Here is a 144,179-nt window from a genome sequence, read left to right as displayed (position 1 = left end):
AGTGCTGGGCATAGTGACAGACACAAAAGGATCAATGGATCCTATTCCAACATGAGTGAGAACCGACAGATGATTAGCCATGCGGTGACAGTGTATTTGGACCATTTTTACTGAGAGGATTGATGCACGGAAACTTGTCTCTCAACAATTTTCCTTCGGCAAGTATACCGAATTGTCGTCAAGTAAAAACTCACAATAGAGTGAGGTCGAACCCACAGGGATTGATTGGTCAAGCAACTTTAATTAGAGGGATGTTCTAGTTAAACTAAGCAGAATTGGATTTGAGATTTGCAGAAAATTAAATGGCGGGAAAGTAAATAGCAGAAACGTAAATGCATGGAAATAAAGAGCGGAATGTAAATAGTGAAAAGTAAATTGCAGAATCTTAAATGGGGAAGGGGAGTTTAGCATGAAAGTAAATAGCAGAAAGTAAAGAGAATGGGTAAGATCAGAAATGGGAGATTCATTGGGCTTAGGAGATGTTGCATTCTCCGGATCAAGTTCATTTTCATCTCTTCCTCAATCAATGCATTCATTGATCTCCTTGGCAATCTTAAGTGATCAAATTCCAATTTCTTGGTAATTCAATCTCTCAAATCTTGATCAATAGCCAATTCCTTGGTCAATTGCTCATGAGAAGAGATGAAGTATGGTCACTGATTATACCACATGTATTTCCAAATCAAAGTGTTGGTAGGATTATATGTCACTATATCCATCCAAACCCCAATTTGGTCCTACATGAGAAAGCATTTCTAGCATGATCTCTTCATTCCTCTTCCAAAGTTCCGAAGAGATCCAAGTATGATAGCTTCTTTTCCAAGATAACTACCCAATTGAATGAAGATTGAAAGCTTTCTAGTAAAATCAAGAGAAAAGATAGAAGAAGAATAATGAAAACTAATATTGATCCATCAAATTACAACAGAGCTCCCTAACCCAATGAAAGGGATTTAGTTGTTCATAGCTCTGGGAATGAAAAGCATAGATGGAGAGTACATTCTTAGAATTAAACTAAAAGTTGCAGAGAAAGTAAAAATACAGAGAGTAGTTCTCCAATTTCCCAGCCCCCTTTCTAATTCAAAACTAACCCTCTTTATACTACTCTTCTGATCTTCTAGTTGGTTCTTCAAATCTTGGATATGGGCCTTTGGATCTTGAGTTTGAAGCAGTTATCCTCTTCAGTGGGCTTAGCTTTACTTGCAGAGAGAAAGTATGAAGTAGGCAGGGACTTTTAGCTTAGGACGTTAGTGGCGTTAACGTTAAGTGAAAGTGTGGGTTCGAGAACGTTAGTGGCAGTCACCTTTTTCACTAACGTTCCTAACCCAATGGTGATCCACATTAACTTCAACGTTAGTGGCACCAACGTGACCACTAACGTTGCCTTTTGATCTTTCGCACACGTTATTAGGACTTACCTTTTTCAATAACGTTGAGAATCCTCCCTTCCCTACGTTAGAGTTCACGTTAGTGTGGCTAACGTGACCTTTAACGTAGGCTTGACAAATCTTCGAAAACGTTAGTGACACTTACCTTTGTCACTAACGTTTCAAAATGCCCCTACTTCCCACGTTAGAGTTCACGTTAACTAGGTTAACGTGGCTTCTAACGTTGTGGTGATAGCCATCTCCAACGTTAGTGACAAAGGTGAGTGTCACTAACGTTGGCTCATCATTCTTTCATCCACGTTAGCTTCCACGTTAACTAAGTTAACGTGGGAGTTAACGTTGGCGATTCTTGCTCCCTCCACGTTAGCTTCCACGTTAACTAAGTTAACGTGGCAACTAACGTGGCTCAAAGTGGCTTAGTCCAACGTTAGTGACAAAGGTGAGTGTCACTAACGTTGGCCATTCTTTTGCTTCCCCACGTTAGAGTCTACGTTAACTGAGTTAACGTGGCTCTTAACGTGGCCAATATGAGCTTGGTCCAACGTTAGTGACAAAGGTGAGTGTCACTAACGTTGGCTTCATTTCCTTCTTCCACGTTAGAGTTCATGTTAACTTAGTTAACGTGACTCTTAACGTGGGCTATGATGGCTTCGAGGACGTTATTGGCGATTACTTTTCTCATTAACGTTGCAAGCTAGATCCCATTCCACGTTAGAGGTCACGTTAGTTAGACTAACGTGGCTGCTAACGTGGTTCTTCCTTGCTTCCTTAGTCCTAAAATCAAGCAATAGAGTGCATCAAAGTTCTAATCCAAATCATGAGACATGCATCATCCAATTTGTGATTCAATTTATGCATAATTCTCATGAATTCATATAAAAATCACAATGTTTGCTTGAATCAAGATGTAAGTGAAATTCTACCCAAAACTTGCTTATTTCCTAAGAAAGTGCATGAAACTACCCTAAAACAGTAAAGAAAAGGTCAGTGAAACTGGCCAAAATGCCCTAGCATCAAGGATGGATGGTAGCCATTGACAACAGTGATCCACCAACATACAGCTTGCCATGGAAGGAGCCGTGCTTGTGTGAAGAAGAAGACAATAGGAAAGCAGAGATTCAGAAGACAAAGCACCTCCAAAACCTCAACCTGTTCTCCATTACTGCATAACAAGTATTTATTTTATGTTCTTTTACTTTTTAAAATTAAAACTAAGAATCATTACCGATATCCTGACTAAGAATTACAAGATAACAATAGCTTGCTTCAGGCCGACAATCTCTGTGGGATCGACCCTTACTCACGTAAGATATTACTTGGACGACCCAGTGCACTTGCTGGTTAGTTGTGCGGAATTGCAAAAGTGTGATTGTAATTTCGTGCACCAAAAGTCAGACAACAGAATAACTAACATAGGTCTTGATTAAACACAAGTTCAACAACAACAAAGCAAAACACAAATGTCTTTGATTTAAAGATAATAAATTCAGCAACAAAAAGCAAAACAAAGGCCTCTTGATAATTTTCATTTCATTTTTTAGCCACATGTTAATTGTTCTAACTATTCACTTGAAGTTATAATACATCAACACACCGTAAATCAGAATATATAAAGTTAATTTAAATCTTCAACCATCAAACTAACCAAGAACAAAATTATTAGAACAACACAAAAATAATTAGAACCAATAACTAATTTAGAAAAGAACCAAGAAAAAATTTAGAACAGAAACAAAAATTAAAACCAAATACTTAGAATAATGGGTAGAGTGTTAGAGTTGGAATTAAGGATATTTTTATAATTTTACTATATCTTTTTTATTCTGTTTGATTTGGTTTGGTTCAGATTTTTTATTTAAAAATTGAAATTTGAATGAACTGCAAGGGAAAAAACAAGCTAAAATTCAATTTTTTTAATTTATTTTTGATCTTTTTAGTTTGATTCATTAATTTTGTTTGATTTTGAATACCCCTGCCAATGACTCTTGTTTTGGATCCAGTTCTTCATTACTAATGCACTCTCATAAGTAAGTAATTTTAGATCAATTATTTTTTACTTTTTAAAGAGTGGAGGAAATAGAGTTTCTCATAAATCAATATAATTGACTCTTATCAACTAAATTTAGTAAGTAATTCTAGATTAATTATTTTTAACTGTGTAAAGAGTAGAGAAAATAGAGTTGCTCATAAATCAATCTAATTGATTCCTATCAGGGACGAAGTTATATACAAAGGAGGGGAGGCCGTACTCCTACCAAATATTTTCTTTATAAAAAAATAACAAAAAAAAGTGGCTCTACCAAGTTAAAAATGTATGGTCTCCCTACTCACTGATCTATGAATTTAGTTTGGGCCATGGACTTAATTGGGCCATAGACTAATAATAGTCTTAAGTTAAAAAAAAACCTAAAAATTATGTAATATTTGATGTATTTTTAAATTGAACAAAAAATAAGCAAACTCAATTTTCTCTCTACAGGAGAGCACCTTTCCTCTCTACAGGAGAGTTCCACTACAGGGTTACTCCAATTTGGGAGATGCTTCAGCAGGGAGCAAAACATAAATAGTTACATTAAATACCATACAAATTTTAACCTTCTGTCACCTCCACCTCACAACCTAATACCTTTGATCACACCTTCACTTTTTTCTTTCGACTAGTTTACCACGCTAGCCAATAAACCAACAACAACATACATCTACCGGTGGCACTGTATCAAAAGAAGATATACAAGATGTCACAAAACATGCCAAACTTTAGACTAGGGCCGATAGAAGGAAAAACAATCACTATCAAACCAAACAGCCAAAAGGAACATAAAGTAGACAGCATCAATTTAGTAGGACAAATCATATCAAGCAAGGAAGTCCCATTTAGAAGCAGCAAAAATGCCATTATGGGAATCTGGAGAAACCCAGAAGGAGTTTCCATCTCTGAAGTGGGACGCAACAAAGTTCTGATAAGCTTCAAGGATATGTGGAGAGGTCTGCAGACTTTGAAAGGGGGACCATGGAGTATAAAAGGTCATCTCCTAAATCTCCAACTATGGTCAATCAATATCGGAGGTCAGTCACTAATATATGGAGTTTTGGGTTCAGATACATGTTCTACCCTCGGAGAACATGAACAGTGAAACAGGCAGAATCATTGGAGACATGATGGGGATTGTTATTGATGTGGAAGATCCGATGAGGAACCATGTACTCATGAGAACTTTTCTAAGGGTAAGGGTAGTCGTGGATATTCTCAAGCCTTTACCCACAGGTTTCTATATGACAAGGGAAAACCTCCCCAATATCTGGGTTTATTTTAAATATGAGCACTTTCAAGATTGTTACTGCATGAACTGTGGGGTTATAGGGCACAGCAAAAAAGAATGCAACAAATAGATCTCTGAATAGGAGAGAGAGAAGAAGATGGAAGCAGAGCAAATCATAAGAAGGGGATGAAGAGACGGAGGCGCGTGACATTCAGGACAACTATGAGAGAGTGGAGGAACTACAGGAATCTGCAGCCAGTGGAGTAGGTAGAAATCTAGAAGAGGGAAGGAAGGAAAAAGGAAAGAAAGTAGTATCAGAAAATCAGAAGTAGTTAGGGCAAATGGATCTCAGAGCTGCAGAGTAGATAGAAGAAATCCCTCTTAATCAGCTGAGGATGGTAGAAAATCAAGAAAATTACAATAGAAGAGCCAAGAAGATACTAGAGAAAATTATGACAGACTTAAATGAGATCAGGGCCAGAAGAAGAAGGAATACTAATAGGCCAGGCCCAATAAAAGAGGGAATAGAAGCTGGGTACTAAAACAACAGGGAGAAGAGAAAAGCATTAATCAAGAAGTAGGAAGCCCAAACAATTTGGACCATACGAGCCTAATGAAAATGGACCAACAAGACACAAAAAAGGGCAGGAAAGAAGAAGGATGTAGAAGGCAGTATAACAATACGGAGGATGAATGTGGCCCAAAAACAATAAGAGAGATTCTGTAGGCCAGTTTTGGTGCAAAAAACACAACAAATGCAGCATGAGGAACAGAACAACAAAACAAAGGCAAGGCTTTAAAATCTAATGAGGATAGCAGGGAAATTTGGGTGCTCAGAAGAATGGAGGAAGAGAGAGATGGCATGGCAAAAGAAAGAATTTAATTATACAGAGAGCAACTAGAGGAGGCATATATTTTGTGGGGCTAGCTGAGGAAGAGGATGAAGATAAAAGTGGGAGAAAGGAGACACAAGCTCTACATGCTGAGTGGGAAAAGACGCTCACAATGGAGATCATAAGCAAATTGAATATCAAGAGGAAGAGGGCTGAATAGGACACTCTGATGATTAAAGCTGCAGGGGAAGAAGAAGAAGAAGAATTGTTTCAAGACAGCACCAAGACCAAAAGGACCAGGAAGAAAGAGGTAACAGAGAAAGACATAGTTGTAAGAAAAATACAAACTGTTCTCAGTAGTACAGAGGCTGAGGAGGCGGGCCTATACATGTCCCAACCCCAGCCATGAGTATAGTAAGTTGGAACTGTCGGGGTGTGGCAGCAACCGCGACAGTTTTCGAATTAAAAGATATTTGCAAAAAGATCAAGCTAGCCATAACTTTTCTCATGGAAACAAGAGCTAAGGAATGCAAAATCAGAAAGTTAAAGAGAGAACTCCGTTTTGATAAATTCTTTTGTGTAGAATTCCAGGACTTGTCCGGAGGTCTAAGTCTTTTATAGAATAAAAATATGAATCTTGATATTTACTCTTGGTGTCATAATGTTATTAAAACTTATATTACAGATAGGAAAGGAAATAAATGGGATTTTTATTTTGTGTATGGAGACCCCAATTTTAGGCAGAGAAGGAAGCAATGGAGGGATTAAGTAGCTCAAAATCAGAATCAAAATGAACCACAGTTGTTCATTGGGGATTTTAATGATATTTTGAATCAGGAAGAAAAAGTGGGCTTACACCCAATGCCAAGAGAGCAGGTGGAAGAATTTAGGAATTTTGTGAACAGCAATAGATTGATGGACATTGATCTTAAGGGAGGAAAATTCACATGGTTTAGCAATCCTAGGAATGGCTTCGTTACAAGAGAAAGGCTAGACAGGGTCCTTGTCAACTGGGAGTGGAAGAAATTATATCAAAATGCAACCCTCACAGCCCTCCCGGCGATAGGATCTGATCATTGCCCTCTGGTTTTAAGGCTAGAAACGAGAGAGAAATTCGAACGACACTTCAATTATGAAGCATATTGGGAAGATCACGAAGATTGTGAGAAGATCATCAAGCAAGGATGGGGAAAGAATGAAAATAAAAGGAATAAATGGGAAAAACTACAAGGAAAATTCAAGAGTTACAAGAAGGAATTGGAGCAATGGAGCAAAAAAACTTTCACTAGAGCAGATAAGAAAATTAACCAACTTAAGGAAGAAATCACAAAACTGCAGAATCAGGAGTTTTCAGAACAATAGCACGAAAGGATCAAGGATCTGAAGGTTGAAATATCACAGCTATGGTAGAAAGAAGAAAAGTACTGGGGCTAAAGAGTAAGATTAAAATGGCTAAAGTTTAGGGACAAAAATACCTCCTTCTTCCATGCAATGACAATTCAAAGAAGAGACTTGAATAAGATCAAAAGATTGAAGGATGCAGAGAAAAATTGGATTACAGGGAGCAAGGACATCATGGAGTTAGTGGAGAGACACTTCACTGATCTGTTTGCCACAACCACAAGGAGCAAAGTAGAGGAATGCACCCGAATTATCCCGAAAAAGGTCACAATTGAAATGAACAGGGAGCTTCTAAAGGAAGTGTCAGATAAGGAGATAAGAGATGCAGCCTTCAGTATGGGAAGCCTGAAAGCGCCTGGCCTAGATGGTCTTAACGATTTATTCTTTCAAAAGCACTGGGATTTCATCAGTAGAGAGGTCTGTCATGTTATTAAGGAAATTTTTGCTAGCAGGAGAATGCCAGAGGACATGGGAGAGACTACAGTGGTCCTGATTCCCAAAGTTAAACAACTAGAATGCCTTAGCCAATTAAGACCTATCAGCTGCTGTAATTACATTTATAAGATCATGACGAAAATCATTGTCCTCAGGTTAAAAAAGCTTCTTGATAAATTAATCTCCCCTACCCAAAGCGCTTTCGTGGGAGGAAGACTCATACAAGACAACATTGTTATTATTCAGGAGGCCTTCCACAATTTAAACAAAAAAGGCAGGTTTGGCTCCCAAAACTTAGCTGTAAAATTGGACATGAACAAGGCTTATGATAGGTTAGAGTGGGACTTTTTGGAAAATGTTTTACATTCTTTTGGTTTTGAGCAGAGCTGAATACGGTTAGTTATGGAGTGTGTTAAAAGCGTAAGTTATAAATTTAAAATAAATGGTAAGCTGTCTAAGAGGATAAAACCTCAAAGAGGTTTGAGACAAGGTTATCCTTTATCTCCATACCTTTTCATTATGGCAGTAGAGATTTTCACAGCACTTATGGAGGAAGCACAAAGGGAAGGATGTATTTCAGGCGTTAAACTTGCTCCAACAGTACCAGTTATCACCCACCTTCTGTTTGCTGACGATTGCATTCTTTTGGCGAAAGCCAAAGAAGAGGAACTTTATCAAAGCATCTTAATTCTGAATAGATACACGGATGCATCGGGACAAAAGATAAATTTAGAGAAATCGGGCATAGTGTTTGGACAGCAGGTACCTATTCAGACAAGGGTCAATATAGAAGAGATTATGGGCATGCAAACCTGGGAAATACCTTGGGTTACCGGCACATTGGGGAAGATCGAAGAACAAAGCGTTAGCATGGATAGAAGAAATGATAGACAACAAAATTGAAGGATGGAAAGAGCGACTACTCAACCAGGCAGGGAAGGAGACTTTGATTAAAGCAGTTATTCAAGCCATACCCAGCTATGCTATGAACATTGTCTTGCTGCCCAAAAATTTTTTCCAAAGAATAGGATCAAAAGTTGCAAGATTTTGGTAGGCAAACTCTGAGAGAGAGAAGGGGATAACTGGAAAAGCTGAAGCAAGGTTTGCAAAAGCAAGAGGGATGGCGGGTTAGGTTTTAAGGACCTACAGTGTCAGAATTTAGCCTATCTGGCCAAGCAAGCATGGAGAGTGATCGAAAATCCAAATGCAATATGGGTAAAAATTCTAAAAGCAATATATTTTAAGGATTGTGATTTTTGGGAAGCAAGCATCGGGAGTGGGGGATCATGGGCATGGAAAAGTCTTATCCAAGGCAGGAACTTCTTGAGAAGGAATAGGAGATGGAGTATTGGAAAGGACTCAAAAGTAAAGATATGGGAAGACAACTGGATTATGGGCATGGGTAAAATCCTTTTGAGCAAAAATTACTCAGTGGACAGAGTAAACGAGCTCATCATCAAGGGAAAAGGATGGAAACAAGGAAGAATAACAGAATTATTCCCGGAGAACATAAGCAACAAAATTCTGCAAACACCCATAAGTCTACTGAGGAGCGAGGACAGACTAATATGGCCTTTCAGATGGGATGGGGGTTGCACTGTTAAGACATGATATCATGTGGTAAAGAAGGAAAAACAGGTCAGCGAGGGAGCGGGACCTTCAACAAGCACAGATATGACGGATCTTTGGAAAGAGATATGGAAAATGAATGTTCCGTCGAAGATAAGAATGTTTTTATGGAAAGCGGCACATGATATAATGCCAGTATATAACAACTTATTTAAAAAGAAAATAACTAATACTCCTATCTGTTAAATTTGCAGGGAAGAAATAGAGACAACGGAACATGCAATTCTTCTATGCCCGTGGACTAGAGCAACGTGGTTTGGAGCACAGAGTCAATGTCTACCAACACCAGAGACAGTCAAGTCTTTTGCAGAATGGCTGCTTGAAATGTGCAGGAAAATTAGAGGACAAGGAAAGAAAGAGGCAGAGGATTTGATTGGAAGAATTGGAATGTTAAGTTGGGAGATTTGGAAAACAAGAAACCAGATTATATTCCAAAACACTACCCCTAACCCCAATGCTACCATCATCAGAGCTAAAATCCTAGAATCAAAAATCAGGGAAGCAATGAAAAAAAAGGAGCAGCTCAGGCAAAACCAGAACAGGAGTATGAGCAGAAGGAGCGTTACCTGGAGACCTCCACTGGGGGACTAACTGAAGGCTAACGTAGATGCTGCGTATAGTAGATCGACGGCAGAGGGAGCAACTGCAATTGTGATTCGAGACAATTTCGGGAGACTGTTAACAGAAGAATCAATGAGAATCAGAGCTCATTCCAGCCTGGCTGCAGAAGCAGAAGCAATGAGAAGGGCACTAATTTTAGCTACAAATCTTAATATGGAGCAAATTTTAATAGAATCGGATAATTTACCTCTTGTGCAAGCAGTGAAATCAAAAACTTATATAGGAGAGGTGGAATCAATTATTCGAGACATTTTTCTTCTGGCTGAGAGTCTGTCCAATTGTGGCTTCACATGGGTCCCTAGAGAGGGAAATAAAGTCGCAGATGGAGTGGCGAAATGTTCCCTAGCAGGCCAATTGGAGGAAAACTAGAGATGGAAGCCCCATGAGAAATAGCAGAACAACTGAGGAGGGAAACTTCAAACCAGAACGGATGCTCCAATCGAAGCCTTTCAATGGGCAAGACTCAAAACACATTGCATTCCACAATTCAGAGGCAAGAAAATCTGAATTTCGGGGAATCAATGTGGCGGAGAGACCTAATGCCAAATTCCGGAACTCTAAACTCTCTCTCAATTGTCAACGGTGCTGATGCGACTTCGCCGGAAAGGAGAAACGTCTTCGTGAATAACGCTAACACACCTGGACAAGACAGTCAACTAGGGAAGGAGAAATTCGGCGTGGCAGAAGAGACAACCGGAGGTTCGCTGGCGACGAAGATTCATGGCAGAGATGCGACGGTAAACGGCTTCACCTGCGGACAAACACATCAGACGGCGACGGTGGAAATTGGCCGTTGCAGCAAGCGAGAAGGACTAGGCCACAGCAGAACTGATGGTCTGAGGCAACAGGGCGGCGAGAAACGGTGCCAGCGCAGCCTCTGGGATCGACTGCGGACAGACAGAAGCAATGGCTGCGCAGCTGACAGAAACCAAGTCTCGGAGAGCGAGAGAGATGAAGAGGGGGCGCGGGTGCTACACCAGTAGCGTAGGGTTTTGTTGGCTTCTGACCCGACCCAGTCTCCTGTTTTGGATCAAAAAGTAAAAACCTCTTTTTTTCTTCTCTCTTACTTAGTGTCACTTTCTCAATCTCTAACCAAAAAAGAAGTAGAATAGTCATTAACTCATAATTCTCTTCTCCTTGTCTCTGTAAATTATTTTTTATGAATCTTACTTTAATTAATTTCATATTAATATATTTATCTTCTTTTTTTATTTGACTTGTAAATTGTAATTGTTATTTGTTAAGAAGTCAAGTTCCATTCTTTTTACCACACTTGCAACAAAACAATGTTCATACATCTAGTCTTTATCATTGAAAAATAAAGAGCAATGAAAGTTATATACTTGTAAAGATATTGAATAATTTTGCATGAAACGTCGAAAAAGAAATTGAATAATATTTGTATATTTTAAATGCAACAATCTATTTTTACAATATTTGAGGTTAATTTTAAAATATTTATATTTAATTATTTTAATATAAGATATGTTCAATTATCTTGTAAGGAGTAAGTTAAAGCCTTAATTATTATTTTAACTTAAATTTTTTATATATTTTTAATTTTTTTATTAAAATAAAAAACTAAAAAAGAAAATAAACCCTAAAGATAGATTGGAAGTTTGGAACCCAAATATACATGACGAAAGATTCGCCATAATATTCAGCCATGACTTGCTTGTTGTTTTGGGTCATGATATCAAAATTTGTCATGTTAAATTATGACTTTCCTTTTTGGTCAGAAATTTTCCTCTTAAAACTTTAATGACCAAAATATCATGGTTCTAATTGTTGGAACACAATGGCTTGGGTGGCCCAACTCTTAGTGGGCACCAATTTAAAGAAAAGAGTGATTGGGATCCATTGACCGGAAAAGTTACTGGGTCCTTCTCCGTCTAACACTCTAACTCAATGGTTTTTATTCAGGCCCCCAAATCATAAACTCAATTATTTATTATCTTGGCTATAGTACTTGACAAATGTGATCTGAACTTATACTATTGAGCTAGGAATCTAGGATCAAATGATTGAGTCAATAATAGCATGTCTATTGATGTTTAAAAAATAAACAATGTTATATACATTAATTTTGTGTATATTTTTTATTTCAATAGTATTTGGAAAAAAAAATAGTCAAAATAGCTTAAATTTATTTTATTTAATATTTATTAATTATCTAATTTTGTGTATATTTTTTATTTCAATAGTATTTGAAAAAAAAAAGTCAAAATAGCTTAAATTTATTTTATTTAATATTTATTAATTATCGTTATAATTAATAAATATTAAATAAAGTAAATTTAGGCTTTTTTTTGTTTCTCTACTATTATTTTTTATTTTTATTGCAAAAAATAATTAATAAAAAGTGAAAAAAATGATTCTTTTATAAATAAAAAAAAAGAAAGATGTACAAGTAAAGTGTAAAAAAAACAAAAGCAAACTTCGCTTCTCTTTAAAAGTTACACTTACATGATAATGAACTAATAATACAAGGCCAATATTGATATGCATGCTTAATAAATGAAAGAACTAGAGGGAAAATTGCACAATAATTGGAGAAAAATATTCAAATAGAGAAAAAGATTCACAGAGAAGGAAGAATCAAAATAAGAAAAAAAATCCAACTTTATTTTCTTAAAAATTATTTTTAATATGAAAATAAAGATGATATTTTAGTTTAATACTGATATTTGAAGTGTATTATAATATTGTGGATGTGTAAAAAATAGGATTTTTTTATAATAAAATAAAAAAATTATTATTTTCTCAAATATGATTTTTGGATTTTAATTTTTCAAATATGTTTTTTTTTTAGCATTTAAGTAAGTTCGCCAGACCCCGGCGAACTCTATAAAAATTGGCAAGTTTGCCTTACCTCCGCGACCCGGCGAACTCTATAAAATTTATAGAGTTCGCCTAACCCCGGCGAACTCCACTAGTTTTTTGAAACAACGCACTTTTAATCCATATCATTATCTAGAAAATAGTACAAACAGTGTATAGGAGTACACAACAATACACAGACAACAAGCATGACTTCTTCAAGGATTTTTTTTAATTATAAATTAAAAAAATAAGCCATATATAACAATGCCAACCATTGTTATCGTCTCTAAAAATACATAAATACACCGGAATAAGCCATATTTAATAAGGATTTTTTTAATTATAAATTAAAAAAATAACTATTTCCCAAAAATAACAAGGATTGTTATTCCTGTGTACTTTTGTGTACTCTTATGTACTCTGAAAACGATGATAATGGTTACCATTGTTAACTTTCCAATATGATATATTTAAAGTGGATTATTTTTGGAAAATAGTTATTTTTTTAATTTATAATTAAAATTTTTTTTGTTAAATATGACTTATTCCGGTGTACCTATGTATTTTTAGAGACGATAACAATGGTTGTCATTCTTAAATATAGCTTATTTTTTTTTAGTTTATAATTTAAAAAATCCTTGAAAAAACCATGCTTGTTGTCTATGTTTTTTTTGTGTACTCCTGTATACACTGTTTGTAGATCAATATACTATTTTTTAGACAATGATATGGATTAAAAGTGCATGTTTCAGAAAATTTGAGTGGAGTTCGCTGTAGGTAAGGCGAACTTGCCCATTTTTATAGAGTTCGTCGGGGTCCGACAAACTTGCTTAAATGTAAAAAAAAATCGTATTTGAAAAATTAAACTCCAAAAATCATGTTTAGAGAAATAATAATTTTTTTATTTTATTATTGAAAAATTTCCGTAAAAAATATGTCAACACGCATTTTGCATTTTAACTATAATATTGACACGTGTCCAACATATATCTTGTGTGTTGCCAGAATAATAACTCGTATCCAACACATTTTCTATGTATTATTAAAATAAGAGTAATGTTAGGGGACTAGTAAATTTTGTGTTTTGTAACCATCAATTGATCATCAATATTATTTTTAATGGTATAAAATTACATCTAATAATAGAAGATCACTCACTTTTCTTTTGATAATCAAGTGTTGACCAAATTGTTAAAAAATTGCTGACCCTAAACTTTTTCTTAAAATAATGACATATATCCAATACATAGGATGTACAGTGCAATACGCACTTTATATATTAATTTTCCACCTACAAAATTCATTTACATGTAATTACACTAAATAATTTCGTTTTCAATAAAAGCATTAATATTTTTTTCCTATAAAGAAAAATAGCCTTATTTCCCAATCAAACAAATTTTTTAGATTTGTTGTCTCTGAATTTTTCTACTGTATTCGAAAGCAGCACTAGAGAATAAAGTATTGAAGCAGGGGTCCACTTAGTACCATATAGAGCCATGGAACGGCATTGGAAGTGGTTCCCCTCGGCAGAAGCACGTGATGATAATGGCTTTGCATTCCAATGGTGGCTTCGTGTCACCATTGAGAGGGATTTCAGGGTCAGGACGACTTCTAACTCGAGGAACAACATTTAGAATAGTTGACATTCATATACGTTCATTCTGTTTTTGTTATATGATATGATTTTATGATATATAAAGATATAAAAAGAGAGATATATTGCCGATTTGACTCAATTTTTTCTCATGCCTATAAGAGGGTCTTGGCATTATCCTAATTAGCATCAACTTTTTTAGATATCATTTTTCATTTATAATTATAGTTCATAAGATACGCATACATAATTATACCATATTTATACGAGTAAATAATTAAATTTGTCTTTAAAAAATATTCATTTTTTAAATTAATTTTTAATTTTTTTAAAAATTAAATTTGTCTATAAAAAATTTTAAGTTAATTATATTGGTCATTTCGTTAATTCTTTGTTAATGACATTAAAATTTATTAATATGATACATTAAGTACACCACAACACACACCTAAGAGTTTTAATTGACTATTAACATAATTAGTTTATAAAATTATATCAAATTAAAACCTAATTGAGAGAAGATCTTGAGGCATTAGAATTCCTCAATTTGAGTTTAATTTGATCTAATTTCATAAATTTATCATGAGTTTAATTACTCTATAGGTCCTTATAGTTTCATCAAATTTTCAATTAGGTCCTTATACTTTTTTTCTTTTCAACTAGGTCCCTAGGCGTTAAATTTTTTTTTTTCAATTTAGTTCCTGTCGTGAGAATAACTTTTAAGATAACTGAATATTTTGTTTAAAAAATGAATATTGTTATGATTGGGTTAGAATAGCTAATTGAGGACACCTCCATTTTTTCAAAGTATCAAAAGAACCCTTGGCATTTTGTCCCAAAGTTAGAGAACCCAAGCCAATTCTAACTTGTTCTCTGAAGTTCCTGTGCAACGGCATTTCTCCTCCGTCGCTTGGTGTCATCGTCCATTTGCATCGTCGTCCGTCGCTTGGTGGTCGTCTGTCCGTCACTTCCCTTGCCACCCTTCGCCGTGCTTCACCACACCTTGCCTTGCTGCCTGAATTGACTCTGCAAAAACAGGTGACGAGTTAAAATTTTTTTTCAATTTTTCAAAGTTGATGAAACAGGTTTAAGTAGATGTAAATTTTTTTTATATAATGATTTATGAGCTGATTAAAAAAAATATGGCACTGATTGAATACATAATTTCTAAATTTTTTTGATATAATGGTTTAGGGTTTACAATAAATATATATATATATATATATATATATATATATATATATATATATATATATATATATATATATAAAAGAATTTTGTTAATTGATGAATTGGTTTTGCTAATTATAAATTTTATTTATTGTTGATTGTTGTTATTGTAATGATGCTGATTTATTAGGGTTCTATTTTTCTTTTTCTTATGTAGTGATGGGGATTTGGATTTTATCATAGACCTACATCGTGGTGGCAAGTTTCATGATACAGAGCATGGTTTAGAATATTTGGGGGGGAAGGATATTGGAAGACTTGCATTTTGAGCTCGATGAATGGAGTTTGCAGAAATAGTTAGTGAGTTGAAGAAGTTAGGGTACAAAAATTTTGTCAAAATATTGTGTGTTTGATGTGTTTAGTGGAATAGGTTGTCATAGTGTCATATAACCTAGTGGATATGATATATTTTGGGGACATATATCTTGTTATTTTACTATTTTTTAATCTAGTGAATGTGATTCATTTTGTGAGAATAGATGTTGTAAACCCTGCGAAATTAATAAATAATTAGCCAATAAATTAATTATTATTCAAAAAAACGAGAAAATTAAATTTTATAGTTTAGAGGAGTAGAAATATTTAAAATACGGATTTTGACACTAATTTTAAAGATTTTAATCCAAAATCGGGCCAACAGGCTGAACCGATTGAACCGAATCCATATTGGGCTCAAAACCCAGCCCATATAAGCCTTTCCCCCCCACTTGCAACCACAAACATTTCTGATTTCATTGTGAAAGGGGGAGTCCACAACAAGAAAAATCACTTTTAACGGCCATTTATTTTGCTTTTAGCGGCAATAAAAATAGTCGCTAATATATTTACCAGCAATTAGACATTAGCCGTCTTATACTTTGTCGCTAAAAGGTTTTAGCGGCAATTATAACATTTGTCGGTAAAGACTTTTTTAATGGCCACAAAAAAGTATATAAATTTTAGCGGTCATTGTCTTAGCAATTTATATGGCCACAAAAAATAATTATAAAATTGCAATGTTATTTATTTTTAGCGGCCATTACTATTGCCGCCAAAACCCATTTTACCAGAAATTTATATGGCCACTAAAAATAATTCTAAAATTATAATGTTATTCACTTTTACCAGCCATTACTATTGCCACTAAAATCTTAAGACTTTTTTTAGTTATATTATACTCATTTTCTTAGAAGTAACGAACTATCTTTTTTTTAGAATCTCAATTATTACCAACAATTATTATTGTTATGCATAATATAAATATACTGAAATTAATTACTATAAAATGAGATATTTCATTAAACTCAAAATATTGATACACATATTTCTCTTGAAAAGTAATAAATCATGTTACAAATCTAAATAACAAAAAATACTACAAGCTTATAACTATGTAACATCAATGTAGCAATACAAGTGTTAGCAATGATCTAAAGTTGCACCTTTAAAGTAGCCTAGCTTTCGTTTTTAGCAATTGATCTAAGAATTTAAAAGTAAATGAGGAAGAAAAATCATGAATCATGAATATACTAAAGAATCCAAAACTATAAACCTCGGGCTACTTTTCAAGGAATTGATAGCTTGATAATGTTTTTCGCCTTGACACCAATGACACGCTTCTCGTAGCTTTGAAGTTGGTCTTTACTCTTGCTTTGAAAAATTCGAAACCTATAGCCATGAGGGTCTCTTAAACTTTCTTTTAACCATAAAAAACAATATAGCACTGCACATAAAGATAATCCTGCCAAACAAACCAAAATTACATATGAAAAAACTTTGTTAGGTGTATCTGACAGGTTTGAATGGTAAGTAATAATGAAATAAAATGATTTGTTTTAAAGTTTAGAAATGATTTGAAAACCTGCTTGTCGATAAACCTTGGAACAGTTTTATCCAGACTAAATGATTGTCATGAGTTTTCATTTTACAATAGAAAATTTTGTCACAGAATCCAACCAAGCCTATATAGATATATTTTTATTCACAATAATAAAGAACAAATGATATATATAGATCACAGATTTATGATGTTACAAGTGGTGGAACCAATGCTACATATTACTAATTTGGTGTGGGAATCTAGCAAGTACCTGTAAAACCAAGCCAAGAGATATGTTTTCAGGATATATGCAAACAAATGAAAACTGAGGGACTTACTACACTGTCATCAACCTTGAACCACTTGTTTTGACTATTCTTCACGTAGCTCACATAATGACCAGAAAAGGCAGCATTCATGATATCCAAGTGAACAACTACACCATACAGTCATGAAAGGAGCCAAGTCAAGTGTTTTAGAAAATTGGATAGGCTTGTTAAGCTTCCCAAACTTTTCTTACTGTAAGACAAATGTAACAAATTTAATGTACTCTGTGCATATAGATAGCACAAATGAAGGTAATAACATATTATACTTTGAATTTAAGACATAAAGTACTTGAAATCTCTTTAATGCAATTGTAAGAATATTAGATGTCTCAGAAATTGTCAGCTTCTTCTTGGCCTTCTCATAATATTTACATCTTCAAATGGAGATGTTACATTAATAATATAGAAAACTAACTTTGAGCATAAGCAATTTGAACAATAAAAGCAAAAATACCAAAAAAAAAACGTTAGTAAGCCAAATAACATACCAAAGCCTTAGTAATCCACAATCCACGTAAAATGCCAATGTTAAAAATACTTGTACACCAAACAAGATTCTACAAGCATGGAAGAAGGCTAGCTAGAGCTTCCATATATGCAGACACTCTAGGAGTGACTTTCTCTTTTTAAAGTTCAAACATTTTTTAGGACTTAATCCTTTTTTGCAGGATTACAAATGCCTACACTGATTTAAGGAACTAGTATTTATATCTTAAAACAAAATTCAAGTTCCTATTATATAACAACACTGAAACTTTTAAAAAGGCCCCTCTAGGACCAACCAACCTGACACAGTGGTACTTGTTTTCTCCATCCAAAGAATCAGTACTTGTAAATCGTCGAAGAGCTTTCTGCAGGATTGCTATGTCCCCTTTTAGTATGCGGTGTATGTTTACTCTCCACATTATTTGAATTAATGGATCTTAAAATGATAGAAATTTATCTATTGCAAAAGCATGACAACCCTATATTGGTGCATTATAACATAGGAAATGGGAAAACACAATAGTTTATTAGATTTCAATATATAAATATAAATTACCTTTGATCTAAGGTAACCCCCGAATATTAGACTAATTAAAGTAGTGTCCTCTTCCAATGAGCCAGATACATCAACTCCAGCATCCATAAGGAAAACAAATTGCATTGTGTCAATGGCATGCCTGTTGAGTATAACACTAGCTTTAGGATATAGTCCTTGAAGAAAATATGCAATCAGGAGTGGTGTAAATACTAAGCACTAGAATACAGCATTGGCATAACAACTGTAAAAATAAATGAACAGACAAGCTCTTTGAACCAATTAAGGACTAAAACTATATATATATATATATATATATATAGAGAGAGAGAGAGAGAGAGAGATTACCTTCATTATATCAGGATCACTCCATGGACCCTTGTTAGACCTAAGACATCCACCTTCGTTAGGACATGTACATGAGCCACCCAAAAAGTCTAGCAACTGACTGTACAAATTCATATATAAATTCCAAATCAATTAAAAAGTAATAGAACTTAAATGAAGTGAGTGTGAGAAATGCACAGTCATATACCTAGAGTCGATGACTTCAAGTAATTTACACAAAGACTTAGGTTCAAGAATCTGAAAATTTTAGAAATTAACATAAATTTAGTGGCAATGCAGGAGAAGAGCATATGATATATTATTAGTTGGATGTCTCTACTAGTATTTTCGTAATAGTTTTGGAGTTAAGAAATTTCTGTGCAGCAGACCAAAGCATCTTCTTAAACCCAGGACTGCTGTCTTTTATCTTCAAAGTACTTAACATTTGATCTTTGATAAACCACTATTTTATGGTTTATCTTGTACTCAATTGAGTAGTTTTTATCTACTCTTTACCCACTTATTCATACTATTTGCATGGTTTTATATTTCCTTCCTAATTATGTGTTTTGATTGAAAACATGCTTCTTTGATCTTATATTTGCTTATTATTAATTCTCTCTTATTACCATTAGATGCCTTGATATGTGTGTTAAGTGTTTTCAGATATTATAAGGCAGGAATGGCTTGGAGGATGGGAAGAAAGCATGCAAAAGTGGAAGGAATGCAAGAAGTTGGAAAAATTGCTAAGCTGTCCAGCCTGACCTCTCTGCACTCAAACGGCTATAACTTTTGCTACAGAGGTCCAAACGATGCAGTTCCAGTTGCGTTGAAAAGCTAACATCCGGGGCTTCGATTTGATATATAATATGCTATAGTTTCTCTGACGCTAGGCGACGCGACCGCGTGATCCATGCGGCCGCGTCGCAGTGACGGAAATCAGCGCATTAAAATTCGAGACCAGCGAATTCTGGGCTAATTCTGACCCAGTTTGCGGCCCAGAAAACACAGATTAGAGGCTATAAAGTGGGGGAATGCATCCATTCATAAAGAAGCTTTCATATTTACAATTTTAGGAGTAGATGTAGTTTTTAGAGAGAGAGAGAGAGGTTCTCTCCTCTCTCTTAGGATTAGGATTTAGGATTTCTCTTAGTTTTAGGAGTGACTCTCAATCCCAGGTTCTTTATTTTTATTTATTTTCTCAATTTAATTTATGAACATCTATGCCAGATTTAATTTCTTTTGTTAATGCAATTCGAGGTATTTTCAGATTTAAGATTGCTTTGCTTATATTGATGCTTTTAATTTAATTTAGATATTTTTCTCCCTTTTGGCTTTGGTCAAGTGATTGGTAGTACTTGAGTCATCAAACTCAGCAAGTGATTGAAATTGGCAGATTTTGCTTTAGCTAGGATTGCTCTAACACTAGTCTCTCTACAGGAGTTGACTAGGACTTGAGAATCAAGCTAATCAGTCCACTTAACCTTCCTTTGTTTAATAAAGGCTGACTAAGTGGGATTAAAACCCAATTCTCTTCACACTTGATAAGGATAACTAGGATAGGAATTCCAATTCTTATACCTTGCCAAGAGATTTTATTATTATTATTTTATTTTACTTGTCATATAACATATTCCCTCCTTACTTCCAAAACCCCAATTTACAAACTCATAACCAGTAATAAGAACATACCTCCCTGCAATTCCTTGAGAAGACGACCCGAGGTTTGAATACTCGGTTATCAATTTCAAAGGGGTTTGTTACTTGTGACAACCAAAACGTTTGTACGAAGGGATTTCTGTCGGTTTAGAGACTATATCTACAACGCGACTGTTTTTATGAAATTCTTTACTGGCAAAAATTCTAACGTTAAAAAATGGCGCCGTTGCCGGAGAATTGCAAACATCTGCCTTATTATTAGTTATTGTAAATATTTTATTTTTGCTTATTTATTTATTTTTATTTTTGTTTTTTGTTTTTTTTTTTGCTTTTCCATAAATTAAGAGGTTATTTGTTTTTATTTAGTTATTAAAAAAATTTTTTAAAAATTTGTTCTTAGTGTTCATCTTGATCTTCAAGCTGTTCTTCACGTTCATCTTGACCTTCAAGCTGTTCTTAGTTGTTTTCTTCGTTTTGATCTAAAATTTTGAAATTTGGTGTCATTTTATTATTTTTCTCTTTCCACATTAAATTCAAAAATATTTTTTATTATTTTTTCGGAAAAAAAATTTCAGATTTTTATTTTTAAAATTTTTATCTTATCTTATCTTATTTCAAAAATCAAATTTCAAAATTCAAATTTCAAAATTTTCAAATTCAAAATTTAAATAACCTTTTAATTTAAATTTATTTTTATTTTTGTTTTTAATTTTTTTATTTGCTACTATGAACTCTCACCCCTTTGGCTATGAGTCTGGTTACAATAATGTTGCAAGAAGAAGAAATTACAATGAGAACAGGCATCAAGGTTGGAACAATCAAAGATGGGAGGAGCCACAAGGATTTGATCAACCCTCATGGCAACAACCACCTCCAGTGAACTATCAACAACCACCACCATATGCCTATGAACCCTTTCCTCAACATGACTTTGGATCACCATACTCACAAGCCTCTTTCCACCATTCACCTCCATATGACCCTAACCCTCAACCACCATACTAACAACCTTATGAGCCATATGAACCATATATAGAACCACCCCAATTCCAACCCAATTACTCACAAAAACCACCACTTCAATATTCACCATCTCCATATCCATCAATCCAAGAGCACTATGATCCTATTTATGAAAGCCGAGTGCATCAAGAGGCAAAGGATCGTCTCAAGAAAACAGTGGATCGATGTCAGGCAACCATTCATCAATGGGCGCAAGTAATAATGAGTCAATTAGCTTCCCGACGTTCGGACACTCAAGGAACCCCCATGGCTTCATGTGGACAATCTAATGAAGAACGTAGCATGAAGGAGATACTAGAAACTCTAGTGAACAATACGGAGCATGACTTTGTACTGGAACAAGTAGAGGAAGCCAGAATTATTGAAGAAGAAGAAGTGGTTAAAGACTTAGGAGATGCAGAACTTCCATGGGAAAGTCAAGACATAGAGTCTCCTTCCGAGACGGTTGAAATTGATGCTGAGGAGGGTGTACAACCTCCAAAGCATATCATAGTTGAAGACTTGGAAGAGGTTGATCAAGAGATGGAGATTCAAGAAGAAGAAGCACAACCTCCCATGCCCTTGGAAAGCAATGAAGAGGAGATTAAATTGGAAGAGAGCTGCCAAGAGGAAGAGGTTGAAATTGAAGAAGCTTGCAAAGAGGTGGTAATTATCAGAAAAGAGCACAAGGGAGTGGAGCTTACAATTTCATTAAAAATGCCTCCCCCTAAGTTGCCATCATCCTTCACAACATTCAAGTGGGTAAAATTCATATCCCATAGCTTTCTAATCCCACTTGAATATGGGCTACTGGAGACGGATGGTCAACTTAGAGCTCTTTGTGGCATTAAGAGTAAGAGGAAGATGGCCAGTGGTAAGAATTGTCCTGCAAGGTTCATTATGGTTGGAAGTTTTAAGTTTAAACGCAAAGGTTGGTGTAGAGCTCAATTAAATGGGTCTAGGAAGCTGTTTGGTAGCTGCAGTGAGAATTCAAATTACTTATCACCCGGCTGAAAAAATACAGATCCCGACAAAAATGGGTGTAAAAGCAAGGTTTGGGATCCTGGAATCTGTTCTGACATCCAACACCTCGGGAGCCTAAGAATCTTTTTGAAGCTGCTCAAGGGTTTTATATGCCCAGTTTGGGACCCCGGGGGTTACTGGAATCACAAACACTGGTGGAGATTCTTGGATGAATTCAAACATAAGCCACCATAACAGGAAGCTCACCAAATGTCCAACTTAAGTACTTTAACTAAAAGTGCTAGGTGGGAGACAACCCACCATGGTATGATTGTTCCTTTTTCATTTTTATTTAGTTTTATTTGTTTTTGAATTTTATTTTATTTTGTTATATTGAACCTGGAGTTTTGCATCACATTCATATTAACACTGCATTCTGCATTATTTCAGACTTAAAAAAAAAAGCGAGCACGCGACGCGACCGCATCAGCGACGTGTCCGCGTCGCAAGGAGATAGGAGACAATATTAATATGAACAGAGAGTTACGCAGGAACAGCGCTGAAGGCATGCCAATGGCACAAATCACCCCACGCGACCACGTCGCCGACGCGTCCGCGTCACAAGGAAACTTTGGCCTCCCACGCGACCGCGTCACCCACGCGGCCGCGTGACCTGAAAATCGACGTCACCCGGGTGCATGGCCGAAGGTTGAGCTGGAGTTGGGCTGGAATCGTGCTGGAAGCCCAAGCCTCACCACGCGAACGCGTGCCTCACACGTCCGCGTCATATCCCCATGATGGCCACTCACGCGATCGCATGCCCCACGCGATCGCGTCACCCAGAATTTTGGCAATACTAAGTTTTGAACAGAGAGTTGTGCGACCGCGAGGCTGCACTCGCGCCACTAGCACAAATCAAGTCACGCGATCGCATGCCTCACGCGTCCGCGTCACCTAACCTTATTGCGCACCACGCGACCGCGTCACCCACGCGACCGCGTCGCCAGCGTCGCACAACCTATCCAGATTAGTGCCAATTTTCTTATCTTTTCTTCTCCGAATCCTTATTCTTCTTATCTTTTCTTATTTCTTTCTTCTTCCTTTCTTATTTTCTTTCACCTCCATTCTATTTTATTTAATTTATTTACATATTTTCATTCATTGCATTTTTGCATATTTTTATTTTCTTTTCTGAATTTTTTATTTTTCTATTGGTGTTAAAAAAAATTTTTATTCAACTGTTGCATCTTTTCTTGAATTTATTTTGGTAACTTGTTTTACACTGTGGGATGATATTAATTATCTGCCAATACCAATTTTTTATGATACTTGCACTCCATTTGCATTGACATGAGCTTGTATTGATACTTCCATTACCCACACTCATCCCCTATACAAATTTTATACCACTGGCATGCCATGGCTTCTATTGTTTTCTCACTTACGTGTTGTAGCTACCATGTAAATGAGACCCTTATTATCTGGCATTAACACCCATATTTTATTTATTTTCTATCCTTATTTTTTGGTTACTTTTTCTTTTCCCTCTTCTTTCAGGATGGCCACCATGAAGGGAGCGGAAAAACTTCTTAAGAGGAGACAAACAAATCCATCTGCACAGTCCTTGAAGAAAAGCATCAGTTGGAACAACCCGTCCACCTGCACATCTTAGCATGCACCGAGGACGGTGCAATCTTTAAGTGTGGGGAGGTCGATACCGATCTCCGTGGGTTAGTACCTTCCTATCTCAAACACCAATGTTTTATTTTTTTTCTTGTTAGTTGTTGCATTTGCATATTTAATTGCATGTTTATTTGATTTTATGCATTTAGTTACTACTTGGTTAAAGTAATATTTTCTTTTTCAAGAAATTTTATAGCATTTCACTAATTTGAAAAAAAATTTTATGTTAAAACTTGTTTGAAGTTGTATTTGGAACATGGTTTTTAAGCCAAAGAACACACAACCTGTGAGATTTGAGCTTATTTATATGGTTACATTATTTAACCATAAATATTTTATTCCTGTGTGTTTCCTTCTCTATGATTGTAATCTATTTTTTTGTTCCATTCTATATGTCCAATATTTAGTGTATTTACATGCTTGGATATTATTGAGGCCATTGTTTGATTTTAGCTCACTTATCCCAAAATTAGCCTACCTTTTACATCACCCTTGTTAGCCCCCTTGAGCTTTTAAATCCCTTCTGTTTTATAACCACATTACTAGCCTTAAGCAGAAAAACAAAATAAGAATCCCAAGTTGAATCCTTGGTTAGCTTAAGATAGATATTGTGTAAAATTTAAGTGTGGAAAATTTTATGGGAACATGGGATGATATGAAAAAGTAGGGAATTAAATTGAATAAGTTATTTGAAAATTTGGGAAGTATGCTCATGTGAAATCAAAATAATTAAATTACCATGTGCATTGAAGAAAATTATATTAAGTAATTAAATAAGGGGATAAAAAAAAGAAAAAAAAAAGAAAAGAAAAATGAAAAAAAAATACCCCAAATGCAAAAGAAAAAAAATCAATGCACATGGGACAAAATTCAAAAATAAGTTTGATACATGAGCATGTAATACAAAAGTGGGAAAATTTTGGGTAGCTAGGTAAAGTATTTTTAAATTATATAAAGTATGTATATGTTAGGTGAGATCTTAGACTAATCAAGGATTCACTTTGTTAGCTCACTTAGCCTTATATATATATACCCTCACCCTTACCTTAGCCCCATTACAACCTTGAAAAGACCTCATGATGTTTGCATTGGTACATTAAATTTTTGTTGATTGGTTAGATGAAGAACAAGGTTTAGAAAGCATGACTAGAGAAGAGTAGAGTGAATAACCCTATACACTTGAGAGATTAGAGTGATATACACTTCCAGTGAGGGTTCAACGCTTAAATTCTATGTTCCCTGCTTTCATGAGCTGTCTTCTTACAAGTTCACTTGCTTTTTATTGTATGATTTGAATTAGTAGAAATTGGTTTGTATTTGTCTTGGAGAACTTATTTACTCTTAACCAAGTAAGTCAAAGCATTTAGCATGTAGTTGCATTCATAGGTTGCATTTCATACCATTCCTCTTCATTTTTATAGCTTCTCTTGAGCTTAGTATGAGGACATGCTAGTGTTTAAGTGTGGGGAGGTTGATAAACCACTATTTTATGGTTTATCTTGTACTCAATTGAGTGGTTTTTATCTACTCTTTACCCACTTATTCATACTATTTGCATGGTTTTATATTTCCTTCCTAATATTTGTGTTTTGATTGAAAATATGCTTCTTTGATCTTATTTTTGCTTATTATTAATCCTCTCTTATTACCATTAGATGCCTTGATATGTGTGTTAAGTGTTTTCAGATATTATAAGGCAAGAATGGCTTGGAGGATGGGAAGAAAGCATGCAAAAGTGGAAGGAATGCAAGAAGTTGGAAAAATTGCTAAGCTGTCCAGCCTGACCTCTCTGTACTCAAACGGCTATAACTTTTGCTACAAAGGTCCAAACGATGCGGTTCCAGTAGCGTTGAAAAGCTAACGTCTGGGGCTTCGATTTGATATATAATATGCTATAGTTCCCCTGATTCTAGGCGACGCGACTGCGTGATCCATGCGGCCGCGTCGCAGTGACGGAAATCAGCGCATTAAAATTCGAGACCAGCGAATTCTGGACTAATTCTGACCCAGTTTGCGGCCCAGAAAATACAGATTAGAGGCTATAAAGTGGGAGAATGCATCCATTTATAAAGAAGCTTTCATATTTACAATTTTAGGAGTAGATGTAGTTTTTAGAGAGAGAGAGGTTCTCTCCTCTCTCTTAGGATTAGGATTTAGGATTTTTCTTAGTTTTAGGAGTGACTCTCAATCCCAGGTTCTTTATTTTTATTTATTTTCTCAATTTAATTTATGAACATCTATGCCAGATTTAATTTCTTTTGTTAATACAATTCGAGGTATTTTCAGATTTAAGATTGCTTTGCTTATATTGATGCTTTTAATTTAATTTAGATATTTTTCTCCCTTTTGGCTTTGGTCAAGTGATTGGTAGTACTTGAGTCATCAAACTCAGCAAGTGATTGAAATTGGCAGATTTTGCTTTAGCTAGAATTGCTCTAACACTAGTCTCTCCACAGGAGTTGACTAGGACTTGAGAATCAAGCTAATCAGTCCACTTAACCTTCCTTTGTTTAATAAAGGCTGACCAAGTGGGATTAAAACCCAATTCTCTTCACACTTGATAAGGATAACTAGGATAGGAATTCTAATTCTTATACCTTGCCAAGAGATTTTATTATTATTATTTTATTTTACTTGTCATATAACATATTCTCTCCTTACTTCCAAAACCCCAATTTACAAACTCATAACCAATAATAAGAACATACCTCTCTGCAATTCCTTGAGAAGACGACCCGAGGTTTGAATACTCAGTTATCAATTTCAAAGGGGTTTGTTACTTGTGACAACCAAAACGTTTGTACGAAGGGATTTCTGTCGGTTTAGAGACTATATCTACAACGCGACTGTTTTTATGAAATTCTTTACTAGCAAAAATCCTAACGTCAATCTTCTCTTTCTGATTTCATCATGACCACATTGCCCTTCAGAGTCTTTCACAGAAGAATTTAGAAGCAAGAGTGATTAACTAGAAATTAGATATCATGACTTAACACTTTACAACTATAAAAAAACAGACAACAATAGAAACAGGATAGCATACCTCACACTTTAAAAACATATATAACAAGTAGCAAAATTTGGACATCCTTTATATCAACTAACATATCTGCCCCTCCATAGCCAAAGAAAAGTGGAAATTCTTTTGGAATGCTAGCCATATCATAAGGAGGAGGACTAGGTTGTCCATAGTATTGTATCTTTTCTTCTCGATTTCTATATTTATACTTTGTAATTTTTTCTGTTCTTATATCTATTCAAATTGACAAGTAGGAACATACAAGAATAAGGGTTTATCAAAAGCCACATATGAAGAAACATTATTCATTAACTTAGAATTTTATAAAAATATAAATAAAATGCTTCAAATCAAACAATAACTTGTTATTGAAAATTTATAAAATAAAATTATTAATTGAAAGATGTACTTTGTGATAAATATATCAATAAGATAAGACTTTCAATATAGAATACCTAATGAAAAATACCCATCAATAACAAAGTTCTCAGATATTATGTTCTAATTGAAATACTTACTTTGTGATATATGTATCAAATTCTTTGTTGATGATGCTTGTGGTTCATAAGTAGCAAATAATTCCAGCCTTAAACCATTTATGCAACAATTGGGACCTAAAATTTTGATTAATAAATATCAAAATAATGCTTTATTTTAGTAGAATCAATGTGTGTGCGCGCGCGCGCGTGCGTGCGTGTGTGTGAATAAAGTGCCTGAAATTCATCATTCCAATGACAAAAAGTGCCTGAAATTCATCATTCCAATGACAGAAGTACCTGTAAAAAGATCTAACATATTTGAACAGTCCTCGATTTTAGTGCTTTGCAATTTGTTTTAAAAAATTTGGATGCAACTGTCCCAATCATTAGAAGAGCGTATTAGTAGTGAAAAGTTTTGTATTAGTTTTTTTTATCCAAAGGAAACCAATTAATGTGAGTGTTCTCTAATATGCAAAAGTTTAAAACAGATAAGAAGTGAAGTTTTAACATAAGTTTTTTTTTATTACTCGTTGAGAACGAATTTACGAACGCCTATCCAGTAAGTTTTTTGTCAAAATATCAAGAAAAGAGAATAATTTCGTTAAATCAATTTGTATTTGTTGACATGTTCATTGCTCAAGTAGAGTATATTTAATTTATGGTTTATGTGTATCTTGCATCTGCTATGAAAAAGTCACCACCAAGCTTTGATGGTGGTAAAGTAATATGATTCAAATGAGCAATTAGGCTAAGTAATGCCGCTGATCTCAACATATTTAATAGTTGATTTTTGGAGAATGCAGCTAAACCTATTAAAAAATACCAAAAGTAATGAACACCCCTATACTTTCCTATGTACACCAAAATACAATAGAATGATGAAAAAATTACCCATCAATAATGACAAACAGACAATGTCTCTATGAACTCTCTTCTCTCAAATTAGACAAAAGAAGATAAAACTAAAAATGAAAACTCAGGCTTCTCAATATTCAAACCAAATTATTAATTGAGCAAAAGGAAAATTTAACAATTGAAAAATATGTCGAGAGGGAGAAGTAGCAATTGTTACCAGAGAGAAACAGAAGAGCAGAGCAGCAACGAACAATGCAACAAATTTGGCCACCAAAGAGAAATAGAGGAGCAGCAACAATCGTTGGTGACGGTGACAGAGTAACAACAACAAAATCCTGCTGAATTTTAGAATTAGCAAAAATATAAAATAAAAAACAAAAAATAAAAAAATAAATGGAGAAGATCTACCGGCAGCGACGATCTTGTGCGCCTACGCACAAGATCGGCGACAGTGCAAGCGGCAGAGGTGTGATGTTGTGAAGAGGAGGCAATGGCAGAGTCGAATACAGCGACAACGTCGTTCGCGAAGAAGTGCTTTCTCTCGATCGATCTCAGAAGTTTGGTTTGGGAATTGCTGCCAGATATGGAGATGCGTTGGTGGAGGAGGCACCTTTGCTCGACGGCAGTGGCGATGGCTACAGCGACAACTACGACGAGCTAAGGGTTTCAACATTGAGACCATTCTTCACCTTCAACATAAGCTAGGTCTTTCTCTCTCTGAATATCTGAGTCAACACTTTTTACGCCAAATTCCAAGAAGGGTAAGCAATAACTCAATCTATATGACAATTGTTATAAAAAAAATTATTTTAATAATAACAATACTAGCTATAACTTTATTGCCACTAAAAATTTTGTACTAAAAAGAACTTTTCTTGTATTTATTAGCGGCAATAAAGACAATTGCCATTATAATATATAGTAATATATTAATAATGACAAATATATAATTGCCACAAAATATAACTTAAATTAAAGAATTAGTGGCAATTATGTTATTGCCGCTAAAATTTTGTCGCTAAAACATCTTTTCTAGTAGTGTTATTCCACTTACAACTTCAAATACTTGTCACTTGCAATCCGGAGCTCCGATTGACGAGCTGTTTGCAGTTACGAGTTCGTCTCGGAGTCTTCTTCAATTCTATCTAAATAAAATGGTAAAACACTTTGTAATTTGTGCCCATATTTGTTTCTCTTTCTGGATTTGTGTTATAGTATGAGTTTTGAGTGATTTTGATGATTTTGGTGGTTTAGGCACAATCTAACATTTGATAATTATTGGATTTTACCCCAATCATCAATGATTAAGGTAAGAAAATTCTAAATCCTTGTGGTTTGTCCAATTTTGTGTGCCCTAGTACTAATTTGAGTGAATTGTATGAACTAACTTGAGTTTATGTTGAATTGGAGTTGAATTGGCAAATTGGAGCTCTTGGGACAAAGTTTTGGTGGCTAGAATTTTGCTTGAGTTAATTTGGAGTCTTTGAAGCTTGTATTGTAGCATTTTGAGCTTAGGGAGGAATCAGCTAAGGTATGATTTTGGTTTCTCATAGATAATGTGTAATGTTACGTGAAAACTTAGGCTAGTTGACCATAGTATAGGTTGAATTATGTGAACTTGTTAAGGTTTAGTAATTTTGGTGAAAATATTGAGTTTATTATTGAGTTTAGTAATTTGAAACAATGGTTTTGAAGTGAGGTTTTGTTAAAAATAGAAGTTTGGAAATTTTTGGTAAAATTGAATTTTTAACCAATTTCGACGGGCCATAACTTGGCTTCTGAACCCTTAAATTTTGTAAAATTTGTCTTGAATAAAAATTAGGTCCGTGAAGTTTATAATGTTTGAAAAACGGATTAAAAACGGTATTTAACGAAAAAGTTATGCGCATCCAAAGTTGGGCATGAAAAATTGATTTTTTTTTACTTAACAACTTTTTGAAGGTTTTGATACATGTGTGCACGCGAACATGCACACGACGCGGACCCTGGACTCTGCCCAGATGTCCCGCGTATGCAGACATGGCGTGCATACGCAAAATGGGCCAAATGACAAGCTCACTTACGAGACCAACGCTACGCGATGCAGGGATGTTTCCCTGCCCAAGGGCTCGCGTACACGGGTAAGGGGCGTGCATGCGAGATTGTCCAATTTCACACTTCCGCATACGCGGACATGACCTGCGTACGCGGAACTTCTGTTTTCCAAAAAGTGTGTTTTTAAGTTTCAAACCATTTCTCTAGTTTTCCAAACCTCTAACTACCAATGGAGATTCTCTAGCTAGTGTTTAGGCTTTTGGGATAAGCGAGAGTGTGCGGGTAAAATAAAAGAGGTAGTTTCTATTTTATATTTAGAGCCAAAGACTTAGGATGATAGAGTATTGTGGGTAGATTAACCAAAGCGGGTCTTTGGGGTGTATTGAGTAAATCAAGGAGAACATATCGGAGTATAGGGAAGATAGGGTTGCATAAATATATTTTTAATATTATAAAACTATTTTTTAAAGGAATAATTGTTTCATCTGAACTCTCTTTCTTGAAAGTATGATCCCAAGAGACGGTGAAAGGTGAGGATCCCCTTCTTTGTTCCTCCTGGTATTGTAAACTTGCCTCCAGCGAGATGGTGGGAGATTAGGATCCCCTCCTTTGTTCCTCCTTGACATATTAGAACGTACTTACTGGGTAGACGCAAGGGTTGTGGTTTCTCCCCCCCCCCCCCAACTTACTCAAGGTTGATTAGTATTGAGGCTCCCCGGGTAGATGCAAGGGTGTGGTTTGCCCCACTTGCTCCGGGTTATGATGATTTGAGTTTCCTGGTAGTAGGAAGGGTTGTGGTTCGCCCCACTTGCTCCAGGATAAAAATTATAAATTATTTGCATCTCATTCCTTTGACCCTGCATTGTAAGTGTGGCCGGACACTTATACCTTTTCGGATGAGCTCTTCCCATGGATTTATATATGTATATATATTGAATGATTATAATTTTTTAGCATGGGGATGCACGTACACAGGAACTGTCCAGGGTTAGCTACCGGACATGTCGGGTTTGGCTGGATAACCGACAGATGAGACTCCACGGCCATAGGGCAGACATGCACATGTGCATTTGTATGATTTTTTTGAGTATTCATGGTTTATTTTGCCTATTTATTTATATATTTCTGTATGCTACATGACTTAACTGCAGTATCTGTTTCTTAATTGCGTATTACTTGTATGCTTTGTATGTCTTTGTAACTGAGAAATTCTCATGCTAGCAGAGGTGACAACGAGGATAGTTCCACCGGTGATTAGGATGTTTGAGTTGACAGGAGGTGAAGATCTAGGGTAGAAACAGAATCCCCTTAGATAGATTACCGATATTTCTGGTTTAGAATTAATTTTAAGTTTGAATATGAGTGTCAAAGTTCTAGGAATGTCACTGGCTTTTCTGGGACCTTATATATTATCTATGTGGACACCTCTACCATGCTGAGAACCGATTCCAAACATATTTGTTGTTTTTTAGATATAGAACATGACGCGCCTTGCTGAGCGTGCTGGATTTACCTTTCAGTTGGATGCGAAGACTTATCCTTTGGAGCTCTTTATATTATGTACTTAGTTATATATGTACTTTGATGAGTCCATATTTTACGATATATTTCGGTTTAATTTGAGTGGATTTCATCACATAAAACCACATTTATTCATCTAAATAGCATGCTTTTTAGTCCCTAAATTGTGCTTGAAAGTGAAAACATGCTCTTTTGTGCTTAATTTAGTCAATTTTAATTCACTTTAATCCCATTTGGTGCCTTGATGTATTTGTTAAGTGATTTCAGGTTTTCAAGGCAAGTTTGGGTTGAAGAAATGAAAAAAGAGCATCAAAAAGGGGAGAAATCATGAAGAAAATGAGATTTGAAAGCTGGTGCAAAGATGCGTATGCACCAAATGTCGTGCGTACGCACGATGGGATTTTTGAGCAACTATGCGTACGCACCACCTAGTGCATGTGAGGTCATTAATGCAAATCACTAGGGGCGAATTCTGGACCTCCAAAACCCAGTCCAACTCATTTTCTAAAGCTATTTAAGGCCAAAGTGAAGAGGAATGAAGGAGGGCAATTAGGTTTAGTTTTTATGTTGTTTTCTCTTAGTTTCTAGAGAGAGAAACTCCCCCCTCTCTCTAGAATTAGGGTTTTTAGCTTAGTTTTCTTTTAATTTCAACACTTTAATTCTTGTTTTAATGTAGTTTCCTTTATGTTTCTATGCTTTCTTGTCTTTATCTTCTTCATCTCTTTTTTTATTTTCTCTTTTATGTTAATTTTCATGTTATGAACACTTTTATTATCTTAATTCTAATTAATGCAAATTTATGTTTCCATGTCAATTATTGCTTTCTTTGGTTGTTATTGCTATTTTCTTGCTTTGGTAGCTTTAGAATTTATTTTAATGCATTTTAATATTATTTTATTTTCATGCACACCAAGTGTTTGATGAAATGCTTGGCTTAGTTTTTACTTAGTTTTTCCCCACTCTTGGCTTGAAATTATTGACTTCGGTGTTCCTTGAGTCATTGATGTCCATTCTTGTTTGATATATTAGAGTAGTTAGTTGATTTGGTCTCCCTTGACTCTATGTGACCCCTTAATGTTGACATAGGACTTAGGATTGAAATCAACTATGCCTATTTGACTTATCTTCAATGTAAGGTTGACTAAGTAGGATTAACTCTTCATAATCATCATATGTTTGTGGTCAATGACTAGGATAGGTAGCCTTAGCTCTCAATTACTTGCCAAGAGGTTTCTTGCATTTGAAGTTTTATTGCTTTGACTTTTACTTGCTTTCATTTAATTTATTGCATGCTAAGTTACTTTCTTTCTATTTCCTTTCCTTGCATTTAATTGCTTTGACTTTAATTGCTTTGATGTTTAATTTCTTGCATGTTTAGTTTTCACACTCTTGGTTGAGAAATTGGGTGTTTGGGTGGAATTGAATTGTGGATGTCCATTCCGCATTGTGTGAGAATAGTTAATTGGTTTGGTTTCCATTGACGCTAGTCTTTCACTAAGTAATTAGTGAGTTGACTAGGACTTACGGATTGAGATCAATTACACCCTTTTGTCTAATTCTCAAGGAGGATTAATTCATTTGGATTGATTCCACACAATTGCCATGTTTGTGGTCCACAACTAGGATAGAAAACCTAGATTACCCACTTCTTGCCAAGTGTCCTTTAATTGCCTTCTTTTCAATTCCTTGCATGCTTGTTTCAATTCTTGTTATTTACATTTCTTGCTCTCTTGCTTTCATTCCCAATCCCCCATGCTCTCTCTCTCTCATAGCCAATGATTGTACACTTAATTGCAACTCCTAGGGAAGACGACCCGGGATTTAAAACTCCCGGTTATTTTGTGTTGATTGTGACAACTTTAGGAATTAAATTTGATGTTGAGAGTTAGTTGTTGATTTGGCTATACTTACAACGAAGTGATCTTATTTTGACAGAAAATCCAAATCGACACCAATTCTCAACTTATCAAATTTTTGGCGCCGTTGTCGGGGAGTTACAATGGTGTAAAGTTAGTGGCTATTGTAAATATGTTAATATATAAATAGCTTACTTTTTGGTTGTCTTTGTTAATGGTTAGGATTGGGATCCCGAAGGACATTAGAGATTCAAGCATTTGGTGGACAAGTCAAGCACAAACCACCTTGGCAAGGGCTCTCCCAACTGTCTAACTTAAAGACGTTAAATAAAAGTGCTTGGTAACATTGTTCTAACTCTTCTTTTTTTTTTTGTAGATATTTTGGTTTGTTGCATTTTTGTTTGATTGGTTAGCTTAGATTTAGTTTAATTTTGAGTTAGGTATGTTAGTTTTGGTTTGGATCATGAATTTATGGGTTCTTACATGCTTTGGTGTTTAGTTTTGGTTGAACTAAGGCTTGGTGCCTTAGAATTTTGAAGAAATTCTTTTAGGAAAAACAGGGTGTGCGCACGCACACAGCAACGAAAATTCACCTTCTGTGCATACACACCCAGCTATGCGTACGAACGCAAGCCTTTATGCCCTCTGTTCGCAGCGCCAGCACGCCTTGTGCGCGTACATTCCCCTGTCTTATGCCACCTGTGCGTGCGCACGTTCCTGTGCGTACGCACACATGCATGCCTTTTTCGCACTCTTTGTGTGAGCGCACAATCTTGTGCGCCCGCATGCCAACTTGCTTCCCTTCTGGTGGAAGCGTTGGCACAACTTTTGCGTATGAACCCCTGCCCTCTTATGCTTTTATGCGTGCGCACGGACTTGTGTGCGCACGCACACATGATCTTCAACCCAAAAAAAACCTCCTGTGCGTGCGCACGACCCTGTGCGCGTGCACACGTCTCAATTCCTCTTCTGCCAGGAGCGCTCGCATAGAGTGTGCGCTCGCACACCTTCCCTATTCCGCCTTGTGTGCGTACGCACACATACCTGTGCGTACGCACGCCTCTGTTTTCTTTCACTTTACTTCTTTTCTTCTCTTCTCTCTACTTCTTCTCTTCTTCTTCCTTCCACCCCTCTCTTTTCTTACTTTTACCCTATTTTCTACTTGCTTTGCTTTGTTTTGTTTGCATTTTATTTCTACTTTAGAGATTATATTAGTTTTGCTTTAGTTGTTTATTAATTAAATAAGTTGCAAGTGTTTGCTTAATATTGATTGGGTTGCTTGATTGAATTTCATCCATGCACTTATACTTTGCCTTAACTTACTAACACCTAATTGGATTTGCACATTTACATGTTGCGTATTAGGTGAAATTTTTATAAGTGCATAATGAATTTAGTGAATTGAGTTGAACTATTTATTCATCATGGTTTTTAGTGAATATAATCACATAACAAGGTATTTGTTCCTTGTTAATGCCTTGCATTTTTTGAGTCGACTTGACTTGATTCTTATCAAGACTTGTCACTTTTTATAATAAGCACCTTATACATGTGATTATTTCATTATTCCTAAAAATGAATAAGTAGTCTCTTTTCATCATTGAATTGGTTATTGTTAATTGTGCCATTTTCTATTAATTTTGCGCTTTCACTTGCACAATTTCAATATCCGATAGCTCAAATACTCAATTCACTTTGGTAGTGGTTACCTAGGTTGTTTGTATCTTGGTTGTTGCTTATTCATCACTTGAAACCTGGACCACTTAATTGAGGAACATGCTATTTCTTTTGCTTTTGTGGTTATTGTTTTACTCGATCAATGTGCTGTGTTCTAAATTGTGCGCGTATTTAGAATACACACATTACCTTTCATCACACCACACACAACTTACTTCTCCTCAATTGATTGTTTATGTGTTTATATAGCAACCCAGAGCCCCCGGAGCCCACCAGCTGAAGGTGGAGCCTCACAGTCCTTCACCCCAGGATCATGTGCATGCACGGAGGACCATGCATTCTTTAAGGGTGGGGGAGGATCGCTAACTTCAAGGGGGTAAAATTTCTTTTCTTAGACACTTTGAAATACTCTGTTTGTTCTTTTCCCTTAATTTTCGCAAATTTTTGTTTTTGTTTGCATTTTTGTTTGGTTTGTTTGTATATATCTCTTTAATGCTTATAGTATATGATAGTAAATACTTGCTTGATTGCATGATAGAGTAAATAAGTTTGGTAAAACAACAAAGAATTTTCAAGAAATCTCTTTTAGGGCATTCCATTGATTAGATTTGAAAACTTGTTTTTGAACTTGCATGAAGTATCTTTTTAAGGAACAGAGAAAAGAGCTTGAAAAAATTACCTGGTGAGATTTGAGCTTCAATTGGGTGGTTTCACATTATCAACCACAAAATTTTGTTCTTGTGTGATAAACTCCTTTTATGATTGTGATCTTAGATTTGCTTTAGTCTATATGTCCTATATTTGTTGTTTTGAATGTATTTAGTATGATTGAGGCCATTTTTAAAATTAAACTCACTAAACCCATATGGCCAACCCTTACATCTACCATTGTAAACCACTTTTTGAGCCTTTTAATCCTTTGTTCTAATTTTAAGCACATCATTCACCCTAAGTGAAAAAACCATTATGTCCATTGATTGTATCTTTGATTAGCTTGGGTTTGAGTGTGTGTTAATCAAGTGTGGGGGGAATTCGTGGGAAATATTGGTAGAAATTTAGTTTGGGGATCATTGAGAAAATTTGGAAAATGGGTAAACACTCATGCATTCTATACTTGAAATATATGCATCTCCTCTTTGTCAAAATAAAAAAAAAAGAAGGAAAGAAAAAAAAATTGGAAAAAAATTTTAAAAATAAAAAAAATAATATATATATATATATATAATAATGAAAATAAGATATGCATATGTGGTTGAATTGAAAAGAAAATGCATGAGTGAATATGAGAAAGGGATAAATGGGTAGTTAGGATTGTTTTCTTATGAATATAGGATGATATATAGGATTAGGTGGGTACTTGAACTAATCAAAGATCTAATCTAATAGCCCACTTAACCATATTAATCCTACCCTTACCTAAGCCCGTTACAACCCACAAAAGTCCTCATGATATTTGTACTCATGCATCAAATATTAGTTGATTGTTAGACGACTTGCAAATCTTTGAGAAACATAATTAAAGGAGGATTGAGTGATTAAGCCCTAAACACTGAGCGATTAGAGTGTAAACACATCCGGTGAGGATTTTAATTGCTCAATTCTATGTTTCCATTGTTTATCTTGTATCTTCTTGCAAGTTGTTGAAATGAATTTTGAAAATTTCAAATCAATCTTTGGACATTGATCATATTGCTATATTTGCTTTGTCTTAGCCCTAAGCTTTGATTTGGATTGATTGAGATTCTTTTGTTTGTTTTTGCCAAACTCTATAGGAATCATAGTATAGATATAGATAGCTAGCATTTAGTATAGTTGCATGCATATAAGTAGTTGCATTGAATAAATCATTCACCCCTTCATTCATCTCCTTTGGTTGTGTTTAGCATGAGGACATGCTATTGTTTAAGTGTGGAAGAATTGATGAGTCCATATTTTACGATATATTTCGGTTTAATTTGAGTGGATTTCATCACATAAACCCACATTTATTCATCTAAATAGCATGCTTTTGAGATTTCTCCCTAAATTGTGCTTGAAAGTGAAAACATGCTCTTTGTGCTTAATTTAGTCAATTTTAATTCACTTTAATCCCATTTGGTGCCTTGATGTATTTGTTAAGTGATTTCAGGTTTTCAAGGCAAGTTTGGGTTGAAGAAATGAAGAAAGAGCATCAAAAAGGGAAGAAATCATGAAGAAAATGAGATTTGGAAGCTACTACAAAGATGCGTATGCACAATGATGCGTGCGTACGCACAACGGTGACTTCGTGCAAGGATGCGTACACACCAAATGTTGTGCGTACGCACGATGGGAATTTTGCGCAACTGTGCGTACGCACGCATGCATGCATGTGAGGTCATTAATGCAAATCACTGGGGGCGAATTCTGGGCCTCCAAAACCCAGTCCAACTCATTTTCTAAAGCTATTTAAGGCCAAAGTGAAGAGGAATGAAGGGGGCAATTAGGTTTAGTTTTTATGACGTTTTCTCTTAGTTTCTAGAGAGAGAAGCTCCCCCCTCTCTCTAGAATTAGAGTTTTTAGCTTAGTTTCCTTTTAATTTCAGCACTTTAATTCTTGTTTTAATGTAGTTTCCTTTATGTTTCTATGCTTTCTTGTCTTTATCTTCTTCATCTCTTTTGTTATTTTCTCTTTTATGTTAATTTTCATGTAATGAACAATTTTGTTATCTTAATTCTAATTAATACAAATTTATGTTTCCATGTCAATTATTGCTTTCTTTGGTAGTTATTGCTATTTTCTTGCTTTGGTAGCTTTAGAATTTATTTTAATTGGTTCACGAATTGTGAATCACACTTTTCACAATTCGTACCACTAACCAGCAAGTGCACTGGGTCGTCCAAGTAATACCTTACGTGAGTAAGGGTCGATCCCACAAAGATTGTTGGCTTGAAGCAAGCTATGGTTATCTTGTAACTCTTAGTCAGGATATCAATTATGATTATCAGTTGACTTGCAAATGAACAAGAGATCATGGATTAAGTAATACTTATTATGCAGTAATGGAGAATATGTTGGAGTTTTGGAGATGCTTTGTCTTTTGAATCTCTGCTTTCCCCCTGTCTTCTTCTTCACGCACGCAAGGTTCCTCCTATGGCAAGCTGTGTGTTGGTGGATCACCGTTGTCAATGGCTACCATCCGTCCTCTCAGTGAAAATGGTCCAGGTGCGCTGTCACCGCACGGCTAATCATCTGTCTGTTCTCACTCATGCTAGAATAGGATCCATTGATCCTTTTGCGTCTGTCACTATGCCCAACCCTTGTGAGTTTGAAGCTCGTCACAGTCATTCAATCCCTGAATCATACTCGGAATACCACAGACAAGGTTTAGACTTTTCGGATTCTCAAGAATGCTGCCAATGGATTCTAGCTTATACCACGAAGATTCTGATCAAGGAATCCAAGAGATACTCATTCAATCGAAGATAGAATGGAGGTGGTTGTCAGTCATGCGTTCATAGGTTGAGAATGGTGATGAATGTCACGGATCATCACATCCATCATATTGAAGTGCGAATGAACATCTTAGATAGAAACAAGCGTGTTTGAATAGAAAACAGAAATAATTGCATTAATTCATCGAGACACAGCAGAGCTCCTCACCCCCAACAATGGAGTTTAGAGACTCATGCTGTCAAAGAGTACAAATTTCAGATCTAAAATGTCATGAGATACAAAATAAATCTCTAAAAGTTGTTTAAATACTAAACTAGTAACCTACGTTTACAGAAAATGAGTAAACTAAGATAGATAGTGCAGAAATCCACTTCTGGGGCCCACTTGGTGTGTGCTGGGGCTGAGACTTGAGCTTTACACGTGCCTAGGCTGTTTCTAGAGTTAAACGCCAGGTTGTAACCTGTTTGTGGCATTTAACTCCAACTTGTAACCTGTTTCTGGCGTTTAACGCCAGAATGCAACATGGAACTGGCATTGAACGCCAGTTTACATCATCTATCCTCGAATAAAGTATGGACTATTATATATTGCTGGAAAGCCCTGGATGTCTACTTTCCAACGCAATTGAGATTGCACCAATTGGACTTCTGTAGATCCAAAAAATCCATTCCGAGTACAAGGAGGTCAGAATCCAATAGCATCAGCAGTCCTTTTTCAGCCTGAATCAGATTTTTGCTCAGCTCCTTCAATTTCAGCCAAAAAATACCTGAAATTACAAAAAAATACACGAACTCATAGTAAAGTCCAGAAATATGAATTTTGCCAAGAAACTAATAAAAATATACTAAAAACTAACTAAAACATACTAGAAACTACATGAAATTAACCCCAAAAAGCGTATAAAATATCCGCTCATCATTAATGCATTTTAATATTATTTTATTTTCATGCACACCAAGTGTTTGATGAAATGCTTGGCTTAGTTTTTACTTAGTTTTTCCCCACTCTTGGCTTGAAATTGTTGACTTTGGTGTTCCTTGAGTCATTAATGTCCATTCTTGTTTGATATATTAGAGTAGTTAGTTGATTTGGTCTCTCTGGACTCTATGTGACCCCTTAGTGTTGACATAGGACTTAGGATTGAAATCAACTATGCCTATTTGACTTATCTTCAATGTATGGTTGACTAAGTAGGATTAACTCTTCATAATCATCATATGTTTGTGGTCAATGACTAGGATAGGTAGCCTTAGCTCTCAATTACTTGCCAAGAGATTTCTTGCATTTGAAGTTTTATTGCTTTGACTTTTACTTGCTTAAATTTAATTTCTTGCATGCTAAGTTACTTTCTTGCTATTTCCTTTTCTTGCATTTAATTGCTTTGACTTTAATTGCTTTGATGTTTAATTTCTTGCACGTTTAATTCCTTGGTTGAGAAATTGGGTGTTTGGGTGGAATTGAGTTGTGGATGTCCATTCCGCATTGTGTGAGATCAGTTCATTGATTTGGTTTCCATTGACGCTAGTCTTTTACTAAGTAATTAGTGAGTTGACTAGGACTTATGGATTGAGATCAATTACGTCTTTTGACTAATTCTCAAGGAGGATTGATTGAGTTGGATTGATTCCACACAATTGCCATGTTTGTGGTCCACAACTAGGATAGGAAACCTAGATTACCCACTTCTTACCAAGTGTCCTTTAATTGCCTTCTTTTCAATTCCTTGCATGCTTATTTCAATTCTTGCTATTTACATTTCTTGCTTTCTTGCTTTCATTCCCAATCCCCCATGCTCTCTCTCTCTCTCTCTCTCTCTCTCTCATAGCCAATGATTGTACACTTAATTGCAACTGCTAGGGAAGACGACCCGGGATTTAAAACTTCCGGTTATTTTGTGTTGATTGTGACATCTTTAGGAATTAAATTTGATGTTGAGAGTTAGTTGTTGATTTGGCTATACTTACAACGAAGTGATCTTATTTTGACAAAAAATCCAAATCGACACCAATTCTCAACTTATCATACTTTCTCCGATTTTGTATAAAATCATGTTTTGTACCTCTTAGAGGTTGACTTTGGAGAACTAGGATTTGTATTCTGTATTTTGGATATGGTTGGCTTTTATATATTTGTATATTTATACTCTGGCCGCCTTTGCTTCGCAGGTCAAGTCAGGAGCTTGTTATCTGTACCTTTGGAGTTCTGATATATATATATATATATATATATATATATATATATATATATATATATATATATATATATATATATGTTTTTATCCTTCTTCTCAATCTTGTTGATACTTCCTTTTGTTTTCGCCTATCCGTTTTACGTGTATCTAATCATGAGTGATGCAATTTTCTGTTTCTTTTTACTTAGCTTCTTTTTCAAAGCTCCTAGCTATATTATCCTTGTTATATGAGTATGTATTTTTGTTTTTAGAGGTTGTAGCACCTCACCACACAGAGCACCTCCTTTGCTTTACGTCCTAGGCGTAAAGCTCTGTGTGGTATGATGTTACATTATAATATTAGAGCAATTCGTTCCTGTAGAGCCTGAGGGACGGATTGACTGTGCTTCTGATCATACTCTGGGTTTATGTATATGCTATTTAGGATATTTAACTGATATATGTGGCATATTTGTTCATGAGCATGCATTTGGGACTTTAAAGCACTAGACTTGAGATATTGAAACTGATCACTTTGATATCGATTGCTTGGTATAAACAGGAACCAAATGGTGTCTCGTGGACATTGTCAAGGTCAAGAATGGAGGGGTAACGAGGTAATTGTACCAGTAGGTAGTCTGACCAAATTTGTAACTGCAATGGCGAACGTGGCTGCTGCCATCAATGTTGCTACTATTGCAACTAACCGAGTAGTGGATAAGATGAGACAACAAGCCAGAGATGGAAATGAAGGTGGTAATGAACATGAGGGTGAAAATAATATTCCTAGTTCAGTGGTACCAATGGAGATTGTGAGTTATCCGGAGTTATTTAACACGGGTCAAGTAACGGGAGAATGCTCAAGAAGGACTATAGTGGCAAGGAGTGACCGCCGAAGATTCCATAAAAAGAAGAAAGGAAAGAAGATTACACCAAAGATTTAGAGTTTCAAGAGGGTTTGTTATGTCACTTCACATCCTCAACACCAAAACATTGACCATAGGAATGATAATCGTCGGGGTATGAAGCAGAAGAGCAGACTAATACTCATTCAGATGATTTGGCTTGCCCGAGATGCAAAAGATATCATCAAGACAAACAATGCAGGGCTGGGCTAGGCGTAGCTTACAAGTGTGGGGAACCAGGACATATGTCTTGGAATTCTCCACATAGGAAAAGCCGAGATGCAGCTAAATCTGATTCTCAAACCCGACGTAATTGTGAATTAATAGCTGAATTTTTAACTGCTTTGCATAATATTGGTATGTAGCATTCATTCGTAACGCATGACTAATTTATAAGAATCGTGATTTCTAAATGAATGACTGATCGATGACTTCCAATCGTTAAGACAGAGTGATATTTGGATAAAAAAGAAGAGTGGCTAGGTTCTTAGAGGATAATAATCAGAGTGACGCAGCGGAAATGGGTTAAACTATTTCGAGCATTCAATTTGATTTATACCTAAGGGATCAAAAGTTTCGAGAGTTGCGCATGATTATTATTTGAAATCCAGTGATGTTGAATTGTGAGGAAGAGGAATGACACGAATTTAACCTTTAGCTACTAATTGTCTAGGAGGCGAGTGAAGTAGAGACCAAATTCCTATTACGAGAGAGTTTCCCGAGGTATTTTCTCAAGGTATATCAAAATTTCCATCTTAGACAAAAATTGAGTTTGCGATTAAATTTGTGCTTGAAGCTGGACCAGTTTCAATTATGCCGTATAAGGTGACCCCATTAGAATCGGCAGAGCTTAGGAGCTAGTTGAAAAAATTGGTTTGACCAAGTATTTCCCTATGGGGAGCACCTGTATGTCGATGAAGAAGAAAGACAATAACAGGAAGCTTTATGCGAGGAAGAAAGTGTGCCGACGAATCTTCTCAACTCAATCTTGCATTTCTTTTTGTAACCTACATTGAAATCCTATTTTCGAATTCTTCTTAATGACTTGACCACCTTTCCAATTTTATTCCTTGCGTGCATGAATTTTGTCTCTTCTGGGATGAGCCTGAACTTGTCTTGGTATAATCATGCAACCCTAAAATCTTGAGAACTTGCTGTGAGTGAAGTTGCTCTCCTTTGCAAACTTGTGTTCTTTTGACATCAGCTGAGACTTACTTGATTCGATATGCTTTGACCTCTCTCTATCAAGATTTTGAATTGAATTTCTTTCTTGATATGCACTTTAATTCTTCTCCTTGTGCCTTTCGTTATTTCTAAGACTTAGTTTGATCACCATACGTGACATCCTTTTGCTTTCTAGCAAACATCATTTATATTGTTTAGTCGCCTTTGAGCCTAATATCTTATTGGAAATCAACTCGAGCATAGTTAGCATCTCGTATAATTTCTAGATATAACTATTAAGACTTTAGATCTTTAGAGCAATATTTCTGAATGCGGGAGATGAAGTGTGTAAGTATACAATATTAAGAGGAGTTTTGGAGCCTTAATTCTTGCCGACCGTATTGCCTATGATTAAGTTGACGCGCCAAGATGCACTGGTTGTATGGATGCCTGAATGCGAAGAAAGCTTTTGAGCCTTGAGAGAAATATTAACCTCAGTTTCAGTATTCGTAATACTTGAACCTAATGAACTAATTAATGATTACTGCGATGCATTCTTGAAGGGCTTAGGATACACGCGGATGCAACATCTTGATGTGGTGACGGACATCCTAAGTAGGAAGTTTCTAAGAGTTACTTGGATGCTGATTCAGGAAGAAGAATTGTTAAGTGAGTTTAGAGTCTTAAGTTGGATTTTGAGAAAGTGGCTAGAGGAGTCAGATTGAATCAATTGCAACTACAAACAATGGAAAGACTAAAATTCAGGAAAGCGCAGCAAGACGACAGAGAGCTACCAAGGATGTTAAAGTCTGTTAAACAAGGGAAATCAAGAAGAGATCGAGGGAGACAAAGAAGGAACTTGGAGGAATAAGAAAAGGGGTTTGGAGGTATAAGAAGACATTATTGTGCCTAATGCCAGAAATTGACACGTAAACGATTGTCTGAAGCTCACAAGAGCAAATTTTTGTTTCACCCTAAAGTTACTAAGATGTACCATGATTCAAGAGGATATTTTGAGTGGCCTGGAGTGAAGAATGAAGTAGCGGCACATGTGACTCAGCGTTTGACATGTTATAAGGTGAACTATTCATTAAAAAAATTGGCAAGACTATACATCAGAGAGGTAGTAAGGTTGCATGGTGTGTGAATCGCCTCCATATTGAAATGAAACCGGAGAATCAAGCGTCTTAGATCTCAAAATGATAGCCGAGACGATAGAAAAGCGATCAAGTGAAGGTTCTCACTACGAAAAGCTGACAGAAGAGTTATGAGGACCTGAGGAGAACACTTTTCAGGTTTGAATAAGGAAGTCCTGTATTCTTGAAGGTCACTGTAACAAACTAGAATCAATGAGCAATCAAGACTAATGGGTTGCAGCCGAAGTGTATTGGGACCTGAGTTAGTGGCACAGACTATTTTAAATTCTGAAGAGATTGGGCCGGTGGCATATCGGGTAACTTTACCCCCACATCTTTCGAACCGGTACGATGTATTTCACATTTCGCAGTTTCAGAAGTACACTGCTAATGCCAATCATGTTTTAGAACTTGAACGAGTGCAATTGAGAGAGGATCTAACACATCAAGTAACTCCGGTTATAATTGACAATACCAGCGTTAAGCGGCTACGTGGAAAAGGAGTTTCGTTAGTAAAGGTTTCTTAGAATCGAGCTTTAACTGAGGAATAAACCTGGGAACTTAAGTGAAAAATGAGAGAAGACTACTTTCACCTATTTTCAGGTAACTGGATCTGAATTTTGGGGACAAAATTCTTAATTAGATGGGTAGGATGTAAACTCTGCAAAATTAATAAATAATTAGCCAATAAATTAATTATTATTCAAAGAAATTAGGAAATTAAATTTTATAGTTTTGAGGAGTAGAAATATTTAATTTATGAATTTTGACATTAATTTTAAAAGTTTTAGTCCAAAATCGGGCCAACAAACTAAACCGGTTGAACTGGGCCCATATTGGGCCCAAAGCCCAACCCATATAAGCCTCTCTCCCCCCTGCAGCCACAAACATTTCTGATTTCATTGTGAAAGGGGGAGTTCACAGTGAGAAGAGAGAAAAGTAATAGAACCCTAATCCCGTATTCCACTTCCAACTTCAAATCCTTGTAACTTTCAATTCGGAGCTCCGATTGACGAATTGTTTACGGCCACGCGTTCATCTCAGAGTTCTCTTCAATTCCATATGAACAAAGTGGTAAAACACTTTGTAATTTGTGTCCAATTTTATTTCTCTTTTTGGATTTGCATTTTAATGAGTTTTGAGTGATTTTGATAATTTTGGTGGTTTAGATACAATCTAACATTTGATAATTGTTGGGTTTTATCCCAATCATCAATGATTAAGGTAAGAAAACTCTAAACCATTGTGGTTTGTCCAATTTTGTGTGTCCTAGTACTAATTTGAGTGAATTGTATGAACTAACTTGAGTTTATGTTGAATTGAAGTTGAATTGGTAAATTGGAGCTCTTGGGACAAAGTTTTGGTGGCTAGATTTTGCTTGAGTTAATTTGGAGTCTTTGAAGCTTGTATTGTAGCATTTTGAGCTTAGAAAGGAATCGACCAAGGTATGATTTTGGTTTCTCATAGATAATGTGTAATGTTACGTGAAAAATTAAGCTAGTTGACCATAGAATATGTTGAATTATGTGAACTTGTTCATGTTTAGTAATTTTGGTGAAAATATTGAGTTTATTATGAGCATAAGATGATGATTGATGTGGATGATGATTATGAGTTGTGATAATGATACATATATATATATATATATATATATATATATATATATATATATATATATATATATATGTTGATGAATAATGAATTGTGTTGTATTAATTGGTTGGGTTGGAATTGCTAAAATGGGATAATTGGTATGAGCATAAGATGATGATTGATGTGGATGATGATTATGAGTTGTGATAATGATATATATATATATATATATATATATATATATATATATATATATATATATATATATATATATATATATGTATGTTGATGAATAATGAATTGTGTTGTATTAATTGGTTGGGTTGGAATTGCTAAAATGGGATAATTGGTATATTGTGGAAGAGTTGGAAAGGATATGGATATGGTTTGAGTATAGTTGGTGTTATTTCGGGATTTGAAATATTGGTTTACAAGTAAGGTTTTGGTAAAAATAGAGGTTTAGAATTTTTTGGTAAAACTGAATTTTTGAGCAACTTCGGCGGGTCATAATTTGGCTTTCGGATCCTTAAATTTTGTAAAATTTGTCTTGACTGAAAATTGTGTCTATGAAGTTTATAATGTTTAAAGAATGGATTAAAAACGGTTTTTAACGAAAAATTTATGCGCATCTGAAGTTGGGGGTGAAAAATGGATTTTTTTAAACTTAACAGCTTTTTGAAGCTTCTGATACAGGCTCGTACGCAGACATGCACGTGACACGGACTCTGGGCTCTGCCCAGACATCCGGCATACGTAGACATGGAGTACATATGCGGAATGGACCAAATGACAGGCTCGTGTACGCGAGCAATGCTACGTGACGCGGGGATGTTTCCCTGCCCAAGGGCTTGCGTACGCGGACAAGGAGAGCGCACGCGAGATTGTCCAATTTCACACTTCCGCATACGCAGGCCATGCGGAAACCCTATTTTCAGAAAAGTATGTTTTTAAGTTTCAAATGATTCCTCTAGTTCTCCAAACCTCTGTAACTACCAATTGAGTTTTCCTAGCCAGTGTTTCGGCTTTTGGGATGGGCGAGAGTGTATGGGTAAAATAAAAGAGGTAGTTTCTATTTTATATTTAGAGCCGGAGACTTAGGATGACAGAGTACTGTGGGTAAATTAACTAGAGTGGATCTATGGGGTGTACTGAGTAAATTAAGGAGAATATATCGGAGTATAGAGAAGATAGGGTCGCATAAATATATTTTTAATATTATAAAACTTATTTTTTAAGGAATAATTGTTTCATCTGAGCACTCTTTCTTGAAAGTGCGACCCAGAAGATGATGGAAGGTGAGGATCCCCTTCTTTATTCCTCCTGGTATTGTAAAATCGCCTCCAGCGAGATGGTAGGAGGTTAGGATCCCCTCCTTTGTTTGTCTTGGATATATGAAAACTTACCTCCTGGGTAGACGCAAGGGTTGTCGTTGCTCCCCACTTGCTCCAGCTTGGTTAGTATTGAGGCTTCCCAGGTAGATGCAAGGGTGTGGTTCGCCCCACTTGCCCCGGGTTATAATGATTTGAGCTTCTTGGGTAGTAGCAATGATTGCAGTTCGCCCCACTTGCTCTAGGATGGAAATTATAAACTATTTCCATCTCATTCCTTTGACCCTGCATCATAAGTGTGGTCGAACACTTATTCCTTTCTGGATGAGCTCTCCCCATAGATATATATATATATATATATATATATATATATTGAATGATTATGATTTTTGAGCTTGGGGATGCGCGCAGCAGGAATTGTTGAAGGTTAGCTACCAGACATGTCGGATTTGGCTGTATAACTGACAGATGAGACTCGTCGGCCATAGAGAAGACATGCATCATGTGAATTTGTATGATTTGTTTGAGTATTCATAGTTTGGTTTGCCTATTTGTTTATATATGTCTATATGCTACATGATTTAACTGTTGTATCTGTTTCTTAATAGTGTATTACTTGTATGCTTTGTATGTCTTTGCAACTGAAAGATCCCTCAGACACTGAGGGTAGTTCCACTGGTAATTAGGAAGTTTGAGTTGATAGGAGGTGAAGATCTAGAGTAGAAATAGAATTTTCTTAGATAGATTACTGAGATTTTTGGTTTAGAATTAATTTTAAGTTTGAATCTGAGTGTCGGAGTTCTATGAAGGCCTCTGGCTTTCCCGGAACCTTATATATTATCTATGTAGGCACCTCTACCATGTTGAGAACCTCCGGTTCTCATTCCATACGTATTTATTATTTTTCAGATGCAGGACGTGATGCGCCTCACTGAGCGTGCTGGATTTGCCTTTCTATTGGAAGCGAAGACTTATCCTTTGGGGCTCTTTATATTATGTACTTAGCTATATATGTACTTTCTCCGATTTTGTATAAAAACATGTTTTGTCCCTCTTAGAGGTTGACTTTGAAGAACTAGGATTTGTATTATGTATTTTGGATATGGTTGGCTTTTATATATATGTATGTTTATACTCTGGTCGTCTTTGCTTCGTAGGTCGAGTCTGGAGCTTGTTATCTGTACCTTTAGAGCTCTGATTTGTATATTTATATTTTTAGCCTTCTTCTCAATCTTGTAGATCCTTCTTTTCGTTTTTGTCTATTCATTTTATGTGTATCTGATCGTGAGTGATGCGATTTTCTGTTTCATTTTGCTTAGCTTCTTTTTCAAAATTCCTAGCTATATTATCCTTGTTATATGAGTATGTTTTTGTTTTTAGAGTTCGTAGTGCCTCGCCACCTTTGCTTTACTTTTTAGGCGTAAAGCTCTGTGTGATAGGATGTTACACATGCTGCTATTTTACTACTTTAACTTGCTTTAATTTCTATTAACTTGCCACTGATTTATGTTACTTCAAAGCCTGTTGATGCTGCTGCTGCCACCAACGGAGATGATGTGGCTGGCTTAAATGGAGCTGCTGTTGCTGCTGACAATAGATCTGGTGTAAATATCCATAGATCTAAAAGAAGAAGACAAGTAGGAATAGACAAGGGCAGAGGATGGGGTATAGGAAGGACTGCTGCTGCATCTTTACAACCACTCCCTACCACACCTGCTGCTGTATCTTCACAACCGCTATCCACTACACTTGTTGCTACCTCTACTCAATCACCTCACAAAGTTGCTACTTTAGATTCTCAGGCCCCAACCATAACTATCGGTGCAACAAATTCTGAGTCTCCTATCATAGCACCTCTTGGATCTTCACAACTTGTCTTACCTTCTGTTTCTGCAATCTTACAGTCTCTCCTACCTGTTGCAACTACAGATTCTTAGCAACTACCTAGAGAATCTTCTCAACCTTTACCAAAGACAAAAGTGTTTGGTGTGAGGAAGAGTGGGCGGATCAAGTTAGGAGTGAAAAAACCAACAAGGCAACCAAGTCTACATATTGACCTAACTGAAGACTAAAGTATGATTACATTTAGGTATGTGGCATATTATATGACCACTTATTTGTGATATATTGTGGACAGATGGTTTAAAGGAACACTTATTTAATGAATATTTAGATATGTAGCATATTATATGGCCACTTATTTTCGGTAACTTGTGGACATATGGTTTAACTTTAAATATTGAACTCTAAAGTTTTTATCAACTGTGTTTTATTGTTATACACATAAAAATACATTAATGCAAAATTTAATCAAACTAAACATAATTAACAGTAATTGGATTGAAGTTGTAGAATCTCTTAGATTAGAATTTCACAACACAATTAACTTTAAACTCTTACAAACCACATTGCAATTACTAAGACTATAAAAAATATAAACAGTATATATTGCATTTTGCATTGATTTTTCATATTGTCTTCCAATATCTCAACTTGTTCTTGGACAATATTAAACTCATCACATAATCTACCCACACAAGCATCCATTTGTCTAACTTCTATAATCAATCTCTCTATCTTCATGCTTAGTCTCTCTATCTTTTTTTTTTGTGCATCTAATTTCCTCATTTTAACCTCCAACTTACCATAATCTTGTATTCTAACAACTCCAACAGCAGCAGATATGCTTCTTGTTGCACCATTTTCATCAACCCACTCGAAAAATTTGCATCTTCTGTTAGGGTAAAAAATAAATATTCTATTATGATTTCTTGTTGTTCCAGAAGTTCGAAGAATTAGAGTGTCACCACGAAAATAGTGAACCCTCATTTTCTTTGGCCACCCATTCTTCGAACCGTCATAATCACCAATTCACTCAAAAAAGTTATATTTTGGAATCTTTCCACAAGCAACATACCTCCTACTATGGTCAGAAACGGCCGATGAAAGGTACACAGTTACTGCCTTCCCACATAAACATAGGTGTTTTCTTTCTTTCGGGTTAGAGTTCCTCAAAACACAGCTTCCCGAAGAGAGAATGAAAGAGGTTCCTTGACTTTGATCTATAGGTTTGTGGAAGAGAAAAACTGGGAAAAAAGAAAACTGGTGAAGAAGAGATATATAAGAGAAATTAAAAATATGAAGTGTTTATAGGTGGAAGATAGGGGTATACAAGTAATTTCATAATTCACTAACGTTTTTTTTACGTTTAACGTTAACAGGGACTAAAATTGAAAAAAAAAATTTAACTTCTAAGGACCTAATTGAAAAGAAAAAAAGTTTAGGGACCTAATTGAAAATTCGGTGAAATTATAGGGACCTGCAGAATAATTAAATGTTTATCATGTTAGTCGCTAATTATGACTATTAGGTATGTGTTGTGGTGTTACTTAAAGTATCATATCAACAAATTCTGATGCCGTTAAAAATGAAAGTGATAAAAGAACTAACATGATTAACTTAAAATTTTTAAACAACAAATTTGATTAAAAAAATAAAAATTAATTTAAAAAATATATAATTTTTCAGAAATTAATTTAACTATTATTTATATTTATATAGATATTTAAAAACGACAATATTGTAGGAAATGGTGGTTGTTACGGTCACATGAAAATTGGAATTACTTTAATCAAATGAATGTTAGTTGCAGATTTCTGTCAAATAAATAAATAAATGTTAGTTGCAGATGCAGTTGTCATTGATGTTAATAATGGTTGGAAATTGAAGACCATATATTATTTGCTCTGGATAAAGACATCAATTTGAAGACTAAGGAAGAGTTAAAGTAGTCCCATGAAAAACTTACAACCAGAAAGAGACCAACAACGTAAGGCCGCGATGCACATGATGATATATATGCCTACTCCTTTAAAAAATATAACTTGCTGGTAAAAAAGAAGACAATCTTCATTTCAGTGGCGCAATGCAAGTTGCAAAGTTTGCGTGCAAATAAGCCATATATATATACATATGAGTAATGACTAAAAGTTTTAATTTATTTTTTAATTATTTTTAAATGAATAAAATTTTAAATATGTATGTAAATTTTCTTTTAGAATATAAAAAATTTATATTTTTATTTAAAATTAAAAAATATTAAAAAGGTGAATTAAAATTTTTAATATATATATATATAAATAATAGAAGATCAATAGAATTATTATTATTTAGTCAGTAATTAGTTATTAATATTTAAAAATATAAATTAAAAATATAATATTAAATTATTAAACTAAAAAATTAAACTAATAATAAAAAATAATAAATAAAAATAATAAATTTATTAATCTTTTAGCATATATATATATATATATATATATATTAAAAAAACCAAAATTCTCATGACATATGATAAGGAAAGTGCGACCTTCATCATTATCATTATACTCACAAAATATTTTTCTAATTCAGGGACAAATGACAATAATGCGGGCACCGGACACGGAGATATCGCATACCCCAAATAAATACAAAAATATAAAGTTAAAAGGAATGATATCTTTATTTATTATTATTTACTCTAATAAAATATAGAATACACCTTGATATCTCTTTGAGTAGTCTTTTTGCTTTGAAGTTTAAAGGAATATGCTACCTACAATGTGCAGTACACTATGCGCATTAAAACTTATTTTAATTCGTATTATCTATTATGTATCACTAAGTAAATATGGGGTTAATTTACTTTATTATAGGTTGCTCTGACGCAATACGCAGATTGTTGCGTGTTGCCCCAACACGTAGACTACAGTTGGAACCATTATATTTTGGTCAATTTTATGGTATTTTTTGTTTAATATTTAATTTTTATTTAAATTATTTTTTATCTAAAATAACTTTTTTCACAATAAGTAAATTGGTAACAAACTTTGTATTTTATAGACAATAAAATACTCAACACTTAAGTTGCGTATTAAAATTACAGCGAATCAATACATGATATGTGTCAAACACCAGCACACAATCTACATAGCGCAACACGCCCCTATTTATTAGAAGAGAACTTGTCACATGTCTAACACGTATTATGTGTATTGGCTCAATATTCCACCTACGTGTTAATCTTGTTTACTTGCGATGTTTACCCACTTACAACTACACAAAATTAATCAATTTTCAACAAAAACATACCAAATATTTTCAATCTAAAAATTGAGTCTCAGTCATTTTAATTTATATTAATTAATATTTTTAGTCAATAATCTAATATCTTTAATTCAATAGTTTAACATTATATTTTTAATTAATACTGTGCACAAAAAAATTATTCCTAAAAAATTGCTAGACAAAAAACTAAATTATGTTGGCTTTGTAACATTAGTCAATAAATATTATTTAAAAAATGATGTACGTCATATATATTTGTATATTTATTTATTATTATATTATTAAAAATAATCATTAAAAAATAAAAAAAAATAAAAATACTATTTGTATACTAAAATTAAGGGTTAAATACTGTTTTCGTCCCTAAGGTCTGGGGCGAAAATCAAATTCGTCCCCAACCTTTTTTGTTATTAAAATCATCATCAACGTTGCAAAACGTTATAAAATCGTCCTTTATTACTTCAATTTTATTATTTTGACCAAATTACCCTTTATAATTAATAAAAATAATATTAAAAAAAAAACAAACAACCCCCTCCCCCCTCCACCCGAACCCAAACCCTACATCTCTTCAGTTTCTTCCCTCTCATCCCTCTCATCCCCCCTCCCAACCACAACCCCAATTCTTCTTCTCTCTCTTTCCGTCACCGTACCATCTCCGCCCCTGCTTCCTTCTCTACCTTCTTCTCCCCGACGAGGTCCACAACTTCGCCGCCCAATCCCACGTCGCCGTCTCCGTCGACAGCAAAATGCACCGAATGCAGAAAAGCTCATCTTTCAATTCACCATCGGCGAAGTCTCTGGCATGCCAAACACATAATTTCTCGTTCCCAGAGTGCTCCTGCACACTCATCGAAGGTAGAATCAAATGATTGGCGCAGATCTTGAGCGTCTTAGATTGTCTCATGAGAAGGCGAACCTTTCCAGTTTCCTTGTGCTTCAGGAACTTCACTGTTCCAGCACCTCGCTCCTTCCATTGATTCCCGTCCTTATCGAATCGATATAGCTTAGATTTAAGATCGAGAATAGCATCTTCGTTTTCTTCGCCAGTGGAGACGGCGACCTCTTCGAGTCTGACGATCGGAGCTACCTGAGCTCCGGTGTCCTCGTCCTCGCCGACAGGAGCCTCCTCCTCTTCACGGTGCTCGACTTCGGTATTTGACATGCTGAGATATAAGAACATAAACATCATTTTTTAATTCTTTTTAATTTCTGTGGTTGCTGATTTTGGATTTGAAGTGCAATTGATGATTGTTGAATTGTTGTCAAATTTAAATTTTTTAGTGATTTATTTTGATGAATTTATTATTGTTGAATTTGCTGGATTTGTTGTTGTTGCTGGTGAAGAAGAGAAAAATAATTGTTGTTGCTAGATTTAGTTGTTGCTGTTGCTGAAGGAGAGAAGAAGAATTGGAATTTTTTGGGTGGGAGAGGAAAAGGAAGGGGAAGTTTGCAAAGAGCAGAAGGAAGGGGATATCAAGATCCAAGGCCAATGAAAAAACCCAGCTTCTTGAGTCTTGATCCAAGGCCATACCTGCCTAGTAACATTAAACCTTTGAGAATCAAGAAGTGTTTGTGTAGTAATAATAGACACATTCAAGTTGGTGGGGGTTGATATGGTGGGTAGTGAGTAGAAGGAGGTAGTAGTTGGGGAATTGGATGCGGTGTTGGAGTGTGAAAGAAGGGGTGGAAGAAGTGAGAGGCGTTAAGGGGTTAAGAATGGAGTTGCTAGTGGCGGAGGAGTAGAGGAGAGAGAGCGCGAGGAGAGGGCGGAGGAGGGTGGCGGTGTTGAAGTTGAAGAAGAAGAGGAAGAAGCTAGGTTTTCTCACTGGGAAGAGACATCGGAGGTGGGGGTAGGGGTGGGGGTGGGGGGAGGAGTTTTTTACTTTTGTTTTTATTTTTATTTTTTATTTTTTTATTAATAGTTAAGGGTAATTTGGTCAAAAAATAAAATTGAGATAAAAAAGGACGATTTTATAACGTTTTGTAATGTTGGGGATGGTTTTAATAACAAAAAAAGATCGGGGACGAATTTGATTTTCACTCTAGACCTTAGGGACGAAAACAGTACTTAACCCCTAAAATTAATTACAAAAATTAATGAGAAGTGTTAGGGGACCAGCAAAATTTGTGATGTGTAGTTATCATCAATATTTTTAATAATGTGAGATGACATCTAATAGTATAAGATTACTTACTTTTCTTTTGATGGTTAAGTGCTGGCCAGATTTCAATAAAAGTGCTGGCTCCTAGACTTTCTCAAAATGAATTATTATGTATTTGTACATACATAAATATGTGTTGTTTGATTTATTTTTAATATATATTTTATATCAAAGAATGCTAGAAAGCCAATAGAATTTATTGTTTTTGTCAAGCAATTAGCTATGAATATTTAAAGTGTAGGATAAAAGTATGTTATTGGATTGTTTAATTAAAAGAATTGGAGTGATAACTAAAAATATTGAACAAAAATAATAAATTCGGTTGATTTTTAAGTTTATCTTTTTTATATTTTAATATTTATTTTATATTAATAACTAATTTTGATAGTTAATTTTAATATATATTTGGCATAGCTGTAAAAAAAATTTAGATACTTTTTGTGCAGAAATTAATTTATTTATGGAAGTTAAAAAGGTGATGTGCAACTATATTGTGTCATGGTGTGTAATCCACAAATGTGAAACTGCAAAAGTCAGTAACCTGCAAAACGCAAGTTACATTTTGACTAAGTTGAAATTAAAAAAGCTGCATGCACTGCAAAACGCAGCTTGCGTTTGGCATGGGAGGAGAACGAAACTTCGAAACGTGTCCCTGCCCCCTGCATGCCAACATGTCCTGCATGTTTGACCATCCCGTCGAAGCTCCAAAACGCAACATGTGTTTGGTAGCCTCCCCCTGCATGTGTCACGTGTAAAGGAGAGTAGTGGAGCCAGCCTTTAAAAGCAAAATGCAAGTCATGAGAGTTTCACCATTTTCCTTTTATTTTACTTGCTGTGAGTGAGAGTTTTGAGAGTGAAAGGGTTGAGATTAAGGGTGAAATGGAGTAAGTTTGTGAGAAGAAAGAATCAGTAAAGGTTTAGGGCTTCATTTAATAAAGAAGAAAAAATGGTTCGTAATTTTACTTTATCTAAAGAGCACATTATTGAATATTTGAATCGTTCTCAACGGATAAGTAATTTTTTATTTTATTTTATGATAAATAAATATATTTATTTTTATGTTCTTTATTTATATGTTTTAACTAATAAATTTATTATTATTATTATTATTATTATTATTATTATTATTATTATTATTATTATTATTACATGTTTATAATAATGATGTATATGATATCAACAATAGTTTTTTTTATCATACTGTTAGTTATGAGATATTATTATTATTATTATTATTATTATTATTATTATTATTATTATTATTATTATTATTAGTGTTATTACTATTTGTTACGGCCCAGCGCAGGACTCCTGCGGGCCAACCCGACCGGAGCTCCACCCAGTCCGGCTACGCGTCCTTTAACCGATCCGGACACGCGTCCCATATAGCTCACACACAGCTATGGGACAGCGTCCCTGAAAATATGGGCCTGGCCTCCAGAGGGGCCCAGGGCTGACATGTATATAAGGGGAAGAATGGCTCTTCCCCCGAGGTACGTCACATCCCTACACCACCCTCATTTCGCCTGCACATATTCTGACAAGAGCGTCGGAGTGTCTTTGCAGGTGGCACCCTCCCTCTCTCTCTCTTCTCACACGACGTGCTCGGGACCTCCCCAGTCCGGACTGGAAGATCGTGACCAGACGAGCCCTTTCTTTCACCCAGGGTCCTGACCCGAACCGTCCGGTAACCGACCTACCGAACATTGGCGCCGTCTGTGGGGACCGTCCATGGACTTCGTACTAGTCCAGACTGGGACCGGCAGCGAGGCCGCGCCTCCCGTGCTTGGGGGAGGCGCCGTTTCGACAGAAACCCGACAACAGCAGAGGTCGCCTCCGAGGGATGCGACGCAGACTCACGAGAGACGCCCCTTCGGAGGAACTGGCGACAATCACGCCAGGATAATGCAAGAGTTGTGCCATAGGATGCAAGACTTAGAACGCCGGATAGCCGAAAGAGAACACGACCAACGCACCCCGGAGCGAAGCCCCACCCGTTCCCGTTCAAGGAGCCGCTCGAGGCGCTCACCCAGCCCCCAATACGAGTCGGAGAGCACGGGGGGACGGGGACGAGCCAGAAGAGGAAGTCGAGACCCCATCATTTACGCCCGACACGAGAGATGGCGTGCGTCAAACAGAGGCGAAGAGGACGGCCGTCGAGAGAATGACGAGCCAGGGAGAACTACCCGGGGACCAGTAATAATAGGAGCGACCCCTTTCCACCGTTCCGTACTCGAGGTCCGGCTGCCGAAACACTTCGACAAGCCAACAGACATGAAATATGATGGAACACAAGATCCCCTGGAACACTTGATGGCCTTTGAGGCCAGAATGAATCTGGAAGGGGTAGGAGACGAGGTCAGATGTCGCGCCTTCCCGGTCACCTTGGCAGGCCCGGCGATACGGTGGTTCAACAACCTCCCGCAGGGCTCGGTGACTCAATTCTCCGACATCAGCCACGCCTTCTTGGCTCAATTCACGACCAGGATTGTCAAAGCCAAACACCCAATCAATTTGCTAGGGGTGACACAGAGACCCGGAGAGCCGACCAGGAAATACTTGGACCGTTTCAATGACGAGTGCCTGGAAATTGACGGTCTAACAGACTCGGTGGCAAGTCTATGCTTGACGAACGGGCTCTTGAATGAGGACTTCAGGAAACACCTTACCACAAAGCCCGTTTGGACAATGCAAGAGATCCAGTGCGTGGCTAAAGAATACATCAATGACGAAGAAGTCAGCCGGGTCGTGGCTGCCAATAAGTGGCAGCCCGCCTACAACCAAGCCCGGCACTATGAAGGCAGAGAAAGACCAAAGGAACACGCCAGGGACGGAAAAGGGGAAGTTCACCTAAACACCCAAACCGTTCCCCCGAGTTGGGAAGTTCACCAATTATACCCCCCTCACAGCACCAATCACCGAAGTTTACCAACAAATAGCGGAAAAGGGGATACTGTCAAAGCCCCGACCTCTGAAGGACAGAACGAGAGGAAACAAGAATCTCTACTGCGAGTACCACAAGGGTTACGGACACAAGACCCAAGACTGCTTTGACCTAAAAGACGCCCTGGAGCAAGCTATCAAGGATGGGAAACTTGCCGACTTCTCCCACCTTATACGGGAACCAAGGAGACGTAACCAGGACCACGATAGCGAAGATAGATCCCGGCCAACAAGGCAACGGCAGGAACCAGAGGGTGACGACCACGGCCTTACGGTGGTAAACGTGGTAACGGCCAGAAATACCGCCCCAAGGTCAAAGTCAGCACAGAAAAAAGACGCCAAGGTCCTAGCGGTCTCCACCTCGACAGGTAGAAGTTTCCGAGGAATCCCACCCATCTCCTTCGGCCCAGAGGACCAATGGTTTGACGAGGCACCGAAAAGTCCGCCCATGGTCATCACGGCCAGGGTCGGGACGGGCCTCGTCAAACAAATCCTGGTAGATACGGGGGCAGACTCAAACATCATGTTTCGAAACGTTTTCGATGCCCTGGGACTAAGGGACGCTGACCTGACGACCCACCAGCACGGTGTGGTAGGGTTGAGGGACCACTTCATCAAGCCAGACGAAATCATCTCACTCCCGACCTCTGTGGAACAGGGGCAAAAGCGACGAACAGTCATGGCAGACTTCGTAATATTACGAGACTCCATAGCTTATAACATCATCCTGGGGAGAAAAACCATTAACGACCTGGGGGCCGCCATTAGCACAAAGCTGCTGGTGATGAAGTTTGTCACTGATGATGGATCCGTAGGATCCATCAAAGGCGACTTGGAAACGGCAGTCGCTTGCGACCACGCCAGCCTCTCTCTCAGGAAAAAATCCAAAGAAGCGTCTAGGGTCTTCCTGGCTGACCTAGACGCCAGAATAGACGACAAACCTAGACCAAAGCCAGAAGGGGACTTGGAAAAGTTCAGGGTCGGCGAGGAGGACGATAAATTCACATTCATAAACAGGAACCTCCCCCACGAAATGAAGGAGCCATTGATGGAAATGATCAGGGCTAATGCCGACCTCTTTGCCTGGACGCCTGCCGATATGCCCGGGATAGATCCCCAGCTCATATCGCATCATCTGGCCGTCAAGGCGGGAACCAAGCCAGTGGCCCAGAGGAGGAGAAAAATGTCGCAAGAAAGAGCAGAAGAGGTAGCCAGGCAAACGGCCATCCTCCTAGAAGCAGGATTCATCCGAGAACTGGACTACTCGACTTGGTTGTCAAACGTGGTCCTGGTCAAAAAGCACAATGGGAGGTGGAGAATGTGCGTAGACTACTCTGACCTCAACAAGGCGTGTCCCAAGGATTGCTACCCTCTACCTAACATTGACACACTCGTTGACGCGGCGGCGGGGTACCGGTATCTGAGCTTCATGGATGCCTACTCAGGATACAATCAGATACCGATGCACCGACCTGACGAAGAAAAAACGGCGTTCATAACACCAGGAGGAATCTACTGTTACAGGGTGATGCCCTTCGGTTTGAAAAACGCTGGGGCCACGTGCCAAAGGCTGATGAATAAGATATTCAGTGAACTCATAGGAAAAACAGTAGAAGTCTACGTGGATGACATACTCGCGAAGACTACACGACCCAACGACCTCCTTAGCGACCTTGATGGTGTTTTTTCGTCCCTCCGGCAACACGGCATGAGGCTTAATCCGCTCAAGTGCGCGTTTGCCATGGAAGCCGGTAAGTTCTTGGGATTCATGATTACTCAAAGAGGAGTGGAAGCTAACCCCGAGAAGTGTCAGGCAGTTCTCCAGATGAAGAGCCCGGGCTATATCAAGGACGTCCAACGACTTGCCGGGAGGTTAACGGCTTTGTCCCGATTCCTCGGCGCGTCAGCAGCAAGAGCCCTACCTTTCTTCAATCTAATGAAAAAAGGAATGACGTTCGAATGGACCCCAGCATGCGAGGAGGCATTCAACCACTTCAAGCAGATTTTAGCGGCACCACCAGTTCTCGGAAAACCCAGGGCCGGAGAACCGCTTTATCTCTACCTATCGGTAACCGAGGAAGCAATGGCCACGGTGCTCGTCAGAGAAGAGGAAAAGACCCAACAACCCGTTTATTTTGTTAGCAGGGTCCTCCAAGGACCAGAACTGAAATACAGCAAGCTGGAAAAACTGGCGCTGGCGCTCCTAGTCTCCTCCCAAAGATTAAGACAATACTTTCAGAGCCATCGTATAGTCGTAAGGACGGACCAGGCGATTCGCCAAGTACTGCAAAAGCCTGACTTGGCCGGTAGGATGATGACCTGGGCCATCGAGCTCTCCCAATACGACCTACAATATGAACCCCAACACGCGATCAAAGCTCAGGCAATGGCAGACTTTCTGGTTGAAGTAACGGGGGACCCTCCCGAGGAAACGGGCACACGGTGGAGGCTCCACGTTGACGGGGCCTCCAACCAAACGTCCGGGGGAGCAGGGGTCATCCTAGAAAGCCCAGCAGGGGTCATCTATGAACAATTGACTAAGTTCGAGTTTCCAGTGTCGAACAACCAAGCAGAATATGAAGCTCTCTTGGGCGGACTAACATTAGCTCGGGAAGTCGGAGCGACAAAGGTCGAAGTATCCAGCGACTCGCAAGTTGTCACCTCGCAGGTAAACGGAAGCTACCAAGCCCGGGACCTCCTCCTGCAAAAATACTTGGAAAAGGTTAGAGAAATAACGAATCAGTTCCAGGAGGTCATCATCCAACACGTCCCAAGAGAAAGGAACACACGGGCGGACCTCCTGTCTAAGCTGGCGAGCACAAAGCCAGGGTCGGGTAACCGGTCCCTCATCCAAGGCATGGTGAAGGAACCAACGGTCACCCTCCATTTGACGAAGTCAAGCCCCTCATGGCTAGACCCCATCACCAACTTCCTAGAACTCGGCAAGTTGCCCGAGGATGAGAAGGCAGCCAAAGCCTTAAGAAGGGAGGCGGCCAGATACGCAATTATACAGGGACAACTATTCAAAAAGGGACTCAGCCAGCCCCTGTTGAAGTGTTTGCACCCCGACCAGACGGACTACGTGCTTAGAGAAGTCCATGAGGGGTGTTGTGGACACCACATCGGGGGCAAAGCCCTAGCAAGGAAGCTCATCCGAGCAGAATACTATTGGCCAACAATGATGAAAGACTCAAAGGAATTTGTCAAAAGATGCATAAAGTGTCAACAAAACGCCAACTTCCACAAGGCACCGGCCTCCGAGCTAAATTCTCTGACGACTACTCGACCTTTCGCACAATGGGGAGTCGACCTCCTGGGGCCTTTCCCGGTCGGCCCAGGACAAGTCAAATACCTCATTGTCGCCATCGACTACTACACCAAATGGGTGGAGGCTGAACCGCTGGCTACGATATCGTCCTCCAACTGTCGGAAGTTCATGTGAAAGCAGGTGATAACCCGTTTCGGTATCCCGGAAGTCGTTATCTCAGACAACGGGACCCAGTTCACAGACAAGAAGTTCATGGAGTTCCTCTCTGGCCTAGGGATAAAGCAAAAGTTCTCCTCGGTAGAACATCCCCAAACAAACGGGCAGGTAGAGGCCGCAAACAAAGTCGTCCTTCTTGGTCTAAAGAAGCGCCTAGACAACAAGAAAGGAAGCTGGGTTGACGAACTCCCCTCCGTCCTATGGTCTTACCGGACAACCGAGCAAAGCACCACGGGGGAAACTCCCTTTCGCCTAACATACGGGGTTGATGCGGTGATACCAGTCAAAATCGGCGAACCGAGCCCCCGACTACTACTCGCGGGCATGAGCGAAGCGGTCGAAAAGGACCTGGTTGAGGAAACAAGGGAGATGGCTCACCTAATAGAAACGGCGCTGAAACAAAGAATAGCTCTGTGTTACAATGCAAAAGTCCTCAAACGAGATTTCGAGGAAAGGGACCTCGTCCTGCGACGCAACGACATCGGCGTCCCGACCCCAGGGGAAGGCAAGCTGGCGGTAAATTGGGAAGGTCCCTACAGGGTAAGGGAGGTACTCGGCAAAGGTGCTTACAAGCTCGAAAGACTCGACGGCAAGGAAGTGCCCAGAACATGGAATGCGGGTAGCCTAAGAAGGTTCTACCCATGACCAGACGATTCGCCGACCTGAGAACCTAAAGAAATAGTAAATACTTGCTTTGTTTGCATGACAATCTACCTTTTTATCTTGTCAAATATTCACCATATTGATTAATTTGCTTAGCTAACGATTAACTCATACTTGTCAAAAAAAATTTTCGTACTTGTCTACTTCTTCCCTACGTGCGTCGCACACGAGCGCGTCTTAAAACGGCAAACCGGGACTGATCACCCCGGGGGCCATCTTCGTTACGGCCAAAGCCAACTGCGACGACAACACGACCACGGCAATCCAAGCCATAACTATCATAAAACGGGAAAACGGGCACGAGCCCCCCCAAGAGAAATAACAACAAATACAATAAACGGCAACCCGGCCAAACGACCAAATAAGTATAACTTATAAAGAGTCAAAACAAAGAACGAGCAATAAGTTGTTCATCAAACGCATTACAAAATATCCTAAGTTACAAGACCTCACTTCCTCGGCATGTCAACAATCTTTCCGTCCTGGATAGTCTTGAAAACGCCAATTGACGACGTGTCGAAATCAGGAGCTGCGATCCTCAGCTGAACCTTCAGGGCATCTTCGGTCATCGAGATGGCATTCTTCCCTTGCTCCTTGGTCACCTTAAGCTTCTTCTTAAGCTCAGCGGCTTCAGCTTTAGCGGCCTTCGCCTCCGAGACGGCCTGCTCCCGCTCTTTTTCCAAGGCGACAACCCGACCCTGAGCGGCGTTCAGCTGACCCTCCAATGTCATCTCGCGCTCAAGAAGCCGGGCCACGGTCTCATCGGACGCCTTTAACCTCTCCGCAACAAACGATGACTTCTCCTCAGCAGCACTAAGCTTTCCCCCCATCTCGGACAGCTGACCCTGGAGGAGTTCAACTTGAGCCTTAAAGTCATTGTTCGCCTTAACAGAGGACTCAAGCTTCCTCCGGAGCGCCTCCATTCCCGATAACTCGAATTCAGCCTTCCGAGCTATCACGGCCCCACGAAGCAAGGTGCGATACATCCACCTCGCCTGCCCGGACAGTTCGGTCTCGTGAAAATGCTCCTCTGTCCCGGGTATCAGTTGGGAGTCAATAAATTTGGTAGCATCAAAGTTCCTTTCCATTATGGTAAGGGCCCCTTCCGGGCTGGAAGACATCTTTCGCTTCTTGGGAGTATGGATAAGCTCCACGTCACTATCCGGCTGGGGGGTGAGAGTCGCGTGCCCTTCAGCGGACCCTTCCTCACGGGTAGGGGAAGCCTGGCCCCCTGCAGCCTGTTTCCCCGACACGTTGGTATCCTGGGGAGAAGGCACAGCCTGATTCTCCTTCTCCCCTGAAGGACCCCCCCGACTTACCGACGTCCTTCTCTTCGGCATTCTCGTCGTCACTTGCTTCAAAAAAGGTCTTCATCAGATTCTCAAGACCGGTCACGGTGGCAGACATTTCCACTGCAACAAACAACAGGCACGTTAGTCGTTAGATCAGAAAAAGAAAAACAACGATAAAGAAACATAGGCAAACAAAGAAGACAACTCACGAATATAGCTCCTGGCGGCCTCCCGTTCACCCATAAGAAGATGTGGGTTCACGGGGTTCTTTTCAAAAATGGCAAAAAGGACGTCGGCTATTTGCTTATCTACAGCCGACAACCTCTTGTACGTTACCTTGATGAAAGGATTCGACCCCGCACCAAAACTCCAATAAGTCTGGATAAGGCGCTCCCCCTCTAACGACAACCAAAAGGGGTGACGACCTTTGACGGGATGAACCTTGAAGTACTTATCTTTAAAACCATGGTAGGAGTCCTCAAAAAGGCCAAAAATTCTCCTACCCTGGGCAGAACGGAAAGAAAGAAACCCTTTTCTCGCCTTCCCCTGTTTGGAGGGGTTGGTAAGGTTGAAATAAAAGAGGAAAACGTCCACCGACACTGGCAGCTCCAAGTACTCGCAGACCATTTTGAAGCAGCGGATCGAAGCCCAGCTGTTTGGATGAAGCTGAGACGGGGGGATGGATATCCGGTTCAGCAGCGCCATTTGAAACTCGGAGAACGGTATCCGAACGCCAACTTGTGTGAACATGGACTTGTAAAACCAGATCCAATCGGGGACACGAGGGGAGTGAAAGTTGAGCTCATAAATATGCTCATGGGGGGCAGGGACAATGGCCTCATAGTTGGCCTCTTCGTCAGTCCCCCCACACAAGTAGCCGGCTTGCCGGAACTCGGTCAACTCCTCCAAGTCCATTTGGTTGGGCGAGCTCCTTATATCGTCAGTCACCCAGGCGTACGGGTCGTAGGCCGCGCCAGATCCAGAAGACCGGAAAACGATGCGAGGCATACCTACATCGGGGTACCACTCTGTTAGACTATGAGGTCGGGAGTCCGCAGAAACCCAGAAACTACGCCTTTTCAAACTTAGATCATGGCCAAAGAACAGTTAAAAGCTACACCTATCACGCAAATCACCTAAAACCTACCCAGGAATGGTACCCTCCCCTAGTTCATCTACCCCACCAATGGAAGACCATTCAGCAAAAATAAACCAAAACATACAAACAGTAACTACCACAACAGTGAGGCATAATATAAACATGGGGGGAGAAGGATCAAGAAATTATCTGAAATGGAGTACGAAACTGGAGTGTAAAAGAGAGGCACAAGTTAGCCCGAATAGAGAATCTTTGGATGTCAGGGAGAAAAGAAGATGAACATAGCAAAGTGGGAGGAAGAGAAAAGAAAACTGTTTAAAAACCACCATGATAAGCGCGAAAGAAGGCAAGGGCAAAATGGTCTTTGCGCGCAGGATTTTTTCAAATCATTACGAGCATTTAATGCTCAGCGCGAAGAACGAAGCGACGAACGAACGCCTCAGCAGACCAAGAGACACGCGCACCAGAGACGCGTCTCTCCCACAGTCAGCCGACTCGACGACAACGCACGAGTAAGGAAATCACGCGCCACCGATCGTCCTCGCGACCATCACTGGCGCGTCGGGGGCACTGTTACGGACCAGCCCAGGACTCCTGCGGGCCAACCCGACCCGAGCTCCACCCGGCCCGGCTACGCGCCCTTCAACCGACCCGGACACGCGTCCCATACAGCTCACACACAGCTATGGGACAGCGTCCCTGAAAATATGGGCCTGGCCTCCAGAGGGGCCCAGGGCTGACATGTATATAAGGGGAAGAATGGCTCTTCCCCCGAGGTACGTCACATCCCTACACCACCCTCATTTCGCCTGCACATATTCTGACAAGAGCGTCGGAGTGTCTTTGCAGGTGGCACCCCCCCTCTCTCTCTCTCTTCTCACACGACGTGCTCGGAACCTCCCTAGTCCGGACTGGAAGATCGTGACCAGACGAGCCCTTTCCTTCACCCAGGGTCCTGACCCGAACCGTCCGGTAACCGACCTACCGAACACTATTGTTATTGTTATTATTATTATGCTTAAGTTTTGGAAGAAAAAAATGGTATCATGATTAGTATAGAAGAATACTGTTTAGGATGCTAATAATAAATTATTATTATTATTATTATTATTGTTATTATTATTATTATTATTATTATTATTATTATTATTAGCCATTATTATTATTTTTTAATAATTTATTATTATTTTTAATAATTTATTATTATTTTTTAAGATAATAATAATAATACTATTTAATTATTGTTGCTGTTTTTTTTTGAATAAATTATTAACTGATATTATTTAAAATTTAATAATTATCATTTTTCTTTTTGCAGGCTATCAGAAATTTGTTATCCAGAAAACTCGATCCGCCAGATACCTTTAACAAGGTAGCTACAGCGGTACTGGCATTGACTGGATTTCAACACGTTTCGCGAGTAGACGAAATGAGAGGTCATTCTGCACTATTGAGTGCCTTGGTGGAACGCTGGAGGCCGGAGACTCACACATTTCATCTTTCAGTCGGTGAAGTGACGGTGACGCTGGAAGATGTGAGCTATATTCTTGGTCTCCCGATTAATGGGAGCCCGTTATGAGTAGATCAAACAGCAGTCACCAGTTTTTTGTGGAGAACTACATTGCGTGTTTTGGTCGGGATCCTGGTCCGCAAGATCACGTGTTGGGGAAGGTTAATCTTGCATGGGTCCAGCGGTGCAGAGACACCGAGCTGTGTGACACTCAGGAGTCTGTTGAGCGGTACGTCTGGGCGCACATTTTCTGCGTGCTCGAAACAGTTGTATTTTCGGATAAGTCGACCACTTCATTGAACTCGAAGTTTTTTACCACTACTTCGGGATTTTCACCGGATTTCAGCATACAGTTAGGGGGCAGCCAGCCTGGCACACTGATCCACCACTATTTTGTGGTACATTTTATGCTTAATTGAGTGGATTTTTATCTATTAAACTCACACTTATTCATATAATTCGCATATTTTACATTTTCCTTCCAAATTTTGTGCTATTATTGAAAACATGCTTCTTTGGCCTTTAAACTATCAATTTTTATTATCCTTTATTACCATTCGATGCCGTGATATGTGTGTTAAGTGTTTTCAGGGTTTATAGGGCAGGAATGACTTAGAGGATAGAAAGGAAGCATGCAAAAGTGGAAGGAATACAAGAAATTGAAGAAATTGCTGAGCTGTCCAGCCTGACCTCTTCGTACTTAATTGACCATAACTTGAGCTATAAAGGTCCAAATGAGACGGTTCCAGTTGCGTTGGAAAGCTAACATCCGGGCCTTCAAAATGATATATAATTTACTATAGTTTCCCTGAAGATAATCGGCGCTCACGCGTGCATCACGCGCACGCATGCATCTGCGAAAATTCAGCGTATCAGAATTCGCCCCCAGCGATTTCTGGGCTATTTTTAACCCAGTTCTCGACCCAAAAAACACATATTAGAGACTGCAAAGTGGAAAAATAAGGAGAGACTTTGGATAATTCATAATTTTAGGTTTTAGATGTAGTTTCTAGAGCCTCTCTCTCCTCTCTCTAGGTTTTAGGATTCCTCTTAATTTTAGGTTTATTTCTTCTCAATTTCAGGTTCAATGTTCCTTTAATTTAGTTCTCTTCTACTTTTATTTATTCTAGCATTCTAGTTTATTTATCTTTCCAATTAAATTTATGAACTCTTCATGTTAGATTTGATTTCTTTATTTAATGCAATTTGAGGTATTTCATATTTATGATTTTAATTTAGCTTTTTACATTCTTAGCTTTGGTTGAGTAATTAGAGACGCTTGAGTTATCAAACTCCTTTTTTGATTGATAATTGGAATTTGCTGGTTGATTTGAATCTCTCTAAATCTAGTCTTTCCACTGGGAGTTGACTAGGACTTGAGGATTCATATTGATTTATCCACTTGACTTTCCTTCATAGTTAGAGGATAACCAGTGGTAGCAACAAACAATTCTCATCACAATTGATAAGGATAACTAGGATAGGACGTTCAGTTTTCATACCTTGCTAAGAGTTTTTCTTAATTATTAATTTACTTTCTTGCAATTTACTTTTTCTTGTTCCTTATTCAAAAACCCCAAAAAGATAATCCTTTATAACCAATAATAAATACACCTCCCTGCAATTTCTTGAGAGACGACCCGAGGTTTAAATACTTCGGTTTATTTTTATTGGGTTTGCTTTAGTGACAAAGAAGTTTTTGTACGAAAGGATTCTTTGTTGGTTTAGAAACTATACTTTCAACGAGATATTATTTGTGAAATTCTTTACTGGCAAAAATCCGTTCGTCAAAATGGCGCCGTTGCTGGGGAATTCTAAACGTGTGCCTTATTATTGGTTATTGTAAATATTTGCTTTTTACTTGTTTATTTATTTTTGTTTTTAATTTTTATTAGCTACTATGAATTCTCACCCCTGTTGCTATGAGTTTAGTTCAAATTATGTTGCAGGAAATGGACGCTATAATGAGAGCATGCATCAAGGTTGGAACAATCAAAGATGGGAGGAGTCACAAGGATTTGATCAACCCTCTTGGCAACAGCCCCCTCCAATGCGCCATAACCAACAACCAATCTATGATGCATACCAAGACAATAGTTATGGTGGACCTCTTTGTGACAACCAACCTCCACCAACTATGGTCAAGAGCCATTCCAGGGTGCGTACCAAGATGATGAATATGGTGGACCCCCTTGTAGTTACCAACAAGCCCCATCATACGCCTATGAACCCCCTCCTCAACATAATTTTGAACCACCATACTCACAAGTCCCTTACCACCAAACACCCCCATATGACCCTAATTCTTATCCACCATACCAACCACCATATGAACCATACATAGAACCACCCCAATTTCAAAACAATTGCCCCCCTTCATCTTCCTATGACGAGATGCTTCAATCTCTCGCACAAGGACAACAGACCATGGAAAGCACACTTAACTCTACCTTAAACGGTCTGACCTCTGCTTTACAAGCTCTCGCCTCACAGATTAGATCATTGAATACCCCCAACAATCAACCCTCAAGCTCTAGTGCACTTTCTTTTCAACCACATAATGATCTCTCCATCCCATCACCGCCCTCCATGGAAGAGCACCCATATCCATCAACCCAAGAGCAACACGATCCCAATTATGCTAGTGACATGGAACAAGAGAGAAGGGATTGCCTTAGGGTCGCAATGGATCGGTTACACGTGGCCTTATTTCCAGAGGAGCAAGAGGAGGCCCAAAATGTGAAGGAAGAAGAGACCTTTGAAGATGAAAGAATAGTTGAAAGGAGTTGTCATGGAAAGGAAATCATCAAGGAGGAGTACGATTTTATACTAAAACAACTGGACAAAGCAGTAATTATCGAAGAGGAAGAAGTGGTTGCAGACTTAGGAGATGCTGAACCTCTATGGGAACCTCGAATCATAGAGCCTCCTTCTAAGGAGTTTGATGTTGATGTTGAGGAGGGTGTACAACATCCAAGGCATACCATGATTGAAGACTTTGCAGAGGTTGATCAAGAGATAGAGATTAAAGAAAAAGAAGCACAACCTCCCATGCCCTTGGTAAGTAATGAAGAAGATATTGAATTGAAAGAAAGCTACCAAGAGGAAGCGGTTGAAGTTGAAGAGGCTTGCAAAGAGGTGGAAGAATTCAAAGAAGAGCACAAGGGAGTGGAGCTTGCAAGACCATTGGAAACACCTCCCCCAAAGCCATCCCCATTCCATTCCTTCATTCAAGTGGGTAAATCTTTCATCTCTAAACTTAATTAGCCCACTTGAATATGCTTTGCTTGAGATGGATGGACAACTTAGAGCTCTTTGTGGCTATAAGAGCAAGCGAGAGATGGTTAGTGGTAGAAATTGCCATGCAAGGTTCAATATTGTTGTATGCTCCAGATTGAAGTACAAAGGTTGGTATAATTCTCAATTGAATGGGTCTAGAAAGTTGTTTGAATGTCTCATTGAGAATTCCGATTGCTCACCACTCAAGTGGAAAAATGATGATCAACAAGAAAACGGGTGCAAAAGCAAGGTTTGGGACCCCATAATTCATTCCAACAATTAACACTTTTGGGGCCTTGTCACTTGCTTTAACTTGCTTGAAGGCTCCTAGTTTGAGATCCCGGAGGCCATTGGAATTACAAATATTGGTGGAGATTCCTGGATGATTTCAAGCACAAGCCACCATGACAAGGAGCTCACCAAATGTCCAACTTAAGGACAATAACTAAAAGTGCTAGGTGGGAGACAACCCACCATGGTATGATCGTTCCTTTTTTTCAGTCTTAGTTTTATTTTATTTTGTTTTATCCTTAGTTTTATTTTATTCTATTTTTCTTAGTGTTCATTCATAATTTCTGCATATTAATCTGCATTCTGCATTCTGCATTCTGCATTAAAAAAAAAGAGAGGGATCGACGCGCAAGCGTCCACGACGCGTGCGCGTCGTATGTGTATGCACAATTAAACAGAGAATTGCGCGAGAGATGCGTGGGAGGGGTGCGTGGCGCACAAGCCACACCACGCGTACGCGTACCGCATGCGTACGTGTCCTTTGTAGAAAGTTCAACCCACGCATAAGCGTCAACGACGTGTACGCGTGGGCATGAAAATTGGCGTAAAAGCGTACTGACCCAAGAGTTGTGCTGCCCTTGCAATGGAACTGTGCTAGAAGCACAAAATCATCCACGCGTACACGTCCCTGACACGTACGCGTCATTTCGCTCTCAGACCACCCACGCGTACGCGTGGGCGACGCTTACGCATCGCATGACCAACTCAGTTTTCACGCGTATGCGTGATTCCTGCGCGCGCGTCGCGCCCCATTTTTCAATTCCTACCTCTTTTTCCTCTCTTACTCCCTCTTCTTCTTTTCTCACTTTCTTCTCATCCTTGTTCTCCTTCATTCTCTTTTACATACTGCACTTGCATAGTTTTTTTTCATTGCATTTTAATTTTATTCATGTTTTTATCTCCTTTTCTAATTTCCTATTTTACCATTGGTGTTAAATTTTCTTATTCAACTGTTGCATCTTTTCTGGTATTATTTTGGTACTTAGTGACTTGTTTCCCACTGTTGGGTAATATTATTTAAGTCAATGTTGATCTTTTCTGATACTTGTATTCCTTTGCATTGACATGCACTCACACTGTCTTTCATTACCCACTATCTCTTCCCATTATTACAATTTTTGCACTATTGATATGCCATGCGCTTCTACTGTTTTCTCACTTGCATGTTGTAGCTACCATGTAATTGAGACCCTTATTATTTGGCATTAACCCAACCATATTTTATTTGTTATATATCTTTGTTTTTGGGTTACTTTTCTTCTTTCCCTCTTCTTTCAGGATGGCCACCGAGAAAGGAGAAGAGAAGCTTCTCAATGGGGCAACGGACGAGTCCATCTGCATAATCTTTAGAGAAAAGCATCAGTTGGAGCAACCCGTCCACTTGCACACCTTAGCATGCATCGAGGACGGTGCAATCTTTAAGTGTGGGGAGGTCGATACCGACTTCCGTGGGTTAGTTATTTCCTTCTCAACACTAATGTTTTATTTTCTTTGTTTGTTCATTGTTGCATTTGTATATTTGATTGCATGTTTGTTTGCTTTTGTGCATATTTTACCACCACTTGGTTAAAGTAATATTTTCTTTTTCAAGAAACTTTTTATAACATTTCACTAATTTAAATTAAAATTTGTGTTAAACTTGTTTGGAGATTGTAATTTGGAACATGGTTTTTGAGCTAAGAACACACAACCTGTGAGATTTTGAGCTTGATTACATGGTTACACTATTTAACCATAACATTTTATTCTTGTGTGTTTCTTCTCTATGACTGCAATCTATATTTTGTTCCATTCTATATGTCCATTGTTTAGTGTATTTACATGCTTGCATATGATTGAGGCCATCATTTGTTATTAGCTCACTTATCCCAAATAGCCTACCCTTTCAATCACCTTTGTTTGCCACTTTGAGCCTTTTAATCCCCTTTTGTTCTATATTTTACCACATCACTAGCCTTAAGCGGAAAAATAATTAATTACCCCAATTGAATCCTTGGTTAGCTTAAGATAGAGATTGTGTATCAATTAAGTGTGGGAAACTGTGGGAACTTGGGTTGATGAAAGTGTACAGTGTTTCATTGACAAAATATTGGAAATTTAGTACCTACTCATGTGAAACCAGAAAAATTAAAAATCCATGTGTATTGATATGTTATGTTTACTTTTATATTTTTAATAAAAAAAAAGAGAAAAAAAAAATATATATATATATATATATTCAAATAAATAAATAAATAAGGGGATAAAATTACTCCAATGTTAAGTTTAATAAAAGATCAATGCATGTGTGATAAAATTAAAGAAAAGTTGATGCATAAGTATGTGATGAAAAAGTGAAAATTATGGGTAGCTAGGCATGATTTTAAAAGTATAGAGAGTGTGTGTGTGTGTTAGGTGAGAGCTTAGGTTAGTCAAAGATTCATATTATAGCTCATTTGGCCATACATATATCCTCACCTTGACCTTAGCCCCATTACAAACTTGAAAAGACCTCATGATGTTTGCATTGGTATATTAAATTTTTGTTGATTGGTTAGATGAAGAACAAAGTCTAGAAAGCATGACTAGAGAAGAGTAGAGTGATTAACCCTAGACACTTGAGAGATTAGAGTGCATATACACTGCTAGTGAGGGTTCAATGCTTGATTCTATGTTCCCTGCTTTCATGAGCTATCTTCTTACAAGTTTACTTGTCTCTTACTGTGTGATTTGAATTAGTGGAATCCATCTTATATTTGTTCTTGGAGAATTTATTTACTTTTAAACCAAGTAGGAAAGAGCATTTTGCATTTAGTTGCATTCATACAGATAGGTTGCATTTCATAAGTTTTACCATTCCTCTTTACTCCTTTATAGCTTCTCTTGAGCTTAGCATGAGGACATGCTAATGTTTAAGTATGGGGAGATTTGATGCACCACTATTTTGTGGTACATTTTATGCTTAATTGAGTGAATTTTATCCACTAAACTCACACTTATTCATATAATTCGCATGTTTTACATTTTTCTTCCTAATTTTGTGCTATGATTGAAAACATGCTTCTTTGGCCTTTAAACTGTCAATTTTTATTATCCTTTATTACCATTCAATGCCGTGATATGTGTGTTAAGTGTTTTCAAGGTTTATAGGGCAAGAATGGCTTAGAGAATGGAAAGGAAGCATGCAAAAGTGGAAGGAATACAAGAAATTGAAGGAATTGCTGAGCTGTCCAGCCTGACCTCTTCGAACTTAATTGATCATAACTTGAGCTATAGAGATCCAAATGAGGCGGTTCCAGTTGCATTGGAAAGCTAACATCCGGGGTTTTGAAATGATATATAATTTGTCATCGTTGCTCTGAAGATAATCGGCGCGCATGTGTACATCTATGAAATTCAGCGTATCAGAATCCGCCCCCAGCGATTTCTGGGCTATTTTTGACCCAGTTCTCGACCCAGAAAACACATATTAGAGGCTGCAGAGTGGAGGAATGAGGAGAGACTTTGGATAATTCATAATTTTAGGTTTTAGATGTAGTTTCTAGAGCCTCTCTCTCCTCTCTCTAGGTTTTAGGATTCCTCTTAGTTTTAGGTTTATTTCTTCTCAATTCCAGGTTCAATGTTCCTTTAATTTAGTTCTCTTCTACTTTTATTTATTCTAGCATTCTAGTTTATTTATCTTTCAAATTGAATTTATGAACTCTCCATGTTAGATTTAATTTCTTTATTTAATGCAATTTGAGGTATTTCATATTTATGATTTTAATTTTGGTTGAGTAACTGGAGACGCTTGAGTTATCAAACTCCTTTGTTGATTGATAATTGGAATTTGCTGATTGATTTGGATCCATCTAAAGCTAGTCTTTCCACTAGGAGTTGACTAGAACTTGAGGATTCATATTGATTTATCCACTTGACTTTCCTTCATAGTTAGAGGATAACCAGTGGTAGCAACAAACAATTCTCATCACAATTGATAAGGATAACTAGGATAGGACGTCCAGTTTTCATACCTTGCTAAGAGTTTTTCTTAATTATTAATTTACTTTCTTGCAATTTACTTTTTCTTGTTCCTAATTCAAAAATCCCAAAAAGATAATCCTCTATAACCAATAATAAATACACCTCCCTGCAATTCCTTGAGGGACGACCCAAGGTTTAAATACTTCGGTTTATTTTTATTGGGTTTGTTTTAGTGACAAACAAGTTTTTGTACGAAAGGATTCTTTGTTGGTTTAGAAACTATACTTTCAACGAGATATTATTTGTGAAATTCTTTACCGACAGAAAATCCGTTCATCACACACCTATACAGATCGTTGTGTCGTGCATCACGATACAACTGTAAAGAGATTGATGGCCCACTGATACTGCTTTTTGTTTGGGCGTGGGAGCGTATGCCGCTCCTAGCACCTATACCCCGCGATTAGCTCGGCAATGTTAGTATTCCACTTGTGCGACGGTATTGCTTTTTATTTTTATTGTTGTTGTTGTTGTTGTTGTTGTTGTTGTTGTTGTTGTTGTTGTTGTTGTTGTTGTTGTTGTTGTTGTTGTTGTTGTTGTTGTTGTTATTATTAATAATTTGTTATTCTTATTAATATGATTATTCTGTTTTTTGTTAGGTGGAGTTATTGGCGCCAACATACAAGATACATACGGAGGCCTACTGCCCATGGTGTACGTGTGTTTGTCATTATATCTTCTGATCTCCCAACAAGCTTTCTTTCAAATCAAGCTAGCTCGGATAAGCCAATTGCATCCTACACCGTAATCCCTTGCATTTCGCATAGAATGCTTGCGGGTCAGACTCATACATAGTGTAATCAACTCTTCTAGTGATAGTGTAGCTTTTGATTGCAAATATAACCAACTCTCTCAAACCAAATTCCATTCCGACCCTAAACTCGCCATCTTTCGCCGCAACGTTGCCTTCACCTACGACATGTGCACCACCATCAGTCAGACAAGGCAAATAAAATAAACACTACAGGTAACTTGAATTAATAATCATAGCATACCCATGTTCGCATACTCAGGAAATTCCGAGGCATGCATGGCTTCGAGATCTAGAGTCCGCATAAAAGACGAAACACTGAACGGGTACTGGCTTACAATCGCATCCGCTTCATTTTGCACTGCCGGATTGCCTGCCAAGTCTCCGTCATCATTTTCATCATCGACTTCATAGTTGGCTTCAAACTCCTCTTCACTGTCATTATTATCTTCTTCCGAATCTATATCCCCAAGCTCATCAACATTAACCTCCTCGCCCACCGCGCCCAACACCGACTGCTGTTCGAGATCAACATACAGCTCTATCATCGGCACGTGAGATCGGGTTTGTTGATAAATACATAACATCTGTTGCATACTGGCATCTTCAGTGATGGGCATCATTCGAAAGTGTATCAGCCCACCAAATACTTGTACAGGATTTCTGTATAAAATGTTGCTCACCCTTTTCGAAACGTGGCTTTCAATGTTATTACAAAGACCATTTTGCAACTCCACAAAACTCATGGTACATGGAATAGCAAATGACAACAGATATCCTTTATGTGTGTTTGGTATAACCTCACCGTTATAATACACTCGCAAATTTGTAATATTTTCCATAACTTCAACCTCACCTAATCTGACTTTTTTGACACACCTAACTAAAAATTAAGAACTACGACATATGTGTAAAAAAGAAGAATAGAATGAGTGGAAGTGGAATGAGGCAAGTTGAATGAGAGTCTTGCTTTGTATTTATAGGCGGAACTTTTGATTAAAATATATTTTTAAACAAAACGCAACCTGTATTTTCAGTTTTCCCAAAAAAATTTTGACAGTTCATAAAACGCAAGCTGCGTTTTGCATCTTCCAAAAAAAACTGACAAAAAAAGTAAAACGCAAAATGCGTTTTGTGGTTTCAAAAAAAAATACTGTCTATCACTAAATGCAGGCTGTGTTTGGCCTAAAACAAAATAATTTTTTTTTGAAAATCATGCAAAAAACAAAACGCAAGCTGCTTTTGTTTTGTTTCCTGAACAAAAAAAAAAAAAAAGAAAAATCAGCCAAAAGTAAAACGTAGTTTACGTTTTAAGCCTGACACCGTAGCAGGAAAAAATTTGTCCATATGTCCATTTCATTGAACAACACCAATATTTGTTCCATAACAAAAAAAATGAGCCACTTTTTGTGCTTTAAAGACATATTTAAAAAATATTTTTTTTGTCTCTACATTTTAAAAGTATAACAATATAAATTTTTTAAACTTTTATTATATTTAATATATTTAAAATATAAAAACTTATTTTTTAAATAAATTTTAGTAAATATTTTCTTTTATATATTGTTTTTAAATAAAAATTATATACACATTAAAAAATAATTATTAAATTAATTAATATACAGTTGAGTATAAATATATATTTTATTTATTTTTTATGTATATTTTATATTTTAATATATATTATTATAACTATATATTAGTAACTAATTTAATAGTTGATTTTGTATGTACTCATAACACAACTTAATTCTTAAAACATGGCTTGTGTACTTATTAGCCAAATCTTATTAAAAAAAATTATATTTTATACCCAAAATATACAAAAGATATTAGATATACATAAAAATAAAAGTACACACATTATGTTCTTTTATTCAAAAAGTACTTACAATTAAAAAAGGGTCCATGTAGTGTACAGATGCATTTTGGTACAGATTTATAGATTTTTGTTTTTATTTGGTTGTTTATTGATTTAAAAGCGTATCACTAAAAGTGTTGCTTAGAGAAAAAGTGTTACCCTTAATCGTTAACTTGGCTCTGATACCAATTTTTTAACATTCGACTTTTCTTTCTTTTTCGAAATTAATTCTTCATATTTTTCTTCAAATAAGATTATAATTTGTATAGATTCAATTGGTGGTGCAAATTTATAATCTAAAGTATTGACCATTTCTATTATTTTTCTTGTGTGATTATTTATTATTAGTCCTTGATTTATAATTCTGATTTTTATAGTTTTTCAATCTTGTTTTAGTTTATAATATTCTTTTTTGCATGAATTATTGTATAAAATCTTTTATCTGTTTATCTTTTTCTTTAATATAATTTCTCAAATCCTCAAGAACTTCTTTTATTTCTACACTTTCTGTTGTTTCTAAATATCTTTTTAATTTTTCAACTTCATTCTCCATTTTTTCTTTCAACAGTTTTAATTCTTTTAAGTCATAATATGATTTTCCAGGCATTTATAAATTTTTTAAGTTTAATTCCAACTTGTTTATATTTATTCTTATTTCTATCATTTTTATTATAAGGTCATCAATTTCGATCTGAAGATTATTTAATTCCCTTTTATATTCCTTTATTTTACTTTTTAATTTTTCCGTCCTTTTTCTTTTTATTTTATTTTCTGGTTTTTCAATCTTTTTATGCTTCATTATTTATTTTAGAATTTCTGCAAACTCTATCATCGATTCATCACTATTTTCCAGAGATTCTATTAATTTCTCTAGCTCTTCAACTTCTCTTTTCAACTTGTCATAAATTATTTTTAGAGCTTCAAATGCCCTTTGATTTATTCCAGAAAACTGTAAATAATTTAAACGATTTTCTCTTTCAAAGAGCTCTTGTTTCTTGTCTTGATAAGTTACATATATTTCTTCTTTATTTATTGTCATAATTTAGTGTTTAGGGTTTCATTTAACTTTTCGACCTTTTTTGTTAATTCTTTTATTTCAGAATTTTCTTCTTTAATTTTTAACTTAGATAGACTTAAAGGGCTATTAATTTTAGATTCTCTTATTTGGAAATTCGATGAAACTAATTTTTCTGATGGTTCTTTTAATAATAGAACTGGGTTTTCAATAGCTTTATATTTTGGTATTTCTGTTTTTACAATTTTCTGAAATAATTCATCGACATAAATTCTTTCTTTGTTTTTAAATATTATACTATGATGGCTATTTGTTAAAGCATAATTTATTGCATATGTAATTGAAAATGGTTCATCGTCTTGTTCCATTAGATTCTTTCTGTGAAATTTATAAGCTAAACTTATAGATCTTCCAAGATTTTCAGTTGATAAAGGTATAGCATATCCAAGATGAGCATTGAATTTAACATTTACGTTTGCCAAGTTTCCATGAACAATTCCAATTATTTGATCTATTGGATCATCAGTAATTCTTTTGTCACAGATTGCTAAGCTTATTGGTGAATTAATTCCTTTCATATATGTAGATTTGATTAAGACTTGTATAGTACTAATATGAATCCATCCAATTTTAGATCTTTTTTGTTGATCCTTAATTTTCTCAATCTGTTTACTTAATTCTTCATCATTTATCAAAGCTATTTCAAGTTCTTCATTGGCGGATTTTATCTTTATAGGGGCTTCAAGTTGAATTTTTCCATAGTATATTATATTTTTTCTATTAAAAACTTCTTTTAAGAGATTTTGTTTATTAAAGTTTTCATTTGATTTGAGATTTAATTCTGTTTTTAGAACAGCCTGTTTTTCATTATCTAATAAAGCAGTTAATCTATAATAATCAGATTCTTCTGTTAATTCTAAACTTTCTAAATAATTCATAATTTAAAGATTAAGATGAAGATGTACCTTTTTGGAGAAAAACTTCCTTTATTTAGTATATTTTACATAAGGTGTTTTTATATCCAGAGGGGAGATTGTAGATGCTAACTCCAGAGGGGAGTTTAGAATTATTTTTTTCTAAGGGAATTCTTCCTCAGATTATAGAATCGCCTTGGCAGCTTCCTCCTTACTCTCCTAGCATATGAGTACTCTTAGCCTCCTGCTTTCTATTGTCTGATGCTTCTACAATTGCCTAAGCAACCTATTTATAATAGTTGGGTTTGATGGACAATTCCCATCCTTACCCTTCTTATGATGTCATTGCTTACGTCATTGTTTGTTCTTTTGCACCAGCTACATTGTTGGTGCTCTATGACCTAAGTGCTTACGTCACTATGCAATAATGTTGAGAGATGCTTCAGATGCACTGTCCTCCTCTTTTATCATGTGACCCTCAGATGCATTGTCTCCTTCCTTCATCATGTGAGTTGATTCCGTTTCATTATTGCTTTCTTCAGATATCTCTGAGGCACATAGCTGGCACTTGTGGTCTTCTCTGTCTTTTATTAAATAGCAGAGATTCCTCTTTATCCATTCAGGGAGCTTTTCTAAAAGTCCAGATAAGTTGTAGAATGCTGATTCAAATTCCACCAAGAGTCTCATCTCTCTTTCTTCAATTTCATTTCTTTTACTGGACACAAGCAGAGTATTTCTACTTTTATAATTAATTCTTGTGTGAGATTCCTTCATTATTTTTTGAGTTCTTTCAAAGACCCTTGCTAATGTGCTGGCTAACCTTCCTTCATGACTGTAAATCGTTAAATCTTGAATCTGATCAATTGGTTGAAAATTTCCTGGGAAGACGGACATGAATATTACTTGGTGTGCTGGAACCAAGCATTCTTCTTCTTCATTAAAAATAGGTTGATTATTTGTAAATTTTAGGGATATATCCCTTGGATTTACATTGTCAATCATATTTTTAAATCTCTTTACTGCATCAACGAATCCTGCAGGAAACTCACTAATAATTTTTAGATCATTAAAAATTAAAATTGTATCAATTAATCCATATTGAAAAAACTGATAGGTGTCAGATGGGGAAGCATCTGGGAATATAACCAGCTTTGTTAGCTGTTCTTTGGCAATAGGATAATATCCCAAAATTGTCCTTTTTTCTTCAGTCCAATTCAGGACTATGTTAAGGGTTTCTCTGAGATTTAATCTACAAACCCTTTTCTTTTCCTTGATTTCAGCCCTTGTAGGAATGTTTCTTATTATCCCTGTTCTCTGGGTTTGAACTGGAGCTTTATCTGCTCTTTTTAAGGTTTGCTCTGGATGGAGAGCTTCATATTCCCTGAAGGATTTCTTTGCCTCTTCCAGTGTTAGAAACCCTCCTTTATGAATTATCCTTGATTGATGTGTGAATGGTGCTGCTTTTTCCCAGGCATCATATACTCCTTTCATGGGCCATAATATTTTTTATCTTGGGTGGATTTTTTAATGATTTCAGCAATTGTTTTATTTTCTGAATTTTTTTTTTCACCTGATTTATCCACCACGCTTAGCTGGCTGAACTCTGATGGTTTTGCTTGTTGTGTTGATTTCATTGCTTCGATGGCCTTCTTGAGAGATTGGATCTGTGTCCTTATTTGCTGACAATGCTTGCATTTTTCGAGTTCTTGCTCATATTTTTGAATTTCTTGATCTAATGCGTTGTAGACGAACTTCATTCTCTTGTTAATGTATCTGCAATAACATTTTTGTCACCCTTAATATATTCAATTTTTATTGGATATTGTAACAAAAATAATTGCCATCTTACCAATCGTCCATGGTTATAATCAACTTTTAAATTATATCGTATGAAACCTGTTAGGTAACTTGAATCTGTCCTTAATGTAAATTCTCTGGGTAGTAAATCAATTTTCCATTTTTTAAGAGATTTAATTGCTGCTAGAGTTTCCTTTTCATGAGTGGTATATCTCTGTTCTGTTGGAGTAAAAGTCCCTGAAATATACCTGCAAAGTAATTCCTTTGGGGAATCTTTAGAATCTAGTAATTCTTTTTCTTGTTCCAAACTTTTTATAGCTTTCTTAGCTTTTAGACATCCTGACCAGGTTATGTCTGAAACATCTGTTTCTACTATTAAATAGTCATTTTCTTCTGGAATATAGAGTTCTGGAAGTTTTTCACATAATTCTTTAATCCTTTGAATTTGCATACTATCTTTTTCATCCCATTTTCATTCTTTTTTAGTACTTATTTTTGGAAATAAGCTTTTAGTATATTCTGTTATATTTTTTAAAAATCCTTGATCAGAAATATAATTTATACACCCTAAAAATCTTTGTAATTATTTTCTATCTTCTATTTTATTAGGAAATAAATTTACCTTTTCTAGGACATTTGGCTGAAGTTTTAACTTTCCTTGAGTGGATAGAATTAATCCAAGAAACTCTATTTCTTGTTTTGCTATTCTTGCTTTCTTTTTGCTAAGAACTAATCCTTTTTCTTTACATCTTTCTAAAACTATTAATAATTTTTGAAGATGATCTTCTCTATCCTGTTTTGTAAAAATTAGTATATCATCAATGTACACTAAAACAAATTCATTTAACTCTTTTAGATTTTCTTCCATAAATCTTTGATAAATACCTGGGGCTTGTTTTAATCCGAATGGTAATACATTTCATTCATAGAGCAACACACTTGTTGATTCTTTTGTTGGGCAAGTAAAAGCAGTTAATTTCTTTGTTTCTTCGTCTAAACGAAGTTGCCAATATCCTGATTTTGCATCAAGAGATGAAAACCAAGTTGCTCCTTTGATTTTTTCTAAAATAGAGTCTTTTCTTGGAAGTTTATGAGCATCACCAATAGTTGCTTCATTCATCTTCTTATAATTAATAACCATTCTTCGTTTTCCCCTTTTAATTTCATTATTGTTTTCGACATAAAAGGCTGGAGCCGCATGAGGACTTTTACTTAATCTTATAATTCCTTTTTCCAAAAGATCTCTACATTCTAGTGAAAACTCTTTTCTATCTCTTGCGGAATAAGGAATTTTATTTGGAACATTTATCTCTTTTGTAGGATCTTTTAATTTAATACTTACTAATTCGTTATTTGTATTTTTAATATCTAAAGGATTTTCAGCACAAATTTCATCCAAAAGTTCTTCTATCTTTATTTCAAGATTATTTTTTGGGATATTTATCTGAAAGTATAAATTTAAATAACATGTCTCTAATATAGAAAATATTTTAAATTTTAAGATCTTATCTATAGTAGTAGTCGGTATTTTTATACGTTTTGATTTTTGATTTATTGAAGAATCGTGTGGAGCTTTTAAAACTATATATGTTAATTCTTGAATGAATGGATGATATAGCTTTAAAAAATTATTTCCTATGATAAAATCCATTCCAGAATCTAACATATATATAGATGGAACAATGAACCTATAATTTTGAATAAAAATTTCAACCATCTCTGCTTTTTGGTTAATTTTATGTATTGATTTGTCAGCTATTCTAACTCTTAATGGTTTCTTTAATTTTTTCCAATCAAGTTTTATATTTGAACTAGCAAAGCATTGTGTTGCTCCAGAATCTATGAAGGCATTTATAAACTTTTTTGTTATTTTTATAGTAATAAATGTAGCATTATTACTCAGTCTCTGAGTCTGTTTCCGAGACATATTCAAAAATATAGTCTAAGTTATCATCAGATTCCTCTAAAGGTTCCATGAAACAAGACTTAGCAATTTCTATTTGTTTAGTAAGATCCTTTTTATCCTTCTTTTTCGGACATTTATTTGCATAGTGTCCTTCTTCTTGGCAATACCAACATTTACAATTTTCTTTTTTATTCGGGCAATAGTTATTTCTTTGTCTTTTGTTTTTATTATTATTTTTCTTTCTAAAATATCTCTTTTTTTCTCTAGTTTGGATAGTATTTTCTTTTTCTAAATTGATATTTTCTTTTTCTTTGAAAATTTTTATTATGACCATATTTTTGAGGTATTTCTTCATTATCTTAACAACAAATTCTAATTATGTTTGTAAATCTTTTTTGAGTTGCTTCTTGCATACAACGTTCTTTTATTTCCTCTCTTATTGCAGAGGTTGCTCCACCAAAGTTATTTTCAATTGTTCTTCTATTTATTTCTCTTATAAATCTTCCATTATAAATTCATTAGCAGAATATGGAAGTTTTGTTATATACATACTAAGATAATGATTTTTATCTTCTTCTTTTAATTTGTAATAATGTATTCTATATTCACATATATAAGACTCCACATTACATAGATCATATATCTGAATATTAGCTAAATGGTTTTTTGCTTCTTGATATTCTTTATTATAAACTTCTTGTCTATGATCTATAATATTTTTTCCAAAAAATTCTTTATATAGAATCATCATTATATATAATATCTTATCATAAGCTGTAGTTTTTGTTGCTAATTCTTCTATTATTTGGTTTTCTATTGATGTTATATAATCTCTTATAGTTCCTTTAGTATGAAACCCTATGTAATTCCAAATATCTCTTCCAGACAATTCACTAAGTTTTGGATTAGTAAAGGCTTCTAATAAAAAGGAATTCAACCAATTTTCGAAAATTTCTTTTTCGTTCTTTTTGCAGTCTAAATCGAGCATTCTTTCTCCTTCCATTTCCTGGATTTTAGGAACATATTTTGATGGTATTTTTGTATATTTTGAATCTTTATTTGTAAACCCTTTTTTAAAAGCATAATTATCAAAACCTATTTCCATTTAAATTGAGATTGATTATCCTTAGATGTTCCAACTTCATTTTTTACTTGTATTGAAATTGCTGGTTCTTCGTCACTTGAATAATCTAGAATGTGTTCTTCATTTTCTATATTTTCAGAATTTACAAATTCTTCTTCTATTTGAAAACCATGTTCCATAATATTATTTTCTTGAGCCATTTTTAATTGTTTAAAAAGCATTGTAACTTCTTCTAATTTTTCTTCAATATTCATAATTTTAATGGTGATTTTACTTTTAAGTCTGTTATGTTGATTATATTTTGGAATTTTTCTTCTTTGGGATTCTCTTTTTCCTTATTTTTTTTTGAAATTTTATGGATATTAATATTTCTTCAAGCATATCTACTATAGAATTTAATTGTGGGTTAAAAGTATGATAAAGATGTGGGGAATCATTTCCATGGTAGCATTTTTTAGAGGTTCCGTGTGAAAAATAAATTTTTTCAGGTTTTTGAAGTCCTTCAATAAAATTTATAGTAAAATAAAGATTTTGAGAAAAACCATTTTGTATTGATTTTAAGAATTCGGTGTCATTACAGTTAACATTAGTTAAAATCATTAATTTTTGATCTATTAATTTTGATAATTTAATTATTTCTTCTCTTAAATCTTCTAATTTACTTTTTTCCATTAGGTGACGCTTTTCTTTGTGAAGAGTTATGGTTTAAAGTGAAAAGTGTGGCTTTTAGAAAGTGTGGTGTAAGCAAATCTTTAAATCTGTATGACTTTTTGATCTGTATACTAAAATTCACCTTAAAAATAATAATAAAAGTAAGCCTCGTACTGTGTATTTACAAATATCTTACCATTATATATATGCACTAAGCAAAAAAAAAACCTTTGAGAGAGAGAGAGAGGGAGAGATGGAGGAGGTGCTTGTTGCAATAATGAAGATCAGTTTTCCAGTTGGTATTATTCTTATTATTGTTGGGGGCATATCAATAATATTGATGTGTGTGTATGGTGAAGAGTGGAGCAAGTCCCAAAGGATTAGGAGGAAGTTAAGAATGCAAGGTGTAAAGGGGCCTCCACCTTCTTCATTTCTACAAGGAAATCTTCCTGATATCCATAGAATCAATAAATCTGCTCATCAACAAGCCAAATCTGTTCACACAAATAGTCATGATGACGATCATCCTCATCAGGAACGTGACTTCACTGCTTCCCTCTTCCCGTATTTTGAACACTGGAGAAAACAATACGGTACACACCTTTATCTTTTTCATCATACTTTCTTCTCATTAGCCTCTTAATGTTTCTTCAGTTACATGGTTTTTCTTATGGTTTCTTTGGTTGGAAAATGATCACGTTGTAATACATTACTAGTAGATGTTTTGCGTCACTGATTAAATTTAGATTTAGTATGCTGTTTATCAGTTTTGTTGATTTATTAATATCTTAGAATTTGGAACGAATAAGACACAGTGTCTAATCTATTTGTAGTTAAGTAAATAAGATCTTTATCACTCGAGTAATCCCACCTTGATAATATAATGAATAGTTTCTGATTTAACTTTATCAATAATGAATTTAGAGACAGCTACCCACTAGCTCATGAACTTTAGCCGAAAAGTTTAGTCTAAGTGCGTGTCTAACTTTGCACGCAACTGCCTTCAAGCACATCTTTTTGAGAAGACTTGCAGCTCTTTCACATTACTCTGTTTTTTTTCTCTTTTCAGCTTATGATTTACTTTGGGGCCAAAGGCTCGGTTTTACAGGAATCTAGCTAGTTGAACATACATGCGTGATAAGAAACAAGAGAGGAACAAATTAAGGAATCTGTTTGGTAAAAAAAAAAGTAGGGTGAAGAATGAACATTTCTACTAAATTTATAAATATACACATTACATATGATAATTTTTTTTTGTTGGACTTTTTTTACTATAAGAACAATCTTTATTCTTCACTAAATTTTTTTGTCGTATTATTATTCTCAAATTAAATATACATAATTGTTCAATATAATACTAATTGATTTTACTTGATTCTTATATTTATTTTTTATGAATGTCTTACATGATTTTAACCAATTATATTTTCTCTTTTGATATGTTTAATATATAAACATGACAAATGTATTGAAATTATACAATGATACTTAATATACATTTTTTTATTTTAAAAAGACAACATTTTTTTAAAAGAAATTAATTTGGACATGCTTAAAAGTTAAGCATATTAAATATTTTTCTTTTGAAAAATTCTCAAGTTATTTGACAGAAACTCTGTTCATTTATTCTGATTCATTAATTTTTTTTATATTAATATTATAGGTTTACTATTGTTTTCTAATTTAAATTTTATAAAATTAATGAAATAAAAAATAATTTTAAATTTGCCATACTATTGAGATAAAATAAGATAAATTATGTTATATAGGGTAAGAATATTTATTTACTTACACAAAAGATTGTCCTTTTTTTTTTTTTTACTTTTTCAAATTTTTATTTATTTTTTAATTTTATTTTTGACTTTGTTTGCATGTGTAGTATCAAGATTGTTCAAATATCGGCCCTCTTTTAAAAATAGAAGACAAATCCATATATTTTTTTAGATATTGCTCCAATTTTGACGTAACACTCAATTATTAAATTTTATGATATTTTTTTAAATTTTAAAAGTGAAACAATAATATATCTTGTGTATTGATAATATACTTTCGTATATTGTATATTTAATATTAAAATATATAATATACTTCATATATATTGTATATTTAAATATTAAAAATACAATATATTTTCTGCGAATTGTACTATCTTCTAATTTTTAAAAATACAATAAAATCTAATAATTAAGTGTTACACTAAAATTTGATTAATATCTAAAAATATTAATTTAAAATTAATTGGTGTTTGTTATCATCTCTAAAAATTATTATTTAATTACTAAAAAAAGTTAAATAATTAATTTTAATTTAAAAGTATAAAAATTAAAAAAATTAAATATTTAAAAATTATTATAAAAAATAAATTAAATAAAAATTAGATAATAAATAAAAGATACAGTAGAATTAACCAAAGAAAAAATTTAGGGAATCAGTAACTTTTGTGTTTTGTGGTCAATATTTAATTATTAAAAAAAAGTGAGTGATCTCCCATCATTAAATGTAATATCATACTATTAAAAATACTATTAATGGTCAATTGATACTTACAAAATACAAAAGTTATTGCCTGCACTCTTCTTAACCAAATTGATGATGGGATATTTGTCATATTGACTTGAAAAGAAGATAAGATTTTCTAATAGCAATTGGCATGTCTAACGACTAGGGTCTAGACACATTGAATGCTGCTAATTGGGTACAGTAGCAGACACATCTAAAAGCAACTCAATTGTGTAAAGCTGTTGCGACATGACTAAGTTGGACTTATCATATCATTCATATGTGCTCATCGACTACTGTCTCTTAACCATGTGATTTTATTTTGACATTGACACTAATGCATGGTTCTAACAACTAGGTTGAATGAGCCGGTTTAAACGGATTAATTAAAAATCGATTAGTAAATTAGTTCCATTTAGAATAAAAATCGTTGTTAATAAATTAATTAAATATTAATAAATCAATCGATTTGATCCCATTTTTAAATAATTAATTGATTTAAAGTAATAAAATAATTTTTAAAAAAATATATATTTTACATATAAATACATTATTTTATTATATCTAATTTAATTTTAGTTAAACTTTTAATTCTACCAGTCCAATATGAGGTTCATATTTCACAGCATTTCTCCAATTATTTACAAGTGGTTATAGTAAGTAAATAATAAATAAATTGTGTACGCATGGACATGCAGGGCTTGTGTACACTTATTCTACAGGGATGAAACAACACTTATATGTTAACCAACCGGAGCTAGTGACAGAAATGAACAAGATTATGACTCTGGAGTTGGGTAAGCCTACTCACATAACAAAGAACCTTGCACCCCTTCTTGGCAATGGCATTTTAAGAGCCAATGGCCTTAGCTGGGCACATCAGAGAAAACTTGTTGCTGCTGAGTTCTTCATCGACAAAGTTAAGGTATGTAAATTAAACATCTTAACAATTACTCTATTTATTTCTTCAGCTTTTAGCTTTAGTGTTATTCAACTAGACTAAACTAATTGTATTGATAAAACAGCCAGGGAAAAAATATGCAAGTTGCCCTTTTAATTTCTATAGTCTATACAAATAAAGTAATATAATTAGCAGAATAATGAAGGCACTGGTGGGTACAAAATTGAAATGTTGTGAAGGAAAACGTGGTAGGGACATTATTGAACATGAATATAATCTGAAAATGAAAATGAAATAATGATGGCAGGGTATGGTGGGCCTGATGATAGAGTCAGCGCAACCGTTACTAACAAAGTGGGAGAAACTTATTGAGGAAGAAGAAGCCATTGCTGAAGTTGAGGTTGATGGAGATTTGAGAAGCTTAGCAGCTGATGTTATTTCAAGGGTTTGTTTTGGTCATTCTTATTCCAAGGGGAAGCAAGTTTTTTCTAAACTTAGATTTATGCAGAAGACTATGTCCAAGCATGGAACCTTCCTTTTTGGCATCAAAGGTTTCTGGTACGTCAAACTCCAAGAACTTGATCAACTTATATTAAATTAAATAACATTTTTTCCTAAATTAGACATAAGTGGTAGCATGTGTTACGAAATTCGTATGAATTGTATTCTGGAAGTGATTAACAAGTAATAGCAGGGACAAATTAAATTTCGGGAGAAAGAAGGAAAACAAGGTTAGCATGAAGGAGATGGAGACAGAGATAGAATCATTGATTTGGGAATTAGTGGAGGAACGCAAACGAGAATGCTCGGAGAAATCAAATTTAGAAAAAGATTTGATGCAGTTACTATTAGAAGCAGCAGCAATAGATGAAGGTTTACCCAAGAACTTTGGGAAGCAATTCATTGTGGATAATTGCAAGAACATATATTTTGCTGGCCATGAAACCATTGCTATCACAGCTTCTTGGTGTTTGATGCTTCTTGCTAAGTACCCGGACTGGCAAACTCGTATTCGGGATGAGGTCGTTGAACTCTTTCCCAGTGGCATACCAGACGCAGATTCTCTCCCTCTGTTGAAAACGGTATTATCTGGCGAAAATAAGAAATGTTAGAGATATAATATTTCATGTGTCTTCTCTTATTAGTTTAAGTTTTTGAGAGAAATTGTTTTATGTATCAAAGCTTCAATGACTTAAAAGGCCTAGAGTTTGATGCATGTTAACATATAACTATTCACATTTCACTTTTTATCAACTTAAACTTTTAAGAGGTGGTTTTGTTTATACAGAAACTATAGAGTCATGATTTTTTGTTGATATTGATTGCCACACTATTATTTTTGACAGTTGAATATGGTGATTCAAGAAGTGCTACGTTTGTATCCACCGGCAGCCTTTGTTTCAAGGGAGGCATATGAAGATATTCAAATTGGAAACCTTCATGTCCCTAAAGGAGTTTGTTTATGGACCCTGATTCCAACAATGAATAGAGATCCTGAAAATTGGGGACCAGATGCAAATGAATTTAAACCAGAAAGGTTCAGTGAGGGTCTCTCTAAAGCTTGCAAGTATCCACAAGCATATGTACCATTTGGATTGGGTCCTCGATTGTGTCTAGGCAAAAATTTTGCAATAGTTCAGTTAAAGGTTGTGTTGGCACTCATCATCTCCAAGTTTAGCTTCACTTTGTCTCCAAGTTATAAGCATTCTCCCAAATATAGGATGATTATAGAACCAGGATATGGTGTGCATATCCTTATTCGAAAGATCTAATCCATGTTGCCATGAGCATTTTGAATTTCATTCTTATATATATGTACTTGTTCTATGAGGTGTTGCTTCTAGGAGTTGTTAAGCTTATATAGTCATATGCTTTTTTAAGTTTTAACGAGTAATGATATATGAATCACTCCATTTCACACATCTATCATCTACGATGCACACTGTATAATAGTATAGAAAGAAAAAAAATTATGAACATGAGAATTCATAAAATATTGTTCAATGCAACACTTTTTCTCTCTTTCGTCACTTTATCCCAAATCCCAGTCTCCCTCAGTGGTCATCTTCTCGCTTATCTTCACCCACTAATCTTCCTCCTCTTTCCTAATGTGTATCTTTTTTACCTCTGAAACCTTTCAATTTGAACATCATCATCATGAATCATGCTGATATACTATCTTCTTGTCAGAAGCTTCATCCCGACACCCTCATAGCATAATAAAACATTCATGATCACATTGAAGGGCAATGCTTTCTTACAATCCCACAAATATTAATGTCTTTGTTTGTGTATGCTAATTGAAGTTATCAGGAGATAATAAGTAAAGAAGTTACTAAGATTGATCCAGGGGACTCTGCTGCAGCTGTTCGATTACGCTTGCAGAATCTCAGTGAATTGTACTCCTTAGACCACTTGTGGCAGCTATGAAGAGGCTTTGCAGTTAATTTTGTAACTAATCCAGAAATGAATTCGATGTATTTTTGTTTATGATTGACTTTTTTCACTGTTTGTTCAAATTTGAACTAATTTTAATTCATTTGTGTGTTAATTGAATTTACTTTATGCTGCAGCGGCTGATAAGTATTGACCAAATTTTGTAGTACATGTAGTTAATTGATTCTTATTTTCATCTCCCTTTTTGAGTGATGTTCTTTATTTTCCTAGAAAAATCAATAAGTTTGAATAATTTTCGTAGAACTTTCCAACTTCTTCAAGTGTTTTCATTCTAACCTTTGAGATAAATTGTTCATCGACAACAACATATTGTGCAATAACAAATGAAGCGAAAATTGTGCATTCTATAAATTCAAAAACTCTTGTATTCTATCCAAAATCAAATTCATAAGCAACACTGGTTTTAGCAAAAAAAATAAAATTATTCATTATCATTTTATTCAATTGCATTCCATTCCACTCAATTCAAAATTGTTGAAAAATGAACCAAAATGTTATCATAACAAGACCATTGTGTAATAACAAATGGACTGAAAATTATGCATTATATAAATTCAAAAACGATACCATTATATAATACCAAATGATCCGAAAATTGTTGATGAATAAACCAAAATATTATCAAAACGACAGCATAATAACAAATGAACAGAAAATTGTTGAAGAATGAAACTAAATAAAATTAAGACCGATCTAAACATTGTCCACTTGATTCGATTCGGAAGAATAATCCAAATTGCTCTTATTCAACGGATTTGAACTTGAATTATTCATTGTTTTGATACAGAAGAATAATATGCTATTCGATTTAGAAAATAATACAGTGTTAGATTTCAAAAATACAAATGCAGATCAAAATTAGAGGAAAACACAATAAAATTAAAAAAAAATGAAAATCTAAAGAAAAAGAGATAATAATAAAAAAACATAGAAAAATCAGAAAAAAAAAAGAAACTTCACATTAAAAAAATGAAAAAATGATATTTTTATTAAAAGTCTGTTATAAATAAGTAATGCCGCATGTGAAAGCAGTTCACTTAAATGCGGAGCATTATTTAAAAGGGGAGTGCTAGGGGAACAATGAAAATTTTGAACAATATGAACAACCACCAATCAAATGAAAATACACTACACCTTAATTTAATGCTTCTAATTAAATTTACTCTTTTAACCCTATTAATTCACATTGTTTACACATTGTTCAAAAATCTTATTGGTTATGTATACTTTTCCTATTTAAAAAAAGACTAGAAAAATGCTCAATACACTTAATCATTAAAATTCATTAAGAATTAAACGTTTCATACTAATTTAGATTATTGCTCTATAAATAATTACAATTATGTTTGGTTTAGCATTAGAAAGAAAAAAGTACTAAAAAATTATTTGATATAAAAATATATTTTACTAATTTTTATATGTTAATTTTAATTTTAATAAATAAATATTAATTTTATTATAAAATTAATTAATAAAATCTATTTAAATATTTAAATTAAAATAATAAAATAATATAAAAAATTTATTTAAATTAATATTTATTTTAATAATTTTTTATTTAAAAATAATTTTAAATAGTATAATTTATTTTATTATAATTTATTTTAATATAAAAATTACCAAACATAAATATTCTAATATAAATTTATTTTTTATCAAAATTAAATTTATAAAATCAATTTTATGTTTATAAATGGTAATCCAAATACACACTGCAACTACACTCTGCCTATCCAAAAGCTCAATAGTCAGAAACAATGGGAGTGGCAGCAAACGCACCGTTAACAATGATGATAGAGTGTTCCACCTCCAGAAATTCCACCATGGAACTCAAATGGCTCAGAACTACAACAACAATAAAATCAACCACCAACAAGAACCTTCTCTTTAGACCACCCATCTTCCCAATTTACATCTCTACTGATCCCCACCACGTCGATCCTCTCCGCCTCCGTGACCTCTGCGGCACGTGCCACCACTCTTTCCACAGGTTCCCAAGCCACGTGACAGAGGATCAGCCCCTCCTTGTCGACACTCGCAAGCTCCGCATTGCTCTCTCTCACAGCGCCGTCGTTGTCTCCGTCTTCTGCAAGTCTCACCACGTTCTTGCCGCTGCTGATAGTGGTGACGATGGAAGTTTTGGGATGGACGATTTGGTTGAGTGTGTGACGCCGGTGACTCCTTCCGACGGTGAATTGGTGGGGTTTGGGCGTGCCGTTTCTGACTGCGGCCTCACTGCTTCAATTTATGATGTCATGGTAGCACCTGCAAAAATAAATAAAAAAGATGAGCTTTACCTGTTTGATAAAATGCCCATGCGCTGAGTTCGATGGCAATAAACACATAAAAGAGTTGTAACATTGGGTTTTTGATTATTTGTTTTTTGGGTACTGGGTTAATTTGGTTAACATGTATATGAATAAACGTGGTTCAATGTCTCGCAGGTTATTCCATCCCTGAGGAGAATGGGAATTGGAAGGGTGATACTTAAAAGAATTGTGAGGTATGCAAGGCCAACAGGCCATTGTTCTTCTCATGATTTAGCATTTACTTTGCTGGTTCCTTACCTTGTTTTGTTACGGGCTTTCAACATGTAATCTCAATCCTGAAGCTTTTGCCATGTTGGAAATGTTGGTATAAAATTTCACTTCAATTCATGGTTGTCTTTTAGCATTTATGTTTTGATCACATTCACATGTCTTGGAGGTTGTGCACTTATATATGGATTGCGTGCTGCGAAAAGATGAAAATAAGATACTTCTCTTTTCCCTTTTTTTGGCCTAAACCTTGGGGAAAAAAGAAAACATATGAAGTTGGTTGTTAAAGACTTAAAAAGTAAGACGGTAATAATTTCACTTACTTTTTGGTTTACAGATCAATATTATACGTTAGTTAATATTGCATATTTTTGCAGAATGCTTATAAATAGAGGTGTTTATGACATAGCAGCCCTTTGCACCGAGAACGAGAGGTTTCAACTTTCCTCAACTCCTCCTAGAGTGCACAATCTTATTCCTTTGTGAATAGCAAGTTATGTCCTCAATTTTTTACGCAGGTTGTTTTTTAAGGCATGTGGATTTGGGGGTGACATTTTAGGCTCTACAACCATGATGTACACCAGAACTGCTTCATCTACTGCCGAGGAAGAACTAACCTTTACACGTGCGGGTAGAAAGCTATTGTTGATTCCCCCTCTTAAGTCTTAAGGGACCATACGAGTCTTCAAGAACAACATGAACAGTGAGTGGAATCAGGACACACACTGCTCTACAAGAGGTTTGATAAATAGGTGTCTCCATTGAAAATTTGTAAATGCTAAATATACAAAAATTGTTGCAGTTTCGTTGTAAATGTAGAAACATGATAAATGGATGAATACTCTCTTTTGTAGAACATCTGCATATAAACACTCTTAACTTTCCAAAGTTCTTTATTTTTAATTTTTTATTTTTTTTATAGCAAATGGAAAATAGGCGGTTAGCGTAAAATTGGGAGTAACCAAAATTGGGAGTAACCGTGCCAATTGTGACTTAGTTTAATTGCTAATCCTTATTTTTCAAATTTTAATATCTGAAATTAAAAATAATCTGATTTATGATTTTAATTTTATTTTTTTTCTTTTTTCCATTGTTCACATGGTTTATTATTCTCATACTTTTTTTTTTATCTATAAAAAGAATTTGAGTTTTTTTATTTAAATTAAATAAATATAAAATTTATGAAAATGCATAAAGTATAGTATAATTACATGAATACACACTTGAATTTCAAAAATTGAACCCATCTCGGGACTTGATAGAACATGTTGGTATGAGTTTGATCATGGTGTTATTTCAGTTGGTTGGATTGTTAAGAATGTTATTTTCTTTAGGTTCCAAAAGTATTTATATATTTATAAATAAAAATTTTAAATTTTTATTTTAATAATAAATTAAAATTAATTTTTTTTATAAAAAAGTTTTTTTTTATAAATAATGAGGAGGTATATTTGTTTTTATTGAAATAAATTAAATTATTAAAAGTATATGAAACCAAAAGTTTACCAGCCAAAAATTAAACAAAATCACATTAATTTATATTAATAATTAATTAATTTTAAATTTTTTAAAATCAAATTTTAAAAAATTTAAAATTAATTAGATAAACCTAATTAAAACCTACAAAAACCTTTCTCTCCTCTCTTACATTAACCTACCTAACTCCAACAATCACACAGACCCCTCTCTCTCTCAACCCTCTCCGCCTTGCGTCATGGCTTCCACCGCTGAAGCCGCCAGAAAGTTCCTCAAAATCTACGAAACCTCCTTCTCCGACCCCCCAACACACAAACCGTACGGATCCTATTGGAAGTTCATGAAGAAGGTGTGCATGTTGGAGCTCCTGGGCGGCAAAATGCTCCACCAGCTCCTCCACGTGAGGCAGCAAGAGAGGAAGAGGTTCCTTAGCGATTTGGCGAAGAAAGGGTTGGCCGGTGAGGCCGTGGATATTGGGGCAGAACTCATGATGCTGACCAACAACGTGATATCGATGATGACGATGAGGCAGAAGAGTTGTTCTGAAAGGGGAGGAGAAGCGGAGGCGCTGAGAAAGGTGGGGGAGGACACGGTGGAGCTGAGCGGGAAGTTCAACGTGTCGGATTTCTTGTGGTTCATGAAGGGTGTTGATATTCCTCAGATCTTCTTGATGATGAGTAGGGGGAATGCGCATTTCGTTCTCCTATAGTTTGGTGGATATTTAGGTGCCGTTTTGATGATTAAAGAGACCCTAAACTACACACTTGATCTTAGCTAAAATTGAATAATTACAGAAATATAAAAAAAAATATTCATTTAGTATGAAAAAAAATATCCTAATACTTAACAAAAGAAACATCTAATTATATTTTAGCAAAAATAATTAAATATCTATAAAATTTAAAAAATATATGAAATTCTTAAAGAAATAAAGACATTCACATTTGCAATACAAAAAAATTCGAAAAATATATAAAAGAACATCCATTTAGTATGAAAAAGAAACATTCCGATACTTAGCAGAAGAAACATCCATATATATTAACTCGTAGAAATTTTGGATTCACCCAAAGGTATTTGGCTAATTTTTGGCTAATACCCTTTTGGTTCCCTAGAATTGCTCTTATTAATTAAATTATTAATTAAATATACTTGTATTATTATAAGTACTAGCAAATTATTATATTTAATTATTTATACTCATATATTTGATTATTATACTCATATATTTGATTATTTATAATTAAATTATTTATGATGATTTTAAAAGAGTATTATATTTAATAAAATTATTGTCTCTTAGATATTATTGTCAATATTGTGTGATATTATTAGATTAATTTTATATTATATAGATACTATTTTACCATACCAACATAAAAGATGACATTATTAGATTAAGTATGCGCATAAAGTGTAGCCAATTTATTTTTATACACGCATGACTTAATTAAAGTCATTTTTAATTAATTTTTCAGTACTTATAAATAACTAATACAATAATACAAGTGTTACGATGGGTAACCGGAGATGGTGGGCTGGACTTGCTAGGTTAGCCCAATCGTCTGAGGAAGGGAGCCTTTAAGTGGGTCTGCACCTTGGGGGCCCCTGTCCGACTTGTGAGTATGAACAAATGGGGGGTGGTACCTGCAAAGACACTCCGATGCCTAAGTCAGCAAGGGTGTGAGCAGGTCTAGAGAGTATTGGGACTTAGTGATACCTGAGAAGAGTCAGTGTATTTATAGCGGTGAACCCATAACCACCGTTGGTGTAGTTCCGTTATTCATGGGGAATAACTGTCCCTTTATCTTAGAGAAGTTGAGATATGGCTCCAGGAAGTGGGTAGAGAGATTTTAGGGGCAGTTACTCATTTGAATGGGTATCTTATCTGCCAGCTAGTCTTCGTCCCGACTTCTTTAGAGCAAGTCGTGATAAGAACCGACTTCGTGGGGTGAGGGTCAGTATAGAGCGAGGCTTAATCCTTTGGATTAGGCCTTTCGTTTGGACCTGGGCCTTATCATTGGGCTAGGGTATGAATAGTGCCCCTACTCGAGCCCAATTTCTTTTAAAATTTGGGTTCGAGTATTCTACTCGGGGTCGTAGCCGACTTGTTGGAGGACCGACGTGATGGCCTAAAATCGACGTGACTTTTCGTGACCTTTTGGTTCTGACAGTTACGTCTACTCAAACGTCGCGTCCGTTAGGGATGTGCGTAGGTATTGATGGTCTTGGTAACGGTGCGTCTTTATTAATGACTGCCCCGTTTTTACTATTGTGCCCCTAACGTACTTATAAATACCTTTCCTCTCTTTCCTTGTTTCGTTTCTGTGATTTTTCAAATTTCCTTTTCATCTGTTCGTGCTGCACTCTTGTGTTTGAAGGCTTTTACTTCCTCCAACCCTCATTTTCAGATAAAGGTTAGTTTTAGTTTTTTCTCCTTCTGTAACATGCTTTTCTATTTGCATGCCTTTATTTTGTAGATAGGTTGGTTTGTAGACTTCCGTTTAGTTCCGTATTCCCTCCCTTTAGAGACCGTGTTTTTTTTATTTTCCTTTTCCTTTTTCTTTGTAGGTTTTCGTCACCTTTTTAAGAAAAGAAAGAAAATGGCTTCCGTAGATGTTCTTTCTCAGTGGGTTGATGTCACGGTCCTAGGGGAGGAACCTTCGGTCGATACTGAGTTTATCACCCATCTTCGTACTCGCCACAGAATTTGTACTTCTGAGGAGGACGAGCCGAAGTATGAGTTGGTAGTCCCGGGTCCAGAAGACCGGGTTTGCTTCGGGAGGGCCAGTGAAGCGGTCCCTCATTTTTTCTTTATGTATGAGTGTATGATCACCCGTTTGGGTGTTTTTCTTCCTTTTTCCAATTTTGAGATGTCTGTTTTGCGTCACTGCCGAGTTGCTCCCACTCAGCTTCACTCCAACTCTTGGGGTTTTTTGAAAATTTACCAATTCATCAGCCAGGCCTTGGAGTTTCCGACTTCTCTGAGGGTTTTCTTCTATCTCTTCCATATGACCAAGCCCTTCAGTGGGTTGAATAATAAGCAACAGTGGGTGTCTTTCCGAGCCATTCAAGGTCAGAGAGTTTTCACCCTTTTTGATGAGTCCTTTCATGATTTCAAAAACTATTTTTTCAAAGTTCAAGCAGTAGAGGGTCACCACCCCTTTTTCTTGGATGAGAGTGCTTCTCCTCGCTTTCCTCTATACTGGTTGGAGGCCTCCCCCTGTGAGAAATATGGTCTGGATGACCTAGATGAAGTGGAGGCGGCCGTTGTGAGGTTCCTCCGAGAAGTGTGGGGGAGGGCCCCATATCTGGACACTAAGAAATTCTTCCAGGGGTCTCCGACTTTTATCCAGGCGCAACTAGGTAGCTTTTGTTTTTCTAATTTTACTTCCGACTTGTGATTTCTTGTACCGACTTGTTTGATTTTTTGTTACTTTCTTGTTTTTGCAGAGATGGCGAAGAAGAATGCTCAGCAATCTTACCAGAGAGTCCAGGAGGCCAAAGCAAGGTCTCGGGCCAGGACTGGTGGCTCCAAGGCGGTTATCTCTCCTCCTCCTCCTCCTCCTCGGAACGTTGGGACTCCTTCCCAGCCCATTGTGATTTCTTCTTCAGCTTTCTCTCAGCCACCCCCTCCGCCCGACCTTCTCCTGAGCCCGAGAGGAGGAAGCGCAAGACTTTAGAGTCTGTCTCTTCTTTTGAGAGTGAGGTTAAGGCGGATGCCCTTGCATTCGTCTGAAAGTACATCTACCCTCATGCTCATATGAGAATGGATGATGTATCTGTTCGGAATCACCTTACCTCTTTGGTTGAGGAGAGTCTCAGGGCGGCGGGTGTTTGTGGTAAACTCTTAGATATTTTTGAGAAGGCTCCTCTCAGCTCTTTGGATTCAACCTCGAAGGTTGAGGAGCTGGAAGGAAGGCTTCTTGTATATCAAGAGCATGAGAGGGGGTTGAAGGAGGAGGTCGCCAAGCTGAGGGAGGAGAGAGATGGCCTTCGGGAGAGGGAGAGGAAGTTGCAAGCCCAATGCAACATGGAGGTGGGCTTGAGGAAAACGGCGCAGGACAGCTACCAAAGTTTATTTGAAGATCTTGTGTCTGTAAATAATGATTTGCTGAATTCTCGGAAGGCATATACCGAGTTAGAAGACTCTATTGCCGAGGCTGCCGAGGAGGCTTGGAGGATCTTTAAGGAGCAAGTTGGAGTTATTGCTCCTGACTTGGATCTTTCTCCTTTGGATCCTGACAAAGTTGTCCTTGACGGTGCCATAGTTGATCCCCCTGCTCCCATGATCGTTTCCGAGTCAGAATTGAAGACTCGGGGGGCAGAGGATCATTGAGTCCCCTCCTCACTCAAAGGACGCTCCGAGTTCTTCAGCAGTTCCTCCGACTTCCTCTTCGTCTCCAATGGATGCCTCTCTCCCTGGTCCTGGTGGCGCTCTCCCTGACTCTGGTGGTGGTGATCCGTCTACTCCTCTTTCGAAAAAGTAATTTGTTGGCTATTTGGGGGCCCGGCCTGTGGGTCCCCCCTTTTTTAAACTTTTATTTGTGTTTGGTGCTGTTTGAACAATTTGCTTCTGGCCTTATAAGGCCGTAAACAAAATATTTAAAATACCCTTTTTTAATAAGGGTTTAAGTTAAAAATAAATATCCTTTTTTGGATAAGGGTTTAAGTTACCTTATGCGTGCATGCTTTTTGATAGTGATTTTTCAAACCCCCTTGATCTTTTTCTGAAAAATCTTTTCCTTAGCTTGTCTGTTTTTCTGAACCTTTTTGTTTTAAGGATTTTTAGGACAGCTTTCTGACCTTTTCCTGGGTTTTTTCGATCTCTTTTGTTTATTCCTCGTACTCAATTTTGTTTTATTGAGTTTTTATGACTTAGGCTACTTTTGTGAGTCATTTTTATTTTACTCGGTTTCCTATCTCGACTTATGAGTCGGAATGTTTCCGAGTTTATCATGATCAACCTCTGTAACCTCTTTACACCGACTTGTACCTCGTCGTTTTATCTTGACGACCATCTAGGTCGGTTCATGGGATTTTCACGTTTTGTCAAGCTTAAGTCGGTGCGTTTCGTCAAAAGAAAGAGAAAACAAAAAAGGAATTTATAAGAGATATTTGTAAGATGAAAAAGATCTTTATTAACTGGGGAGGTACCTTATTGCTACTAAGGGTTTTTGACAATCTATTTCCCTTAGCCTCTACTATGATGCCTCGTTAAAAACCCTTCTCCAGAAAAAACCCTTTAATTTTTGGGAAAAAAATCATGAAGTTGGGAAAAGAGTACATCAGGGAGTAGAGTTCGCTTTTAACTGTAGTACCTTTTCATATTACAAGCATGCCACGACCTCGGTAACTCGGTTCCGTTCAGGTCGGTTACTTTATAATAACCTTTTCCTAAGATCTCATTGACTTTGTATGGTCCCTTCCAATTTGCAGCGAGTTTTCCTTCCCCTGATTTATTGACTCCAATGTCGTTTCTGATCAAGACCAAGTCGTTCGGGGTGAATGCTCTTCGAATGACTTTTTTGTTGTACCTTGTAGTCATCCTTTGCTTCAACGCTGCCTCTCTTATCTGGGCTTCCTCTCGGACTTCGGGGAGCAAGTCGAGCTCCTCTTTGTGCCCCTGTACGTTTTCGATCTGGTCATGAAAAATTACTCTTGGGCTTTGTTCGTTGACTTCTATTGGTATCATGGCTTCTACGCCATAGACTAGTCGGAAGGGCGTTTCTCCAGTGGCAGACTGGGGGGTTGTCCTGTAAGCCCATAGTACTTGTGGGAGCTCTTCGGCCCAAGCTCCTTTTGCATCTTGTAATCTTTTCTTCAGCCCTGCCAGTATGACTTTGTTGGCTGCCTCGGCTTGCCCATTGGCTTGCGGGTGCTCCACCGAGGTGAACTGGTGTTTGATTTTCATACTGGCTACTAGGCTTCTAAAGGTAGAGTCGGTGAACTGGGTTCCATTATCTGTAGTAATGGAATGGGGTATCCCATATCTTGTGATGATATTTTTGTAGAGGAACCTCCGACTTCTTTGTGCGGTGATGGTGGCCAATGGTTCTGCTTCTATCCATTTTGTGAAGTAGTCTATTCCCACGATCAGGTATTTGACTTGTCCTGGCGCCTGGGGAAAAGGACCTAGCAAATCCATTCCCCATTTTGCAAAGGGCCATGGAGAAGTGATGCTGATGAGCTCCTCCGGGGGAGCCACATGGAAATTTGCATGCATCTGGCATGGTTGACACTTTTTCACAAATTCGGTCGCATCTTTCTGTAAGGTCGGCCAGTAGAATCCAGCTCGGATCACTTTCCTAGCCAATGACCTTGCTCCGAGATGATTTCCGCAGATCCCGCTATGGACTTCCTCTAACACCTCGGTGGTTTTTGAGGTCGGTACGCACTTTAACACTGGTGTTGATATCCCCCTCCTGTAGAGGATATTTTTCACCAAGGTGTAGTGTTGTGCTTCCCTCCGGATTTTCTTGGCTTCTTTTTCTTCTTTCGGGAGGATGTCGAATTTCATGTATTCGACCAAGAGGTTCATCCATCCGAGGCTTAGTCCGACTACCTCAAAGACTTCTTGCTTGTCTTTTTCTTTTACTACGGAGGGTTCCTGGAGAGTTTCCTGGATCAGGCTCCTGTTATTCCCTCCTGGCTTGGTACTTGCTAACTTGGATAGGGCGTCTGCTCTGCTATTTAGATCCCGAGTTATGTGTTTGACCTCAGTTTCTGCAAAGCGCCCAAGGTGTTCCAGAGTTTTTTCCAAGTACCTCTTCATATTTGGGTCCTTTGCCTGATACTCTCCACTTATCTGGGAGGTCACCACTTGCGAGTCGCTGTATATCATCACCTTTGTGGCACTGACTTCTTCCGCTAGCTTCAATCCAACAATCAAGGCTTCATACTCTGCCTGATTATTTGAATCTGGGAATTCAAATTTGAGGGAAACCTCTATCTGGGTTCCTCTTTCATCCACCAATATTATGCTTGCACCGCTTCCTGTTTTGTTTGAGGAGCCATCTACATAGAGTTCCCATGTAGTTGGTTTTTCCTCTTGGTCTCCCGCGTATTCTGCAATGAAGTCGGTGAGGCACTGGGCTTTAATCGCCGTCCGAGTTTCATACTTCAAGTTGAACTCGGAGAGCTCTATTGCCCATTGAACCATTCTCCCTGCAACATCCGTCTTTTGGAGGATTTGCTTCATGGGTTGGTTCGTGCGAACTCTTATTGTGTGAGCTTGAAAGTGAGGCCGTAGCCTTCGTAAGGCTACTACTAAGGAGTAGGCAAACTTCTCTAGTTTGTGGTACCTTAGCTCAGGGCCTTGTAGAACTTTACTGATGAAATATACTGGATGCTGACCTGCCTCGTCTTCTCTTATTAGGGCCGATGAGACGGCCTTGTCTGCTACAGATAGGTATAGGACGAGGTCTTCTCCAGCCATAGGTCGGGTCAGAATAGGAGGTTGGCTCAAGAATCTTTTGAACTCCTGGAACGCCTCCTCGCATTCAGGAGTCCATTCGAACTGACATCCCTTTCTCAATAAGGAGAACAGCGGAAGGGATTTTAATGCTGATCCTGCCAAAAATCTGGAGAGGGCTGCAAGACGGCCATTCAGTTGTTGGACCTCTCTTAAACAAGTCGGGCTTTTCATCTCTAGGATAGCTCTACACTTATCGGGATTTGCTTCGATCCCTCTTTGTGTCAGCATAAGTCCTAGAAATTTTCCTGCCTCTACCGCGAAGGCACACTTTGCGGGATTTAGTCTCATCCCGTGTAACCTTATGGTGTCAAAGACTCGTGAGATTCTGACAAGAGGTCGACTTCTTTTTCGGTTTTCACCAGCATGTCGTCGACGTATACTTCCATTAGGCCTCCAAGGTGGGAGTCGAACACCTTATTCATCAACCTCTGATACGTGGCCCCTGCATTTTTCAGTTCAAATGGCATGACCACGTAGCAGAAATTAGCTCTGGGTGTGATGAATGATATCTTCTCCTGGTCTGGCTCATACATCGGGATTTGGTTATACCCCGAGTAGGCGTCCATGAACGACAAGTATTGATACCCCGAGCTGGAGTCTACTAGGGTGTCAATACTTGGCAGTGGATAAGGGTCCTTGGGACAGGCCTTATTTAAGTCGGTATAGTCGACACACATTCTCCATTTGCCATTTTATTTTTTGACTAGCACTACATTGGCTATCCATGTTGGGTACTTGACTTCTCTGATGAAGCCGGCTTCAAGGAGCGCCTGTACTTGCTCTTCTACTACCAGGGCTCGTTCTGGGCCGAGCTTGCGTCTTCTTTGTTGTACAGGTCGGGACCCCGGGTAGACCGAAAGCTTGTGGGACATGAGCTCGGGGTCTATCCCAGGCATGTCGGAGGCCTTCCAGGCGAAGAGATCGGAGTTATCTCTTAGGAGCTTAGTCAACCCTTGTTTTAGGGTTTTCCCTAGGTTGGCTCCTATGTGAGTATTTTTCCCTTCCTCTTCGCCTACCTGTATCTCCTCGGTTTTTCCTCCCGGCTGTGGTCGTAGATCTTCTCTAGCCCTTGCACCTCCGAGCTCTATTGTGTGGACTTCTCGGCCTTTCTTTCTCAGGTTTAGACTTTCATTGTAGCATTTCCTTGCCAATTTCTGGTCTCCCCTTACCGTTGCTATCCCCGCTGAGGTCGGAAATTTCATACAAAGGTGGGGAGTGGATACTACCGCTCCGAGTCGATTAAGGGTAGCTCTACCGATTAGAGCATTATATGCTGACCCTACATCGATGACTATGAAGTCTATACTCAAAGTTTTTGATTTTTCCCCTTTTCCAAAAGTGGTGTAGAGGGGCAAAAATCCCAGTGGCTTTATTGGCGTGTCGCCTAATCCGTACAAGGTGTCGGGATAGGCTCTTAACTCTGTTTCATCCAACCCTAGTTTGTCGAAAGCGGGCCTGAAAAGAATGTCCGCTGAGCTTCCTTGGTCTACTAGGGTTCTATGGAGATGGGCATTTGCTAGGATCATAGTTATTACCACTGGATCATCGTGTCCAGGGATTATTCCTTGCCCATCTTCTTTTGTGAATGAAATGGTAGGGAGGTCGGATGACTCTCCTCCGACCTGGTAGACTCTCTTGAGATGTCTTTTGCGAGAGGATTTGGTGAGTCTCCCTCCCGCAAACCCTCCTGAGATCATATGGATATGTCTCTCCGGAGTCTGCGGTGGTGGGTCTCTTCTATCCATATCATCTCGCTTTCTCTTTCCATGACTGCCCGACCTTTCTATGAGATATCTGTCACGCCGACCTTCTCTAGCTAGCTTTTCTATTACATTTTTAAGGTCGTAGCAGTCGTTTGTGGAGTGACCATATATTTTATGGTACTCACAGTAGTCGCTGCGGCTCCCCCTTTTTTATTTTTAATGGGTCTGGGGGGTGGCAGCCTTTCAGTATTACAAATCTCTCTGTATACATCCACTATAGAGACCTTTAGAGGAGTATAAGAGTGATATTTCCTTGGTCTATCGAGACCGAGTTCTTCCTTCTTCTTGGTTTCCCTCTCCCTTTCTTTTGTTGAGGGAGGGTGCCCAGGTCGGCAACTTAGGTCTCTCAGCTTAGCATTTTCCTCCATGTTGATGTACTTTTCGGCTCTTTCCTGTACATCGCTTAGGGAGGTGGGGTGTCTTTTAGATATGGACTGTGAGAAGGGACCTTCTCTAAGCCCATTGACTAACCCCATTATGACTGCCTCTGTGGGCAGGTCTTAAATCTCTAAACATGCTTTGTTGAACCTTTCCATATAGGCTCGTAAGGATTCTCCGACCTCTTGCTTTATTCCCAGGAGGCTTGGCGCATGTTTCACTTTGTCTTTCTGGATAGAAAACCTCATCAAAAACTTCCTTGAGAGGTCTTCAAAACTGGTTACCGACCTTGGGGGGAGGCTGTCGAACCATTTCATCGCTGCTTTCGACAAGGTGGTCGGAAAAGCTTTGCAACGCGTTGCGTCGGAAGCATCAACCAGATACATCCGACTTTTAAAGTTGCTCAAGTGATGCTTTGGATCTGTGGTTCCATCATAGAGGTCCATATCGGGGCTTTTAAAGTTTCTTGGAACCTTTGCCCTCATTATGTCCTCGCTAAAAGGATCTTCCCCTCCCAGGGGCGATTCTTCTCTATCGTCACGGGAGTTCCGACCTTTGAGGGAGGATTCTAACTTTAAGAGTTTTTTCTCTAACTCTTTTCGTCGATCCATCTCCTCTCTTAGGTGCTTTTCTATCTCCCTTTGTCGTTCCCGTTCCTGTTCTAGTTGTTCCAAGCGACTTTGGTGGACATGAACTAATCCCATAAGTTCAGTTGCGTGGGACTGTCCGTCCTTCTCCGATTCACGGCCTTCAGAGGAATTCACCTTCGGGGTTTTGACTCCGGAGGTACCCTCTCTGTGTTGATCGTTGGTTTCCTGGCGGAGGGTTAAGTCCGCGTCGTTATTTCCGGTATCCAGATTCTCTTGTTCGGAATCTGTTTCTACGTGACCCTCCTTAGGGATTTGTCCGCCATCACTGGTTGATCTCTCGGGTCCCCGGCAACGGCGCCAATGTTACGATGGGTAACCGGAGATGGTGGGCTGGACTTGCTAGGTTAGCCCAATCGTCTGAGGAAGGGAGCCTTTAAGTGGGTCTGCACCTTGGGGGCCCCCGTCCGACTTGTGAGTATGAACAAATGGGGGGTGGTACCTGCAAAGACACTCCGATGCCTAAGTCAGCAAGGGTGTGAGCAGGTCTAGAGAGTATTGGGACTTAGTGATACCTGAGAAGAGTCAGTGTATTTATAGCGGTGAACCCATAACCACCGTTGGTGTAGTTCCGTTATTCATGGGGAATAACTGTCCCTTTATCTTAGGGAAGTTGAGATATGGCTCCAGGAAGTGGGTAGAGAGATTTTAGGGACAGTTACTCATTTGAATGGGTATCTTATCTGCCAGCTAATCTTTGTCCCGACTTCTTTAGAGCAAGTCGTGATAAGAACTGACTTCGTGGGGTGAGGGTCGGTATAGAGCGAGGCTTAATCCTTTGGATTGGGCCTTTCGTTTGGACCTGTGTCTTATCATTGGGCCAGGGTATGAACAACAAGTATATTTATTTTTATTGAATTAAATTAAAATATTAATTTAAATTATAATCATCTAAATTTTAAATAAAATATTTTTATAATTTTAAAATTTAAAATTATTTGAATTAAATTGAATGAGTACAAGTCACCAATTCATGTGTATATTTCGGGTGCTACCCATATCTTATTTTTGCATGTATCTCGGGTACTAAGACTCTATTTAACTCTTCTAACACAGACTGAGGTCTCAGTACTCGGAATGTGTTCAATTTTCAGAATCCTTCAGTAACCGGGATATGATTAATTGTGTATTTATATTATTACATTGTAATTTATGTATTTTCATAAATTTTATATTTATTTAATTTAAATAAAAAACCCAAAGAATTTGCATATTAAAATTGTTTGTTAAGCAATCAAAAATAAGTTTATCAAATTAAAGTTGGCGTAAGTGATATGATCTTTACATGCGTACTTTTTAATTGTTCCCAATGTGTATACGTAAACAGATTCCTCTATGCATGTGATGTGATGCACTTAACAGGAAATCAAGAGTCGGCAAAAGGGTACCCTCTAATGGAGCTTAGGAATAAGAATTTTCTCATCTCAAAGTAAAGCATGCACATTTTAAATACAGCTAAACGTGTCCATTTTCATCTCTCTTTTCTCAGTTTCTGAGCAACCCATATCTAAAGAAGTTTACAGGGGACAACATCCATTTCACATCTCATTATTTCTTCTCTGTGCACTCTATATGGGGATTACTTGGTTGGAGGTGTGCTTGATATCTGCTCATGGACTTCAGCATTCAACGTCACTGTGGAAGCGTCAATGGTTTGCTGTTGGGTGGATTGATTATAACAGCAAATATTGCACCAAGGTTGATGATTCTGAGAATGGGAGTCCTGTTTGGAGAACCATATTAACCATTCCTGTTGATGATTCGGTACCAAACTTCCGAGATTCGGCACTGAACGTGGAAGTTTACAGTATCGAGCCCATCTTCCTCATGGAAAAGCTTCATGGTTCAACAACGGTTGTTCTCAGAGAGTTTCTTGACAAGGAGGTAAAGGATTCTGAGGAGTCACAGCTAAGGCATGCGGAAGTTCGGAGCTACCAACTTCGTAAGAAGAATGCTAGCAAACCAAGAGGTTTCATTGATATTTCAATCCGTGTCCATGAGGTAAAAAAAGAACCAAAATCCCAGTCAGGTATGTGAATTATTTCACAACCCATAGACAAGAGTTTTTCATTTCAGCTTCACTATAGCTTCTTCTGCATTCATGATCTTTGGCTTCTCTTATTTCAGAAAGATCTTAATTCATCAATATACTCGTGCAAAACATTAAGTTTTCCATTTTGTAGGTGGCAAAGGAGGAATGGTGCCCTTAAATGGTGGCAATAATACACACTTCTCAAAGGGAGGATTAGGCCAAGCCTATCCGCAAAAACACCCCCAATATTCATACCATCAGGAAGAAAATCATGAAGAGAGAACCGTACCTGATTTCCATTCAATGCCATTCCCTGCTATAAACCATGCTGACCCATATGACGGTGAACCGAGCTACGATGCTGTAGCTGGACCAAGCAATGAACAGCTCGGAACTCAAACTCCTCCACCACCACCCCAACTCTCCAATGGTGGTTATATTCCCACTTTTCTCACAAGAAATGATTGTCTGCCCCCAAGGTACACTGACATGCCACCACCAAGGAAACCTCCCGGTGGACCAACAACACTTGCAATGGAGTTAGGTGCTGGGACGTTAGCAGCCGGTGCTCTAATATTTGGTGATGATTTTATGTCAGGATTTGAAGTTTCTCCAGGCTTAGGGGATGATTATCTTATTAAAGAGATCAATCCTCCTTTCTGAACAATCATTAAGGGGTTATTTCATGTAATTTTATTTGGTTGTACATAGCTAAACAAGCAGGCCAAATGGCCATTCCATCAGGATTGTAAATAAATTTTACATTATTGGGATCAACTCTGTTAAAAATAGTGCTGACTGTCATTCATAATAATGAAAGTTCATTTATTGAAGTTTCTCTTAGTAACGGGGGATGTTTTCTCTCAGAAAGAAGTTGCTAAACTGCCACTGTTTAGAATTCATTTCAAAATCAAATAGATAATTTGGCTAATGCTTGTTATTTGTTAATGGTAAGTCTTGTCAAATCCGAGGAGTCACTTATATTTGGCTCACCGGTCATATGGTATAAACGAAGATCATTCAGAAAGACAAACACAATGAAGATTTATTCAAGTACTATCGCAGGCTAGAACCTATGGATCAAGATCCTCTAAAGTGAGAAAGTTAGTAAAATGATAAAGTAAAGAGTTTATCACTCTTAAATTAAGATAGTGGGCCACACATTTCAGGGAAGTTACAAAATCAACAGTGATTAACCCCTCACTTTATCACTTTACCATCTTCTTCACTTTAGAAGATCCAAATTCAGAACGTATAATGGAATATGAACTCATTACTTGTTGCTTTTTGGAAATTTTCCACTTCCAAGCCTTTACTAGCCGCTAGAATGAGGTGACCATGCTTGAGAACTTAAATAAGAGCATGCATCATTGCTCCTTCGATAAATCTTCATTCGTCTGTTTAATTGCCTTTGGTGTTTGCTCAATATGGATCTTGTGTGAAAGTAAAGTAGGAAGCCAAGTAGTTGAATTTTCAAGTTATAGTTTGTAGATACTGCTCATTTGAATCAGTCACTAATCGCTTTAGAAAATTTTCAACAATTGAAATAAACTCCTCCACCTTTTCTTCGTGGGGCAAATGACCGCACTGCTTAATTATGGCGAACGATGCTCCTGGTATAACGCGCGAAAGTCTCTCAGCATTCCATGAAGGAACTAGCCGGTCCGTATCTCCGGTGACAATCAGTACTGCTCATCCAAACAGTTCATTCATCAGTTATATTCTCAATATCCAACTCATGGTTTTGTCAACTATGTAGCAGGGTAGGCATATGATTCAAACTAGAAATAAAATATGTACCAATTCATTTGCCTGGTTTACAGAAAATCTCTATCAACATTGATTGGCACATAACAGCTATATTCTATCAAAGTCAACTACTTCATGATCCAGATATTACCTTTGAGGACTAAACTAGGCAAATGAAAGTGGAAATAATACAATAGGACTAGTGACCTAACCTGGACATGAGATGTCATTAAGTCTTTGAGAAAGCGATGGTTTTGTCTTGGATTCCTCATCCAGAAGCATTGCTGCAGTGAATTCAACCAGTGCCTTATCCCAATACTTAATCCTCAATGGCTGCATTCATCGCCAGCAACCAAATGAGCACGACTATTGAGGTTAGGGGGAAAAGAAAAGACAACAATGGCAGATTAAGAAATACGAAAATCCCCAGTGAGATTACCTTCGTATAACCACTAAGGACATCATCGGAGACCTGCTTTGGATCATACCATGCATTTCGAACAGCAGAAGTACCAAACTTATTAATTGCCATTCTTACCTGAGATTCATGAAATGAAAAGGAAAAGGCCATTTGATAGGCAATTAGACCAGTGACAATGATAAATTACTGTTAGAGTCTGTTTCAAAGGATTGCAACGGCAAGGGTCGCATGGCACAAATGTAACAAAGATGGCATTGAATTAGCCATAAACAAGTTTATTACCAGCATTATAGCTACAGAAGAACGCAGGATAGCTGATACAAATTTCCTATACAGAGAGTTAAGCATATTTATCATTCCTCTCATCATCTTTGCTATTGCATTTGCAATGAACTTGGCAAAGTTGAACAACATGTTGTAAAACTCAAGAATTGGATTTTGACTGACAGCATTGCTCTCTTCTTTCATTTGGTTATCTTGTCTTGATGGATTTTCTTTAACAATCTTGGGCTTAGTAAGTGGTGCAAAAATTGCCGGAGCAACAAGGATCAGAGCAGCAACACGTTCGGGGGCTTCAAAATATGTATTAACTGCCACAAGTGAACCAGCAGAGTGCCTGACAATAAATATATGTGAATTTTATTTGGCTAGAATGCATGAATATTATTCGATGTTAAAGAAATGGAAGAAATCAACCTGATATATCAGAAAACAAAGCAACTTGACAAAATAAAAGAATATTCACATACCCTACTAAAATTGCCTTCTCAGCGTTCAACATATCAAGAAAGTACAACGTAACAAGCACTGAGAATGCCATTGAGTATGGATTTAGAGGTTTTGCATCTCCTTTTCCTGAAGAAAGATGTTTTGATAAATCCACCCTTGATGTCAATCCAAATGCTGGCCTATCAAAAGCAAGAACTTTTGAACCAGTAACCTCTGCCAAAGGCTTCATGACTTGTTTCCAAGAGAAAACCGAGGCTCCGAAACCGTGCAACAGAATCATGGGGAAACCAGGCTTCTTGATTTGATGAGAAACACCATGATTCTGGAATGCACTCTGAGATTGAGATTCAGCAGCATCCTGTATCTTGTGGTGAATTTCAACTCCTTGGAACTGACAAAAACAACTATCATTATCAGCTAAGAGCTTTGGGTCCATTAGTTCGTCCTGATCTAGACCAGCTATACCCTCCTTTTTCTTCTTCACTCCCACATCCAAAAACTGCTCTGAAGACATGTGATTCACTTCAACACAAACTCAATCACAAATAATAATTTGTCCACAACAAAATAATCCTGATAACTAAGTCTTCCCTTAATGCTGGGAACCAAACCAATGCTTAAGTAAAGAAGGGGAAGGAATTTGAAAATTGACCATTGAAAATTCTACTCAAATAATAGGAAAGGAGAAAATAAACACGCAATATGCAAAATAGGACATAGAAGTTCGATGAAGGGAAATTAAAAGATGATGGCGAGAAAATAACGGAATATTCAGCACCTGAACCGCCAAAGGAAGGAGATGAAGAAGCAGAAGAAGCAACAACGAAGGTACAGTCACGATGATGATGATGATGATGATGATGATGATGAGTTGCATAATTTGGAGCGAAAGCGGCCAATTTTAGAGGAGAAGCACCATGGTTTTTATGTATACGCAAAAAATATGAATGTGTAGAGTTAAGAGTAGGAATTGAAGGGGCAAGAAACCCCAATTGCCCACAAAAGACTCCAACTTTCATCATCGTTTACTCATTCAGTGTTTCTCCCTCTGATGGGTTTCGGGCCCTTCAACTTCTTGTTCCTCTCTGCTTCTCTTTGAATTATCAGTACTTACTACAAAGACCTTAAGCTTGGTGTGCTTTAATGTCTTTGCATAAACGGATAATGTAACCCCCAACTGTCTTTTCTTTATTGGTTTAATTACTTTGTTAGTAAAATAATTTTATCAAATTTTTAATTAAATCTTTATTAATTGCTGTTTTCAGAAAAATATAGTACTTCTAAATGATTTGCTTCTAAAATATTTTATAATTTATATCATAAAAAATAGTTAATAAAGATAAAATTAAATTTTTTTATTTAATATATATATTCAACTATAAATTTTTAAACTATAAAAATGTAATAAATTAGGTGAAGCTTTCCTATGATATTTTGTTTTTCTTGTAATTTTTCTTAGTAAAAATAAGATTTTATTTATGATAAAATAATAGTCTAATAAGACATTAACATAATTAAAGAAAAGCTAAAAAATAAAATGCAGTTGAGACTTATCACCACTAATAATACAGAGAAATAAACAACGTTAATAAGAAAGGCAAATGCTATAGTATGGATTGAAGGAAATATCTAGAGGTGTGGATGCCATGTGCATGCATCTCTTGGACGACACCTGTGGTATTAGATAGACTTGGACAATCAGTGCTCCTGATACAAGATGGAAAAAGAGAGGCTTTTCAGATGTAGGTCATGTAGGGGTGCAAAGAATTAGTTGCTAAGTATCATTGGTAATGGAAGGATGATGTTAAACAATTTTTTGGGAGAACATAATTGGTGGGCCAATAGAATTTTTCGGCAGTGTTGGGCTATGCAAGTTGGGCCTTATTGTTGAGTGAATGATTGTTTTGTATTGGCCTTTGTTTAAATGAGAGAGTAGCCCAAGCGAAAGTTATTATGCGGATCCAGTACCAAAGAACAATTTAAGATGCGTAAGAGTCATGGTGATGAAAACCGTCGAACTGGGCGGTTCGGCCGGACCGGTAACTGGCCGGTTCGGATAAAACGACGCCGGTTTTTAATTTGTTAAAAAAAAAAGAAACAGATCCAAGTCATTCCCAACCCCCCCTTCGTGACCCAACCCCCTTCCCCCAATCATTCATTCATTCATGCACTGGAGAACGCAGAATGAAAGAATCCGTAGCCGCCTAGCCCTTCCATTGTTGCCGCCTAACCCAGGTCGTCAGCGCCGCCGCCAGTCGCAGGTCCTCAGCACCGCCGCTTCTTCTTCCATCGTCGCCGCCTAACCCAGCTTCTCCAGCGTCACCGCCTAACCCAGTAACTCGGCAGATCCTCTTCGACTCTTCATCTACGCTGGCTTCTCGGCACGGACCCAGGTTAGTGGCTTCTCATCTTTATCTTCACGGAGGGTTTGGTTTTCTTCTTAAATTTTTGTTCTATTTTTCTTCAAGTCTGCTTCGGTCTTGCTTTGCATGTTGGTTCTGAAGTTTGGTTCTTCAATTCTTCTTCTTTGGTCTTCGGTCTCGGTTTGAAGTTTGATTCTATCTTGTATTTGCCAATTTGGATGTATGGTTTTGAATGCTTTGTTACTCTGTGGAAATTTGTGTGTATGGTTGCTAATGGTGGAAACTTACTTTGTTAGACAAAATTTACTCTGTATGGTTGTTAATGGTAGAAACTTAGCTAATGGTGGAAATTTGTATATTGTTGAAGGCTTTAGGCAGAATTTGAATGTGTCTGAAGTACTTGGATTATTGAATTTGAATGTCTCTGAAGTCTGGAAGTAGTGATTTGTGATTTTTAATATCTCTGATTACTTGATTATTGATTTGTGTTTTGAATCTGAAATTTGTGATAAATGATAACTGATTTGTTCTGCTGCTATTGCCGTTTTTTTTCTCATTAAACTCATAAGCATTGAACTGTCATGTTTTCCCTCAAATTAAATTTTGGTTCATGTGATTTAATTGGTGTTTAGGGTACAAAGTGAGAAGCTATTTTTAATTGGATTTGCAAGGTGATTTTTGGTTGACTTCTTATTTAATTCGATAATAGTGTTTATGATTGGGTTTATCTGGTTTTCATTCTTTTTGAATTTGGTAATAGTGTGATTACTTTTTGCTGTTTTGTAGTGTTTGTTGTTGAATGATGGTTGTTCTTTCTTGCATCTGTTTAGTAATGTTTATTGAAATTTTGTACATTTTCAATGCATATTTGGATATTTTCATTGCTAAACTCTTCAATTATGGATTGTATTATATGCTACTAGATTTGAGCTCATCACAGTTCCCCGAATTTAACTTCTCCTTTGGAGGCACATATTCAATTACCAGTGGAATCATAAACAATCCTATTTCTTTTGGTAAACATGCATCTGCCTCTAGCTAATTCAATATAAATAGTGAATTTCTTTATTTTTTTAATTCTTTACAAATTCTTTTGTAATATAAGTGATTTGTACATATGATAGTAAAATAAAAAATAACATTGGTTACAATTGTTTATTGAAAATGTGCAAACTTAAGTCATGAAAGTTGTTTGTATAATGTGAGATCTCAATGAATACGTAGATGGCAACAGTCAACTTGGAAGATGTGTTGTACACACGGAGTGACGATGGTGTTGATTACGGCGATGTTGCTTCTCTCACCGACGACGACATATTAAGAAAGGTACTTCGAACGGAAGAAGATGCATATGATTTCTATCAGAAGTTGGGGAGGTTTCAGGGTTTTGGAATTCGTAAGGGGATATGTTTGAGGATGGAGGTGAGAACCTAATTAGGTGAAGATTTTTTTGCAATAGAGAATGGCTTAGACATAGAAAACATTACAATCGGGTGGATAGGAGGAGGCCTCACAAGCCGGAGACAAGGACAAACTGTGAGGCGAGGATGTGCATATACCTTGACAGGAGCAATAACATCTGGAGGGTGAAGAAGGTTATCACGAGGCACAACCATGCGCTCACACATCCTGGCATGGTCCACCTAATTCCAAATTTTCGGTCCATGACAGAAGTGGCAAAAGCTCAAATAGATGGGATGCAAGGGTGTGGAATCTCGACCTCGAAGACGATGCAGTACCTGGCCGGCATGGCCGGTGGGTATTCTCTAGTTGGTTTCCTGAACAAGGATGCCTATAACTATGTCGACAGGAGTAGGCGTGCTAGAATCGCCGACGGGGATGTGAACTCGGCTATAGTGTACCTGGAGGAAAAAGTTGATGCTGACCCGATGTCTATGGCGTGGTATAATGTTACCGTGGATGACATGCTAGCGAATTTACTCTGGGCAGATGGTGGTAGCAGGCTTGACTACCAGTACTTCGGCGATGTTCTTGCATTCGACTCAACATATAAGAAGAACAAGTATAACAGGCCGCTGGTTATTTTTTCTGGTTGTAATAACCACAAGCAAACTTGTATATTTGGGTTTGGGTTGGTGTTAGATGAGAGCATCGCATCATATACATGGCTGATGGAGAATTTTTTGGAGGTCATGTGCAACAAAGTGCCATCGGTTGTTGTGACTGACGGAGATGATTCAATCCGGGAGGCTGTTCGAAAAGTTTTTTCCGGATGCAACCCATTGGGTTTGTGCATAGCACATTGAGAAGAATATTATATCTAACGTCAAGGACGTGGCTTTACGGCAGCTATTCAACAGGTGGCTGTATGCAGACATGGGGGTTGATGAGTTTGAGACCGAGTGGGCCGAAGCATCGGCAGAGTATGGATTGAATGACACCTTGTGGGGGAACCAGGTGTACGGGAAGAGGGATATGTGGGCAAACGCATACTTGTAGGATAAGTTTTGTGCCGGGTTCCGGACAACATCGCGGTGTGAGGGCATTACAGCATGGTGAAGAAGTTTCTTCAATCAAAGCACACAATGCTAGAACTTGTCCAAAACCTTGAGCTTCTTCTTCGGGAGTTTAGGAATAACGAGTTACTATCTCAGTTCAGGTCGATCTATGGTGACCTCATGTTGACGACCTCGTTGGACTCCTTGGAACGGTTTGCCGCTAGAGTGTATACTCGAACAGTTTTCAATGATGTGAAGAAGGAACTCGAAGCTGTTGCTTCTGTTAACTTTGTAGGGGTTCGACGATCGCTTACCACTAAAGTGTACACAGTAATGAATTTGGGCATCCCGGCCGGCCTATTGTGGTCTTATGTGACAAGAATATGGGAAGGTTGTAGTGTGACTGTTACTTATGGGACACACACGGGTACCCATGTAAGCATATGTTCTTCGTCATGAAGCACGAGCATGTGATGGAGGTCCCGAAGCGTTTGGTGTTGAAGCGATGGATGAAAGATGCAAAACATGTTGGCGAGTATGTGGAAAAAAAATATAATGATGGTGACCAGGAGTTTTTGCTTCGTCATGGGGCATTGCATTCCGCGTCTCATTGGTTGTTTTTTCTTGGGGCACAACAATTCGGTCTATTCACGGAGGCGATGAAGGGGCTACAGGAGCTACGTGCTAAACTGGAGGAGATGTTCTCCAAAAAGGGTGATGACAAGGGTGACGTCACGGCCGCCAAACTCTGTGATCCTGATGTTGTGCGAACCAAGGGTGCACCTAGGGTGCGCAAACAAAACCAGAACAGGAGGAAGTGTACGGCATGTAAGTTGCCGGGTCATACCAAACGAACATGTCCTGTATGCAGCACGAAAAATAAGGTAAAAAGGGCTCGTACCATGCGGATGGATGCTGGCGATGCTCACGTTGGTGCCGCATGTACCGGCAGGAACACCACAAAGGTTAAACTAGTATTATTGGATATATGTTAGTTACGGTTTATGTTTACACTATGGTTATTGTATATGTGGTTGTCTTACGCTAGTTAATATATTTCTAGAGGTCCTTGGGTGGTTATAAATTATGTTGGTGCTATTGCATGTAGGTGACCGAGTATGAGGTAACTGGGTCAAATGAAGAGGTTGGACAGTGTAACAGCCCAGACCACCCGCTAGCACGATATTGTCCGCTTTGGCACACAAGGCCTCACGGTTTTGCCTTTGACGATAGGGATGATAGCCGAAGCCCCCCACACTCACTCGTCAAAACGCGTCATGCTAGGGAGAGGTATCCACACCCTTATAAGGCATGCTTCGTTCCCCTCCCCAACCGATGTGGGCCTTACAATCCACCCCCCTAAGGGAGTCCAGCTTAGGTTTAATCTGTGTAATATGGAGCAAGTGTCCTATGGTAGGATCACAATTGTATAAATAGAAGTGCGCCTATTTGTACAAATTGTGGCACTATCAAAGGCTTATAGGAATGTCCTCTTTATCTTCTATGTCATTGTTGTCTTCTGATTACTGTGATCATCTGTCCTCTGCCACTTCTTACTACTCTTGTCCTTTTGTACCCAATCTTGCCCTATCCTTTGCTAGATTTTCTCGAACGTGCTTTTGCAATAGTTTCAGTTTCGGTTCCGGTTCGCGATTCCTGCCTTGTAGCTAGTTCTAACCTTTCCCGATTTTGTGAATGCATGCTTTAATCTTTTTCGTCTTTGTGTTGTTCTCTATGATTCCTGATGTCAATATTTCATGAATTACTTAGAAGATCCGATCGGTGTTTGCTGTGAATTACTATCTAATTCCTTTATAGAGCTGTATTTGAAATTTTGGATTGCATGAATTCATTGAGTTACTAAACGAGATGCTTTGTTTTGGACTTGATAAGCGATATTTGAATTTTTCTTTTATGTTGATAATCTTTGAAGTTATGACTAAATTTTGAGTTGCTTGTGATCCTTTTGTTTCAAATTAAGAATTTTAAAAAAATTGTTATTCAATTTTTCAAGGAGAAGAACTTTGTGATGAACATATAATGGAGTGTTATTGTTGTTTGGCGAACTGGTGATTTTATCTGTTTAGGGATAGAGAATTATTTGGGTGACTTGTTAGATGGATCGAAGATCTTTACGATTTAGAAGTTTGTTTGAACTTTTCTAATTTGATGATCTAGTTTTATTATAGTATTGTGTTGTTGGACATGGTTTTTCTGTCACGGAATTATTGTGATTATGTTCTATGATTTTTCTATTGTTGCTGAATTCTGATGATTTTTGCAAAATGTGATGTTTGTGAAAGAAGATAGTTATTTCAAGAGATTTTTATGAAATATATGATACTTGAATGGAGAGGTTAAGGCTTTTGAAATGATGACAACAAATTAAGGAGTATATTCAGCAGCTACTGGTTTTCAGGAACAATTTGTGTGGCTAGATTGAATAAGGGGATATTTGGATTTTAGATGATTGCTTCTAATTGTATGCTTCTACTATGTATGGTCCTGATTGAACATTGTTTTGTTTTCTCCTTGCTAGTTTGATGTTTATGGAGTTATATATCTGAAATGTGTTCAAGAAAAATGGTTTCGTACACAAACAAGAAAAAATAGATTGATAGAAATATGGTCAGTTCCAAAATAGCATGTTTTAAGTTCTCTTTGGGTGTAGGTGCAAAAAAAAAAAGACATTGTTCCTAAATTCATACACATTCCTACCTTTGGATTATATATAAGTATGAACTGTTATTTGTTAATATGCATGAAAAAAAAAAAGAGGTGAGAGCTAACTTGGCAGAGACTTAAATTGAGGAACAAGGAGAGAAATTATTTAATTTTTGGATGCTTATATATATTGTTTTATTGGTTCACACAATTTTCCATCTATTTAATGGGATCCTTTCCATATTATTTAGATGGAAGTAAATATCAAAAGGCTTTCTATTATACTACCTTTATACTTTTCAAGTTTATCATTAGTTAGATTAAGAAATTTTTTTTCGTGATCATGTCGAAATAACTTCGTACTTTCAAGTGAATTTTTATGATCATGTTCATGATTTTGAAATTGAAAGTCGAAATAATTTTATTGGTCTGATTTTAGAAGTGCATACCACATCTGATGTGTTTGTGTCTGTGTCTTTTAATAATTATGTGCTATGTTTTGATTTCATTGTTGCAACAGTGGATTACATTTAGACGTGAATGCCTTACTAAAGGGTAGCTCAAACAACATATTTTATGCGTATTATCATGACAAAAAAATTTGTTTATGTATGGATAAGGGTGTGTTAGAATCAACTCTTCTAATTTTATTTGTTTTGGTGATATTTGTCTTTTATTCTTTTGGTGATATTTGTCTTTTATTCTTTTGGTGATGAACTTTGTTTTTTGGCTAAGATTTGAAACTCGAAAATTTTCTTAACCCTTGCTTTTTTTTTTTTTTGAAAATTCCTCTGTTCTCAACTATTGTCATTATTCTCAGAGATTTGGAGAGATTGGTTTTCTGGGTTTTGTGAGATTGAGATTGTAGGTCTTATAGATATTGGAAAGAATTTCTGGCGATTTCGGATGGAAAAGATTGGATATCTAATTCCTTAAAGTTGAACAAATTCTTTCTGAGTTTTTCTCCTTATTATATTCATGGAGTATTATAAAGTAGGCATTGTAAAAAAAATTGATTTTTTAATTTTAGGACAACTTTGGTGCTTATTTGCAATGTATGAAGATTGTGGATGTCTAAGCTCTAAAGAAACCGATGGGTTCATTTTGAGTCAATGGGTTTAATCTTGAGTTATTTCATTATAACTTGTTGACCTGAAAATTTATGAGTATGGATTGATCATAACTTGAGTGTGGAGGCATAAAATTGTCAATATTTTCTTTTCTTTTCATGTGTTTTCTATTTTTAGTTGGTTCATTTATTTTAGATTTTTTTTATGTTACCTTTGCTCGTTCTAAATATTTTCTTTATTACTATATTTTGATTGATTGTGTTTGAATATTTTGTTTAGTCATTGTTGTTGATGTTTAAAAGTAGAAATTTTTAGGTGATACCATTTTTATATACTAGTTTCTAATTTTGAGTGTAACATATATGTCCTTTTTTCTAATCTGCTCTTTCAATTATTTGCAATTCTCATCATTTTGGCATTTTTAGAGTCTTGATGATGTTAATGAAGAATATTATGAAGCTTTTTCGATGATTTCAACATTTACTTATGCCCTAAAATCTTTTATGCTATGATGATATTGTTATGCTGAACTTTATTTTGTTTTGCTTGTTTTCTAGTTTTGTTGGGAAAAAAAATCTATATTCTATTTAGCGTTGTCACATCTTGTGGTCTGATTATTGAGTATGGTGCATACAAATGGGTAGAATTTATAACCTGCAAGGAATAGTTCTTCTAAACTCCTTCATTTCTTTATCCAAGTAATGGTAATTGTTATGTTTGGGAACATTAGGTGTTCTTCTTGGAATAGTTTGTGTTGAAGTATGCGCTATAATCGTGCCACGTGATTTGACGTATTGTTCCTTCTTCTATATTTCGTATCGGGAGTTCCTTGTTTCAATTCTTGTTGAAATGAAATTTGATTATTTTATTTCATGTCCTACATCTTATGCATATCTCAATCTGATCGTGCTTTTGGCTATACCATATATTCTCGACAACACAGGTGCTGACATTGCATTCCTTTACGTGAACTATATAACTCCTTGATGTAATTTGAAATTGCTTTACTATGTTACATCATATCTTCTAATATTCTCTTAGAATTCTTGTTCCAGATCTTCTTTGGAAAAACTTTTTTTTGATTTGATTCTTGTCTTGCCTGATTGTGTCCTTAATCATCCATTTAAATCTTTGTAAAAATAGCCATTGATTTTGGTTAACCTCTTTTTGTGAACTTTGTACTTCTTTGATTCAACCTGAACTTGTTTTGACCTAATATACCCTATTTTCTTTAATTGTTACTATTAAAGTTTTTTGATTCAGATTTCCTTGTTAAGATGCGATTGACTCTTTCTGGCACACTTAATTATTTCTATACAGCATTGCTTAATTGCAATCTTAAGCATCTTTTTACATTCGTACAAACACCATATGTGATGTTTGCTCTTCTCTTCCCAGGTTTTGTGTCCTTTTGAGTAAACCTGAGCTTGTTTCGGTCTCGTGTGATTCCTAGATATAGTAAGCGATACGTTAGTTTGTTAGGACACAACTTATCGATGTTGAAGTTCAGAAAGTCGTAATTCTAAGGCTTGACGTAAGACCGGCTACTACCAAGCAGATGTACACCAGAACCAAGAGATTATAAAGTAAAAGTGTATTTTGAGGAGATTGACAAACTAAGTGAAAAGTACTATGTATATCTAAGTTGTCAAGGGAACAAGAGTAGGTGAATGCTAATCACATCGTTTTAACAAAAACCTATCTTGTAACTTCTGCACCTCGTTATACTTCTTTCTCATGTTTGGCAAAGTGCTAAAACCATGTAAAGTTTTGCAGATTATACCAATTTTTGAATTTTCGAGGGCGAAAATTTTTGTAAGGAGGGTAGAATGTAAAATCCCTATAATACCCTTACTCTCTTTTTTCCCAAACTAAACCCTAACCCTAATCTCAAAATAAATCTCACACCCTCCCTCTTACATACATACACACACACAATTCAGAGAAAGAGGGAGAAGTAACGGAAGCAATGAAAAGAGAAAGGGGAGAGTGAGGGAACGGAGAAGAGAAGAGAGGGAGGCTGTCCACCGTCACTGCCGTCGCCTTGGAGCATGCCGGCGTCGCGCCTCACCGCCGTGGAGCCGCCGTCCCACGTGTCGCCACCGGCGCTGACGAAGAGGGGAGAGAGTGAGATGTTGAGGCAGAGAGCTGCCGCCGCGGGAAACGCGATGGAGGAGAGGACGCCACCAGCTCTGTCACGCCTGGTTGTTGCCTAGCATGCCGTCAGAGACCGCCGTTCCCTCACCACTGCTGCGTCGCCGTTGATAAAGCTGTTGCCGCCGCCGTGAGCCGCGAACAGAGGAGGGAGAAGGAGGCGAGTTCGTGAGGGAGAAGAAGCAGCGCTGCCACCTTGCTGCCGTACCTCCTTGCTGTTGTCGAACTGTCCGCTACCATTGTTGCCGTTCTGGTTCGCTATTTTCCCTTGAATCTGTTTCACTTTCGTATCCTGCCATTATGATTTTATTGAACCTCTGCTTTACCTTGGATTTTCCAGCACTCTTTCTTGTTGTCTTCCATTCTATTTGAATCCAATAGTTTCTCTGGTTGCTATGATCATTGACGTTGCAATAAGAAATGGATGCTGCTGTTGTTGCAGCCGCAACTTTCCGCTGCCCGGTCCAAATCCTGTGACTACTCATTTCATTCTACATCGATCCTCCTCACCCGTTAATTTTGCACTTCGGTTTTGGTCTCTTCGGTCCCTTAGGACCACGTTGTGAGTAGACTTTACATTTATAATTATTTGGCTTTACATCTATAATTATTTTGATATGTGATGCTTGAATTTATGACTATACTTACAAATTACCAACAAAGATTTGAATTTGATTTTGATAATGGATTTATTAGAACTAAATATTTATTTTTGTGAAATTCAGATTTTCAATCTGCACATGAGACTGTATACATGTTTGATGAAGTTTTGTATTATTTTAGAATATTCGATTTTATTTGAATATGTGTTTCTGGAACATTGAAGTATTTCTTTTACGCACTTATATACTCTGAATTTGTAAAGTATATTGGACAATTCATATGATTAAAAAGGATTTTGATGAGAAAGTATTATTTGCTTTGATTTGATACGGTATATATTTGAAAGATCAAAGATTGGTTGTATTTGAAATTATATGTTTTGAATTAGTTTGGGAGGCTCGTATTAGAAAACCGTAGTTAACGGCGGTTATGACGTTAACCTAGATGCATCTGGCTCAGACCTCAGCTAGCAGGGGCGTTGCTAGCCTAACGTGTAGGCCACACGTTGGATCTGTTATTCCGTACGGACACACTAGAGGAAAGGGCTACCCTTAGAGGTGGAGCCGCCCAAGTGTGGACTATTTGATTTGATTTCTGTATGAGAACTCCCTTATTGATTCACTTATTCATATAAATTATTATTTTCTAACTAAAATTATTTTCATAATAATGTTTAGATGATCTCATGTGAATTATAGATGTACTGTCTAGTCACTGAGTTGCAAAACTCACCCTTTTTTTAAAAAATATTTTTCAGGAATAAGTATTTGATTATGTGAGCTTATTCAAGAGTAATGATCTGCAATGGGTTCTATTCCTTGTTGAGTTCTTAGACGTCATCTGCTCCATATGTCACAGGCAGGATCCATCTATATTTATTTATTTTATTTTTGTTCAATTATGTAATTATTCATTCTAGAAAGTGTAAATTTATCAAAAATTATTTGTAACATTTTTATTTATCTTATATTCGAATCTGTTAGGCTTGCTAGGGAACTCTTTTTCCTGAGCGCCAGTCATGGCTCATTTTGGGCCGTGACAGACAGCCAAGTCATTCTTGTCATCCTCATCCCATGCACGATCTCAACTTCGAGACAATCGATGAGTCCAGAGTGGAGGAGGCCGAACTCGATTCATACTGTTCAGGCTTGAGGGAGGGCACTGTCGGCGGTCTTGATGTGGAGGATGCCAAGACAAGCAAGGTATGCTTTATGTGTCTTATTTTCTCAATCTGCAAATGGTGATTGTGTAAAACTGTGTAGTTCATTTCTCATTCACATCCTTCTGTGATATATGCCACAACTGATGGACATGGTGGCATCTCATGTAAAGGCCTTATGACTAGGGAAATTGAAGTGAGTTGCCCTTTATGTGTACCGTATAGTTTGCAGGCGGAATTAATTTTTCGGTAGTTAAGACACTGGTTGCAACAGGCTGTGTATGCATTTTTTTTGTGTGCATGTACTTGCTGAATATTAACTGTAGTACTCGATTGAATTGGACCTCAACATAACATAGGTGTCGTTAAATGTTACTTATTGGCTGTGATGCATTTGTGTGAGTTTAATTGTCGTGTACTGGTTTGGGAACACTAAAAGATGTTGCTTTATGAATTTTTTTACAACTGAATAGAAGTCTACTAGAATCCAACTATTGAGACACTGTTGTTGAATGCCAAGCTAAACTGAGCATTCCGTCCCTACTGTTTAATTTTTCTCTCTTTTTGTATTCAACTTCCCTCTTTTTGTATAGGGTTGTGTGCTGTGTGTCTATTAGTCATCATGATAATATTTGGTTTCATGTTAATTGCCAACAATGAGTGAAATTTGCATTTGAAGCGTTTGATTCTCCTACTTAATCTGATGCCACTATTATTTTAGTGAGCATTTGTTGGCACTGTGGATTTTCCAATCGGGTTCCCTCTATATCTGCGCTATGCAACATCTTAGTTGGCATTATCTAGCACCTAAGGGGGGAAACAAGACATTGATCTTGACCACAAGTGCTTGGGGATTCTGCTTCAAAAGGTTAATGATGGAGCATATGTTAATGATAAAATAGATTTGATGTATAACAAAGCAAACATCGAAGGTACTACAAAATTGCTAAGGTTGGCCAAAGCAATGGGTCTGGTAAATCATGCGTTCTTTTTGGATGTGTTTATTTTCCCATTACCTCTTGTTTCTTGGCCTATTTTCTTTTCAAGTGTAAATGTCATCATTGATATTTAGAAAATTGGAAACTCTAAGTTGGTTCCAACTATGAAATGCCTCCAAATTTTTGTTGCTTTCATTTTATATTTGAATCAGAGTTGCTTTAAACTGCAGAATTTAAAGGCAGCATTTGGTTCATCAGCATGCATAATAGGCGACAGAAATGGGCTTAATTGACAACTTTTATATCCAGAAAAGTGGCAACTCTAACTAACATTGATGATTACGATTCCTACAATGCATTTCAAACAAACTTTCTGTATTCATAACCATCACAACACATCAACAAATTTTATAAATATTTGACAAAAAGAGACACCTACTTTGACATCGAAATATCCACGTATATGAACACCCCCTCTCCCCAAATAGGGAAACGATAAAAATAAACGGTAACACTTGTCAGTCTTTAACATCGGGGACTCCTTCACCACATCTCTGAAACCTGGCTTCACCTTCAGCTAAACATGGTGAACATGTCAATTTACGCAGATGCTCGTTTCTCCTTCCTTTCATAAGAGCTATTCTTCATTGAATTAAAGACCAAACTTGCTGCATAAGCACCCAAAATTACAAGTGAAAACACCCATTGTTCTCGTCTATGAATCTTGAATTGGTGGCATTAGCCATAACATGAGTCTCCAATAGGGGTGAGTTCAGGCCCAGCGAAGACTGCATCACCGTCTACCTGTGAAGCTATCTAGTTTGTTGTGACGATAGCCAGACAACTGCAGCAGAAGTACATAAACAAAATTATTAGCCGTGTCTGAATCACAGACAAGTTTGTTCTGTTTTGCCAAGAAAAGTCGTACATGTTGTCATATATTCAGCAATATAAGCGACATGGACAATTCAATTCATCAAATTAAAAACAGGGTTTGCTACTTTCCAGGCTACATCGACTTTTACCTCATCCGCTATCATTTGGAGGCTCCTAAGGAACTTTGCTAGGTGCACTTTGCCTCCCGGGAATCTCCTACTTCCTGAGAAGAACAAAGTCCTATACAGAGCAGTGGCACAGTCCACTATCATTACATCTTACATATTCAACCAGCCTTGAATGTAAGGTTCACACTCAAGACTTTGCAACCTAGGCAAAGACACAAAGACCATGCACATTTGGGTCAACGACAAGTTAAAACAATAAACAGGACATGCTCGCCTCTTACTGGAATTTTAGGGAGCCTTCCAAGTCAAAAATTGTTGTTTGTCCCAAATTCTCCATCATGTGAAATGGGGAATCCATGACGGATGACATTGGTTTTGTTTCACAACTCCAAACGTGCTTGTGAAACCTCAATCCTGGCCAAAATGGCATCTGTCTCCATCAGTATTATTTAACTATTCTTGCTCAGTGCTCAGACATCAAAGTCCCTAAATAAAATCAATAAACAGACATGGTCTAACTAAAAATAGAAAATGAATTACACAGATGAAATGTGGGTATTCAAATCATAGTCGTAAAGCAACCTCAAACGAACTGGCTAGAATAAATTTTTCCATGGACCATAGTAGATATTACATGGGTATTCAACTAAGGCTGGAAAAAATATTACTGACAAACGTAACAGGAAGTGAATTGAAACTGAAAATTATTATACTCATGTCGGTACCTGTTACAGTTTTTGACACATGAATGCAGAGAGTGAAATCAATCATCCAAAAGTTCCAGAGAACAAGAAAATAAAGATCACTCCACATTTGTATCATATACTCTTTTAGGAAAATAGAATCAAGGATCTATATAGCATCTTGCACTATGTTGTCATTCTATTAAAAACTTTTACCTTATAAGGAACACGAGCACGGATTTCGCGATGATACGGAGGAGGAGGTAATCAGGTGCTACAGCAACAAATCTGGAGATGATCCTCCATGTCTTATTAAGCAGTTTTGTCTCTCTGCCTGAGCTTTCTCTCGCTGATTAATTGATTGGAACTACAAAAAAGGATTTATTTATTAAAAAAAATAGATAAGCACACACAAATATTTACCTCCTCTGTTATTTTGTTGTGAATGTGGTTTGTTACTAAGATCGCTCAGGTTCTGCCGTTTGGGACTCCGGTTTGTGGAGACTAACTATTTTTTTCGGGTATTTATTTCCTCATAAAATGTTGTTTTATTTCCTAATCTTTTATGAATTTTAGGCAGAATGCAAGAGTCCTACTAGTTCATTGAACCTTGGTCGAACCATTGACGGAGTGAACCAGTCACTTTACCGGTTCATTGACTTGTTCGGTTCTCGCATCCTTGATCAAAACAATTTTATGCCTCAAGCAGAGTTTTTAACGGCATAAATACGACGAGCAATGTCCAGTTGTACACCAAAGAAGTTATTTAATGACTTAATATGGTGATTACATGAATCATGGCTACAGCGTTGTTTTAGAACCTCGGGAACAAATACAATTTTCAGTTCATCAACTATTTTAAAAGGTGGCCAACAGAAAAAGCTTACTTGGATACAATGAGACTTTGCTCCAAGAAATCCACAACATCTACCTGCATCGCAAAGGCAGTGAACCTTGGCGCCTCCAAACCATTCGAAATTATAGTCATCTGCCATTTCAGCACCAAAAGGAGTATCATGTTTCGCAGCTACTCCAACAGTTATTTCGCCCAAAACATTCCATTATCCCGTCTCACAGTTTAGTTGAATGCAAACTTAAAAGAAGTAACTTGATGTCGAACCCTGGGGAATGGGAAACAACGAAGGTAACTAATGGCTAGTATGATTTGCAAGTCAACGTAGTTTCATTTAACTTTACTATACTGTTTGATTGATATACCAGGAGTGATTTATAAATCTGGCAAAACTTCCCTTTCTTGTTGCATCAAGGGATTCAGAGGCATTAAGGCAAGTGATAAATGCATCTATTAGACCTGCAACGCAAGAACGGAAAGTTGATAAGAAAATGGGGTCACAAACTTAATCTTCAAACAGATAGTAACAAGGCAAAGCATTTGATGGAACTCTCGTTTAGAGCTCCATTCAATGGAATTGCAAAAAATATTTATAAATTTACCCCAACCCATTATTTTGTATTCACTTATTTTCAACAAAAGTTTTTGTATTCCTAAAACAAGCTCAAATTCATAAATACTAACGGGAACTGTTAGAGAGTCATGCTAATTTCAGTCATGATATTTTTGTTCTCTTGCTTGTAAAAAAAATCAATTAATTGAAAACTCAACATCTTCTCCCTTTATAATTGTTCCAGTAATTTTTAATAATTATACTAACATATTTTTTTTTATTTTATTCTTAAAAAATAATCACTATTATCTGATTGATTTGGGTTAACACGATATTGCTTCTTTTATTATTTGAGGTATTATATATTTTTATCCTTGAAGTTTTTTAAAACATATATTTTTGTTTGCAATTGAAATTTGATTTATCCTAATAATTATTTTTGCGTTAACTTTGATTTAATTTAACAATGTAATATAAAGTCTTACGCAGATACTTAGTTCATGGCTTTCTCAGATGTCACTTTAATGATGACCTTTTCAAATCTAGGTATAATAGAAAAATAAAAGAAAACAAGAATTTAATAAAATAACAGAAGGTGAAGGCTCAGACTGGAAACAGGAACAAGAGAAATCTTTTAGTAAAAATTGCACAAGAACCAGAAAACGAAATAACAAATAACAAATTGGTCTTCATTGTATTTATCAGTAAGAGCAAGTAGCGGTTATGAGTATGTTCTCTAATTGAAATTGAAAAATAATAACAAATTAGTGACAACAATTATATCATACAATAAAATAACAACCAAACAACAAATAAGAGGGTCAAAAGGGGGGCAACTAATAATAGAAACGAACGAATTAGTAGTGGTGCAGCGGGTATAGTTTGGGGTTTCTTTCACAAATTCGAGAAGGTATGCATGCAAAGAATAAGGAATGAAGAAACGAACAGAACTAGGCATGCAATCACCTGCATAAGGATTACAGAATACGACCAACACTGAATCACTGACCGGGGAGAAGAGAGAATAGCAGAATAAAGAATAGATCAGAGAAAAGACGTTTTTTCTCACCAGGAATAATCTTCTTCCCGCTCCCTCCAGCTGCTGATATCTTTTCCTCCCTTAATAATGTGTCTGATGCACGGAAAACTTGTCTCTTAACAAATTTTCTTCGGCAAGTGTACCGAATTTATCGTCAAGTAAAAACTCACAATAGAGTGAGGTCGAATCCCACAAGGATTGATTGATCAAGCAACTTTAATTAGAGGAATGTTCTAGTTGAGCGAATCCAGGATATGAGTTTAGAATTGCAGAAAATAAAATGGCGGGAATGTAAATGACAGAAAAAGTAAATGCTAGAATTAAAGAACTGAAAGTAAATTACTGAAGTAAATTGCAGAATTGTAAATGGGAATGGGGGAATTGCTCATAAGAGTAAATAACAGAAATTAAAGAGAATGGGTAAGATCAGAAATGGGGAGTTCATTGGGCTTAGGAGATGTTGCATTCTCCGGATCAATTTCATTTTCATCTCTTCCTCAATCAATGCACTCATTGATCTCCTTGGCAATCTTAAGTGATTGAATTACAATTTCTTGTAATTCAATCTCTCAAATCTTGATCAATAGCCAATTCCTTGGTCAATTGCTCATGAGAAGAGATGAAGTATGGTCACTGATTATACCACATGCATTTCCCAAATCAAGTGTTGAGAGGATTATAGTCACATATCCATCCAAACCCAATTTGGTCCAGCATGAGAAAGTATTTCTAGCTTGATCTCTTCATTCCTCTTTCAAGGTTCAGAAGAGATCCAAGTATGAATAGCTTCTTTTCCAAGATAACTACCCAATTGGATGAAGATCGAAAGCTTTCAAGTAAAATCAAGAGAAAAGATAGAAGAAGAATAATGAAAACTAGTATTGATCCATCAAATTACAACAGAGCTCCCTAACCCAATGAAAGAGGTTTAGTTGTTCATAGCTCTGGAAAATGAAAACAAAGATGGAGAATACATGATGATACTAGAAGTGCAGAGAAAGTAAATACAGAGAGTAATTCTATGCCAAGAGGCTCCCTATATTTTCCAACTCCCAAAATAATTCAAAGTTACTCCTATATATACTACTCTTCTACTCTTCTAGTTGGTTCTTCAAGTCTTGGGTCTGGGCCTTTGGATCTTGAGTTTGAAGCAGTTATCTTCTTCATTGGGCTTGGTTTTACTTGAAGAGAGAAATTGTGAAGTGGGCAGAGACTTTGGCTCAAGACGTTAGTGGTGTTAACGTTCAGTGAAAATATGGGTTCGAGAACGTTAGTGACATTCAACTTTTTCACTAACGTTCCTTACCCAAGTAAGAGCCACGTTAACCTCAACGTTAGTGGCACAAACATTGCCACTAACGTTGCCTCTTTGTCCTTCGCGCACGTTATTGGGACTCAACTTTTCCAATAACGTTGAGAAGCCTCCCCCTTCCCAACGTTAGAGTCCATGTTAACTTAGTTAACGTGGCTCTTTTAACGTAGGCTTGCCAACCTTCGAGAACGTTAGTGACACTTAACATTGTCACTAACGTTCCAATGTGCCCCTTAGCTCCCACGTTTGAATCCACGTTAACTAGGTTAACGTGGCTTCTAACGTGGCCTATGCTAGCCATCTCCAACGTTAGTGACAAAGTTGAGTGTCACTAATGTTGGTTCAACATTCCCTTATCCACGTTAGCTTCCACGTTAACGTGGCTCATGGTGGCATGTGTGGGCTCCTTCCAACGTTAGTGACAATGTTGGGTGTCACTAACGTTGGCGTCACCTCCCTTCCTCACGTTAGCTTCCACGTTAACTAGGTTAACGTGGGAGTTAACGTGGCCTAGTGTGACTTGGCCAACGTTAGTGATAATGTTGAATATCACTAATGTTGGCTTCTCCCCTTTCTTCTGAACATTAGAGGCCACGTTAACTAAGTTAATGTGGTGACTAACGTGGCCACTTATGAGCTTGGTCCAACGTTAGTGATAATGTTAAGTGTCACTAACGTTGGCTCCATTTCCTTTCTTCCACGTTAGAGTTCACGTTAACTTAGTTAACGTGACTCTTAATGTGGGCAATGATGGCTTCGAGAGTGTTATTGGCAATCACTTTTCTCATTAACTTTGCAAGTTACTCCCATTCCACGTTAGTGTAACTAACGTAGCTACTAATGTGGTTCTTCTTTGCTTCCTTTTTCCTGAAATCAAGCAATAAAGTGCATCAAAGTTCTAGTCCAAGTCATGGAAAATGCAACATCCAATTTGTCCTTAAATTCATGCAAAATCCTCATGAAATCATGTAAAGTGCACAATGTATGCTTAAATCAAGATGTAAGTGAATATCTACCCAAAACTAGCTTATTTCCTAAGGAAATGCATGAAACTACCCTAAAAACAGTAAAGAAAAGGTCAGTAAAACAGGCCAAAATACCCTGGCATCAGTGTCTTCTTGAGAATATTGCCCTTTCTAGATGTATCAATGTACCTTTGTCAGAAGACGTAAAAAAATTTTCTATGTGGAAGAAAGGAGAGTGGGTTAAGAGTGTAAAAAGTTCAACAACAAGAATGATCGAAAAGGGAGGTACCAACCTTGAAATTTGAATACTCGATCCGGATTTCCCGATAGCAGCTCCGCCACAATGAAGTTGCCAAAGACGATTCCCATCATCGAATTCAGCTAAGTTTGGACCATCTATTATATCACACCAAGGCAAAAAGAGTATCAACTTTATATTTCACTTTGTGAGACACATGAAACCGAGAACATAGGTGTGACGGCTTACCATGGATACCGGAGGGTTTGGTAAGGATGAAGGGTTCGAGATTTTTGAATCGGCTTGTCCTGAATTAGGGTTAGGTTATGTATCCTTTACTCAGGTGCTTACAACTTTCTGCTCTCACTTTAAATTGTCTTTTGGGTGTTTGGCTAAGCTTAGCCCAACGATGATGACCCGAACCGAAAACCACAGGAAGCCTGACCTAGTTCCCACCTGATCATCCCGGCCCAATGAAGAGGCAGCAAGTTATGCCTAGTTTCCATGGCCGTCCACAACCTACCATCGTAGCACCTCCAGCTATTTTATCCTGATCGTTTGGCTAACGAGCTCATCCCATTGCCATCCATCCCCAACGTTTGGGCACTTGCTGCCCCGGTGTCAACCGTTTTATTAACTCGAAGCCCATACTCCATCAAGAATCGCGCCATGACCTTCTTGTACCGGTTCGCAACCAGAAATTTAAGTTTAACTCACATTAACCGCACTGTTTACACACGGTAAATTTAGTGAACCTGCTGATATTACACAATTTTTACATCACTTTTAATAAGAAAGCTTAAAATATTATATGGCATATCTAATTCAACACGGATAAAAATTTATTTACAAAAGACCAACAATTTATTCTTTAATCTACATAACTGCGAATTCTTTTTGAAAAAAAAAATGATACAACACCATTATACCCCACACGATTACGGTGAACCTCTTAAACAGGTAACACATGTATTAAATTATTCATTTTTCAACAGCTACGATGCGACAACTAAAAGAAATATATTTTCAACAGTAACCCTTAGAAACCACTCAAAGCTTTTAGATAAGAGTCGGTAACGTGATCTTTTGGATAAGGCATGGACCTGCTAGCAAGTAACCTGAATTGGGCCACTTTTTCGTCTCCCAATAAAAGGAATAATGCTTCCATTGGAAATGCAATTTTTTCTCACAGCCCAGGAGTACTGTTATTTGGATGGAGTTATAGTCAGCCCCAGTGATGTCATGGGTGCATCGATCTTTACAAAATCAGACGACAAGCGTCGTATCAATAGTGAGATTATAGCCAAAATTCTGCTAGGAGAGTCATCGAAAAGATGTATGCAGAGTAGGTAAAGTTAGGTATGCGTTGGGTTTGCAGAAGGGCACGCGGCTGACTGGAAATATGCACTTTATCCTTGTGACTTTGTTATTTCTATAACTACATATGCATCTCACTACTATTGATATCCCAAGAAAAGAAACAAGACTTCGTTACATTGTGCCATGGATGCAGGTTCAAGCGGTTTCCAGACAGGAGGTCATAGGGATCACTTGACGAAAATAAGTGGTACGTAACTCGATAACTATAGCCAACACCTTATTACATTAACCCTGGGTACACGACACACCCTTATTACATGTCCATCCTGCACACATTTTTACCTCTTCTCTTGCAAGGGTAACTATCGCGGATGGACTCCCAACCGGTGACGCCACCTACATCTACGAAGAGGACATGGAGCTGATGCTCCTGAGGGTGTGTGCAAATCTGCGCGTAAGGTCCCCGGCCTTCATTCTGAGAAAGGCCAACAACGCGCTTGGAGATGTCCGCTTCCGGTATTCTGTGTTCATGCCGAACTGTGCTAGATTTATGAATGTCCATGCCGAGGGTCCTGTCTGTAACGAAGACCGTGATGCCAGGCAACAAGCATCCTCCCTGATGTTGGACAAGATTCTAGCTATCACCGGGTATGAGATTTTGGATTTCAACTACAGGAGGATGCTGCATATAGAGGAAGAGAAGAACATAGCTGTCGACTCTCATTCGAAGCATGTACGGGCGTTGGAATAGGAGAACAAGGAACTAAAGGAGTGTACGAAAATGTTCAACAAAATGCTTGAAGATTGAGGTGCAAGACCATTTTGTTTGCCTTTAGTGGTAGGAAAGTCTGACGGTACAGGGAGATACTATGCAGCTATAATTCCCAATGCTATCTTGGTCATTTTGTTTCGTTTTTTTTCCTTTGGGCTATACCCCAATTGTGGCTTTTCGTTCGAAGATGTTATCTGAAATCAAACTCCTACATGTTGCTGTTGCTATTCAGCTTACATATAAGTATATTTGGGCGTTAGTCCATTATGTGAACTGCTAAAGCATTTACCGAAACTCAATAATCTAATGTTTTTTTGCGTTAAAGTACTTAGCAGACACACAATAAAACATGGTGAAAATGGCTTACGAGCCCAAACTGTAGACACAAATAGTAAAACTTGTTCATTCATAATATTATTTACACAAACACATGACGGGCCTTACAAAATCAAATTCCACGCCATAACAGAGTCACTATTTTCCTGTGCGTAACAACAAGCACGCACATGTAGCCAATACTTCCAAAAATATCAAATGGAAGTCCCCGAACTAAAATACTACAACTTAACGATCTACATGATCAGTGGCGGGGATGGTTACTGAGCATGATCTACTTAATTCAAAAGAGGCACCCAGTACTTAACTTGTCAGTTCAACAAAACACAGTATGCTCTTATCAGCAAACCACAGGTGCAGCAGATGGCAGTCAATGGTTGACCTCTCCAGGATGAACAAAATGCGACGAATGGAAAGCGTTAAAAGCCATTCGAAGAGTGTGTCACTGGTTTCTGTTCCGTTGACACGGCCTACTCAGTCGGTGCGGCTTTACTGGACGAATCCCGTACGTGCTTCCTTGCTTTTCTTACTGATCGACGGCACCTCGCATCCCAGTTATCAACGGCCATGCGTCCTATATCCGTTCGTAGTGCGTTATGCCTCCCCATTACAAGGTCCAGAGCTAGTCGCATTCGAGTCGTTGCGTTGATGACCTGGTTTCAGTGGAGGCAGATCAAGGACGAATTATTGCAAATTGGAACTATCGTGTCGTGGGCACAAGTCAAATTAAGTGCATTTTTTATGTTACCTGTATGTTGTAATTTCACCACAGATGGGACTAGATCATCCACTGCGCCACCCAGACTCTGCAATCGTTCCTGCAATCGTTTAGACACAATGTGATGTTAAATATCTTAGGTAAATGACAGCCATGATAAAATTAAATTTGATGCCGTCATGCACGATCTTTCATCCTTTTGGCCTATTTCAGGTTGCACGACATCAAAGGTAGAAGGCTTTGGAAAGATGCAGTTGACCTTATAGTCGTAGAAACTACGACCAGCAAGCATATTCTCCAGGAAAAATGCCTACGCACCCGGTACAAGTTTTTATGTTACATTCGTTTAGCAAGGCAGATTATCACAATGAAAGAATAAGAAACCATGCATTACCACATATCGCATTTGATCCTTGCGGGCCTTTGTCTCCATACCAACCTTCAGAGAGTCTAAGTACACAAGTTCGGAACTCACGAGATCGATGATCCTGAGGTACCAGTGATTATCCTTGTGCATCGGCACGTACATCTATTGGAGTAGCCCGGAAAAAAACAACACGGGTTCATGAATGATTAACCATTACTGTTTATCCGACTCTGGATTCCATGAATACGGTTAAGAAACTACCTTGAATAAATTGTCCGCCAACCCCATGAACTTCTTCTTAATGTACTCCAGGGTTTGTGGACAATGGTGGCCGGGACTCAGTGCAATTAGATTTGGTATTCCAGGACCCAGACAACTAAAACAATCTACTTCAGATCACAGAAGGAAATTAGATTTACAGGTACTGACCGAGAATCTAGTAGGAAGCCACCAACGCTTCAAAGACGACTCTGCGGTGATGCTCCTAGTGCACATCACAGCGGTTAAGCTAAGCACCTACGACCGTTACACATTCGCATGTCATACAAGTAGCAACATATAATAGGTAATCACCTTGCATGGGGGCCTTACGTCATCCATCACTTGCTGTCCGGGACACAGTGTATGTAGAGACCCTCTAGTGAGGGGGCAGTGTTCATCAGGAACGAGCACCTCACTGCATGGAAGACAATGAACATCATAATCGGGTAACCAAAGGCAATAGGTGCCACATCAAGGTGAGGCCTAAAATTGTAGACACAATGCAGGAAACAAATTTTTAATTTTTCGTCACTGAAAACGGTGCCGACCAACCTAGCTAGGAGGTCTTTACCGAAAATGTACGCTGCTACCGCAAGATCCAGGCCCCCAAATTCCATCCCTTCTGGAGGTGGGAACAACATGTCCATGCACTGTTACAAGGAAAAAAGTTATACAATGTCACTACCGTACATCACCCGTTGATTGCGTAGAAGTGACTTTCGGAATGTCTTACCTTGGAGATCTCTCCGCCATCCATGTAATGGCCAATGTGCGTGTAGTATGTGAAGGGTGTCCCCGGCCCATTCTGCTGAATGTCTTCCATTCCGTCAGACCCGTCATCGTTACTGAATTCCAGCTTCCTCTGTGGCAGAAACGGGTGCTTGCATCAGATGAATAAAAAAATTACCACAAAGTTAAAAAATAGTGTTCTGGAATTGTATGGCGTGCAAAATGTCCAACTTCTGTCCTCGTTACCTTTAGGGTGGGAATACTTCAGCTTGGATTTGAAATGGCCTGAAGAGGAATCTTGGTTGTTGACTGTAACGAAACCCGCTTATGCGCCACAGATGCCGCTTTTTGTCCACGGACGGTCTTCGATCCTGGGTTGCCACCGACGTTCATCTCAACGGCTGGCTTGCTCTTCGCTCCCGTCGGCATAGACTGCGAAAGCAATTCAATAGCCTTGGCATGACTGGCAACAACTTCGTCCAGAGACTGTATTTGGTCGTTCTAAATCCGCACCACTGCACTCTGAGTTGCTTTATCCTTTTCCAAATGCTGTAAAAAAGGAAACAAAGACTTGAAAGATCACCGGACCAGATTCCACCATGTTAATGACATTCAATAGTGCATAATAGGTTTGTAGTCATACCTGACGGATGGACCCGAGCAGTTGCAGAACCCGATCCTCAGACGAGGTCACATTCTCACTAGCATCCGTATGGACCTCCCTAAAAGAAGGAAGATTTAAAAAAAAAAAACAAAACAAGATAGTCAGTGGCCTTCAGTATAAGGTCACATAGATTCATGCTATACATGAAATCAAAATGAGGCTACAACTTTGATAGAGAACGTACTTGTCCAACCCCGATGCACCTCGCGCGGCTTCGTTCTCCGAGGTCTTGCTCGGAGTAGATCCGGCTCCACCCTTTCCACCCTTTGGCTTCTCCATCAAGATACTATGAAAAGGCTACATTAACGTAGGCGAGAAAGGCTTTATTGCGGTGTCGAACATGCATAACCAGCACCAACCTTTATAGGTCTTTTTTTTTTTGGGACTTGAACCTTTATAGGTCTAACTTGTCCAGTAACACCCTTTCGGGCCATGGCCTTCGCAAACCCTAGCCCATTAAACTTCCATACCCTGTTTTTGAGATTTATGTCAGATACATAACTACCAACCATGTATGTGTTCACGGTTGAGGCATGTCAAAGCGGAGCTGGAATAAAAGATAATTTGTAGGAATTAATATGAGGTATTAGTGAGTTTATACCAAGTTGATTTTATGTTTGACAATTTTGTACTCAAACTTATTTTGATAAAATAAATGTTTTTCGGACAGTAGTAGTGAGAATCACTATTAGATGTAAGTAATCCAATATGAAAAAAATAGAACACTAATATATATTTACGTATGCCTTTTTAAATAAAATGTAAAGGTCGACAACTTTTTATGTATGCCTTTTTAAATACATAGTATTATTTATTCAGGATGTTAAAAATATCATGTTCATACACCACCTGTTAGTACTCTTTTTAAATACTGTCAATAATCTTAATTTTGTTATTGTATTTGGTTCCAACTTTGTACTGGTTATATTCTAGATAAATTACTCTTAAAGACGGCTAGGAAATTTTATTCATGGAAACGGATTTTTAATACCAAAATTATTAAGACGAACTAATTTTTCACTGTCATATTTATAACACATCAGAAGAATGACCAAATCTTTTTATAAATAGATAAGTTAATTATCATATATTTTTTCAACCATTTTTTTGTATTCTTTGCATTAATAATTTTGATTTTTTTGAAAATTCTAATGATTTTCATTAGTTATTTAGTTAATTTTTTTGTTGTTTTATTTTCGTGTTCTTTCATCCTTTTTTATCGGATTAACGGAAGAAAACATGTTAAAGATCACGTAAATCAAAATAATGAAAAATAAAGAAAATTACCAATACTTCGAATGAAATGAAACTTATTAACATAAAAATATGAAAAATAAATAAAAAAATTAATTACTGATATAGTGATCACAGGAATTGGTCCTTCCTTTTTAAATGTCTTAAATATTTAAAAAAAAAGGTAAACGTCCTAAACCATATTTAACTATTAAAAATCCTATTTAATAGTTAAATCAACTCTAAGTAACATTTGGAGTAATTTTTCCTTAAATGTTGTTGATTACCGATAGTTAATTTTTTATATAAGTTATTTTTTTGGACAACAATAATAACACAGATCATAACGCGTTAACACCAACTTTAAAGGTCAATCAGTTTTTCGTCCAAGTAGAGTGGCAAAGTACAATTAACCCTAACATTGATTGGACTACTCCCAACCAAAAAGCTCTAGCATCCGGGCCCATGCTGCTGAAGACCTTGATCAGTGACGAAAACTTTAAATTTACACACTTTCCTCTGACCCTAACCCCATGAAAAGAACAAAACCAAGCGGAACTATTTGACAGGGTTGAGCCTAAATTAAAAAATTAAAATATGTGAGCCTGAATCCAGGGACAATACACTAGAACCAATTTATATGCTTGGCAACAGATGTAACTATCTGTCTAAAACCCTCACGTAACCAATTCAATAAAATATTACGGTTAAGCCACAATAAGTCTACCTGCAAAGTGTCCGTACGGATACAAGTTTAGCTATGACACTTGAAGACGCTCTCATATTAACATGTTGTTGAACAGGACAACCTGAGCCTTCAAAGTTGCATTCTCTATCTCAAGTTGATATATGCGGTCACGATCCCTGTATGCGCTTTGACTGCGTAAGTCCTGAAGCTGCCTCTGAACACGCATGACCACGCGGTAGTTATAGTCTAGTATCTTCTTTCCCGTCGCGTTTAACACCCCTTCAATCCCTTGAAACGCAGCATCCTCCCGAGCATCCTCCTCAGACGTGCTTAGCTCACCTTCAGCTGTTATGGCTAAGCCTAGAAGATTTGCAGGAAGAACCATGGCGAACCCCACTAGTGGACCCTTGTCCGGCGCACTGGTTTCTCTTCGATAAAATAGGGGATGCCCAACACCAAGTGAAGTACACACTCGTGCCAATAACATTTCCATATTCTCAACATAGAGGAAGTCGTCCGCCTGCCACGCACCCCTTCATACAAGGACAAAGCACCACACACAGATAAGGAACTTCAAATTTCACACCACGCACACAAACCAGCCCCATATGATTAGAAATATTACCTTTTAACACCCGTCTCCGGCTGTGACGACTCCCCAAAGGAGACAGGACATGCGTGAGGAGAGAGTTGTCTCTCCGCGATGAAGTCCATCACCCGATTGAACACACGATCACTGCCCCCGGGGGAAAATGTCTCCACAAGTATCTCTTCACGGGTGTGAAGCCATCTCCGTGCTTCCTCGCGAGATCGGAAACCCTTGAAAATAGCGTTGCTAACACCGTCGACCTGTGCCTTGCAACGAACCCACGAAGTGTAAATACCAGGTATTTTGCCAACCTTAACCGCATAAAAGGGGAACCCCATCCTCCCTAACCCACCAAGAAGAACAAGAAAACCACAGCAAAGACTTCTCTCCTCTATGTGACTTTCGAGCAAAGAAAATTTGTGGTGACTCCTTTGCTAGGCCCACAACCTCGGTGGCAAACTCTCACAACTTAATGTAACCATGGAATTATTTCTCCCTCATACTAAAATGACTAGTTAGATGCCCCCATTATGTTAGGCTACTGTCCATGTCAAATCTTTCATGTATATTTGTGACACTGACGTGACTCTTGCAAAAGCGTGGCCCCGAAGCAACATTGTTCATGCAGAGTAACTCCTTGAAGACCGCATGAGTCAAAACAAATGGTCCCCATTAAAGTCAATATTCAATTTTTATTTCCACATTAAATAAGTTTTATGTTTTCCCGCCTACTGAGATATGATTTTTTAAATTATTTTAGACGGAAATGAATTTTTAAAGAGAACTTTACGAACATGAAATTTTTGTTGTGTATAAATTTTTGGTTTTAAAAAGAAAACTTAAAGGATAATTTTAAAGATACGGCTGCATAAGCATGAGTGATAATAGTTATGTTTAAGGGATAATGTTATTTGGTTTTAACAGTAATATAATCAATATGGTTAGTGAAAAATTATTGTATATATCTATTTCTATACGAAGTTATACTAAATTTTTAACTGAAAATAAAGACAAATTCTTAGCACATGGAGATGTTCGCTCGACATACTCCTTCGTTACCATGATTATTATAGTTCTCTAGTTTTTGTGCTATCTTTGGCCCAAAACAAGGATCAACAATTCGTTCAATAATAATCTTATTACTAAAAATACTAAAAAAGAGTACTATCGCACATTAATAAATAAGTAACTATTTTTAAAGAAGTCTCCTAATTGAACATGTTACTAGATTTGTTTTTTTGTGGAATATGTGAGATGAAATAATTTACTTTGGCAACAAAATTACTATCGATTACGCAGAGTATCTTACTTTAAATTATCGGTTTAAATATTATTAATAACATGTGTATTTAATTATTGTGTTAATAGCTCATAGGAAATAAGATAACCTTCACACGGTTATTTATGCAGAAGACTCTTATCTTTAGATTTTGAGTAGGCATATCGCTAATAAGTTTAGGTGTTTGATACGGTATGATGATAAATTTATACGTATCGATACGTAAAAAATTATAGACAAATAACATATAGTGATGAAGAATTTATTTTCCACCTCAACATCAGATTTTTTGAAAATAAAATAAATATCAACTCACTAATTTCACTAAAATGTCGTTATAATTTAATAAAAATAAAAAATATTTTTTATTTAATTTTGTTTAAAAATCTAAAATGATGTAAATCAAACTGATATGAGTGCCCAACTGGAATCTCAAGAAAATCGAACACTTTTTTTTTAATTTTTTCACCTATGATTTTATTATAAATTTTTAATTTTTAAATTGATTCAAATTTAATTCTCGACCTTATAATTTCTTGTAATTTGTAATGGATTCAGTTTGACACCTTTATCCACTTCTTAACGTTAAGACCTTGACTTACTTAATAGTTCTTTTTCTTTGATCATCTAATCAATACTCAGAGATTTCCTGTTCAGGCGTCTGATACCACTTCATGGTGTTGTATTTGCGGACATCCTAATCCCCTTGATAATGCAACACAATAATTCCGAATTGTTATTTAAGTTCGGTTATCATGATTACTGGCACTGAGGTTAATCCTTCATTTGTCTTTTGGAAGCTCCCTTCGCCTGCTCGGGGTACCGAGTGCATCTTTAACACATAGATTCTGAAAGAGCAACAACCTTTTTCGCATTTATGCATCCATATAGACGGTGCACTCTAGTGCGCTAACTTACTCATACGTATTATGGTCGATAGGGAATCAAAGCTCCACAACTCCTCTTAATGTTGCATACTTACATGCTTCATCAACTGCGTCGAAAAGTATCGCCCTAAGGACATCAACGTCTCGATGGTTACAGCTAAGACTCATACGCGATATTAATATAAGCTCGAGCTGATTTCCAAAAAAGCATTAAGATCGAAAGACAAATGAACAGTATGAACGATGTTCGTGAGAAGTCAGAAAGAAAATCTTGTATACGGTCAAACAGAGCTTTACTGGAATAATGGAATGTAAAGGGTTTCGGAACCTAGGTGCATCTCAAGAAAATAGTTCGAATCAAGGATCTTTGGTAGGAAGAATACGGCATATAGAGTCAAAGAAGTCTTAGCTAATATTTGAAGAGGACGATTGGCTAATATGTCCAGCTCTACTAACATCTCGCGTGGGGATTCCTGTTGCTGTCTTCCCTCTTCACTTTACATAAGCAGTACCTCCCACAGGGAAACACTAGGCCGAATGGCTTTCTTTTCTGCAACTTCCTTCAACTGCCTTCAAAATCTTGATTATAATGTGCCTTTTATCATGGTGAAATCAAAGTTAATCTGGCCTCTGGCACTAAATCTACTACAATCTCACTTTCTCTAAGATGGAAATTCTGGTACGCTTTCAGAAACTGTCCCGAAAGTTCTCTCGTATAGGGACTTGGTCTTCACTTCACTCACCTTTTAAATATCCAGCAATTAAAAGTTAAGTCCGTCCCATTTCTCATCCTTGTGGCTCACTGTCATTGGGTCCTAAACAATAACTTTGCGTAGCTCTCAACACTCACTACAAGAAAATGGAGCATTTGTAACAAAAAATTTGTATCAAATTTAAAATTGTTACAAATTATGGTTTTTTGGCAACAATAATTAGTTATTGTTACAAAATAAGAATATTTTGTAACAACAAAAAAATTTGTTACAAAACATTTCAATATTTTGTAACAACGTGATTTCTTTTGTTACAAATTATATTGGTTTTCGTATCGAATTGTTGTTTTGTTGCAAAATATTATAATGTTTTGTAACAAAAGATTATATTGTTGCAAAAATTCAAAATATTTTGTAACAAAATATCTATTTGTTTCAAAAGGTCTTGATGAGTTTGGAAAACTCTATCTCCAATTAAGTGATGATCAAACATTATTAATAAAACCAGTTGCAAAAATTATTGATATTAAATTTAAATTGATTAAATTAATTTTTGCAATGCAGGTTCAGTTTGGGCCGAAAATAAATTTCTGGAGCAAGCCCAACTAGTCTCAACCTTTGGTTTTAAAAAATATATGTTGAATATGGCTGATTTAATTTTATGTTACTTGGGCCAAAATGATTCTTATTGCTCTAAGCCCAAGTGTGTTACATGCTTTTCATTTGCTTTATGCATGTTCCAAATTTTATCAAGAAAGCAAATGTTATTATTGGGCCAAGATCAAATATTGTTGCAATCAAGCCCAACTTTATGAAAGTTCCTCATGCATGATCCGAAACCAAAGAAGAAAGAAAGCAAAATTGCTTTCAACGGATCCAAGGATTCAAACATGTGATGGATTCCAAAATTCATTCAATTGCCATTTATTGCATGGGAACTATGAGAGAGAATATGAGTGACTTTGATTTGATGTGCATCATTGAGTTACACATTACTCAGTAAAGGGAAGTGAACACTTTTTTGCTTTATCAAATTACATTAGTTAATGTTCAATTTCTCTTTCTTCTCTCTCACATCTCTTTCTCTCTTCGGTTATTACTCACAAAATATTGGCAGCCATGGAAGCAAAAATGAGCTACCGAAAGGAAGAAAAAACAAGCCTAAAGACCATCACAATGATGGCAAGAAAACATACTAAAATAAAAATGAGCTGTGGCTAAGATATTCACCAAATATGGTTAGATTTGGTGAGGTTATCTTGAGTCTTTCATGCTCAAAAATGGAAGAAGAAGATCCGGCCAGCTGGAGGAGATTCTTGAAGCATGGCTTGTCTTTGATTCTGCTCAACCACCACAGGGAGTAGCTAGAGTGGCGAAGTGATGGTTGAAGGCAGAGATTGAAGCAGATGAAGTCATCATCATCATGAAGCATCAAGGGCCAGAATTTCATCTTGGAGAGCAAGCCAAGGATGAAGAGCTCGGATTGATGAAGAGTGATGATCAAGAAAGGACTAGAGGTAATTGCATGTTGGTTAATGCATGGTTATCTCTTCTCTCTCTTTGTGGCCGAACCGGTTTTGTTGAAGGAGGAAGAAGTTAGTTCAGTTTTGGCTTCAATAAGTGGAGGCTCCCCTCTTCTATATTAAGGGTGGACAGCCACTGTTTGAAGTAAGGAGAAAATTTGAGAGTGCAAGGCACAGAGTTCTCAGAGCTACCTGAGCTAACAGTTTTCTCTTCTCCTTCAATGTGTTCTATTTTGTATTTTTCTGTTTAATTTTGTCATGTCTTGAGTCTCATGGAAAAAGGCAAACAGTGAGGTTTGTAATGAAAAAGCCATAGAGCGGAAAAAGGCAGAGAGTGCAAAATTAAAAGAAAAAGCCATAGATGTCTTAGAGTTCCTTTGTTCATCTATGTTGTGTTTCATGATTCTGTAGGAATCCCCTTGTAAGTTGGGTTAGCACTTTACAGTTTGTAATCTGTTTGATTATAGTGAAATTCCATCATTGTTGTGATGGAGACTGGATGTAGGCTGCACTGCACTTAGCAGCCGAACCAGGATATATCTGGGTGTAATATTCCTTCTTTCCTACTCCATTTCTGTTTTCTACTGCACAGGAGCAAAAACTAAAAATGTCTCGTGCCAAGTGACGAGACAAAATGAAAATGTCTCGTGGCTAGGGACAAGCTAAAAACAGAAAAGTCTCCTCTGAATCCAGCAAGTGTTAGCAAGCGAAAAAGGGGCTAAGATTCAACCCCCCCTTCTCTTAGCCACTGAAACCATCAGGTCTAAATATTTTGTAACAAAAAATTAATTTGTCACAAAATACAATATTTTTGTAACAAATTATTTATTTGTCACAAAATTCAAAGATTTTTTTGCAACTAATAAAAAATTTAATTTTAACATATTAAATGTAAGACTTTGAATTTTTAAAAATTAACATAATGAGTTATTTATGATTTATTATTTTATTTAAGATTTTATATTCAAAAATTTATTTTACTAAAAATATTTAAGTCAAATTAATGATATTTTAAGTTTAAAATTCTTTTAAAAGATAAATAATAAGTCATTTAAACAGAATAATTTTTTAGTTATAATTTAAAATTTTAGTAGTTAAAAAAATATAAAAAATTTATATAATTTAATTTAAATATTTGAGATTTTTAAATTCAATACTTTAAATTTTATGAAAAAAAATTAATTTAAGTATCTCCAATTTTATTTTAATTAGTGTTTATTTAAAAATAATTTATAAATTAATAATAAAATGATATTTGTTAAAAATAATATTTTTACATAATTATTATTAAAGATATTATTATAAATTATTTTTAATTTATTTATTCATTAAAAATTTTATTTTTATAAACTATTTTATTAAAAGCAACTAAACTAAAATTTGATAATTAAACTAAAAAATTTATTTAAATTTAAAATTATTGATATTTTAAATTAGAATACTTAATTAAGAGCCAACTAGTAAATTAATAAGTAATAATATTCTTAAAAGCAATTTTTTAAAATTTATTTAGATTTCAAATAAATATTCTATCCCCAAATAAAAAATCCTAACCCTAATTTCTAATTTGATTTTACCCTAAATTCCTAAATCATTTTTAAATAAACAAATCCTAACCCTTTTAACCTAACCCTAACAGCCTTGCAACCTCCCCCCAAATCTCAACACTACCCTCACCTTTCCCCTTCAGCAGCACAACATACACACTCTGAAACAGAAAGAAAGAAGAAATGGAAATAAGAAAAGGGATGAGAGCAGAGGGGGATCCGAGAGAGAGGAAGAGAGCGTCGGGGGAGGAACTGTCCGCACCGCCATCACGCGTCGCCGCCGCCGAGCCTCGTCGCCGTCGCCACTGGGGCCGCCGAACCTCGTCGCGCCACTGGGGCCACCGAGCCGTCACCGCCACTATTGGGTCGTCATCGCGTCAGTTCCACCGAGAGGAGAGTTCGCGCGAGAGGGGGGTCACGTCGAGAGAGAGAGAGCTGCGCGAGGAAGGGGAGTTCTGTCCAACCGTCGCAGCCACTGTCGCGAGTTGGGGGTTGTGCCGTGGAAGCTCCGTCGCCATCCATGGAGTCGCAGGTGTGCATCGCCATCGAGAGGAAGAGCGCCACGCCGAGGGAGAACCAACTGGAGAGAGGAAGAGGCGTCGCGTCTACTGCGAGCCTGCCATCGTCACCCTCATCGCGACTTGTCACCGCCACTGTGAGCCTCTTCTCCTGCCATTCAAGGAGCTGTGCTCCGTCGCCGTTTTGCCACCATTGGATCCCCTTGGTAAGCTTTAGCCCTGTTCTGGTTTTTTCTCATTGTCGGTCAAAATCCTGGTTACTATAAGAGTTGTTGCTGAGATTGTTTGTGCCAGGGATTGTTTATCGTGAGTTGCTCCGTCGTACGCCACCGTCGGAGCCATCATTCCGCTGCTGCCCCCTTGCTCTGAGCCGTTCCATTGTTGCAGCAAGTGTTGTTATTGTGGTTGCTCGATTTAGTCTCACCTCTTTGGTTTGGTAAGCTATTCCTTGATTCAGTTTCGAACTTTAGTATGGTAAGCTATTTGATGGATTGGTGCTGGTTGTTGACTTGTTTATTTCATTGTTGCTGCCTTGCTGGTTGTTCTGTTGAATTACTGAAACTGCTTCTATTTTGTTTTGTTTTGTTTTGTTTTGTTTTGTTCTGTTGAATTACTGAAATTGCTTCTGCTTGTTCTGCTCCTCTGGTCCCTGGTCCTCTGCCTCTACTGGTCTAGTTCATTTCGGCTGTTCTTCCTCCCTGGTAGTTCTCGGCGTTGTCGTTCCCTAGTTGCTGTGCATCGCTTGGTTGCTGGTTTCTGGTTCATCTCGGCTGTTCTTCCTCTATAGCTGTTCTTTTTTCTTGTTTTAATTCGTCTTATGTTTTTCCTATAGCAGCTTTTTCATAGTGTTAGGAATAGTTAGAGCATAACATCCATTGTTGGAAGCAAACAAAGAATTGGTGGAAGTGCACCCATCTTAAGAAAAATCCGCGCCTGACTTACCATGCAAAAAGGAGCCAACGCCAAGTAAGGTTTTCCCTGTCTTTTTGTGAGCCTGTGTTTTATTTTTTCCCACTGTTGGTGAATTGATCATTGGAGACCTGATTTAATTGGCTATCTTTATATGCTTGACAGTTGAGTAGTTGCTTCCTTATATATATGAAAGATGATAGTATAGAGGGAATATATGGTACTTTGAAGGAGTGTGCTGTCATTAGCAAATCAGCAGGGGGAATTGGTGTTTCTGTTCACAATATCTGTGCCACTGGCAGCTACATACGTGGAACAAATGGGACATCCAATAGTATTGATCAAAGAGGAGGCAAGAGGAAAGGTAATAGTTTATCCATGTTCTATAACTTCCATTTCTAACTGTGTTAATAATGTTACGTTTGTATGAAGAGCATCGTGCGAGAGATCTATTTTACGCACTTTGGGTGCCTGATCTCTTTATGGAAACAAATACAACTATTGTTTTTATGAATAGAATGTTTCAATGAGGTATAGGTTTGAACCTGTGCTTTTTTACTCATCTTCTCATATAATGACAATTCTTCTTTCATGATACACAGTGGAATCATCACATATGTACAACTCTTGGGGTTGCAAATCAATGCAGAAAAAGTTCTTCTTCAGCATAAGAAAGAGCCTAGTTGAATTTGATGAAGTATTGGAGGTATGTTATGAGGAGACATTTTAAAGACATAGTTGGTTAAGTAATTACTTTGTAGCTTGTTGTCATAATATTCTTGGTTGATTCAAATTGTGTTTGTTGGAACCGTGGACGGTGGAAATATCCAAATTTTGGGGGAGGTTCTGCCGATATTTTTCTAAACATTTTGGATAAAACTTAGTGGAAAGATTATAATTAGTTTGGATAAAACTTAGTGGAAAAATTATAATTAGTGTTATATCTTGTTTCTAACTTCTTTGTTTCGGTTTTTCTTATTTACAGGAGTGCTGAAATGGTGACCATATGCTACTTTGAGGGCTCAACAATGTTTTGA

General features: G+C 37.0%; 7 protein-coding genes and 3 pseudogenes across 12 annotated transcripts; 8 read left to right on the top strand and 2 right to left on the bottom strand.

The window, feature by feature from the left end:
* Nucleotides 1–7,836: 7,836 nt before the first annotated feature.
* On the top strand, nt 7,837–9,936 carry LOC148581213 (uncharacterized). Its single transcript, XM_088492328.1, has 2 exons — nt 7,837–8,181; nt 9,544–9,936. The coding sequence occupies exons 1-2, from the start codon at nt 7,837–7,839 to the stop codon at nt 9,934–9,936; spliced, it is 738 nt and encodes a 245-aa protein (XP_088348454.1).
* Nucleotides 9,937–52,935: 42,999 nt separating this feature from the next.
* Nucleotides 52,936–54,301, bottom strand: LOC107620815 (ran-binding protein 1 homolog c-like). Its single transcript, XM_016322930.3, has 2 exons — nt 54,146–54,301; nt 52,936–54,087 (listed from the first exon to the last, which is right to left on the bottom strand). Exon 2 carries the CDS (start codon nt 53,449–53,451, stop codon nt 52,936–52,938), a length of 516 nt encoding a protein of 171 aa, XP_016178416.2. The 5' UTR covers nt 53,452–54,087; nt 54,146–54,301.
* Nucleotides 54,302–83,149: 28,848 nt separating this feature from the next.
* On the top strand, nt 83,150–88,286 carry LOC107620814 (cytochrome P450 714A1). 2 transcript variants are annotated; one of them, XM_088509211.1, is made up of 5 exons: nt 83,150–83,559; nt 86,164–86,390; nt 86,674–86,924; nt 87,061–87,448; nt 87,713–88,286. In XM_088509211.1, the coding sequence occupies exons 1-5, from the start codon at nt 83,220–83,222 to the stop codon at nt 88,136–88,138; spliced, it is 1,632 nt and encodes a 543-aa protein (XP_088365337.1). In that variant the 5' UTR covers nt 83,150–83,219; the 3' UTR covers nt 88,139–88,286. The 2 variants fall into 2 exon arrangements, with proteins under 2 accessions (XP_088365337.1, XP_088365333.1); XM_088509207.1 differs by having other exon boundaries at nt 83,181–83,559; nt 87,058–87,448.
* Nucleotides 88,287–90,541: 2,255 nt separating this feature from the next.
* LOC107620813 (GCN5-related N-acetyltransferase 3, chloroplastic) lies at nt 90,542–92,248 on the top strand. Of its 3 annotated transcripts, none has more exons than XR_015907449.1 (5): nt 90,542–91,081; nt 91,268–91,326; nt 91,530–91,658; nt 91,738–91,794; nt 91,879–91,961. XR_015907449.1 is itself a non-coding variant. In XM_021113831.2 (4 exons), exons 1-4 carry the CDS (start codon nt 90,581–90,583, stop codon nt 92,027–92,029), a joined length of 768 nt encoding a protein of 255 aa, XP_020969490.2. In that variant the 5' UTR covers nt 90,542–90,580; the 3' UTR covers nt 92,030–92,248. The 3 variants fall into 3 exon arrangements, 1 of the variants encoding a protein (XP_020969490.2); XR_015907450.1 differs by having other exon boundaries at nt 91,530–91,666; nt 91,879–91,910; XM_021113831.2 differs by lacking the exon at nt 91,530–91,658 and having other exon boundaries at nt 91,879–92,248.
* An 826-nt stretch (nt 92,249–93,074) lies between these two features.
* LOC148581212 (3,9-dihydroxypterocarpan 6A-monooxygenase pseudogene) lies at nt 93,075–93,545 on the top strand (annotated as a pseudogene).
* A 3,060-nt stretch (nt 93,546–96,605) lies between these two features.
* On the top strand, nt 96,606–97,326 carry LOC148581211 (uncharacterized; annotated as a pseudogene).
* Nucleotides 97,327–104,566: 7,240 nt separating this feature from the next.
* On the top strand, nt 104,567–105,944 carry LOC107623487 (uncharacterized). Its single transcript, XM_088509190.1, has 2 exons — nt 104,567–105,130; nt 105,285–105,944. The coding sequence occupies exons 1-2, from the start codon at nt 104,674–104,676 to the stop codon at nt 105,794–105,796; spliced, it is 969 nt and encodes a 322-aa protein (XP_088365316.1). The 5' UTR covers nt 104,567–104,673; the 3' UTR covers nt 105,797–105,944.
* Nucleotides 105,945–105,976: 32 nt separating this feature from the next.
* On the bottom strand, nt 105,977–109,210 carry LOC107623486 (alpha/beta-Hydrolases superfamily protein). 3 transcript variants are annotated; one of them, XM_016325766.3, is made up of 6 exons: nt 108,811–109,210; nt 108,053–108,536; nt 107,586–107,919; nt 107,322–107,420; nt 107,095–107,215; nt 105,977–106,821 (listed from the first exon to the last, which is right to left on the bottom strand). In XM_016325766.3, exons 1-6 carry the CDS (start codon nt 109,052–109,054, stop codon nt 106,607–106,609), a joined length of 1,497 nt encoding a protein of 498 aa, XP_016181252.1. In that variant the 5' UTR covers nt 109,055–109,210; the 3' UTR covers nt 105,977–106,606. The 3 variants fall into 3 exon arrangements, with proteins under 3 accessions (XP_016181252.1, XP_016181254.1, XP_016181253.1); XM_016325768.3 differs by having other exon boundaries at nt 108,053–108,423; nt 108,811–109,187; XM_016325767.3 differs by having other exon boundaries at nt 108,053–108,531; nt 108,811–109,165.
* Nucleotides 109,211–111,619: 2,409 nt separating this feature from the next.
* On the top strand, nt 111,620–113,849 carry LOC148581210 (protein FAR1-RELATED SEQUENCE 5-like; annotated as a pseudogene).
* A 28,049-nt stretch (nt 113,850–141,898) lies between these two features.
* Nucleotides 141,899–143,020, top strand: LOC110268212 (uncharacterized). The gene is made up of 3 exons (XM_088501638.1): nt 141,899–142,439; nt 142,528–142,669; nt 142,909–143,020. Exons 1-3 carry the CDS (start codon nt 141,899–141,901, stop codon nt 143,018–143,020), a joined length of 795 nt encoding a protein of 264 aa, XP_088357764.1.
* Nucleotides 143,021–144,179: the final 1,159 nt, after the last annotated feature.

The sequence above is a fragment of the Arachis ipaensis genome, chromosome B10 (assembly GCF_059453495.1).
Source record: "Arachis ipaensis isolate K30076 ecotype BB chromosome B10, ASM5945349v1, whole genome shotgun sequence".
NCBI lineage: Eukaryota > Viridiplantae > Streptophyta > Magnoliopsida > Fabales > Fabaceae > Arachis > Arachis ipaensis.
The sequence above is the reverse complement of the archived record's forward strand: the minus strand, read 5'-3'. Positions and strand labels throughout refer to the sequence as shown.

Coding starts and splice junctions, on each gene's coding strand:
- LOC148581213 (XM_088492328.1), top strand. CDS start 7,837: ATGGCAGTAGAGATTTTCACAGCACTTATGGAGGAAGCACAAAGGGAA. Junction 8,182..9,543: donor GGAAGATCGAAGAACAAAGC/GTTAGCATGGAT, acceptor GACTAACTGAAG/GCTAACGTAGATGCTGCGTA.
- LOC107620815 (XM_016322930.3), bottom strand. CDS start 53,451: ATGATGTTTATGTTCTTATATCTCAGCATGTCAAATACCGAAGTCGAG.
- LOC107620814 (XM_088509207.1), top strand. CDS start 83,220: ATGGAGGAGGTGCTTGTTGCAATAATGAAGATCAGTTTTCCAGTTGGT. Junction 83,560..86,163: donor ACACTGGAGAAAACAATACG/GTACACACCTTT, acceptor ATGGACATGCAG/GGCTTGTGTACACTTATTCT. Junction 87,449..87,712: donor CTCTCCCTCTGTTGAAAACG/GTATTATCTGGC, acceptor TATTTTTGACAG/TTGAATATGGTGATTCAAGA.
- LOC107620813 (XM_021113831.2), top strand. CDS start 90,581: ATGGGAGTGGCAGCAAACGCACCGTTAACAATGATGATAGAGTGTTCC. Junction 91,082..91,267: donor CTTCAATTTATGATGTCATG/GTAGCACCTGCA, acceptor AATGTCTCGCAG/GTTATTCCATCCCTGAGGAG. Junction 91,327..91,737: donor ATACTTAAAAGAATTGTGAG/GTATGCAAGGCC, acceptor ATATTTTTGCAG/AATGCTTATAAATAGAGGTG.
- LOC107623487 (XM_088509190.1), top strand. CDS start 104,674: ATGGGGATTACTTGGTTGGAGGTGTGCTTGATATCTGCTCATGGACTT. Junction 105,131..105,284: donor AGAACCAAAATCCCAGTCAG/GTATGTGAATTA, acceptor TCCATTTTGTAG/GTGGCAAAGGAGGAATGGTG.
- LOC107623486 (XM_016325766.3), bottom strand. CDS start 109,054: ATGATGAAAGTTGGAGTCTTTTGTGGGCAATTGGGGTTTCTTGCCCCT. Junction 108,537..108,810: donor TCCTTCCTTTGGCGGTTCAG/GTGCTGAATATT, acceptor ACATGTCTTCAG/AGCAGTTTTTGGATGTGGGA. Junction 107,216..107,321: donor TCCTTAGTGGTTATACGAAG/GTAATCTCACTG, acceptor CGATGAATGCAG/CCATTGAGGATTAAGTATTG.
- LOC110268212 (XM_088501638.1), top strand. CDS start 141,899: ATGGAAATAAGAAAAGGGATGAGAGCAGAGGGGGATCCGAGAGAGAGG. Junction 142,440..142,527: donor GCCACCATTGGATCCCCTTG/GTAAGCTTTAGC, acceptor TGTTTGTGCCAG/GGATTGTTTATCGTGAGTTG. Junction 142,670..142,908: donor AGTCTCACCTCTTTGGTTTG/GTAAGCTATTCC, acceptor CTACTGGTCTAG/TTCATTTCGGCTGTTCTTCC.